At 34.4% G+C, this 120,550-nt stretch overlaps 12 protein-coding genes, 2 non-coding genes and 1 pseudogene across 22 annotated transcripts; 10 read left to right on the top strand and 5 right to left on the bottom strand.

Moving 5' to 3' along the window:
• Positions 1 to 5,653: 5,653 nt before the first annotated feature.
• LOC145563240 (protein LIKE COV 2-like) lies at positions 5,654 to 11,334 on the top strand. The gene is made up of 7 exons (XM_081623684.1): positions 5,654 to 5,952; positions 7,372 to 7,424; positions 7,507 to 7,616; positions 8,252 to 8,419; positions 8,777 to 8,874; positions 10,483 to 10,609; positions 10,940 to 11,334. The coding sequence occupies exons 1-7, from the start codon at positions 5,851 to 5,853 to the stop codon at positions 11,041 to 11,043; spliced, it is 762 nt and encodes a 253-aa protein (XP_081479810.1). The 5' UTR covers positions 5,654 to 5,850; the 3' UTR covers positions 11,044 to 11,334.
• A 1,319-nt stretch (positions 11,335 to 12,653) lies between these two features.
• Positions 12,654 to 19,998, top strand: LOC145562018 (uncharacterized). Its single transcript, XM_081622167.1, has 13 exons — positions 12,654 to 13,540; positions 14,148 to 14,226; positions 14,344 to 14,400; positions 14,659 to 14,714; positions 15,799 to 16,024; positions 17,050 to 17,136; positions 17,225 to 17,299; positions 17,427 to 17,510; positions 17,943 to 18,007; positions 18,094 to 18,286; positions 18,377 to 18,465; positions 19,263 to 19,377; positions 19,789 to 19,998. The coding sequence occupies exons 1-13, from the start codon at positions 12,843 to 12,845 to the stop codon at positions 19,828 to 19,830; spliced, it is 1,866 nt and encodes a 621-aa protein (XP_081478293.1). The 5' UTR covers positions 12,654 to 12,842; the 3' UTR covers positions 19,831 to 19,998.
• Positions 19,999 to 21,751: 1,753 nt separating this feature from the next.
• Positions 21,752 to 30,017, top strand: LOC145563239 (polypyrimidine tract-binding protein homolog 3-like). Its single transcript, XM_081623683.1, has 15 exons — positions 21,752 to 21,906; positions 22,210 to 22,288; positions 22,389 to 22,460; positions 22,912 to 22,988; positions 23,830 to 23,908; positions 24,820 to 24,952; positions 25,134 to 25,198; positions 25,278 to 25,327; positions 25,431 to 25,472; positions 26,685 to 26,736; positions 26,917 to 26,974; positions 27,083 to 27,096; positions 27,535 to 27,639; positions 27,753 to 27,896; positions 29,389 to 30,017. The coding sequence occupies exons 2-15, from the start codon at positions 22,232 to 22,234 to the stop codon at positions 29,776 to 29,778; spliced, it is 1,338 nt and encodes a 445-aa protein (XP_081479809.1). The 5' UTR covers positions 21,752 to 21,906; positions 22,210 to 22,231; the 3' UTR covers positions 29,779 to 30,017.
• A 704-nt stretch (positions 30,018 to 30,721) lies between these two features.
• Positions 30,722 to 35,127, top strand: LOC145563238 (uncharacterized). Its single transcript, XM_081623682.1, has 9 exons — positions 30,722 to 30,880; positions 31,042 to 31,189; positions 31,981 to 32,061; positions 32,335 to 32,423; positions 32,528 to 32,602; positions 33,436 to 33,497; positions 33,917 to 33,976; positions 34,150 to 34,335; positions 34,753 to 35,127. The coding sequence occupies exons 2-9, from the start codon at positions 31,067 to 31,069 to the stop codon at positions 34,827 to 34,829; spliced, it is 753 nt and encodes a 250-aa protein (XP_081479808.1). The 5' UTR covers positions 30,722 to 30,880; positions 31,042 to 31,066; the 3' UTR covers positions 34,830 to 35,127.
• A 1,742-nt stretch (positions 35,128 to 36,869) lies between these two features.
• Positions 36,870 to 39,986, bottom strand: LOC145562017 (large ribosomal subunit protein uL3). Of its 2 annotated transcripts, none has more exons than XM_081622165.1 (6): positions 39,869 to 39,986; positions 39,141 to 39,241; positions 38,535 to 38,645; positions 38,136 to 38,440; positions 37,481 to 37,890; positions 36,870 to 37,332 (listed from the first exon to the last, which is right to left on the bottom strand). In XM_081622165.1, exons 2-6 carry the CDS (start codon positions 39,223 to 39,225, stop codon positions 37,074 to 37,076), a joined length of 1,170 nt encoding a protein of 389 aa, XP_081478291.1. In that variant the 5' UTR covers positions 39,226 to 39,241; positions 39,869 to 39,986; the 3' UTR covers positions 36,870 to 37,073. The 2 variants fall into 2 exon arrangements, with proteins under 2 accessions (XP_081478291.1, XP_081478292.1); XM_081622166.1 differs by having other exon boundaries at positions 39,822 to 39,920.
• A 7,197-nt stretch (positions 39,987 to 47,183) lies between these two features.
• LOC145564615 (uncharacterized) lies at positions 47,184 to 48,341 on the bottom strand. Its single transcript, XM_081624884.1, has one exon. The coding sequence runs from the start codon at positions 48,339 to 48,341 to the stop codon at positions 47,184 to 47,186; it is 1,158 nt and encodes a 385-aa protein (XP_081481010.1).
• Positions 48,342 to 48,490: 149 nt separating this feature from the next.
• LOC145564614 (uncharacterized) lies at positions 48,491 to 53,780 on the bottom strand. Its single transcript, XM_081624883.1, has 9 exons — positions 53,721 to 53,780; positions 53,633 to 53,676; positions 52,818 to 52,920; positions 51,704 to 51,811; positions 51,433 to 51,542; positions 50,881 to 50,988; positions 50,742 to 50,787; positions 50,400 to 50,531; positions 48,491 to 49,048 (listed from the first exon to the last, which is right to left on the bottom strand). The coding sequence occupies exons 1-9, from the start codon at positions 53,778 to 53,780 to the stop codon at positions 48,965 to 48,967; spliced, it is 795 nt and encodes a 264-aa protein (XP_081481009.1). The 3' UTR covers positions 48,491 to 48,964.
• A 773-nt stretch (positions 53,781 to 54,553) lies between these two features.
• LOC145562016 (protein S-acyltransferase 8-like) lies at positions 54,554 to 61,164 on the bottom strand. The gene is made up of 5 exons (XM_081622164.1): positions 60,787 to 61,164; positions 58,438 to 58,623; positions 57,090 to 57,386; positions 55,853 to 56,083; positions 54,554 to 55,354 (listed from the first exon to the last, which is right to left on the bottom strand). The coding sequence occupies exons 1-5, from the start codon at positions 60,823 to 60,825 to the stop codon at positions 54,881 to 54,883; spliced, it is 1,227 nt and encodes a 408-aa protein (XP_081478290.1). The 5' UTR covers positions 60,826 to 61,164; the 3' UTR covers positions 54,554 to 54,880.
• Positions 61,165 to 62,904: 1,740 nt separating this feature from the next.
• On the top strand, positions 62,905 to 63,027 carry LOC145565841 (small nucleolar RNA SNORD14). Its single transcript, XR_014095210.1, has one exon. It is a non-coding gene; the product is annotated as a small nucleolar RNA SNORD14 (small nucleolar RNA).
• A 142-nt stretch (positions 63,028 to 63,169) lies between these two features.
• On the top strand, positions 63,170 to 63,269 carry LOC145565948 (small nucleolar RNA snoR99). The gene has a single exon (XR_014095297.1). It is a non-coding gene; the product is annotated as a small nucleolar RNA snoR99 (small nucleolar RNA).
• A 5,275-nt stretch (positions 63,270 to 68,544) lies between these two features.
• LOC145562015 (ubiquitin carboxyl-terminal hydrolase 27-like) lies at positions 68,545 to 75,763 on the top strand (annotated as a pseudogene). Its single transcript, XR_014094261.1, has 12 exons — positions 68,545 to 68,691; positions 68,890 to 69,189; positions 69,297 to 69,420; positions 69,871 to 69,971; positions 70,122 to 70,356; positions 70,436 to 70,504; positions 70,634 to 70,762; positions 70,918 to 71,064; positions 73,539 to 73,601; positions 73,998 to 74,157; positions 74,234 to 74,328; positions 75,188 to 75,763. The product of XR_014094261.1 is annotated as a ubiquitin carboxyl-terminal hydrolase 27-like (transcript).
• Positions 75,764 to 84,470: 8,707 nt separating this feature from the next.
• Positions 84,471 to 87,004, top strand: LOC145563237 (uncharacterized). The gene is made up of 6 exons (XM_081623681.1): positions 84,471 to 84,607; positions 84,738 to 84,764; positions 84,855 to 84,917; positions 86,418 to 86,496; positions 86,582 to 86,627; positions 86,754 to 87,004. The coding sequence occupies exons 1-6, from the start codon at positions 84,566 to 84,568 to the stop codon at positions 86,761 to 86,763; spliced, it is 267 nt and encodes an 88-aa protein (XP_081479807.1). The 5' UTR covers positions 84,471 to 84,565; the 3' UTR covers positions 86,764 to 87,004.
• Positions 87,005 to 87,955: 951 nt separating this feature from the next.
• LOC145562014 (crossover junction endonuclease EME1B-like) lies at positions 87,956 to 101,309 on the top strand. 5 transcript variants are annotated; one of them, XM_081622160.1, is made up of 14 exons: positions 87,956 to 88,309; positions 89,352 to 89,374; positions 89,462 to 89,675; positions 89,757 to 89,812; positions 90,817 to 90,975; positions 91,053 to 91,212; positions 91,313 to 91,422; positions 92,389 to 92,567; positions 93,431 to 93,494; positions 93,615 to 93,733; positions 94,863 to 94,952; positions 97,136 to 97,250; positions 99,399 to 99,566; positions 100,641 to 101,309. In XM_081622160.1, the coding sequence occupies exons 1-13, from the start codon at positions 88,114 to 88,116 to the stop codon at positions 99,558 to 99,560; spliced, it is 1,647 nt and encodes a 548-aa protein (XP_081478286.1). In that variant the 5' UTR covers positions 87,956 to 88,113; the 3' UTR covers positions 99,561 to 99,566; positions 100,641 to 101,309. The 5 variants fall into 5 exon arrangements, with proteins under 5 accessions (XP_081478286.1, XP_081478285.1, XP_081478284.1 ...); XM_081622159.1 differs by having other exon boundaries at positions 89,352 to 89,675; positions 91,053 to 91,203; XM_081622158.1 differs by having other exon boundaries at positions 89,352 to 89,675.
• A 312-nt stretch (positions 101,310 to 101,621) lies between these two features.
• On the bottom strand, positions 101,622 to 105,853 carry LOC145563236 (TSL-kinase interacting protein 1-like). 2 transcript variants are annotated; one of them, XM_081623679.1, is made up of 8 exons: positions 105,733 to 105,853; positions 105,172 to 105,371; positions 104,841 to 105,082; positions 104,440 to 104,770; positions 103,522 to 103,920; positions 102,778 to 102,900; positions 102,520 to 102,646; positions 101,622 to 102,384 (listed from the first exon to the last, which is right to left on the bottom strand). In XM_081623679.1, the coding sequence occupies exons 1-7, from the start codon at positions 105,851 to 105,853 to the stop codon at positions 102,557 to 102,559; spliced, it is 1,506 nt and encodes a 501-aa protein (XP_081479805.1). In that variant the 3' UTR covers positions 101,622 to 102,384; positions 102,520 to 102,556. The 2 variants fall into 2 exon arrangements, with proteins under 2 accessions (XP_081479805.1, XP_081479804.1); XM_081623678.1 differs by having other exon boundaries at positions 101,622 to 102,646.
• Positions 105,854 to 112,078: 6,225 nt separating this feature from the next.
• On the top strand, positions 112,079 to 119,101 carry LOC145563235 (UDP-rhamnose/UDP-galactose transporter 4-like). Of its 2 annotated transcripts, none has more exons than XM_081623676.1 (6): positions 112,079 to 112,406; positions 113,384 to 113,622; positions 116,763 to 116,947; positions 117,036 to 117,236; positions 118,013 to 118,174; positions 118,451 to 119,101. In XM_081623676.1, exons 2-6 carry the CDS (start codon positions 113,499 to 113,501, stop codon positions 118,784 to 118,786), a joined length of 1,008 nt encoding a protein of 335 aa, XP_081479802.1. In that variant the 5' UTR covers positions 112,079 to 112,406; positions 113,384 to 113,498; the 3' UTR covers positions 118,787 to 119,101. The 2 variants fall into 2 exon arrangements, with proteins under 2 accessions (XP_081479802.1, XP_081479803.1); XM_081623677.1 differs by having other exon boundaries at positions 113,377 to 113,622.
• The last annotated feature ends 1,449 nt before the right edge of the window (positions 119,102 to 120,550 follow it).

Here is a 120,550-nt window from a genome sequence, read left to right as displayed (position 1 = left end):
TGCAATGTAATTACTCACCAAATATAATTCTATTATTGGTTACTTTCTCCGTGGACCCATGTTCGATCCCCCATAACGATTGGGAGGGAAGTGGAACCTAACCACCCAGAACTGATCCCCGAATTCGAATTAGCCCAAATGGTGAACCTGGTAGAACACCAAAAAAAAAAAAAAAAATTTGATTACTTCCTCCATCCCATAATACTTGGGACGTTGTAAAGGTGACCAATGGACGGGCTGGGTCGGGCAAAGGTAAAAAAAATTATGTCAGTTATCGAGGCAGGTCAAACTTCGGGTCGAAAAATGTGTGTCCAAACCTGCCTACACTAGACAGGCCAAGCGGGCTTTTCGGGCCAATTTTGGACCGGGCCGAAAAAAACAACTAAAATTGCATAAAACTGTTCCCAAACTCGCCCAAAATTTTTAAAAAATCGGCTCGGGCCGAGAAAAGTTGTCTAAAGCCCGCCCTAAATTAGGTCGGGCTTAACTTGATCACCTCTAGAACGTTGGGGTTAACACGTAGTTTAAGAAACTATAAGTGGGTCTATTTAAAACATTAGTTTATTATATAAAAGATTATCTTTTGTATTTTTATATTGTAAGAATATAACACGTAGAGTGAAAGCGGGGTAAGTGAGGAGAGTGAAAATATGGGAAAAACATTTTTTATTAGTAGTCTCATTTCATATTTAGTAATATGTCAAGTATTATGGGAGTATGGGACGGACGAAAATAAGAACTGTGTCAAGTATTATCAATATTATGGGACAGAAGGAGTATAAAATCTCACTATTATACATAATACTAATAAAACACAAAATATATAGTAGTTTTTGTTTGGTCTATTTTAATGATATCGTTGATATGTAATTTATTTTTTTTCACTATTCTTAGTCATATTTTATAGAATTAATTCATAATTAAGATTTTGCTTTAAAAACTATAAAATTTAAAATATAACAAAGGTAGTGCTTTTTATTCAAACTATGAAATGATATTGCTAGTTAAATTGAACTTTAGTAGCCTTTTTATTAGAAGAACTTATCTTATAAAATTTCGGAGTATTTTTCAATTTTCATGAATGAAAATAAGGTCAACATATTAAAGCTTTTTTTTTTTTTTTTTTTTTTTGTAAAATTATGTAGTTATCTGATAAGTGCATCATATACCATATTTTTAGTCCCTAATATTAGTCTTATAGTCATTTTATTCTAGTTAATTTATGAAATTATCTATTTTTATTATTTTAATTAATATTTTATTTTATTGCTATTTTCATAATAAAAGGGTACTTAAAATTATGATGTGTGTTCTTGGTAGGAGAATAAGAAAGAGTATTGAGTGGGCTAGGAAAATTCAAGAAGCCCACTTGGAGCAAAAGGTACGTGCAACTACAAAATCAAGAACTAAGAAAAAGAGAAAATAAAAGGATAAGAAGAAAAGGGAGAAAGAGGTGCGTGAGTGTACCAGAAACTCACCACCATCATTATCAAGTTTCATCTTCAACAAATCTCCTCCGAATTTCATGCAAGATAAGAGAAGATGGATCTCTATCTGTTTTCCCTAATATATCTCTTTGATCCCGGAAAACCTAGGTTATTTTTGTTTATAAAAAAACCCCCAATTATTCCCTCAAAAACACACAACTTAACCAGAAAATATTATCCGAGTGAGATAGTTCGATTGACTCATAATTGGGCAATTGGAGTATAGAAGATAGCCATTGGAGGAGGGCTTAGTCTCGAGTCCAAGGTAGAACGAGAACGACGACAATTCGCGGGGTCGAATTCGGGTCTTGTACGATTGTTCTTGGGAGTATAGTTCATAAGTCTTCTTACTCAATTGTTCCACTTACTATTATTTTGGATTGTTTTTGCTAAGATTAATTAATTACTTTTATTGGATTATTGGTGTGATGATTTGATTATTAATTGTATAATCTATTTACATGGTTTATTTCAATTTACGGCTATTTGAATTTGCTAGGTATTAATTATTAATTTTGCAGTTCAGCTATGATTGTTATCTTTCTATTGTTGGATTGTAAAGTATTGCTATCTATATGGTTTAGCTTAGTTTAAATTGTATAGAAGAGTAGTCCCTAATTTTAAATCAAGTCTGCGATTATGGTTTGGTTTAAGTTAGAGAGCAATTTCAATCTAAATAATCTGACATTTATGTGATCGGATTAGTTAGGACTAATGAGGTCTCCGAGTTATTAAGGCTGCCAAGACTAATTCATGCAAGTTGCGACCATATTTGTGTTAATTAGATTGGTTTAGAGTCAATTTCGGCTTAGTTCAAAATTGGTTTAAACTAAGGGAAGACAGGGAGTCTTTGTTACTAAAGTCTCTACAGTTAGTCTAGTAATTAAATTGATTAATTATGCAAGGCCGGTTAATTATAGTCACCAATAGTTTAATTTGAGTAAAGGTTATTAATGGAGTTGGTTAAGTGTGTCGTCTATTGTAAATAGTAGATTAGTATTTTTAGTCTTGTTTAGTTTGGTTGCTAGATTCATTTTAAACCCCCCATCATATGTAAATAGTGTAAATAGTTATTGTATTTTATGAGTTATTTGAGTATAGTAGATTAACAATCTCTCCGTGGGATCGACCCTTGCTTGTCCTTTTTACTACTTGTAAATATTTTTGAAGGTCTAAGTTAGGTTATTAAATTATTAATTTAATACGGTAAAACGACACGTATCATTATCTTACTTCATATATCAATTACTTCATCTGTAAATATTTTTTAGGAAATTTTGGAATTTGGTACCTCGAAAATGGGGGGTGTTGAATTTTAGTACCCGTTTAAAACTTTATTTTATTTTGGTACCCATCAAAGTTTAAAATTATAGCTTTTGGTACCTCCGTCCATGTTCCGTTAACTTTTCCGTTAGTGGGGCCCATTATCTAATAATTTAATTTATTAAAAAATTAAAAAAAACTTAAAAGTTAGTGAAAAAAATATCATGCTAAATTCCCGTCAAAAAAAATATATATATCATGCTAAATTGCCAAATCCTACATAAATGCTAGTTATTCATGATTTTAAATTTTTATTTATTTTTTTTACGGGAATTTAGCATGATATTTTTTTCACTAACTTTTAAAATCATGAGTAAAACCTACCTATATTAGCACTTACCAAATGGGCTGCTGTGGCTGGGAGCTTGGGATGCGTGCCTGGCTGCGGCGGCAGGCTGCCGTGGCTAGGTTTCGGCCTGGCCACAGCGGCAGGCGTTGTGGTGGGTTGATTGGTGTTTTGGTGGTTGGAAGGTTGATCTCGGGGTTGCCGGCAGCCGCACAGGAAGTGGGGGGGCTAAGGGTGGCTGGGAGGAGGTGGTTGTTCTTGGGGTTGTCGGTAGCCGCACAGGGAGGGGGAGAGAGGGGCCAAGGGTGGCTAGAAGGTGGCAGGGCCCAACTAACAGAAAAGTTAACGGAACATGGACGGAGGTACCAAAAGCTATAATTTTAAACTTTGATGGGTACCAAAATAAAATAAAGTTTTAAACGGGCACTAAAATTCAACACCCCCCATTTTCGAGATACCAAATTCCAAAATTTCCTATTTTTTAATTTTTTATTATGAAATTTATATTTTTTTGGTGTTTAGATAGCCCGCGAGTAGGGATAGCAATGAGTCATGGACCCGACCCAGACCCGGTTGGACCCAACCCATATTTTAGGGTCTGGGTCCTTAAATTTTAGACTCGTTGGGTTTGGGTCTAAGTTTAATGGGTCGGGTCTGGGTCTACACTTTTTGGACAGACCCGACCCATGGACCCATTTTTTAAATTTTTTGTTTCTTTTTTATAAATAATAAATGTATATTAGACATACTATTATTAAAATAGACCACTTAATCAGATATATTAGATTAGTAATATACTACGTAGTTAGAGGTTGAGAAGATAGATTTTTAGAAAAAGTCAGCAAAACAGCAAGCAGCCAAGAATCTTAGTTTTTAAGATTTTTTATTTTTTATTTTATTTTTTCATGCATTATCTTTACTTTTTAATGAACAAATTATTTGTGTATAAAAAATATGAACAATTTTTTATAATGCATCTTTTATTATATCAAGTAGTAGTATAGTTATAAATTTATAATATATACTACGTATAAAAGATTATGAAAAGTTATAAAAAATTATAGTTGGACCCGTTTTAGACCCGAGACCCCGATGGGTCTGGGTTTGATTTTTTAGACCAGATGAGTCTAGGTTGGATCTGGGTCCACCTCTAAAATACCGGGTTTGGGTCTGGGTCTCAATGGACCCGACCCATTGCCATCCTTACGGGCGAGTGATGAGAATTGATCCCAAATCAGAAGGAGAACTCTAACTAATTGAGATATCCCTCACTCTTAATATAAAATTTTATATTAATACCTATTTAACAGTATATTTTATAACTTTTTTTATGAGTATTACTAAAATAAATTATGGTCATTTTTTTCCTAGTGTGTTATTTATTTGGGAACAGAAAAAAAAAATTATTATTTTTATATATTTTGCCTAGACTTTATTATTTTAGTTAATTTTGTCAAAAATAAGTTGAACCAAATGAATTTTATACTTTGTTCTACAAAAAAAAAAAAAAAAAAAAAAAAAAAAAAAAAAAAAAAAAAAAAGAATTTTACTTGTGGCAATGTGGGTTTGTTGTCAAAGTTTAAAAGAATGGCCGATTTGCTTCTTTCAAAGCAACACACATTGGAAAAGCATGTGACAAGATTGACAACCTTCGGCTCCAAAGGTGTTGGACTTGGATTGATTTTATCGGCATTGTCTGATTTCGATATTGGGCTAGTTATTCCTGACCAACCCAACCGGGGTAACCACCTCATATGGGCCGTTATGCACTCACAGAGTCATAGCTAAAAGGCGCTCGTGTTCTCGTGAACCATTGATAGTATTTGTCTACTCAGCAATTGATACGAATAGTAGAGATGGGCATGGGTGAGGCTCTAACACAAGCTTGGCATAATATGAGCAACATGTCATTGAGTTATACTAAATCATGTATGGATTTAGTTTTAAAAATCGAACACGAAATTAACATAAGCACAACAATTTATCTTGTTTACATTTTAAGTATCTTCTAAAAATATAAATACAATTATATTAAAGGGGATTGTTAGTATGACATGACACATGAAACTAGTCATGAATATACTCCATTTATGAAAGATCAGGACACTCCTAACAGAACACAACCATTTATTGACATACTTAAGCACGAGATACATACGTTGGCATTACACTTAGGCTTACACAACACAACCCATAATCACATTTAGTGATACAAATAAATACAAGTATATGGATAATCGGATCACCCTTTGATCTAATTCAGATTCGGAGCTAAGTTATGCACGGTTAGATTCCAATCTCCCGTCTAATTATTGTTACGGAGGATCAAATTCATGATCCTCCTTATCAAGCATAGTCCCATTTATCATTACACCAGCAACCAATTAATAGTATATAGATTAATCTAAACAATGGCAGTCACATGGTAAACCTTGGTAATAACGATACAACGTTACTAAACACACACGCCAACAAACTCATATACAGCTGTCAAATATTAAGAAGATATTAAAACTTTATATTATCTCACTTAATCCCAAAGCAAACAAAACAAACAAATAAAACGAACAGTCAACTGCCCTCCAATAATCACCACCGCCGACGCACCATTTTCTCTCTCCTCCCATTCTCTCTCTACCTTCCCTTCTCGTCTCTCTCACACGTACATCACTCTCTTTACAGTTACTCACCACCACACTTCCACCTCTCACTTTCTCTCTCCTCTTTCTCTCTCTAACACAAGCTTCCATTTCTATGGCGGAAGAGAAGGAATCTACGTCTGTTCCTCTCAGTCAAGATGATCCTGAAGATCCTGCTAAAGCTCCTCTCACTTCCTCCAATTCTTCGTCTCGCGAGGTTAGGGTTTCCTATTTTTACATTCTTTCTTTTACTACGAAGTATTTTTGTTTTTTTTCGATTTGTAATTGCGTTTTTTTGACTCATTTTGGAAGAACATTGTAATAGAGAATTGGATTTTGGGTTGAGTAATGATAATTTTTGTGTATATAGTTTGAATTTGGTGTTGATTAATGGTTGAATGTGATTGAATTTGGAGGTTTACTTTGTGTGATTGTGATTGAGTTCGTGGTTGGTGTGTGTTGATTGATGATATTTGACCTAATTTGGGGAAATGTGGGGAGGGGAGTGGGTACTCGGGGAAGATGGGAATTGCTTTCAAGGTTAGATTTGTGAGATTCTGTTTGCTGATTTTTTCAGCAAGTGATTCTGAAGAATCTGAAAAATTAATTTACAACACAATTGTGAATTAGGGAATGTTTTGTGATTGTTTGGATGCTTTATTATTATAACATGGTTTTCTTGTTTTGACTTAGTTTGGGGACTTGGAAATAAGGAAAATGTCCTTGACATTCCTTAGACAAAGTAGTACTCTATTGATTTCGTTTCGGTTATTAGTCGAACAAATTGGTGGTTTATGAGTACCAAGCAATTAGAGTCCATTTTGTTAGTTTTAGGATTTGGGCATAACTTGATGCCACATACATTGTTTACATGTATCGTGATTGATGTTTTAAAATTTATGATAGGAAAATACGAATGTTACTTTGGTGGAAATGAGAAATTAGAAGCTGTGGGAGTTAGGCGATCAGCATAAGAAATAAGAAATAAGTATGGTGGTTTGAGTAGAGATGGATAATGGTGTTGGCTAGGGAAGATAGTATAAGAAGCGGAGGATAGATTTGAACAAGGAAAGATGGGTGCAAAGCGCTAATGCTGGTCTTAGCATGCAACATATTTTCTCTAACCTTAATGGCTGAGATTTTCCTGAACCCTATAACTTCTCAGTTCTCTAATCAAGCTCTTTAATTTTTCCCTTCATATATGTTATATCTCGCCTGTGGTGACCTAATGGCCTAGCTTTGTGAAGCATCTTAAGCTCATATAGTCCTGTGTATACTCCTGTATGTTTATGAACACATAGGGCCTTAGTAAAAAAAACTATTTAATTGTACAAAGCATTAGATTTCTTTGTAGATGAATTATATTTCTTCTTGATGTTTTGTGCTGTGAAAATGCTAGACTACCATTGTAAATTTGTTATCGGTTCTGTTCTGCTTAGAATTTTATTCACCTATCCAAGCTTGCTTGTCATGTCCTACGTAGTCTTTATTGTAATTACTCACAAGGATATTGGTATCAAACTTCGTGATCCTGTTTTGTCTATGTTGAATGGTGAAGGATTTGGCACTTTGGCATCATTCATCTGACCTCTAGCCACTATTTTATCCTTGTATTAACATATATATGTTTTGCCAGGCTTGCTGTTATGTCCTCCAGAGTTGGATTTCTAAAAAGTTCATGACTGGATGGTAATCTGCTGTGTATTGAAAATTTTAGCTCTTGCTTTTGAAGTATATTGCTAACATTTTTGCATTGGTATTGAAATTCCAGTGTGGTGCTCTTCCCTGTTGCAGTAACCTTCTTCATTACTTGGTGGTTTATTCAGTTTGTAGATGGTTTCTTCAGTCCTCTGTATGAGAGCCTTGGGATTGACATATTTGGTAATTTCATTTGTTTCGTTATACTTTTTACTTTTTAACCTTATGTGACATTTTTTGGCGGGGTGGGAGAACTAGTTTTGATCACAGGGAGATGCCTAGGCTGGGTGCTTTTTTTGCGATGAAAATCTAAAGCAACTTCTGCTTATCAATTTTTTTCTCTGTCAAGGACTGAAGTTTTTCTTATTGTGAAGGTAATCGTAAAGCATGAGAGAACTGATATTTAGTACTAGATAAGTTAAGTGGGTTTAGATTATAGCTAGCAAAACAGGTAAAATCAGTAGGATTGTCAAAGGCAGTCCTTTGGGACTAAACAAATACTTGTATATTGTTACGGATTGCCGACTCTAGCTGAGATGCCTGGTATAAGATACTCGGAGATACAAATGTTTCTTGAAGTGCTATATTCCTATACTACTATCCGTGCTTTGCCTAGATTGTTTTATATATATATATAAAGTTTTTGGCTTTCTAATAAAACTGTACCATCAATGCTTACTGAGAAGATAATTTTTTAGCCGGATATTCCATTTACAGGAACAGAATAACCTTAGGCATATTTCTACTTGTGGTCTAGGAACATGTAATGTGTGAATTGTTCTTATTGATTTATTTTTCCCTGGATTTCTTGGTTGCAGGACTAGGTTTCATCACTTCGCTATTGTTTGTTTTTCTTGTTGGTGTTTTTGTTTCCTCTTGGATGGGTGCCACTGTTTTCTGGCTTGGAGAATGGCTGATAAAAAAGATGCCTTTTGTTAGGCATATATATTCAGCGTCTAAACAAATTAGCTCTGCAATTTCACCAGGTAACACTTGATTTTGAAGACTTCCTGTTAGCCTTACCTAGATGCTATGATCAGAACTTCTTAGATGCATTTATCCTTGGCGTGCTGCAGTAAGATAATTCATGCATAGGATTGTAGCTTTCTTTTTTGTTGCTCAAATAGTATTGACTGTTGTAGTGCTATGATAAATCTGACGACTGCTTTGTGAATGGCTTTTAAATGGCTACCACGTAAAGTTAAAGCTTATGATGTCTTGATGTAATCTATGCTTTTGTGTTTCAAGTTGGGTCAGGATGCTTTGAGGCTGACAGCTTGGTTTTTCTGATGTCTTGGATTTTAATGTATTGTATATTATCCAAATTTTTTTTTTTTGAACAGATCAGAATACTACTGCTTTTAAAGAGGTGGCAATAATTCGTCATCCACGTGAAGGTGAATATGCCTTTGGCTTCATCACATCTTCTGTCACTCTGCAGGTATGTGAAGTAAATGAACACATGCCGCTTTCTTTTCCATTCATATTTTTTACTGGTGATTTTAACAGCTACTCCCTCCGTCCCCAAATGATAGTCCCTTATGGCATATTTTTAGTCCCAAATTGATAGTCCCATTTGCTTTTTTCAAGTACCATTAATATCAATTTTTTTATCAAAATTCTCTCCAATTGCAACAATATTTGTGCAAATTTAACTTTTCAATGTAAATTTTGTTTTTCAATGTACTTTTATTACTTTCTCTCTCTACTATTTTACATACCCAATGTAAATTTATATTTCCAATGTAAGTTTACTAGTTTTATTAAAGTTTCTTAATTCCCGTGATTTTTGCCCATAAGGGACTATCATTTGGGGACGGAGGGAGTAGTATTTAGCTTCTATTGGTGTCGCTCTCTTGTGCATTTTATGTCTACACACTTGTATACATGCATGTGCATTTCTTGATGAGAAAGGCATCTTGATTTGTTAATCTGTTGCTTTTCTGTATGGTTTCAATGAGTTTGCACACCCTCAATATGCATGAACCTTTTGGAGTCTATTAGTCAATTTTAGGGGAAAGAACAAACCAAAATCTTGTACAGCCTGCCACATACTTTCTCTGTTTCTTTTTAGTTGACACGTTTCTTTAGTCACGTTTGCCAATGCACAAATTAAATCATTAATAACTTTAATTATCGATAAGCAAAAATTATAAAAAGTTGATATTATGAAAATATACATTGTGACGAATCTAACAAGATCTCACTTGACTATATTTTTCCTTAAATATAAATCACAAAACATGGTCAAAAGGAGGTGTGTGAATAGTGCTAAAGTCAAAACGTGTCAACTAATAAAAAAACGGAGGTAGCAAGTGCTAAAACAAATGAGAAGCAATACTATATAATACATTACTATAATAGCAGTACTGAAAATGGGAGCAATGTAGTGCGTTGCCTGCCATTTTGGCACTTTCTCATTTGAATCTAGGATTAGCATTAGGTGAATACATTGCAACTGCTCAAGGCCTATTCTTTTTTAATAGTTTAGCTTCTACTAGTTAATGATCTGGAAGAGTTGCAGAAGCTGACTCCCTGATGTGAAAAGATGTGGAAGACATACATTTTCTTTGTTCCCATACATTGATGTCTTGCAGTCAACTTACTCTTGCCACTGCATACTGAATAATGTTGTGGACTGGTGCTTGACTGCGGAGAAGAGAGAACCAATTTTGCAATGTTGCTGATACATGGGCTCCAGTAAGATGAAAGAAAGTGATGGCAGTGCCAAGGGTGAAAAGTCGGCTTTTCTGAAGATCTAGTTCTGAAGGACTTCAAAAAGAGAGTAGAAAATTCATGTGGATTAATGGCTAAAAGTAATCTACAAGACACTTTGCTCTTCGTAGATATTGCTGATCTATGTTGTCTCTATAGCTCTTTCGAGAACAGCTTGTCCCATTCTTAATCTTGAAAAAAAAAAATGTGTGTGTGTGTGTGTGGGGGGGGGGGGGGGGGGGGGGGATGGAGGAGGCAATGTTTTATTATATTTGCGTTCTTAGGTTTTGAATTTCTGAATGGTGTTAATTTTGATTGTTTTTGCTAATTGCAGAAAGATGATGGTGACGAAGAATTGTGTAGCGTGTATGTTCCAACCAACCATCTTTATATTGGAGACATCTTTCTGGTCAATTCCAAGGATGTTATCAGACCAAATCTTTCGATTCGTGAAGGCATAGGTCTGTACTCTGTTTCCCTTTTCCTTCCTGTTCACGTCTAAAAATTCATATTGCTGTCTTTTTGCACCCAATATTTGTTTTTTCTTTTATATTGAGCTATAGAAAGAGCTACTAATTAAGTATTTAGTATTGGAGGTGAACTGGTGAAGGGAATCTGATGTAGAATGAATTTTATAAGAAACAGATGTAACAGTGACTTAACACTACCCTTCCTTGTATGCGGCTTCTTTTATATCAGTCATTTAAATTCTAATTTTTGTATACTTGCAAGGCATGATATTGAACTCTTTTCAACACCCCTTGTATTCACACTGTTTTTCCTTCTCTCAGAGATAATTGTATCAGGGGGCATGACGATGCCACAAGTCATATCACCTGTAGAAAGAACACTGCGACAAAGTGACAGAATTCTGATGAATAGATTGTCAACATAATACTAAGGATGAAGGATGTTTGTTTTTACAAGTGGTGTGATATCTGATTATCAATGTGTGAAGAAAGCTAGCTTGCTTGCCGATAATACCACAAGAAATTTGTTATGCCCACAGCGATTTCATGAGTGAATTCAATGTGGAAATTTCAGTATTCCTTAATTGTTCTATTCATTTGTGGTGTGTATACCGTTGTTCTTGTAATAGTGACCTCTGTACCCAGTATATAGGAAATTTGTAAAGGTAAGGTTAGAGATTTTGATGGTATCTAGTAGCTTCAATCGATTTCATATACTAGTAAGTGTGTATCCTAAATTACTCCACTAGATATATTTTTGCGTAAATCAGGGTGATAGTTTGCACAGATTTGGGAACCTTGGTTCTGTTACCTTTCATATTATTATTGTAACAGCGGTTAAAAAGGAATAATTTCAGCTTAACATACTTCGTATAATAAGTTGACACAAAATAAGTGAAGTTATAAGTTTGGATAAATTAATACTTTGTATAACTTTATGAGTTAAGAAGAAATAATACAGGTTCAAACTAGATATTATTGAGTATAATTTTTTGACAAAATAATACTGAATCTACGAGGGAACTTTCTAAAATTTTTAAACTTTTAAATATTTGATGTTTGAAGTTTAAAACAAAAATAAGATATTTTGTAGCATGAGGTAATATTACTTTATATGGAATAACCAAGTAAAACTTAGGGATTGTTTGGTTGGATGATTTGAAATGAGTTGGAATGTAGTTAGAATTCATTCCGTGTAGATTTTTTGTTTGGTTGAGTTTTTTAGTACTGGAATCTCATATTTAAGGGTTCTAACTCTCTCTAATACCCCACCACCTTAATGAAGGATAAAATCCATTCCAATAATAAAATCAAACAACTTCTTACTAGTATGAGTTTTAGAATTCATACCTTTCTAGTACTCCCTCCGTGTTTTTTTAAGTGACACACTTTGATCGACACATAGTTTAAGGAGATTTTATTGACTTTAATAAAATAAGATGTTAGTGGGTTAGGTTGGAGGAGTGAGAAATGATAAAGTAAAAGAATGTGAGAGGAAGTGGGGACTATGAAAGGAGTGAGAAATGATAAAGTAAGAGATAGTGGGGTGAAGATATATTATTAAAATGTAAGGAATTTCTAAAAGAGGAAGTGTGTCACTTAAAAAAAAACGGCCGTTTAAGGAAAGTGTGCCACTTAAAAAAACACGGAGGGAGTATGAGATTTCACACCAATCCATTCCAACTTGATGAACCAAACACCTCGTTAATTTATTTTGATTCCGAATTTTCCATAAGGGTTGTTAATCTCTTAGGGCCTGTTCTCATACGATTATTTTCAGTTTAGATCAGTTCAGCTCTATTAAGTTAAGTTCACTTCATTTCAGCTCCTAATTTCCTTCTCTTATAAAATATTCATTTCATTTCACTTCATTTCAATCAATGAGAACAAGCCCTTAATTAAAAAATGGAACAACTTTTCGACTAAACTCAAGAAATTCTTTTAAAAAAAAAATTAGAAAAAAGAATAATAATTTCCGCATTTCCTCAAAATAACAAAAAAAAATTAAAAAAGCCTTTTTCGTAAATACATTTTAGCAGCCTCAATTTCTATTAATCTCCCTCCAGAAACCAGAAACCTCCTAAACCCTAAAATAAACAATACGTCAAAACCCCCCAATTTCGCAAGCTCAATATCGAAATTAGGGTTTGGAATATTCGAATTCCATCAAATTACTCTTTGAATTCCTCAATCGATTGAATTTCGCTGTCCCCAGAAAAATTCAATGGATTTCGACGAGTATGAGTACTTGGAGAAAACGGTGGAAGAAACAGCAGAGGGTCGATCGAAGAAGGAGGAGGTGAGCGGGGAGAAGAGAGAGAAAGGGTACAGAAAGAGGAGAGAAGAAGAATGGGATGATCATCGAGGAGAAGACGATGATGATGAGAGGAAGAAGAAGAAGAAGTTGAGAAGCGAGGAGGAAAATGGGGGTGGAGGAGAGAGAAAGAGGGAGGACAGGGACAGGAGGAGAGAGAAAGAAGAGAGACCCAGGGACAGGGATAGGGATAGAGATAGAGATAGAGATAGAGAGAGAAGGGACAGAGAGAAGGAGAGAGAAAGGGAGAGGAGAGATTGGGATAGAGAGAAGGAGAGGAGAGAGAGGGAGAAGGAGAAGGAGAGGAGAGGGAAGGAGAAAGAGGAGTCTGATAGGGAGAAGGAGAGTGATGTGGAGAAAGAGAAGGAGCTGCGAAGTAGTAGTCGGTCCAGGCGGCATGATAGCCAGGAGCGAGAGGTGAGCCGGGGTAGAGACAGGGAGAGGGACCGGTCCAGGCGGAGTAGTAGCCGGTCTAGGCGGCATGATAGCCGTGATAGGGAGAGGTCAAGGCGAAGCAGTAGTCGGTCTAAGCGGCGTGATAGCCGGGAGCCAGATGTGATCAGGGAGAGGGAGCGGGAGGCGAGAGAGATCGAGTCCAGAGATAGCAGGTAGCTTGCTGGTTGATTCTTTTTGCTTTGTTTTGATATTGTGCTGTGTGATTAAATTAAGACTATAATGTGTCCTAATTGCATAGTCTTGGTTTTGGCATCGGTGTCATGCAGTTTTCTGAACTTGTTATTTGTCTTTACATAGAGGCTGTTTGTTCTAAACTATTGAAATTTCATAGTCCATATAAATTAAAAGCTCCTGTGAAATCGTTCGTCATTGATTAATTTATACATGGGAATATTGGAATGGCAAAAATACAAGAATCTCATCTTGGGTGAAAGGGTTACAATTATCTGGCTTTGAATTGCAAAGAACTATATCAAAATGCCTCACTAACCTTGCTGTACTTTAGAATATTTGGGGAATAGTGAAATGTATTTGTATTTTGCTTCAAGATTCTAATGGAAACAATATTACAGTGAACTTAAGCACCCCATCCTAGATTCCTACCCTGTAGTCTATATAGATGTTTTAGAATTCTATCGATGTTCACATTGGAATTGGTCAGCAGCAACATCGTGGCTGTAGAATGATCATAATTCTTTCTTTTACCTCCTATATGTTTGTTTATTTGTGTAAATTGATTATAAATTTTACGTTTTACAGGAGATTAAAAGATAAAAAGGAAGTAGTGGAGCCTGAAGTTGATCCTGAGAGGGATCAGAGAACTGTTTTTGCATACCAGGTGGCTGTCCTTTTATCTAATTCTTCAGTTACCTATGCAGTACTTCTATGTTAATTGATCTTCAAGTGGTTTGTTGATTTTTGACACGTGTGTCATTACTGTACTGGCTGTTTACAGATGCCTCTCAAAGCAACCGAGAAAGATGTTTATGAATTTTTCTCGAAAGCTGGCAAGGTAAATGACACTTACTTTGTAATTCTTCCTGATGCTTTATTGTATAGTTGTATACTATTTTTTATGTCAAAGTCTTAGTTGTATCTTTATTATTGTGTTTAACATATTTGCTCTTGACTTGGTACTGTTTTATTTTTTTTATTTAAATTGTAGTGCTTGATGTATTTACTTGTAAAATATATACTTTCAAATTAGAGAACTATTTAGGCTCATCAACTGTTTATTTATTATTTGTCACAATTTAAATGTCCCTTGCAGGTGAGGGATGTTAGGCTTATCATGGACCGAAATTCAAGGCGCTCAAAAGGAGTTGGGTATGTTCTTATCTGTTGCTAGTATTCTAGGTGCATGCATTGTTACATATAGCTAGTAGCTTATGCTGTTTTAAGATGCAAGCTTGACTTTATTCTTAAATGAACTAGCAATGCGATAAAGATATCCATGATGAGGGATGATGGGAATACCTTGCTCTCATGTTTAACAATTCATGCAGCATTCTAAAGGTAGACGACATGAACCTGAGCCTACTCTTCGTTTTACTTTTTCGTCAGTCTAAGGACTTAGATTGATTGGTATAATGGTTATTTAATTTAATTTTTCGTATTCATTTCTGATTGGGAGTTGTTTCAATTTAGGTAAGTTTTATTTTGGATACATCATTGTAAAGGTGGATTCGCTGAAGAAACTCCATTCTAAGATGGTAAAGTCAAGGCCTTCAGGACATAAGAGGCTAGGTGGCCTAGTTAAATCTTAGCTGATTCATCAATCAATATACTGTAACACTAGTGTGACATTTAACATCTAAGCCTTGTTTAAGGCATTTGCAATCGAACTACCTGTATTTATCTGAAATTTATGCACCTTTTGTTGCTCTCAGAAATCTGTCTTACAAACCTGGTACAGTGCTATGAGCAAAGGAAAAGGTTGGGTTATATCTTTGCAGTGCTGTTTGCCATGTTTGGTTGTCCATTTTTGTATCGTTACCTGTTAGGGTGGGGTATGCCCTGGTATGGTGATTGGTTTATCTATGTACTTGTGGAATTGGGTATGAATGCATGATCAATGGGAAGGATATTTGGCTTTTTGATACACTTTTCAGATTCTATGTGAAATTTTGCTGACCCATAGCGTACCTGATTCTGCTATTTATTTTTTAACCTTTCTCAATCCTACTTGTGGCATTGAACATTATGTTATTGCTTGATTGTTTTGGGTTTTTATCTAACCTTCTCTTGTATTTGAGAAATCAGATTCTTGAAAAGAAGCTCAGCTTCAGCTTTCTCTCATATGGATTTTGTTCACCACAATTTTATCTGAATTCTTCGTAAGTCCTGCCTGATTTTTCTGCATATCCAATTATTTGGTAATCTTACAGTGACTTCTCGTGATGAGATGCAGGTATGTCGAGTTTTTTGATGTTATGTCTGTACCAATGGCGATTGCAATGTCTGGTCAGCTATTCCTTGGGCAGCCTGTGATGGTCAAACCGTCTGAGGCTGAAAAGAACCTTGTCCAATCTACAGCTTCTACTGGCACACCTGTTACAGGCCCTTATGGACCTACCGACAGAAAGTTGTACGTTGGTAATTTACACTTCAATATGACAGAGCAGCAGCTGCGTAAGGTGAATCTCTAACATTCATTTCATGTTTTTCTGTCCCTTTTGCATCCTATATTCCTATGCTTTGATACAATCTGTTTTCAGGCGACATCCAAAAGAAAGGTTTGGTATCTATATTGTGACTGTTAATTAATGCTGAAGTCTTTTGCTGTAACCTCTGCTGTGTGGTTTATTTTTGCACTGATTGATAAGCAAGGATCCTTGTATATTGAGGAAGTATTATGTTTGGTGAAGTAGTTAAATTGTAGTGAATACATGCTAGATTAATGAGAGATGCTGTCAGATGATAATTTATATAGCATTATGTCATCTTCAAAGTGGAAGGCCACATTGTACATAACCTGTAAATTTGATAAAATTAACATATACTTCTTGCAACAAAATCCTGGACTTGTTGAGTGAGATGACTGATGGTATCTTCTTTTTAAGGGATTCACCCTATTTGCGGTGAACAAGGATAGGGAGCACTGGAGCAGAGTGAACAGATTCAAGGGAGAGTTGAAACTGCTTACCCTCCCTTTATTGAATGTCATAGCCGTTCTTGGGAGTACTCTACTTTGGGATTATTTTTGTAATAGATTCTGAATTTTCTGATGTTATGGTTGTGAAGCTTTAAGGATAAACAGTGGTATGCTGGGTACAAGTTGCTTACACAAGGACAGAGTAGCCTGATGTTGTATGAAATCTCTATAATTTGTAGCTTTGATAGATTAAGTTGGCCTTAATTATTTTGGGAGTTTATTTAATTGATCACACCTCTACAGATCTCCAGTTTTGGAAGATGAGTTAATATGAAATTAAGGGGCTTTTCTACTTTGTTTATGCTAGCTTTATTTCTTTCCTGATGAAAAAAATTCTTCGTGGCTGCTTTTGCAATTTACACATTCATCCATTACCCCCCCCAACCACCACCATCCTCAGACAACCCTTTTATTTTCTTTAGTTCCTTTTGGTCCTTAATGAGTTCTTTGGCTTATTCCTGTAATAATCTGCTGATGTGATTACTACCCTTTGTTTCTTGTTGGCAGATATTTGAATCATTTGGTCCTGTGGAGCTGGTGCAACTTCCCCTTGACCCTGAGACTGGACACTGCAAAGGTTTTGGGTTTGTTCAAGTCAGTGAAAAGTTGGTTTATATCTTATTTAGCCTCTTCAATTCAAGCATTGCTTTGTATTTCAGCTGATTTTTTGCTTAATTGACAGTTTGCTCAAGTTGAGCATGCAAAGGCAGCGCAAAGTTTAAATGGGAAAATAGAAATTGCTGGCAGATATATTAAGGTAGGATGTTGCTATGATAGGATCATATGGAAGTAATTTTTTTGTTTAGACTAAGTAATTTTTTTTTGTTCATACTTATCCCTATTTGTATTCTTCTGTAATAGAACTGTCTGTCTGGATACTGCAGGTTTCATCTGTCACTGAACATGTCGGTGGACAAGATACCGGAACAACTGCAGCAGACTTCGATGATGATGATGGGGGTGGTATGGTGAGTTATACATATGATATCTCTGTCTGAAAATCACTTGAATTTGTGCAATGTCTCTGAGTTATGATACCCTGTAGTAGTACTAGTCATTGCTAAGCAATTGTGATTAGGGCTTTAAAAGGGCATAATTCAATGTTTTAAAAGGCAATAAAAATTCAGATTTTGTGCCCCTGAAACAAAAGGCTTTCATTTTGTTGCATACAGTTCATGAAGCTTTAGATATAGCTTGTGTTTGAAGTGAAGAGTTCTTTACTGATGAGTACACTGGTCAAGCAATATGGCTTTCAGTTTTTGTTAACGGAAACTTAGTTTGTGAATGTTGTGAGATGTGACAATGAAGAGTTTTCCTGAGATTATTTTCTCTTTTATATGACTCTGAGGCTTTTTGTGTGTCATGGATTGATGAATTGACGTATGCTTTTTGTCTTGCAGGCTTTAAATGCCCAGTCCAGAGCTTTGCTAATGCAAAAGTTGGACCGCAGTGGTACAGCTTCAGGGTTAGTACTTAGTAGTGCTTTTCTTCCCCACTCTGCAAACTTTCCCCTTCTCTCTCCTGAGGTAATATTTGTTGTTTTGTCTGTAGCTTTGCCGGAACTCTTGGTGTGCCAGTGCTTAGTGGTACATCTTCTGTTCAGACGCCTTCCTTGTTCAATGGGCATTCTGCTACTCCTGCTCCCACACTCCCTCACCAACTCCTTCCTACCCCAGCTTCTGAAGCTGTAGGCACCCCTAGTGAGTGTCTTCTGTTGAAAAATTTATTTGATCCAGCCACTGAGGTATGTTTTGTTGCTTTGCTCCTAATGTTGCCCCCTTCCTATTTTGCTCGTTTTACTTGTGCATGTTGATACTATTATTACTGCGTGCAGACTGATCCAGAGTTCGACTTGGACATTAAAGAAGATGTTGAAGACGAATGCTCAAAATTTGGTCGAGTGAGACATATCTATGTTGACAAGTATGTAATACTTAGGCTTTGTTATGTTCAACTTATTTTAAGGTGTTCTGATCTGAATTTTATAAGTTCTGGGTTGAATTTTCTGTGGTTTAGTCTGATTTTAACAGGTATAAATTATAACTTTTATAAGTAATAAGAATAAGTTGAAGAGAACAAAATCTTATTTGTGACCAATAACTTTCATTTTGCCTGTATTGAAATGTGGTTGATACAATAATTTTTAAAGGAAGGTAAAAAATGTTTGATAGTTTAAAAAACTGCTTTACTTGATGTGTTTAAGTGTAATTACATGGCAGGATACCACTTAGGGATTACTAGATTGTGAACCAAGTCAGACCATTTTTTAACTGCTGTCAAATGTAGATTGAGGCAGTGAACTTTTGTCTTGAAATGACAATTTTTGCTTCAGTGTGGTTAGATGGTTGTCTGAGAACTTCTCTGTGAAAAAACCTTATGAAATATTTGAGGTTTCTGATTCATTTCATTGTAGCAATTAGACATTTGCTTTTGTTACTTTGAAACCAAAGTTGAAATATTGCCGCATTCAACTAAAAAAATTTGAAGGTGGACCTTTTTATACATTTGTTTGGATGTTGGAATCAATTTTCCTTAATAGATTGAATAATTGATATGTCGATTCATTGTAAAGTTGTAATTATTGGAATAGAGTATGTAGTTGTCTCATGTGCATTCTCTTTTTGGCTGTATTGTTTTGCATAAGCCCTTTGGTTGCTTTTGGGTCCTCAAATATTCTTTGTTGGCCAACAGTAATGAATTTGTTGCCTTTTGGTTTGTAGACACAGTGCTGGTCATGTCTACCTTCGTTTTGACACCAAGGAAGCTGCAATGAAAGCCCAGGGTGGAATGCATATGCGATGGTTTGCTCGTAGGTTGATAACGGCCATCTATATGGTAATGCATTTTTTATGTACATATCGATTTCCTAAACCCTTTCATTGTTGGGTTACATATCCGATTGTTCCAAATCCCTTTTTGTGGTGTTCTCTGTCCATTTTATTATAACAATTTGGAGGATCATAATTTTTCTTAATAGCTGGATGGAGCTTGCCTTATTTATTTCCTTACTAACTGTACAGAATTCTCAAATTAAGTTTTTGGATGTTATATCATCCATACGTTTTGTACTTTTGTTGGTTTAGTGAAAGCTGAGTTTTTATGTTGTATCTAGATGAAATGATTTTTTTAAAAAAAGGCTTTAGAATCTGCCCTTGCATATTGATCTGTGTTCTTGTTGTCATCGTCATTTTGTATTATCCGTTCTTGTTAAGGATATCTTATGGATTGTACTTTGGTTTATTGCAGCAACCTCAAGATTATGAAGCAAAGTTTGGAGATGCTACTTGAAGATTCATTACAGTTGCAGCTTTACCCTCTTGGGTACTGTTGGATTGTTGGAAGTGATTTAATCTGTTTTTTTTTTGGTCATTAATTTTTGGGTGGTGTTTTTTTATTTTTTTTTTGGTTGAGATAATGTAATGTGGTGTGCAATGAGAATAACTATGCTTTATGTTATATTGATGTCATATACTCTCTCTATTCCTGAATTTCTAACACGCTTTGACTTAGCATAATTTTAACCCATATTTTTGACTTATATATATAATGAAAATGTTGATAAGTAAGATGATGGATTTATCTTAATGTAGAATATATTTCTTTCATGAATGCACAAGATTTTAGTAGTCAAACTTCAAAGTTATAGCTTGTCAGGATATTCAGAGGGATAACACTATACCATCACTATGTGCCAACAGCCATTTAAATCTTGTTTTGATTCAGGTGTTTAAATTCCTTTTGATTATTGTATAGAATGGTACTCCCTGGAATAGTGGCAAGCAAAGAACTCAAGGCGGGGACGGTGGTTGTGTTGCCTTGTGGTTTTGACTCTTGAGTTAGGTTGTAAACAAGTTTCTAGTAAGTAGGATATTGTTTGATCTTAATGCGAGGTTTATCTGTAGCTCGGGATTATTATCGGAAGAATCTCCGTTTTTAGAATTATTGTTGCAATTTTTTCTTTCAATTGTCGCCGCATAAACATGATGTGTATGTATAAAGAGTGAATGATTAATGAAAATCTTCTACCAAGTGTTGCCTTGCTTTTATGCTTGTTTGTTGTTAGACCTTTATAGATATTGTGTTTTAGTTGCATAATAGCTCTCCTCTAAACCAACTTGATGCACTAAGAACTTGTGGTTCGGACCCGCTTGTGTCCGCCTTGAAGTATCGGCCGTCACAAGCCCCGATCACCCGCACTCCGTCGCCCAAATAGACGTGAGTGCTCATGTGATTTAATTGCCCACTTGTGTTGCTTTGTGCTCACTAGTCTCTCTTTCGCTCAAGGCTTGCGTTTTTACCACCAAAAGGCTAGAGCACGCCGCACGTTTCGGAGCCCAAACTCCCGGACCGTGACAATTTTCGCATCGGTTAAAAAATTAAAATCGTTAACAATAATTTTGCATTTTGTTTTGAGAGTAGCCTCCCCCCCTACTGCTCCCATGTTCTCTCCTTTAGAGTTTAGACATATTGCCTCCAATAGACCAACATTACCAGTTTGCCACCACTATGTAATGGTCATTGAATAATAATTACTACTGGTCATTGCCTCTAGTGGATATTGGAAGGTGTCTACTTTTCGAAGCTTAGGTCTGTTCTTTTGAGCTGCTTTGCTCTTTTCAAAAGCTCAAAATAGTAGTGCCTGTTTAAAGCAGAAGTATTGAAGTAAGAGTGTCTTCGACTCTTCATTATTAATGCAGGCGAACTTTAAGAATATGCGGGTAAGATATAATACCTATGCTACAATAACTCGGTAACAAATTAACAACTTAAATAATTAGAATACTTTTATTTAAATTTAATACCTTCACCGTTGCGCTTTGATTTCTATTTGATACCTCGCTAATTAAGAACAAATTAAATAAGATTACTTGTAAAATATTGTGTCTGATTCAGCTTTACTTACCAACTTCTATAGCGCACATAAATGATTTGTCACAAAATTCACACGTTCATAGTTTAATGTAAATATAAGTGTCATAGATTTCACAGTTGGTTAAATATAGAAAAATATATTCAACATATTTGAGATATAACCATATCTATACCAATCTCATATGTAGGACGAGTTTGACCACTTTATATGTCATCGTATATTTGTAATGAATTGGGTACTTTGTACTTAGGTTAAATAATACAAGTCTTCATTATGGTGTTTAATGTTACATAGCCAACATAGGATTATTACTACAACTAGCATTATTTGGGCGCATTTACTTAGAGATCTTCACAAATTCCCTAATCTCATATTTAGAGGGCGCGGCTTCGGTGCTCTTCTCTTCTTCTTCAACCTCGCACCCTTTTTCTTTCTCTCTCTTCTGATCAACATCTTTGTTAATCTCACTACTTTCTCTCTCCTCTTAAACTGTGAGTACTTCTTTTTACAGTCACTCTTTCATCAGTAGATTTTCTTTTTGTCTAATTTTAAAAAAAAATTGTGGGTGTTTTCTGGGTTGTTATTAATCTGATAAGTATGTTAACCCTTTGATGTTTTGAGCTTTTTGTTAATGTATTTTATGTTGTTTCTTTAATTTTTTGATGGGTTTCATATATTATTTTAGATGTTACTCTATGTATATGAAAAAGATTGAGTCTGTTATTGATTTCTAATTTTGTTTCTTTATTTGGGGATTACAGAGTTTTTGTAATGTTGATTTTATGTGATTGTAGGTTATAACTGTTGTTGAAAAGAATGTCTGAAACCTCCAAAGTTATTCATGTCCGCAATGTGGGCCATGAAATCACTGAGGTAACACCCCATTGGTTTTTATTAGTATTTTAATTTTAATATAATGTGGAATGTGTGATTTTAATAATTCATGTTTATTGGATTTAATGGAATTTTACAGAATGATTTACTTCAATTGGTTGAACCATTTGGGACTGTCACCAAGCTTGTGATGCTACGTACCAAGAACCAGGTTTTTTTTACTTATTTTTGGTGTTTTGTTGTCTATTTGTAGTTATCTAAGTAGATGAGATAGTAATGTACGACATTGTCTTACACTAATTTATTGTGAGTTGTTAGAAGTTACTCTGGAGAAGGTATAAAGTATTGTATCTTCTTAAATAGAACAAGTCCCCCATTTTAAGTAATTGTGAGGCAGTCTCATTCAAGACTTTGTTGTACTTTGTATACTATTTCTCACCTTTATTTCTCCTCGAGTAACTGTATTGCTGTTTGAGTAGGTTGACAATGTTACCTCTAACGACCAAGTATGACCAGTGACCACCTAGCTCCTCAGGTTTCCTCTCAGTTGGTTAATGGGGTCTTGTATGCAGTATACACCTTTAATTTCTATATGTAGGCTCGTTGCGTATAACTAAGAATTTGATGTATCTGTGTTGTAAATGTTATTCTTTGTGTTGTAGGCACTCTTGCAACTTCAGGATATGGCATCAGCAATTAATTTAGTGGATTACTATACAAATGTTCAGCCCAATGTTAGGTATTGTCTTTGTTTGGCTTTTCTTTCTTTTTTCTCTGTATAATTACTCATCTTCCTACGATTCTTATGGTGTTGCATGGTAGAGTTATTGATGGTTCATTACTATAACCATTTGGTAAATCTTTGATGGTCCATTAGTCCAACCATTTGGTAAGTATTTGATGTTTATTTTTCATTGAACCATGTATGTGGTGTTGCTATCGCTAGTTTAGTTGTAAGTTGTTTCCGGTTATTGGTTTCATTTAGACAAGCTGTTCATTAATGGTAGTATTTTAGATGTATTGCCTTCAATTTCTTTTTGTTTTGCAGCCTTCCTTTTTCTTGCAAGTATTTTTCTAAATTTTCAACGTGGAGTCATTACATTGTATAGAGATTTGTATTGTCAATGGTACAATTCTGGAAAATAGGGTAACAAAATTAGCTAATGAAAGTAAGGTTACTGAATAAGAGACATAGTAGGATATGATGTGATGAGAAGCTTGAGGACGAGAGAGATTGGTGCTGTAAGAGGTCAATTGGCAATTGACAATTTCATGGCTTAGTAAAATTTATGCACCTTTTTCTAAATGTGAACTATGTGAAGTAGCAAATGGACATACCTCCGTACGTTTAGGTGTGATTAGGTCTGATAAGCGATAAGTTAGAAAGATTCCTGAACAATGAACAGTCATCATACAAAAGTGTGTTATAAGTCTAGAATCCATTTTGTCTCCTGTTGTTAGTGTCTTCTATGTTTCTGATTATCTGTATTTAATTTCCATTTCCTTTCCTCTTCTTGGACCTTTTATTTGGCTTCTTTGTGGATTCTAATATCTGTACTTACCATATCCTCCTTTTTTAGGGGCCGAAATGTTTACATGCAGTTTTCTTCCCACCAAGAACTGACAACAGATCAGACTCAAGGACGTAAAAGCGACACGGTTTGTATCTAGCATATAAATTTAGTAAGATTTAATTGGTGTGGGAATTATGCATGCCTTGATGTTACTTTTGGTCGGTTAGAACTAAATTTGTATGATCATGCATTCATGCTAGAAGCTGCAATTAAGGTGTTCCCATGATCTAGCTTAACCAACATGTCAACCTTATGACTTATGTGTTAAATTGTGTGGATTGAATGTTAGTGTGTGATAAGGACGGATAAATCAAGTACCTAACTCTAATTGACCTTTTTTTATTTTTTATTTTTAATTATGTGTAAATCATCCTGATCTGCCCCTGTACCTCCTGACATATTAAAATTCAAATGGACATAATATTTCACATTTTTAGTCGATGGAAATGCAGGGAGTTGGCAAGGATCTTCTTATATCCTTTATTTGTAAAAAAAATACTTTTCAACTCTATTTTGTTCTCTGATTTATTGCAATTATCTGGGGATACCTTGTTATTGCATCCTTTTTCATTTGAGGCGTAGGGGTTTGATCTAGGAGAAATTATAGGAAGGGGATAAGGAGAAGAAAATTTTGAATTTCTTTACACTTTAGGGCGCTCATTCTCATCTGAGAATTCATTCCACATTCACTCCAAGGAGCACAACCACAAGTAATATTTACTGCTCAGAATTTTGATGCCTCCTTCATGTAGGTTCACATTTTTTTTTCTTCACCACTCCTTGAGGATCAACTTAAGATGATCATCTCATGGTTGTTTAGAGGTTGTCTAGCAAGGTTGGATGGGTCTAAGTTAAATCTTTTTATCATTTAGCAGCAAAGCTAACAATGAACTATTTTTCTTCTATGGTACATCATTGCTTTTTATTAAAAGTTCAGAAGTATATCACAGCATCTAAGTCTTATTCACCTCTGTGTTATTTTCCTTTCCGTGGCAGGATGGACAGCCAAATCGTATACTCTTGGTCAGTATACATCAAGTTATATATCCTATGACAGTTGATGTTCTCAATCAGGTGTTTTCTCCATATGGGTTTGTGGAAAAAATTGTAACATTCCAGAAGTCAGCTGGTTAGCTTCTTCCTCTGGTCTTGCCATTTGTAGTTATCCTGATCACTCATCCAGTTAACATGATTTATTTGCTAATAATTGTTGTTAACTTCAGAATATTGAATAATGTTCCACTGCCACATTTTCTCCGTATAATCCAAAAGGTTGTAATTTTTATTTCAACCCTGCTTATTTTGTGTAGGTTATCAAGCTCTCATCCAGTTTCAAACGCGGCAGAGTGCTGCTTCTGCAATGAGTGCCCTTCATGTCTGTTATCTCTGTAAATTATTATAAGAAAACTTATGTATCTTGCCTTCTGGATTCTCTTAAATTGTCCATTTTTCAGGGGCGGAATGTATATGACGGTTGTTGTCAGTTAGATGTACAATACTCAAAGTAAGGCTTTATCTCTCTCACCTTCATGAAATGTGATTCCATATAAGCTTTTTTAAATACAAAATATGTATCTTATTCTGTCTGTCATTTCCTTATATTGCAGCCTCACAGAGTTGCAAGTGAATTTTAATAATGATCGCTCGAGGTCAGTTTGAATAATTTAGGAATGTTTTCCTTATTACCTTTAGATATAACGTATATATGATGGTAATCAAGGTTTTAATATTTATCTTGAGATTTGTGGACTTGATTTAAGTGGCGTTGATTGGCTCAAAACAATTACGTGTTTTTTTTTTTTTTTTTTTTTTTTTTTTTTCTTTCTAGAATGAAATGCTTTCCTTGTTCCTGCTTTGCTTTGTTTTAATTTTTTCCAGCAACTTTTTATAAGCAAATTGTCATATTTAAAGTATTAACTATTTAACTATTTATTATAGGTAGAATTTTAGCTTGATGAGTTAAACCCTGAGAGGTAATAGTAGTTACTTTAGAATTTAATGTTAAATTTAAGAAATGTGTATGCATGTGTGTGGGTTGCCATTTTGAGGCAATTAGGCAAACAGATTTTGGAAGATTTTCTTTTAACTATGTACAAAGTATATCTGTGCATTAACTTAACTAAAAATAATGACGTATTCTTTGATACAAGGACTATGAAACAATGTTTTAACTGTGTAAAGTGAACCTCTCATCCCATCTACTCTCCCTTCCATTACCTTCCTAAACTAGTCTCATCCCCCCCAATGTTCTGTAACAGTCTTTTGTTCTTGTCAAGTTTTGGTAGCTCTTGGATCCATCTGCAGTTTCTCTTCCCAGCTTATTTCTACTCCCTGCTTGTATTCTGTTAGGGCTTTAGGCAGCTGTTGTTCCTGGGACTTGCATATTTACTCTTGTCCGTAGGGGTGGGGGATTTATTCATTATCTGGAAAATATTTTTACATGTGATCAAATTAAAATTATAAGTAATGCTGCTTAAATTAGTTGTTTTTGTTCATAATTAACTTTTGATGAGAATGAGTAGCTGAAACGAAGAGGAGTTAATCATTGAGATTTGAGAACGATACTTTGGGCACAAAAATCACCATGGATTTGTTTTCTAGAAATTTTTTCCTTAATAGTAGTTTGAGTTAACCCTTTCACCCAGTTTAAAGAATCTTAATTTTCTATGCCACATCATTTGGCGGGAATCAGAACCCCATTGAAGAGATGCATGTTAGACATTTGCATATCAGAACATAAGATACCCGTTAAATATTGGCCTTAGTCGTGGGATAATGGGATGGACTTTCTGAATTCAAGATGTGCTTTGTACATTTATGATTTGATTGATCTGGCTGACATGTTTTTCCCGATTGGGCAGAGATTTTACCAACCCAAATCTTCCTACAGAACAGAGAGGCAGAAGTTCACAAGTGTGTATTTTTTATTTTGCTTGTTTCTTGTTTGGTCTATCTTGATTTTGGCATCTCTCCCGCTAGTCTAGAATCTAAAGGAGGAAATTACTCAGTCTTGTTCTCCTTGGTTCAGTGACCAAGAATGATGCCCAAGTTTTGTCTGCTGCTGATTTTTGTGTGTGGTTTTGTCGGCAACAGTCTGGTTATGGTGATGCAGGGGGAGTATATCCATTTCAAGCTACTGGGAGTGGTTCAGGTGCATAATTGCCGTAATATATAATGAACTTTGAATTTCCTTCTTTTTATTATTAAAGTCTGGACTCGGAAGAAAATTCTAATTATGATTTTTTTCTCTTTGTTGCAGCTGGATATGGCCAGGTTTGTATCTCTTGGGATTGAGCCTGAATGCTACCAGAGTGCCTATATTAATAAGTTGGAATTTTTTATTTTCAGAATTAATATCATGTTCCCTATCTTCAAAATTATTTTTTTTAAAAAATATTCTTCTCTTCCTATACCTTGTTATTTGTGGCTGTTTCAATCACTGGATTAGACTATTTTATAAAAACAATTAATTGTATATAATATAAATCTCTTCACTGAATGCATGGAAGAATTGCGAAGTAGAGGGTTTTTTTTTCCTTCATATATATTTTTTATATTTTGGTCCGGTGAGAGAAAGAGGGTGGGGGGTTTGCAAGTATGTTTTCCCTAAAAACAGTTTCTACGGTTGTTTTTTTGCTTAAAAGAAACTTTGTCCTGATTTGTACTGGTTTTTGATGTTGTGTATTATAATGCTCTTTGTTGTTTCTCCAGATGGGACATGCTGCAGCTATGTCGGCTTTTGCTGGCGGCCTTCCTCCAGGTGTTAGTGGGACCAATGATAGATGTACTGTTATTGTATCTAATTTAAATCCTGATGTGAGTCAATACTCTGCCTCTGCACCTAATTGATCTTCACTCAATAGCACCCCCCCCCCCCCCCCCTCTTCTTTTACTCCTTTAACTGATTGTATGACAAATCTTTTTGTCAGAGAATAGATGAAGACAAGTTGTTCAATTTATTTTCGCTGTATGGCAACATTATAAGGATCAAGCTTCTCCGAGGCAAGCCTGATCATGCACTTGTTGAAATGTCTGATGGTTTTCAGGCTGAATTGGCTGTTAACTTCTTAAAGGTTTGAATCAAAATTGGACTTTTTTTTATTATTGCAAGTCTCTCAAAATAGTGTTTTTATTTATTTTCTTTCCGATTAGAACAAGTGCTGAGTAAACTGTAAATCTAAAGGACTGACTACATACGTCATAGGTTTTCTTAAAAAAAAAAAAAAAAAAAAGGGTCAAGTACTAAAACTACCACGGACATTTACGACAACATATAATGATCAGATGTGGTTCCAAACAACATTATATGACCCCGGGATGTATCCCCTAGTATCTCGAGATTTTTTGACACCGGGTTTCGAAACCTCCGAAATTGCCCAAAATCGTGTATTATAGCCTTCAACTTTAGACAATTTTTTACTTTTTTTTTACCCGGGAAAAAATGTTGCCGAGATGCTTCCTATAGACCCTAATACCCTACGGGAGTCCTTGTGGGTGGGTGGAACCATTCAATTTGCCTCTAAGCATGCAATTTACCCATTTTCGTACACGCCTCTTGTACTAGCTATAAGCTTTCACGGGGCCTTTATGTAACCGACTAATGGTTGTATATGGTTTTAAACAACATTATATAACCCGGGATGCATCCCGTAGTTTTCCGTGAATTTTTGACACCGGGTCCCGACACCTCCTAAATTGCTCCGATTTCGTGTATTATAGCCTTCAAATTTGGCTTCTGTACATCATTTTTTCACATGGCAAGATTATGCATCCAAGTACTTTTAGGGGTTCCCAAAGGGCCTTAAGAGTCATAATTAGTGCACGGAACCATCTCAAAGGCAAAGACGACATACCCTTAAATGACAAAAATATATGTTTGTATGCCTTGTCCTTGGGCCAAGTCTGGATTTGAAAGCTGCTTGAATTTAGTTGTATCATTTGTATATTGTCCTCCATCTGCTCTGCAAGGGCAAAATACAAAACATTAGTGCACCTTTTTATTATGTGAACAATTTCTTTTGGAGTCTCCTGAGTTACTCCTTACAAGAATTACCAGTAAGGCCCTGTTCACTTCAGCTTAGTTTCAGTTCAGTTCAGCTCAGCTCCAAGCTCAGTTCCAATCAGTTCAGTTCAGCTCAGTTTAGTAAATGTGAACAGGCCCTAAGTCTGTTGATTTTCTACTATCTTCTGTATGAATTACAGTAAGCTGTTAGCTGTATCACATCTGATGTTTAGAATGCACAATCGATACCTGATATAATTTTAAACTTTGTTCAGTTCTTTGTCTGTATCATTATTTGCTTGTGCTGCTTTATTCCTGAGATCTCACCAATTACCAAGTAAAAAATTGAGTTACTTTTACAATAATCTTCTTAGAAGTCAGTCCTCTTGGAAGGTCAGCACTTGTTTGCGGACTATGCAATTCTCTTCCATTTCCTGTCTGAGTAATTCAAGAATGTGTGACTTGCTTGATGACTATGGTCTGTACTTGTTATTACTGTTTAGACTTCAGAATGCATCTTGCTATGACTAAATTGTTTGCTTCACTTATTCTTGATAACTTAGGGAGCACTGCTGTTTGGGAAACGCATAGAGGTGAACTTCTCCAAGTATTCAAACATAACACCATCTCCAGACACCCGTGATTACCAGAATTCAAACTTGAATCGTTTCAACCATAATGCTGCAAAACACTACAAATATTGTTGCTCTCCCACAAAAATGATTCACCTATCAAGTGTCCCTGAAGATGCAAGTCAGGAGGAGATTGTAGACCTTTTGGAGGAACATGGCCAGGTTGTCAGCACCAAGATTTTTGAGGCAAATGGTAAGAAGCAAGTTTTAGTTTTATTCGAGACTGAAGAAGAGGCAACTGAAGCCCTCGTTTGCAAGCATGCTACTTCATTTTGTGGATCAATCATCCGCATTTCTTTCTCCCAATTGCAAAACACATGAAAGATACAGGCTGCTCAGATCTGAAAGACGCTCTGCAAAGGTTTTGGTTGTTACCTTGTTGCTTTCTAATTATCAGAACACTGTTTTGTAAAACTTCCCTGTTCTTCCTTTATTTGCCTTCCATAGTCTCTATAGCTTGTCGCGTTGAGGAACTTATACATACATATGTATCGTTCAAAACTAATTATGGGTTTGAGTTACTGATAATATAGACATTTCTCATATTTTCAGGCGGTATAATGTTGTACTATCAAGGTAGCATCTTGATGCACTGGCTATGCCTTGTTCATGCTCTACTAGTCTACTTAAATCAGTTGAACATCCAATTGAATCCAAATTTAGACAATGAGGTGTTTTTTTCACTGAATTGAGAATAATGGCTAAAAAAGACTGTCCTTTAGGATGGAGCAAGTATTGTACAGCCAGAGTGGGAGGATTAAGGTCTTTAAGGGCATTAAAGAGGGAGTGTTTTAAAACTCTCAACCATTTTTAAATTAATTAACACTTCATCCCTTACATATTTAATCTCTCAACTACTTAAAATTAATTAGAATTAAATTCCATAATTTTTACGTAATAATAATACACCTAATTTGTCACTTACAACCTTGTGTATTCGTGTAACTTTGACAATTGTTTGTCAATATGACTCCACTTTACACGCCTATTTTTTCTACCAATAAATAAAATTACAGATGAAGCGTAATATTTTCTTTTCGTATGATCTCAATAAATCAAACTTTATAAAACATACACAAATGAAACACGAAAATATCTTTATACGACGGATAGAGAATATGCACCCAAAAGAGATCACAAACACCCCTTCACAATATAGCCAACAAGATTCAAATGTAAAATATCCAAAAACATCCACAATAATAAATAAAATCCCTAAAATAAACAACAACAACAACAAAAAAAAAAATACCGGCGATAAGACTGATTCGTAATCCTCTTATTTTGTTGTAGCAACTATAACACTCTCACACGTACTTTCTTCTCCGCATTTTTCGACCTTCAAATTTTCCATTATTTGCCGAATTAATCAAACCTCTAATCTTCCTTAATTCTGCAAATTTCAGATTACAAATTATTAGTGGTACTCCTCTAACTCTTTTTTCCTCTTTTGAACCCTAGAATTGTTCTTCTTTGACTCTATCTTTTTTCTGGAATTGATGTTGTTTAATATTGTGATTACTAATATTATTGTTGAGATTTTAATTTGTGATTTTTTGGTGTAATTTTTGTTGTTTTTTCCAGAGAAAAATTGAAGAAGGTGGTGGTGATGGATAGGTATACAAGAGTAGAAAAACCTAAAGCAGAAACTCCGATTAATGAGAATGAAATTAGGATTACTACTCAAGGTCGTATGCGTAATTACATTACCTATGCCACCACTCTTCTCCAGGTTTTTTTCATTTTCTCTCTCCTCTGTTTTTTCGCCATTTATGTTTGCATTTTGTAAAAAAAATAGGTATTGATTTAATTTGTATAGAATTGTTTTTATTTTTGAAATTTGGATTGCCTAAATATTGTTGGCATTATTTCAATTTTAGGTATTGATTGCCTAATTGGATGCATTTAGCTGATTATGTTGTTGATTATACTTTAAAATTGTGTGTAATGTATTGCTTTTGGAGCTTATTGATTATTTGCTAGCTAAAATGTGTATGGAAGTAAGCTTAAAGTTTTGACATTTTTTTGAAAAAGTAACATGAAATGTAAATATGTTTTGGTTGATTTTTCTTTCAATTGATTTTTGACAAGGTTTCCGTTATTCTTGTAGTTGAAGTTCAAAATCATGAACCTAGGTAGATTATTCGATTGGACATAGGTTTCTAAGTACATTAATCTTATAAGATCATCTGAAAAAAGATCAACTTTATAATAATTTGAAGGCAAGTCTTAATTTGTGTGGCCAATTAGCAAATACTTGATTAAAAATGATTCATATTTTTGTAACTCCTAGTTTATATTTCCACTAATCTTAGGCTCTTAGCTATATGTTAATAATTAAAATCAACAAATATTATTGATCCATATCATCTCTAAGTTTAGGGGTACGAAATTCTTCTCAACATACTGTTTGTTTACTATCTTAACCATTTTTCATCATCGTTTCTTTATTGATCATATGTTTATGTTTGCTTATTTGTGTTGTGAATTTGTGATTCACTGGGGCTTGTTCCTGTCGATTAGGAGAAAGGTTCAGATGAAGTTGCACTCAAAGCAATGGGTAGAGCAATCAACAAGACTGTGATGATTGCTGAACTAATCAAGGTATATTGGCTTTTTAAGTTTTATTATTGGTAATTATTTGGGAATTTCGTGAAAAATGATACAAAGTGATATCGATGTGTGTACTGTACAATGCAATATAATACAAACTAATGAAGTTGTGCTTAGTGTCACTGTCTCGCCAACCACTTAACTTTTTGTGCAAAATTATATAATTGTTACCACCCTTAATACTTGCTACTATCAATCTACCTGTTTTATACTGTATGAGTGCTTGTTTGGTAAGAATTTTCTATGGTTTCAATTTGGTACCAGAGAAGGATTGTGGGTCTGCACCAGAATACATCCATTGGATCAACTGATATTACTGACAATTGGGAGCCATTAGAAGAAGGCCTTCAACCGTATGAACTAACCTTGTATTTAGGTTTTTGAACTTGTGTACTGATGTGCTAATATTTATTGCTTATCATCCCAAGTAATTTTCTGCTTTTCTTTTTTGTTACAGCATTGAAACTACACGTCATGTCTCCATGATCACAATCACATTGTCTAAGAAAGAGCTGAACATATCATCTACTGGGTAAGACTATTACACTATTAGATTGAATAACACTCTGTACTATAATAGTCTGAACTCTGAAATTCTGAATAGTTTATCATACCCCAAAACCTCAATTGATGGTGCAAAAATATTAAGTATTAGGTAAATTTCACATGCAATTTAAATTTAAGATGCTATACAATATAAGCATTCCTTGTGATTTAGTGACCAAAAAATAATTTATGAAATAGAATTCGACAACTAATAGCCCATTCCTTGTTTTCAAACAAGAGTTTTTTCTATGTGGCAAATGTTCCCTTAATCATTGACAGGAGTATATTTTTATCCTAATTACAATCTCCTTATGTAGGATTCTTAAATTAATAGTCTCCTATATGTAGGAGACTAAAAATAATAGACTACTATCACTAGGTTGTGAGTTAATAAAATGTTATGTCATGCCAAAGTCTGATATTTTTGCTTGTATTATCTCATCACTAACAGCTAATAAATGCATTGTGGGTGGTGAATTTGGATCCTGGATGTCCTTGAATAACCCTATCATATTGTTATCAAGAAGCCAGAATTTCAACTTGAGGGTGGTCAGGCTTTGTTTTCATCTTTGTTGTCTTAGAAATTCTTACTTAACTTGTTAAAATAGTGATTTATAACTGAAGTCTTGTTACTGGCCATTCACCATTGTGAATTTGTGAATTGTGATATATTAGTAGCTGAGAAGTTGAATTTTAATTCTTTGTAGTTCTTTTGTGCTGAGGATATATAAAACAACCTTAATTCATGAGGTAATCAAATGAAATCTTTCAATCGCATTTTGCTCATTATATATATTCTTCTGTCTCTTTTTGTTTTAGGTATCAACCACCTATCCCTGAAGATCAAGTGAGGCCATCAAATAATTTTGATAATGAAGGAGGTGAGACTTTTACTAGTACTTATAAAAAGATGCTTTCTACTAGATTACGGGACTTTTTTTTTTTTTGTTAGGTTCCTTTGTAATAAACTTGAGTTAAGGTCACTTTGCAATAGACTTAAATGAAATGTCAAGTTTGACTTCATAAAGATGTTGGCCCTGTTCATGTATAAATGACAGCAGATTGGGTGGTCAGCTTTATGTTTTAGATATTTGTTCTCATCATTGCTAAAAGGAATTCTTTTTTCACATTGAGTTGTCCAGTTTCATTGATCACAATTCATAATCATAAATTTGACCTATGATACTGGAAATTTTAAGTGTTTGCACCTTTATGGATAAAATTGAGACATAATTGAATGTTTTGTTGGAAATCTTGGAATCATCTTAATTAATCTGATGTAGTTTTGCTCCTGCAACAGAGGGTTCACCTGATGTAAGAGGTAGGGGACGTGGTGGCCGAAATAGAGGCAGGGGGAGAGGTACTTTAAATATCTATCATTTTTGCTTGCTTTGCTTTATTTATCCCTTTATTATGAGTTATTATTATCTATTGGATTCTCTACCTGAAGTCCAATATGAGGTTTCTTGATTAAGTCTTCACCATTTCTTGGGTTTATGAATTTACTAAACGGAAAAGTTATGTTCTCTACAGGAATGTACAATGGACCGGGGGATTATGATGGAGGTGGTTACTATGGTGGCCGTGGATATGGTGGTAGAGGTCGAGGTCGTGGCAGAAGTCAGAATTTTAGGGGGCGAGGAAGAGGTTTTTATGCCCAAGGATCTGGTGGGTATTATGACAATGGTGAAGGGGAAGTGCCAGTTACTCGTGGACGTGGTAAGCTATTTTTTTTTTAGTTTAGCCATGTAGTGTCCAACTAATATTGTCATTCTTCAACCTTGAACTTAAACTCTTTATGTCGTGGTTTATCATTGTTCCCTATTGTAATGGCCTACTACAGTGATTTCCCCCCTTTTTTTCCGCTTTAATATGGTTTGAAATTGAATTCAAAGTTAAAAATATGTGCAAGATAGAGATTTCTCCCCTCCCTCACCTCATCCCAAACCCCTTGCCCTTTCTGAGGGTGTTGCTTTCTTTGGGTATTCCGTGATAAGTCTTTCCTGGTTTCCTTGTATAAGTGTTTTTTCTCCTTGGGCTATCTGTACAGACCTAATTTGACTGTCATTAATTGGGTGAAATTCTTTCTTCTCAGTACTCTTGATTGGATTTTCTACTGATTCTCTGTTTTTGTAGGTCGTGGGCGTGGTAGAGGATGGGCTCGTGGACGTGGTTCCAGGGCCGAAGGGCCACCTCAAATGGCAGCTGCTTGACCTTTGCTGAGGTACAACATTTGGTTTGCAGTTGGAAAAACATGATATTGGATGCCTGCTCTCTTGTGTTGTGTTGGTTGCTAATCATGGGCATTTTCATCTGTTTTAAAGATATGGATAGTGCTGCTGCCACCGGCATGCAGCTGTGTTTTTGTAGGTTACAGAATTAGGTTTATTATTTGTTGCTGACAGATTTTTTTTCTCCCCCATCTTCAAACACCCAAAGAAAGGTTGTAACATTTTATTTTTCTTTCCCATATAGTTATAATAATAGAGCAGTACATTCTTTTATTCTTAATACTTCATGCTTTAAATCTTAATGCCCTGAAAGGGGCATCGTCATGGTAACGTTTTATCTTTAGACCATGCAGAGACTACATTGTTAGCTGAACAGAGCTGTAACAAAATGATTGCACAGACCACAGTGCTGTTTATTATGATCTCAACGCCTAGAACCGGGGGGAGTTCTAGCCTGAAAAAACATGTTAATATTGATAGTACAAGTTGCTTGGCTGATACATTGCAAAATGAAAGCTTGATATCGTTTTCTTTTCTTCACACCATGCCTAATTGCCTATTGCTATGTCCGATTAATGTGATTATAGCTCTTTGGTAATAAGAACTGTGTAAAGGACTAATTACTTCTTAGTAAATTCAATTCCAACTATGTACTTTATCTCTTGCATAATTGAATTATGTTTTTGTATTTCCCTGGCAAACTTTACAATCTAGTTTTCATGTACTGGAGTCAAGTTGATGTATGACTAAATTATGAGAAGTCTCGATAAGTTGCAAAAGGCTAACAAAATTCATTGATGCCAGAATTTTGTATAGCATTACTAAGTATCCCTGCTCTAAGCAAACCATGATGGTCACTTGAGTTACAAAATGAGAACATGATTCCTACACTCATTATCTATGTAATGAGCTTTAAAGACTTCGTTTTCAACCTAATGAACCACTCGATAGTTTAGTTCTTGACTCAAATTCATGATTTTTTGTAGTCCATTGCCTTTAAAATTATAACTTGTCCGTTATTGTTGGTTTGTTCTCATTGATTACCCTTTAAGCGCGTCGCCCTCTGATTAAAGACAAGAGTAAGAACGGCAACAAGTCCACCCTTCCAGGAGTTCCAGCCTTCTAATTTTTTGTGAAATTATGGTGATCTCATGGTTAAACAACATATGTTTTATATTGATGCTATCGTAAGTAGTGAATTTGATAATCTTTAACAAAACAAATGAAGATGAATGATTCCCAGTCCGTTAATAGGACCTCCGTGCTAGCAATTTTGTGATTATTAGAACTATTTCTATCTCTTTACTAACAATGCAACATAATTTTGAAATGGCTACAAAGCTGAACTAATAAGTTGGAAAGACTATAGATAGAACTCTAATGCTTCCAACTTATATAACTCCGAGGAACACCCCACGCTTCCAATTCAATTTATTTAATTAAGACAATTTTGGACTTTTCATAGCCTAAGAAAAATTGTCCGGGGTTGTATATGATGTACCCTCACATTTGGCTTCATAAAACATTACTGAACTCGGCAAGATTATGCTTTCTATTTTAGTCATATGGCATTCAGGTCTTGATTTGCCTTTCATTATCAAGACTTCATATGCCTTGAGAGTTCTTATTCTTGTGCACATTGCTCATACCCATGCCTCCAACATAGTCATACCTTGTCCCTTTAAGTAATCGTTTGTTTTTTTCCTCGCACATGGCTACCTTCCTCAGTCATACCTTCCCTTTTAGTCATATGACTTCAGGGTTGTAGGATGCTTTTTAAAACACAAGTTCTCCCTAAAAATTAAGCCAGGTAAAATGACCACAATTGAATGAGCAGAGCTGAATGCATTTCGACCATCTTTCCTCAGAAAACCTACAAGACTGAAGCTTGACTGTTGACTTAATGCCAAACCCTTCAATCCCTAATCTAGAGTGATGGGTGAAATAAACATCAAACGTATTATGAAAACCAAAACCTCATTCTGCAAATGATATAATTTGTACTCTTATGACAACACAATCTAGAATGAACCAACTATTAAGTAACCATTAATTAACAGCAAAATTTCAGATGTCCACAGAAAGGAAAAAAACCTTAAAATGAAATATGTAGCTGACAACAGTTCACTCATCAATTTTCTGCAAAAATACTAGCTTAGGGAGGGGGGTGAAGAGAAGTCTTGACAAGGAGAACTACAAGCCCGCAACAACTGACTGTAATACTACTTAAGCCTTAAGACGACCATAAAACTTTTGCTTCTCACTGGTGGTCTGGAAACGACCATGGCCAAACTTGGAGGATGTATCAATAAATTTGAGCTTGACCTCCTCAAGGGCAACACGAGATGTCTGCTTTTGGAGAGATTGCCTCAAGGTCACCACTCTCTTCTTAGGACCAACACAGCAGCCCTTAATCAAAATGTAATCATCCTTCACAATACCATAATGAGGGAAACCACCCATTGGAGTGATATCCTTCTCAGTCCTGATTTATGACATAAAAAATAGGATACCATCAGAATGAAGAAATGAAACAAAATATCCCATTCAGACAACATAGTGGAGACATAAATTCATCAACGGAAGTGTATAATAATCTAAGAATTCTTGAAATGAGATTATAACAAACTAACCTGTCATACTCCGTCATTGCATTGTGAGTCTCCTGACCATTCTTACCGAGCTTGTAGATTTTCTTGTTCATTTCAGTACGGTGATGGTAACCGTTCTGACCAGCCCTGGCAACAGTGTATGAGACCCTAGCAGGATGCCAGGCACCAATACAAGCAACCTTACGCAGACCCCTGTGAGTTTTACGGGGAAGACGAGTAACACCCCAACGGGTGACGACACCTTCATAACCCTTACCCTTGGTGACACCAATGATGTCAATCATCTCATCCTTTTGGAACACAGCATCAATTGGAATCTGCTTCTCAAAGAAGCCATAGGCATAGTCAACCTTTTGGGCAATGGTACCTCCATTAACCTGAATTTCCATCAAATGGGCTTTCTTCTGTTTCAAACCCTTCATCTTCCTTACCTGAAAGATCAAAATCAACAAAAGTTAAATTACTGGCGACCACACAATGTACAAATGGGTATAAAGTTACAAATAACCAAATTTGCAAAGGACAGGCCACAATATGTATTAATATAACTGCCTTCACTCTTCAAAGAACAGAGCATAAGTATCATTTCTAAATAAACATAACTGCCTTCACACTTTAAAGAAGAGAGTTGATCACAGCAAAAAATAAATTCGCTAATGCAGAGCATGTTTTTCACCTGATTGTGAGCCAAAACTCTAATAACACTAGCGTACTTCTTCAATTTCTCCAGCTGAGATTGGATATCTTTCTTGCCCTCATCACTCTCGTATTTCCTAGAGTACTTGGTGAAAGCCTTCTTCTTGGACTTGGACCAGTTTTTGTAAAACCTTCTCCTGAGCTCTTCACTCAAATGCTGGGCCCAAACAGTGTTCAATGTACGGAGACCACGAGGAGTCTTGACGTAACCAACAACACCGACGACAACCAAGGGAGGGGTCTCAATAATTGTTACGGCCTCACAGGTCTCCTTCTTGTGAAGCTCTGTAATACAAAATTAACAATGGTATAACGTTAGAAACAGACATCATAATACAAGATTGCTCTTATTCATAATAATTATAGACAAGTAACATACTTGACCCTGGCTTCTCAACCTCCCTCACAATGTGGGTCATACCAGCCTTGTTGCCAAGGAAGGCAGTTAGGTGTGGTGGCTTACTAGGATCATCCTTGGGAAAAGCCTTCACTGTAAATAAAATCAAAAGGGTTCAATAAAGTGTCAGCTTCCATAGTATTAAGGCCAAAATAAAATATTCATACAAATCACACGACAACAAAGCAAATTAAAAAGAGATAGCAAAATAAATCACAGATTAAGGCCAAAATTCAGGCAAACACATACATTTCCATGGTTGAACATTAAGGTTTCATATTTACTTATTTAATTGAACAGACACTACATATCTTAATCAAAACACAGAACAGGATATATGTCAAATATAAGACAATTAGTAATATAACACAATGCATAATTCCTCAATATACAATCAATTAAATTTTCAACTTAAAATCGTGATCACTCATAAATCAACTCCAATACAATGCATTAAATACATAAATACATGACAAATATAAGACTAACTAGTGATATTAACCTGAAATGTAATATTATAACACAATGCGTGATTCCTCGATAATTATAACTAATTGACATATCAGAGTAAACGGGATAAATTCTTACCCTTTCCTCTGTGGCGAGCTGCCCTCTTCCTGGGAAGAAACCCAAGGGAACCATGTCTGGGGTGCTCAAACTTCCTGTGAGACATCTTACTTTTTTCTTACCTGCGTTTACATATATCACAAATTAATCAGATAAACAACATCGAGCACCATCTGGGTAATAATCAAAATTGTTTAAGTTCTTCAAAAAATTATTCTTTAATTATTACATACAAAGTGCACATAAATCAAAAGATTCTAATAAAACACAAACACAAAAGAAATTCAATTAGGGTTTATTAAGCGGTGCATTCATTCCAATTAAACCCTAATCAGAAATTCTCGCATATTAAGATGATAAAATACCACATTTATATTCACATTATAACAATATTCATCTAATACTAAATTTCACAGTATTTACATTTAGAAATTAAGTGAATTATAAATAAGGCATACATTTCAATGATTTCATGTAATCAAACAACTCACTAATCTAAGCACGAAAACAGATCCAAATTCGAAGAAATGAAAACATTAAAAACAAGAAAACCATGAATAACTCAATCAAATTAATACTTCATTCACCGAAAAACGCATCAAAAATAAAAATGAAACAGATGATGAAATGAAACACGCAACAATCAATCATTCATTTGATCATAAATCGAATGAATTAAAGCGATGAAGAGAAGCAAATTACAGAGATTTCAGAGAAGTGCGAATGAGAGAAGATGAGAGAGAGAGAACCTGAGTCCCAGCGACTGCGATAAACCAAAATAAGTGAGAGGTCAGCTAAAACCCTAGTTGCGACCAATTTATACTGTGATTATTTTTTGGCTGATAAATAGAGCGAAAGCCTCAAAACCTTTTTTAGGGTTCCGTTTTTATGGGCTGGACTTTAATTCAATTTTATTGGGCTGGGTGAGAGAGACTTCGTAATAGCTATTGGGCCCAAGTGGGTGTTTAGAACTTGAAAGTATCATCTGAAGTTGTTTCGAATGGAATCTATAAAAAAAAAAAAAAAAAAAAATAAAATAAAATAAAATTGGTTCGGGTTTGGGTCGTGTTCGGGTGAAAAATTGTTCGCTTGTTTTAATTGATTGCAATTTGGTTTGTGTCGATTTATACTCGATTTAATGTCAATTGTTTATATGAATACCAATTTGTTAGGTTAATCCGTTTATATCAAATGTGTGGGTAAAGTGATTTTGGGTAGAATTCAGGTTTTGAATTGCTTAGTCAGGTGGTTGGTGAAGTTTTATTATTTTGCGAATCTATTACTCATTCTCGTAAAGAAAATTTACACCTAGAGTTCCATATTAGTAATAAAAATTAACAATTTCGTAATTATACTTGATCTCCATCTAGTAAAGGCCATGGTGGTCTTGAGTTAATTGACATGAGTGTGTCCATAATCGGATAAATTAATACTTAAAAGCAAAGTGGATCATACCAACCACCCAAGTGGCCATGCGAGAATTATCATGAGGTTCATGGAAGTGTCTCATTCTCTATCCTATCACATGTGAAGAAAATAAAAGAAAATCGAATTTTATATTGACATGGTTCTGCACCAAGTGTGTCTCTCGGGCCCAATACCTCAGGAAGCATCTCAATCAATAATCTATCTTAGAAAAACTTATTACATTGTTTTTCAGGGCCAAAATCGAAGGCGATAATACATAATTCAACGCATATTATACCACTTTCAGATCGAGATTTCAGGATATGGTGTTGAAAACTCGAGGGATGGTAGGGGAGGCAACCCATCCATGTTCATATAATGTTGTCTGTAATCATATACAAGTATATATAATACTAGTTGGCCACTCCTCTAACATCATGGTCATAAACCCTACCTAGTTCTACACATAATCAACAGCAGTTATGCTTAAAAATTGTGTTAGATGATTATGATATACAATGTATAAAATTGTTATATGGAGTACCCACCTAGAATCATTAATATCGATAATCCTCTATTAATTTTCTTGATTGGGAAGAGGCTTTGATCTCTTGTCTAATTGTTTTAATGCCGACTCAAGCTCTAAAACCTTACCAATCCAGTTACTATCTACACTATATGAACATAATTATGTATTTTATTTTTATTTTATTTTTTTTCAGGTCAAGACTCGACATAATTAGCAAAATACCCATCTATACGACTTTACGTTAAAAAACAAACATATTAATGTCATAATGTTGAATTAAGCTCACTTTTGACCAATTTGCTAGCAGCCTAGCAACGAAGATTCCATATATAGCTACATAAGGAGATGTCGAAGATACTCTAGCTACTAGTTACACTAGAATACTAGCCTAGGACCTTTAGACCTTATGCCTTAGCGACTAATCAAATTAGAGCATTGCCACCAATGGGGAGAAAAATGCCCATGGGTAGTTTTTGGGGTTTAATAAAAAAAAATTACTCCCCATCAATGGTCTAAATAAAAAATGCTCATGGGCAAATCAGTTTTTGATCAAAGTTTGGGCAAAATTAAAATCTGACCAAGAAGAACTGGGCCCCACGTGCATAGCTGCAATTAAATTTTTTTTTGCTCACCTTACCTCAAAACGCAGCGTTTTGAGGAAGCGTGTGCTTTGCTTCAACTCAAAACGCAGCGTTTTGAGGGAAGGAAAAGCAAAAAAAAATACTACTTGCAGCCCTGACAGGCGCGTCAGCAGGCCCAATCAGGCGCTGACACGCGTCCTGTCAGGTAACTTGGACCAATCAGGAAATTCCTGATTATTGCAACGGTAATATTTTTGTAACGGGTATTTTGTGCTTTTAAAATAAATAAAAAAAAAAAAAAATTTACCAACGGCTAGAAAAAAAAATTCCCTACAAATAGAGACCCATTTTGCCTATATTTTCATATTTCCAAAATTCACATAAATTTGTTGTATTTACATTTTCTCTCAATTTCTCCCTCATAATTAGTCATCCTTTTAATATTAGTATTAATATTATTATTTCTTTCAAAAAAAAAAAAAAGTATTAATATTATTATTATTATTATTATTATTATTATTATTATTATTATTATTATTATTATTATTATTATTATTATTATTATTATTATTATTATTATTATTATTATTATTCTGATTCAGATCAATAATGTTTTCCATAAGCTCAACCTCAAGCTCAAATTCTTCTGATTCAGATCAATATGCGGAATTTGATAATCTAGTTGACGAATTTGTCACAAATCACTTACCTAACATAATGCTTCCTCACCCACCTCCATCCGAGATCGAAATTGTAAATGAAGATGAAACAGTCCCGCAGCATAGGGGAGATAGAGAAAGGGAGAAAGGGCATTTGCAATTGTACAATGATTACTTCGCAATAAATCCTATGTATTCCGAGAATCAGTTTCGTCGTCGATTTCGAATGCACAAACCTTTATTCTGTCGGATTATGAATAAAGTGGTTGAGGGCGATCCGTTCTTCCAGCAGCGTAGGAATGCAGCTGGTAGGCTTGGCTTATCACCTCTGCAGAAATGCACCGCTGCAATAAGAATGTTAGCGTACGGTGTTGCTCCGGATGCCGTAGATGAATACATACGCATGGGTCAAACAACATCTAGAAAATCAATGCAACATTTTACTCAAGGGGTGATCAAGCATTTTGAGGCCGAGTACTTAAGAAGTCCAACAGATGAAGATTTAAGGAGAATCCTTCACCAAAATGAAATGCGTAGATTCCCGGGCATGATCGGTAGCATCGACTGCATGCACTGGGAGTGGAAGAACTGCCCTATGGCTTGGAAAGCACAATACGCAGGTCGTAGCAAGAATGCAACCCTAATCCTCGAAGCTGTTGCGGATCAAGATTTATGGATTTGGCATGCATTTTTTGGAATACCCGGCTCTTGTAATGATCTTAACGTCCTATACCGCTCTCCGGTGTTTGACGATGTTTTGAAAGGTCGGGCACCACCAATTAGTTTTATGGTAAACGGCCATGAGTACAACATGGGATACTACTTAACAGATGGTATATATCCGAACTGGGCAACATTTATACAAGGTATCACATATCCTCAACTCCAGAAGGACAAGTTATTTGCAGATAAACAAGCTGCAGCTCGGAAAGACGTTGAACGTGCGTTTGGAGTTCTACAGGCTAGGTTTGCCATATTACGACAACCCTCACTTGCTTTCGACGAAGACATTTTGAGCGACATAATGAAAGCTTGTATCATTATGCACAACATGATTGTCGAGGATGAACGACACAATTACACTCGTGCCGAAGTTTTGAGAAGGTATTATGAAGAAGATCGCCCTCAGCTTCATAGAGCAAGGTCCGGTCCGAGTACAAGTGCCACAGTGAATAACAACGAGCCTTTCGAATTTGACGTTGGCCGACCACCAAACGTTGATTTTGACGCGTATATTCAAAGAAGAATTACCCTGCGTGATAGCCAAACCCATTTTTCTTTGAAAGATGATTTAGTTGAGCATATTTGGCAAAAATACGGTCGTAATGAATAAATAGTTTTGTAATCGTTAATTTATTTGGTTTGTATGATTGGTGTACGATCATTATGTTCCAATGTTGTAATCGTTAACGTTGTACTAATGAAAAATGAAATTTCGCATAAAATAATGACACAAATAATTAATATTGTACTCATAAATAATTTAATCAATAAAAAAATTTAGTTAAGAATAAATATTATTATTTTATTAAAAAATACATTTTGCATAAATTAATATTAAAAATAATTAATATTGTACTACTCTCATAAATAAATTAATTAATACAAAATTTTGTTAACAATAATATTAAGAAATACTAAATTACAAATTTAATGATGTGTAGGAGAGATAAATATTGGTGGGGTATAGGATTAAAAATAGGAGAGAGAATGGTGGGGATTATAATTTTTGACCATTGGTGTAGAATAAAAATGACCAAGAAAATGCCCATGGGGAGGAGGAGTGAGAAAGTGGTTAGAGAGAGATTGGGCAACCAAAAAAATGCCCATTAGTGGCAATGCTCTTACAATATATATTCTAAGGCCTTGTTTGATTGAACAAATAAAATGGGGGAATTGAAAAATCATGGGAATTTAGAAATTGGGGGTTTATTTGGTTGGCTATAAAAAGTGATATATGTAGGAATTGCAAATTTATGGGAATTTCCAATTCCTACAAAATGTAGGAAATAAATTACCAAGGCTCCCCTTGGTAACTCAAAATTCCTATGAATTGCAATTTCCTTTATAATAACCAAACAAATTTATGCAATTCCTAGGAAATTGAATGTGGAAATTTAATTCCAATGAAATGCAATTGCATATGGAAAATAAAATCCCATATCAACCAAACAACACGTAAATTAAACGCCACAATGCTAGAAAGACTCGATAACAAATTAGGATAATAATTTATTTCTATTAGCAAAACTTAACAAACTACTAGTACGGAGTAGTTGTTTGAGAATTCAGCAACTAATGAGTAATGATGTGAAGTTGTCAAACAAGTCAAGATTAAACTTTGGCCCACTTAGGAGAAGTTTGAATCTCAAGGTTCAAAATTGGGAATATAGAGTTGACGGTGAAGCTAGAGTAAGTTAAGTCAATATTTGAGTCTTCCTTATAAGGTTCTTCAAAATTTACAATTTACCAACCAAATTAAATAACCTATTTTTCTATTTTAATAAAAAAAAAAAATGGAACATGAATTATACATTCTATTGTAACAACAATATATTCTCCCTTTAAATACTGAATTTACAGTTTGTTCGAGCTCTTTTCCTTTAAATATTACTACAAGTAATTCTAATAAAATACCCGCTTAATTCTACCCCCCTTAAATTCCTCAAACACTATATTCAAGTTTTTTAAAGGGCGATATATTTATTCCTTTTAAAGCTAGCTAATATGTACATTACATACATCTAGGCGATGTTTACTATGGAGTATAATTATCGGATAGAACTTATTGCTTGTACGAATGCACTATAGACAAAATTAAAACAATTAACACTATAGATATCATTCAATAAGGACAACAATTATTACATCAGTTAATTAGTGGAGTACAAATGATATATTTCATATTAATATGTCATACTTTAAGTCATCGTGATATCGATGAACATATCAATAATATAGATCCTTAGCTTGTGTGAGATATTTATATGTTCATGGCCTAATAACCATAAATTTTTAACCAGAACTACAACACATGATCATTAAATAATATAACAACTTTTGAACATGAGATTATAATGCGTTGATTTTTCTCACACCATTTGACTAGATATAAACCCCCCCCCAAAAAAAAAAAAGTAATTAAAGGTGTACTCCTTATTAATATACACAAATATATACTTTGTATTTGTATAATCTTGAAACATTATATTCTTCGAAAGTCTAGATAAAATAAATAAAATAATGAGATCATGATACTTGAAAAGGCTAAAAGAGAGTTGCCTTGGCTTGAAAGTTTCGCAGATAAAGTAAATAATAAAAACAAACTGACTACAAAGAGTTTTAAGTCGGTATAAATTTACATGACGTGTTCTCAATTTAATTAATTAGGCCAAGAAATAGACGTTAATTTGCGTGTTAAATCCTTAATTCCACCTCCTCTTTTATTCTTTATCTTAATTTTAATTTTTAATAATTATAATAATAATAATAATACTATAAATATAAATTTCCAAAACATGCGATACACCCTTCCTTGTTTTCTTCCTCGTATTTTCTACGCTTCTTCCTCTTTCTCTCTCCTCTACCTTAACCCTCAACACCGCCTTACCATATATTTATACATCAAAACAAAAAAAATAAAATTGATCAAACTTTATTAAAAGAAAAATTAAATATAATCATGGAAGAACTTTATGTTACGGACTTAGATATGGAGGTGGCACGGCAGCTAGTTCAGCTAAGCGAAGGTGAAACAACAATGACGACAACGACGGCGACAACGAGTAGCTCCGGTAGTTGTAATAACAACCACCACCTCTACACCACCCTCGACAACGTTGATGGTGCTAAACATCGTCGGGTGGAGTTAAACAACAACGACGACAACGACAACAACAACAAGAGGAAGAACGGAAAAAAGGATGTTAATAATAATAAGAAGAGGATAATATCGTTGAGGTTATCGTCGTTAGGTTGTGACGTGGCAGGAGAATTGGATGATGTTGATTATCGAAGAAAGAAAAATAGGAGGTATCGTTCTGTTGTTGAGTTGTATAATCTTACTAAGCCTGTTAATTATTAATCAACTATATAATTAATTATATGCTACTAAGTATAATTATAACAATGTAATTAGCGTGGATTTTGGTATCTTTTACTAGTTGAAGCTAAGTTTGAGTTTTGGATTAATTAGTATGTAGAATTTCTGCATTATTATATTGTAAATATAACAATGACAAATTACAAATTAGCATACTTAAGAACGAGTATGATTTTATGAATAATGGTTCGGCTTGTTGCTACTTGTTTATTTTTCAACTTTGTAGTAATTATAATACGAGTGATTCTTTTAAAAGCGTTTGGATCTAATATTATTAATCCGTATCTCATTGCTTACTAAAATTGTTTTCTCAAATTAATTGTTGGTTTTGGGTGTGTTCAAAGGCAATTTATTTTACATTTCAGAAAACTTTCTATGAAAGTATCTTATAAAGAAACATTTATAGTCGTATAATTTAAACTAACATTGTAGATACTAAATTGAAGAAAATATTATATATAATACACCGTGTTATCAATCTGACCATTAATTCGTATCATCGGCATCACCGTACCACGACATTGATGACAATACTACAATAGGAATATCTTTGATTGATTCTACAACCCGTGTTGCCTTGATTTGGTCCGTTAATTTAATCTTTCATAAATCATAAGGTATTATAGTAAGGTACTTGAAAAGAGAAAACAAATTTGTTAGTCCTCAAGTAGCACTAAAACTAATGTATATTCTCAGTGTGTGTCTCTGCATGCTCCTTAATTTTAATTTTACTTTTACTTTTACTTTTTTTTTTTTTTTTTTGAAAGGCAATCGGGCATAAAATAATCACATCAAATCAATATCCGCCAAGGCCGTTAAACCTTGGGGGAAAGTGTCAAGGAAAACAAACTCCGACCCACTAGGAGGGAGTAATCTCGCAGCAAAGTGCGCAACTACATTACCACTACGTCTAACATGATTAATACTAAAGAAGCTAAAAGTATTCCCAATAGCCTTAATATCTTCAATAACGAGATCAAAGGGGGACCTTCCCAACAGTTGCTGCTTGATAGCTTGCACAACAACAGAGGCATCACCTTCCAATTCCACATAGTTGAGCTCCAGAGATTGGGCTACCAGCAGCCCCCACCTAGCTGCCAACGCTTCAGCAAGTTTGACAGTGAATTCCCCATAGCATCTCTTCACTCCAGCAGCAATCATATGCCCAGACGAGTCCCTGATCACCACCCCTAAGCCCACACCCACACCCTCCAACATTGCAGCATCAAAATTAATCTTTATCCCACCTGTAGGGCCCTGCCAACAACTCGGAGAGCTCTGAATACAAGCACGAACACACCCCACTGCCTCGTTGTATTTTTTATAATCACCAACAAGCTTCAAGTATCCCACAGCACCACTCATCACACACTTCCAAGGATTGTTAAACACAACCGAATTTCGAAATGACCACGCAGCCCACGCAAGAGCACAAACCGACAGTAGCTCCTCCTTGTTCAGTTTAGAATTCAACCAAAGAAACAGCTCCCTGAACGAAGTCTTCGGTGCATCAAGCAATGTGTTATAATGGGGAGAAGGTTCCCAAATTAGTCTAACATTTGGGCAATCGAAAATAGCATGACAAATTGTTTCTGGTGCAGCATTGCAAAGCTCACAAACTCCACAATCTCTCACATGTCTTTCCCTTAGCCTCTCCAAAGTTGCAAGGGAACCAGAGCAAGCACGCCACAAAAAATGGCAGAGCTTAGGAGGACCTTTAATACTCCACACCAACTTCCAGACAGCCTCATAATCAGCCCCGAACTGCAGCTCCCAACCTCTCACATGCCCCAACCTTCCCAGCCAATACCCCGATTTGGTAGTGTAAACACCGTCTTCAGTCGGCCACCAAAATCTGGTATCCTCAGGCAGCCTATTACTTAGAGGGAGGCTACGAATAAGATTAACATCATTAGGCATAAAGTGAAAATTCAGCGTGTCCATATTCCAGTCCCTAGTCTCTTTATCAATCAGGTCAGTCACAAAGAGCTCAGCAGAACTCTCAACTTTTACTTTTACTTTTTTAATCAATTAAAGTTATCAAGAACTTCGTAGCCAAGGAATTAGACTTTCTTTCTTTTCTTCCCATTCAAACCCTAAATCCAATAAGAAAGTCATCTTTTTTGCTTGTTTATTGACCAAAAAGTCCCATGATATTTCTTTTTCCTTACTCTTGAGTGTGATTAACATTGTGTACAAGTTATCGTGTTTTCTACAATTTACAAAGTAATAGAGATTAAGGGACGATTCAGTAGTACTTTATAGGGGATTGATGCTCGTTTCCAACACTTCATCATAACCCAGTAAAACAATTGAGAGTTTGTACAAAACAAACTGCTGTACTAGATCGAAACTCAACACCAAGCATATCCGAGAGGGAGTTGGAGTAGATGACAACAATAGTGATCACAGTAGAACTGGACTTCGTTGGTTCATCACTTGGATAATTGTCAACAAAGTTGAAAGGACAATAGCATTTGATTGCAGCATCACACGTAAGTATTGAGCTTGTCTGATAAAACCGAAGGGCCAAACAATGGTAGGAGTCAGTGTCCTCATGCTTTTTCTCACGTTTTCCAGACACGGATGGTTCCATCAACGGAGGCACTTATCATACAGTCGTCCTTCGGATGATAGCTTACACTTGTAACCTGGTTGAATAGGGCAGGAGTCCTTGTCAATAAATCACAATATTAAGAAATCAGAACGTAGGGTTTTAAATGACTAAATCTACAATAACAGCATTTTAATAGACATCTGAGCAATGAGCCAACAATATACGGTAGAACACAGAATTGACAATAATACCCTTGAAATGAGGGAAGTAGAGACTGAAAATGGGACCAAAGAGAAAATGGGACCTAACATAAAAGACATTTAGCTTTACAGATTAGCATCAGAATTTCAACACAACCATGATTGATAAACAAAGAATTTTGTAATTAGGATAACAACAAATGGATGATTTAAATGGCAAGTTATGAATGTATAGCTAGTTCTGAACTTCGGATGCATCAACAAATTCAGTCAGAGCCAATGAGCCATCGACTTGAAAAAGAAAGTTGTCAAAATATCCAAGTTGCGGAAACCAACCAGTGGCATAGGTCCAGGTAAAAAATATATGCCCTTCATTCCAAACTAAGTGTCCATTAAGGTTATGCACATAAGTTAAGGAGTTGCTAGTTTTGTTGGTATTCACTTTGGAAAGTAATAATGAGTAAGGGTTTTAAACTGACAAGGCATTGCAAAGCTGGACAGGGAAAAAGAAACTTTAGGTAAGTAGACGCACATTGTGAAGTGTAGTACGGAGTAGTACTTAGCAGGGCCATAGTAGGAAAGCTAAAACACACAAGAGAAAGTTAAATAGAAGCAGTTCATGAAGTGTTCTGTTCCTATGGGAACCTACAATGCATAACTGTCAGCTGGAACATTTAGTGGATGAAAAAAAAAAAAAAAAAAGAAGAAGAAGAAGAAAAAACCACATCTAGTAATTAAACTATACAATAACATTCACGATATCAAGTTGCCAACTCTCCAACCCACTTAAGGCAATTTAGAGTGTGCATACTCAATGCCACATTGACTGAAGTAGCTTTAGGTCTTGGGTGCATAATTTATTAACTGCCACTGATTTGGGTTCAGTTAACAAGCATTCACTAGAATAAACTGGAGAATGGGCTGATGAGCAAGGGCTATGGTGAAAAGGTTGCTTTCAGAGCCAAGACACTAAAATTAGATCTATGGTGAAAAGGTTGCTTTCAGAGCCAAGACACTAAAAAAATCTTTTCAATGTTGAAGATAATTATATACTCGTATTATTTCCAGTTCAATAATGTCTGATTGTGACATATCTCTCAACATCAGCACCACAGAACCAGGAGGCATTTGCTGACTTCAGGGGAATGTGAGACATTACTTTATGTGCTTTTTTTCTTTAAGAGATACGACCAGTTAGCAAGAATCATGTACAAACAAGAATAAGCATGTGCTAGATAACATTACCACTGAGGCATGAGCACGAAATCTTGACGCCACAGAAGCATCCACCAAATCCCAGAAGAAAACATAGCCATCCTCCGAACCACCAGCCACATAAGCATCACTATTGGTCAGGCAGCAGTCCAATTTGTATGACTAATGTCCAAAAAACAAGGAATACAAATATTAATCAAGATATATGATGGGAAATACCAATCAAATCATAAAAAAAATTACACTGATGAGAGTAGAAAATAAAATTCAGAAATATGGATAATTATCAAATAATGTGGAAGATGATTAATGTTCAAACTTGAATCACTACTGCAGTGCACTTTCTTAATAAGGGTAAAATGGCATGCAAACCTTGCACACATGGCCTTTGTATTCTTGAAGTAGCTCCCCAGAAGTCCTATTATTTAACAATCATTTAATGCACTAACAGAAAATTTTCCAGCTCAAACCTTATACAGTTATACCAACATGAGGAAGGTAATTAACACACCTGTCAAGAAGACGTAAAGTTGAATCTAGACAACTGGCCAATGTGCAGTTTCCATCATTTGACAATGAAATACAGTTGACAGGTTGTCCTAAGTTATCAGATAGTTCCCTGTTTATATCCAGAAAAACGAAATTATAATCCTATCTTTTTACTAGATAATAGGGGTGTGGTAGATGGTGATGGTGGTCATGAGAATGTATGTAATCTTGCAAGGAAAGTCCCATGTCACTGTCATGGTAAAGCTTCTCGACCTTCGAGTGGGTGGATTTATTTTTAAATTCCCATTATCACTCTAAATCCATTACCCCTAGTCGCCACTCAACACATACATAAAAATAATTGGGGATAGAGTTGCATTACTATGGACATGGACATGAAACTTTCCTTATACAAATACAAACAAATTGATTACTATTACATGTATATGACCATTCACTAGTTCACTACCGCCTACCAAATGGGCTGAGAAAAAAATATGGAGCACTTCGCGAACAATTTATATTAGTTGCCAGTTATTACTGATCCTAACTTGATATACGTCAATGTACATACCTACCAATGCGAATATCAAATGTTCGGACAGTCCCATCAACGCTTCCAGCAATAATTTCAGTACTTGTCAAGCATACTGACATAACACTGTCTTGAAAAGTATCAATGATCTAGAATCACAAGCAACATATATGTCATAGAATCAAACCGATGACAACCATAACAAAGTAATACAATACGATTATTCAAACTTCAAAGCACAGAAACAACTCAAGGACTATAAAGGGACAGAATTGAGAAGAGACAATCAACTGAAAAGAGGAACTCCAACCTGAATCGGTTCAGTATTATGAGATCTACAATCCCAAGCACGCACGGAACGATCATACCCAGCTGATACAACAACAGATGAATACTCATTGAACTTCACCGCATTTACCTGGAAAAAAAAGAGGTTAAGAAGCTCTCCCATTCATGAAGCAACAGACATAAAAACATATCATAGGATGTTTATGCAAAGGTGGTAAAACTATCCATTTCTTATAGGGACAAAGGGTAATTAGACCAGTCAAATAGAAACCAAGCCTTGAAGTTATATACTTAGTATATTAATAGATGCTGGAAATTTCTCATAGCAAAACATAATGAGCAAATTGAGGAAGGATTAAACAACAAGATGGTTCTCATTTCGCCAAGCTTACATGAGCTCTTCTGAATAGCATCAACAAATGCGTTAAACAACATTCATAATCTAACAACTAGACACAAGTTGCGGAACAGGAAATTAAAAGTCCATCATATTATTGCAATGAGAGAAGAATGACAAATCAACTCTACGAAGGAAATTCTGATGCTTCACAAGCAGATTTCTACTACATAGATATTGAATCCCTTTACATAGTTCAATTGGTTAATCAAGGGCTGAGCTGTGACCTCAAGCTTTAAATGACAATCCTCCAATATAACACGTTGCTTTTCAAGACCCAGAATAAAGGGTGTTATGACCAATAGGAGAGGAAGGGAGAAAAACTTGTGATTTGTGTGAAACATGATCTGTTTATGATATAGTTGAAAAAAAGTCATCTCCTTTTCCTAAGTCCTCCTTCCTTTTATAACTGTAACGTTCACATCAAATCAACAAACCACAAGACATTCTGATTCCACAGCGCAACTTCAGTACTTTTACAGTGTTTTTGGAGGGGATACTTGGGAGAGAAGAGGAAAGGAGGAGAGTGACGAATGCATTTTCCCCGATTTGAATAAAGTAATGAGGTCAGTTCCTTCAGGGAAAGATATAGTAAAGAACTGCAAGCCCTCATCGCCCTCCTACCTTCCCCTATTCTCCTTCAAATAATTATTCGCACTATTGATGCCAATTTAAAGAGATAGAAAACTAGTTCAGTGATAACCAAAAACAGGTGTATAAAGTTTGTCAGTGAACTAACCTCACTATCATGTCCACGGAATTTGCGTATAACCCGACCAGTAGATACATCCCAGTAAAATATTTGACGGTCACCACCACATGAGACAATCTTTGAGTTGTCCCTGAAATAGACATTGATGATTGCTCAGAAAACCAAGTCAAGTGTGCATGTCATAGGACAGATAAATTCCTTACACCCAAGCTGAAAATGGTTAGAAACTTGTTACAAATTTGGCATATCCTCAATCATGCAAAAATCTTTTCCACGATTTCAGTTCTTATAAACACTTTTCTAAATGCACCAAGTTCTAAAGTCCGAAAACAGGCCTTCTCTGATGGGTGCTCATCCATTATTAATTTAAGATGTAGGCATTGCGTCGACAGAAACCAAGAATAGAAGCTAAATTGCTGGTTGCTGCTTTAAGGCTTATTAGTTAACAATAATGTCACCATTCAAGTGCCATATTTCATGGGTCACTGGGCAAAAGTTATAATTTCAATTCAACATGATCTATTTCAATATTTACTTGTTTCAAGATAAGAGTTTGTTCTGTTATGTTTTGTCAAGCTATATGGATCCTTAGCACTTAACTCCCAAATCATCATCACACTGAAATAGTTCTAATCATAACAATTAAAAGACATAAAATTAGGGTAATGAACTCTAACATTGATACACTGAAATATTACTTGGCTAGCAACAAGAATAGTTCTCCTTAGCTAGCAAAAATAGCATTATGATTTGCATAACATAGAATCAACAAACATAATGTATAACATCCCAAATTCATAAAATCAGCCAAAATAATAAATTAAAGGACTTGATGTGAATACCACGGTGAGGATTCCAAAGGCGAATGGTGCGGTCTTTGCCGCAGCTCAGACAATAATTACCGTCGCCGTTAAAGCGGGCTGCTAATACTGCGCCTTCGTGTCCCTTCAGCACGTTTGCCTCCTTCGTCGGTAACCCTTCCCCGCTCATTCTCTTTCACTCGATGTTTCCTGCCTTTTTTCTTCTTTCTTTCTACTTTCTACCACTCTTGTTAATCATGATATTACCCTCCGTCTGAGCGTTAATTACTTTTACGGGGTGTTTGGCAGGTGGGAATAAGAATTTGGGGATTACGGGATTCAGAATGGGATTGAGATTTATAGTTGGGAATTTAATAAAATATTGACAATCCCTTGTTTGGAAATAAAATTGTACTGTAAATTTATAATAACACCCTTATTAATGTTACTCCGTATATCCTTAAGCATTTATTAATATGGTAAAATGGTTTTTTCCTCTTTATTCCCAATTCTCATATCTATTACTTGCCCCCTAGGTAATAAAATCATCAGTATAGAACAATTTTAATCCCATTCTCAATCTCAATCCCACCTACAATTCCCCTTCCCACAAAACAAACAAGGCAATATATACTCCTACCTCCTCAATTCCCATTCCCAAGCCCCAATTCCCACATACCAAATGCCTCCTTATGGTGCTTAGTTAGATTACTAACGACTAACAACAGCTAGCGTCTTATGACTTTCATCAATTGAGCTACCCTTATAAAGTTTTTACCTTTCTTCGGAAATAACTCCTCGAACTTCTTGGAGTTTTTAATCTTTTTTATATAGTTATCACACAACTTTAGATAGCATTATAAGTAAAAGTATACAAAATAAGAATAATAATGCAATTTTAGTTTGGTAGCACGAGAAATATAGAAAGTTAGGCCAATTTTTAGGTACATAACAAGTTACCAATTTTCAGAAAAATAATGCATAGAGAATTATCTTTGAAAGTTTTACAAACATCAAGAATTGAATCTCTAGAACATAAGCAATTGTTTGTAAATCTATACTTTCAAATTCAACTAGATACAACATAGAAAGTTTTTCATCCATGAAAATATATACCGAGTTTTGCCCACCATCTCCCACCAACCCAAGCCCGCCTACAACCCTACCAGCCCAATTTGAGCGAAAACCAAAAGATGAAAAAAATAGTGGCTAACAATTGATGGTTTTTCAACTGAACATGAGTAAAGAGAATACATGGGAGTATCAATAGCAATGCTCAAGAAGTTAACATCAAGGTTTTTTACTATCTGAGACAATGGCATTGAAAGCAAGGATGTGCGGTGATGTGCCAAAACTTCCAGCTCTTCGAGATTGCTCCGTCCCTAATTGACTCAAAGAAGCTTGCAGTTCTGAGCCCAAATTATTATAATCAGATTCAGCAGATTCACGAGAAAACCCATCGCTACCTCTCCTTTTGAGATCCTCAGTCCCATAATAATCACGTCTTTGAGATAGTTTTAGAATATCGTCGCCAATTTCCAGATCATCTTCCACTTTTGTTCGCCTGTCTTCACCAAATTCTTCAGCCACCTCAGGCATTGGTCTCATGGGTATCCTTGGTGCCTCTTCTTGTATATATGCACGGAATTTGTTCTTTGAAGGCTGAATCTTTGAGCAGAACACTTCGATGAAATTGGAAATGCAACCACGGTCAAAAGCATTTCGCCTGTTGTCCGCTCTGTATCTGAAGTTTTCATATGTGGTCTGGGGAAAAAGATGCAATTATGAAGTAGCTAAAAGCTAATTACCAAAATAAAACATAGACAAATCAATAATACTATGATACTTCTAATTTTATTCCTTTGGGTGGGAAAAGGGGGAGGGGGTCACATTATGGTGCCAAATCTACAGCTTCAAAGACAAGGATTGCAGAAACAATCAATAACAGATCCCACGTATGAACAATGCCTGTTTCCTGATGTAGAAATCGAGCTTTTTAAAAAATAAAAAAATAATAAATAAAAAAAAAAAAATAACTAACTCATATCATAATAGGAAACCAGTCAAAATGAAAGCACATTATACAAACAAGATCAGCCACTCATAAGCCAGACTTCATACAGTTGGTACTTGAAAACCTATCGGTGTCAAGCTCAAGCCAGAAAGGCAATGCCAAAAAAAATTACATAAACCATGAAACAAGCAAATTGGAAAAGAGACGTGTAATAAAGAAAAAAATGTAAAGAGGGATGTGAGATTTACCTGGTTCGTGCTTATCAGGTACAAATGGAAGCCGGTGAGACCGCCAACAAACCACAATGCAACAAAGCAGTAGGACATTAGCACAACTGAGGCTGGTGATTCTTTTATGGCCTTCCACACATTGTGATGCTCATCCACAAGAAATTTTATGTACAAAGCTGACAGTGTAAATACGAAGATGCAAAGAAGGGTTGCAGAAGATATGAACATAAAGAAGAAACGGTAGTTGCGCTGCAAAAATCAAGAAATACAGTGTCAAACAAAGCATCAACCATGTTATTAGAGGACAGTAGAAAGAACATGGTCCCATTCTAAACAATCAAAGTAAATGCAATGAACTACTAGATGCATGATTTTCATAGGAAAAAATTCCTAGTTCTTAGAAACAGCTCAAAATCAACCATCAAGAGTAGTTTACATGTGAATTGGGCAACAATGTGTATATCTATATTCCCTAGTTTGCATCTTATAACCTTTCTTTGAACATTTAAGGACAACAATTAGCAACATAAACGTTAAACAATAACCTCCAGAGAGCTCTACACCAGATGCTCATACAGCACATCACGAGAAAAAAAAATAAAATAAAATAAAAAAATAAAAAAATAAAAAAGTAGTCAACTTCAACTCTATAAAGGGAAAACAGAGGAGAGGAAGAAACTAGAGAGAGTAGGGGGGGTGGGGGGGAGTGAGGATAGAAAATATGGGAAAACGAAAAGGCAAGCAACAGTAGTGAACTAAGCAGTTTAAAATTGGAAAATACAAATAAGACACAAAAAAAAAAGAGGTTCAATGAAAGGTCAATCCTGTCTCATTCATCAAAATAGGACAAAGCAGCAAATTGGCTAGACACCATACCAGGACATAACATCAACTTGGAGCCTTTCTCAAGGCTTTGACCTATGGATGCATCAACCAGCTCGGAGAATCTTTACTTTCGAATCAAAACAGAAAACGCGACATGGCAGCTATACTTGAAGAACCTTGTGCAATGACCTTAACCATTTCAATTCTAAAAAACTTGCATTTTTTAATGATTATACAATATTTTTTTAAAAAAATGAAGCATATCATACCCAACTACACTACATCAGGTACTTTTAAGCAGTTTCATGGAAATTCAAGTATTACCAAGGGGAGATTCATGAGTGAAAAACATAATAACAACTAAGAACAAATTACAAATGCCCCATGAATCTTGAAAAAAGTCAGATTACAGAGATTTTTAGCTGCATACCATTCCAATGCATTGCCCAACCCAAGGGCAATGGTGATCAAATTTCTCCACACAATTGTTGCATATCGAACAATGAGAACATCGGGGTGGACGATATAGCATGCATGTTTCACAGTATTTCACCTTGACAGGAACACCGTTAACAAGGACTTCTTTGGTGCGGGGGAATTGCAGACTCGGTGTGGGCCTGCCGCCAGCCTCTGAAGACTCATAGCAAAACTCTTCCTCTGGTGGATGCAAATTGCGAGGAATGATGCCTGGATCCCGGGCTGAAGTAAATAAAAGAAGTACCAATACCTGCCATAATCAGCAGGGTAATAAAATCAACCAAAAATGCCACATTGCCAAAGGCACACAAAAAAAATGGACTTCTATAACATTTGCAGCACTGACATAGAAACTTATAAATATAGAAATGGAAACAGAAACAAAAACTGAAACCAGAAATGGTGAAATATTAACTCTCAACTACGCCACCCACACCCCAAATCGACATGCTCTCTATCTCTGTCAATGCTGAATTAGTTCAACCATAAACAAAAGAATCTCACCACTGAAGTGGCTCTCTGAAATGACCAAAATCCTCAGGTTCTCTACCTGTCACCTTTCAATTGATTACTCAGATTTCAGATCTACCACCTTTCTCTTAATGTAAGCACTAAAACACTACATTGAGAACAAAAGGCAATGATTCCCGGACCCTCAGAGAAAGGTGAGCAACCAGGGTCTTTCAAACTTTCAAAGCTATCAAGTAAGCGTTTATTTTATTACTTTAATTTTTTCCATACTTGGGGCTAAAAGTGCAAGGTTCGTTAACTGATTAACCCATATAATGCTTCAGGTACATTACAAACCCATTATCTACCATTTTTGTAAGACCTGGACTCTTCCAAACTTCAGAGTCTAAGCAAGCAGAGGGATATACTGAATATATATATTCAGATGAAAACATGAGCAACAGGGAAGTGAAAGAGAATAGCATGGTGTAAGTGAGTGTGCATGCCAGAGCCTGTACCCATGTCTGTGTTACAAACCAGTATAGTCTATAGCCGAGTACCAAATCCAGGCAGATAGTTTAAAAGTCAGCCAAATAATGTTCAATTCAAACTGAAAATATGAGGACTCCTCCATGATAAATAGAGAATTCATTTGGACATGTTTTAAATCAAATAGTGATCATTTAAACCTGAAAACATGTGCAGACCCCTACAATCTTGTGACCCTCCAGGTACATTTGAATCATTGATTTAGCAAATGTTTCATCTCACCAAAAAAAACTAGTAAATTAAGTGATTGGAATACAATCTAAGGCTTAAAATAACATAAAATAAAAGTTTAGATGACTAACATAGATGGTAAAGATGATGGCTACCACCAGAATTGCATATCCAGCATTATACGTAGAGAACTTATGGAGAAGATGTCTTGCTACAAAGGTGCAAAAGATAACTGCAGGCACAAGTATAAGCAATACAGACACTGTAAGGGACCTAGCATCTGGTCCAAATATCAGCCTCCCACTGCATAAAAAAATCTGCAACAGACAAGAATTCCCAACAATGCAGGGAAATATAATGAAAGTTAGAGGGTCAACAAAGTAAAATAATTGGGTACAAAAATACACTAGGTGAAGTAAGTATTGCACAAGAGAGAATTCCAAAACATTAGGTAACATGACATCCAAGAGTTCTACAAGATCCAATCTTAAAAAGAAACATGCAACACAGAGGACGGCATACATCTCCATAAGGGCAGTTACAAGAAAGACAGATACGTCAAAACAGGATTGATAAGCTATAATCCCTTAAAAGAAGGCATATATGCTTGGAGTTTGAATTCTAAAAAAAAAATCTAGAAAGGGTTTTAGCAAATTTATTTCAAATGGAGACAAATGATTTAATAATTTGTGGATTATAAAAACCAAACATCATCCTATTAACATGCTTGTGTTTTCATATATCATGAGTTGGCAAATGACTATTGTCTTTTAGATCTAAGCCTTTCAATAGAGAAGGGATAAAGCTACCTATATTTGACCTCACTTATAATTGGTTGCCTATCAAGTATCAAGTAATTGTCATGATTGCCTATCAAGTATCAGGTTCAACTCTGACTAACATACATAATTGATGAACCTGCAATTTGCTTCCTCATCTGAACTTTGGATGGGATGAATTAAAAGCAAGAGCTGGTTTTGACGGTGTTCTTGGGTACCTTTCCAAAAATATTTATAATGGATAATTGGATTGTAGCAGACAACAGCTACATAGTACATACTCAGTTACTCACATGGTAATACACCAACATGGCAAGTCATGCTAATGAAAAGCTTTTATACAGAAAAAAGGAAAGCAACATGTGATGAATTCCCACATCCAATGTCCTTTACTCATTTGAATGTTATAATTGTTGAGTTTATTTCTTACCACACATGCCTTGATATGCATAATACAATAAAGGAAATAAATCAGCAGATAGCAATCATACAATAAGCAAATCATAAGAACAAGGGGTGTGAATGTGTGATTATAGCTGTAAACATTGAACCCTATTTCAACATTTAGACAGTGCGATAGTATCTTTTAAGGAACCACATACATGATCCACAAAGCCCTTGTTGGGCACATACCAAAACCTTCAGAGAATCACAAAAGCTCTTCCAGCAAGAATTACAGATGTACCCTATCTAGCTTGGATACTTATAGAAAAGATGTAACAAGGATCTCTGTATTTCCTCAAGAAAACTATTCATAATTCTCTCCATTCTAGATAGAATTCTGTGCTATTGTCATTTAGTCATTCTTCACTAAAATAAGCTCACGATCTCCCCTAGTCTATACAAATAGCCAATAACACCCACAAAAAAAGAAGGACAAGTACTTGTCAGGGTTGATTGAAATTTGTCTTGGGAATTAGTACAGTCGATGTATATAAAAATTTTAGTTCTTAAACATAATCCTCAACAGTTGCCAATTCTACATCAACATGAAACCCGCCAGTATAGTACACATACCACCCCCTTACTTACCACTCTTTTGCCAACATATCAGAGAAATGCACAATTATACTCCTTGCCAAGCATCACGCCATGAAAGCCAGGAGTTCGAACAAAAGCCGGAAAAGGTGGTACAGGGGTATGATCAATTTATCCAGTAACAAGGAGAAATACATGTCTACTCTTAATTATGACAACCGTGTGTAAATTCATTGTTACACAAAATCCCTCGGAAATCATCAACAACATTTTCATTCAATGTTATAGCTACCCCATCATCACTTCAAAATTCACTCAGATCCCATCCAAAGCCAATATCTACCCAAAATTCCCTTTATGAAAATAATAATTTGACAAATATTTATAGGGTTCCTTCCAATTGCTGCACCCTAAGACTACCCATTTCATAATCACCCATCAAAAGGGCAAATTAAGTAAAACCCAGATCAAATTACACGAATTATAAACACCCAGATCAAATTTACACGTAAATTGTGGTCAAAAGCAGAAATCAAAAAGTTCCAATTGACGCCAGCTCATCAAAATCCAGTAACCCAAGTTACAAAACCACTAGATAAGATTACAAATTAAGGATACCCAGATAAATTATCATCAAATTAAGACAACCCATGAACAATTAAGGCAAAATTAAGCTATAATTTTCAAAATAACAATTAAAAAACAGAGAAAAAACAATCTTACATTGCTTCCTTTCCAAGCTTGATAAACCCGCTTAGCCATCAGAAAAGAAGAAAATCAGTAAGAAATAGACCAATAGAGAATCGAAGATTCGTAACTTGTTGTTGGTGGTAGCTTCTGCTCATTCTTCAGAGTCTTGGAAGTCGTGAAAAGAGGAGAGAGAAAGGCGGTTTAAGGGTTCAAAAAATATGCGCTGAAAATTAGAGTAATTGATTGATTGAGGACAGTAATGAGTTTGCTCTGTTGCCTTTGAGACTATCTGCTTTTCCACTCTTTCCAATATTTATTTTGAAATTTTTATTAATTAAAAAAAAAATTAAATTAGGGAATAACATTAATAAAATCTATAGAAAAAAGAAGGGGGAAGAATGTTTTTGGAGGATAAAAAATGGGAATAATAACACTGTATGGGTGTAAACAAAAAAAAATAAAATTAAGAAATAATGCTGTTAATAAATTAATAATACAGTCTGTTATGATAGTTGTAAAGACGATTTTGCCCTTTGGTTGTGTGATTGTTTGGTGGGGTAACTATGGTGGAAAAATGATTTGAGCAGAAGGCATTTTAGGAAAATTGTTTGTATTATCTGGTTTGTATTGAGTAGACAGTTGTCATTGAGGTTTGTGGAAATGTTTGCCCATGGCTATGGCCAATTGGCCATCAATGCTTGGGTTGAATATATATTATATTCAAAATATGAAGTAAAAAAAAATATTTCTTGTAACAATAATCCCATTTTGAATTTTTGAGTGTGGTGAGCAAATTTGAGATCGGATGTCATCTACATTATCAAATATAGCAAGGATCACATTTACAATCACACTAGTTTTATATTTGAGCTGAATGTTTTGTTACACACTTCTAAATGTTGTTTCTCAATTTTCACACTTGCATAGTTATTACGTAGTACTTCATCCGTTTTTTAATACTTGCAACACTTCTCTAAAATGGAAATCTCACAATACTTGCAACACACCATAAATGGAAAGTTATGTTAGGGAAAAGTTATACTATCTCCCTTATTTAAAGCACATGGTCCACTAAAGTACACTTCTAACAACCACTCACCCCATTTTAAAGTGTATTATATCATGTAAACCCCACATACCTTAAATACCATGATAAAGTGTGTGTTGCAACTATTAAAAAACGGAAGAAGTATATGTATACAAAGTGGAGATGTCAAAAAGTGATATGATCTAATCTAACCTGACCCGACCTAAGAAATAAGTTGTAATAATTGAACACTCGATTATACCTACCATGGATATGTTTAGTCTCACGCATTTTTTAAGCATTGTTGTAACTTGTAACAATTAGGGTTTGTTCTGATTTACTGAATTGAGCTGAACTGGTTGGAGCTAAACTGAAATGTTTATGAAATAAGGAAATTATAAAACTTTTTTAATCAGTTTTAGGAACTACCAAGGGGTCGTTTGGTTAATTAAACTAAAATATATTTGGTGTGAAATCTCAACTAGGGAGGTATACTAAATCCCGTATTAGTTTGAAGTAATCTGGTTTTTATACTGTGAATAATTTTTACATTTAATCAAAGGAATTAAATGTGAAACTTAGGGAGTGGGTTGTATGAGATTTTAAGGAGATAGGGTGGAGTTAAAACCCTTAAGGTTCTATACCCAAAACTACAAACGACCTAACCAAAAAATAGAGTAAATTGAACGAATTATAACTCCACTCCAACACATTTTAAAGGATCCAACCACACGCCCCTTAAAAAGAAAAAAGAAGAAGAAGAAGAAAAATAAAAAAATAAATATAAAAAAAATAAAAGATCATATAGACTGGTCTAGTGATCCCCACAAGCCACAATCCAGTCAATCCTAAATAAGCAATTAAAGTTGGCCCAAAATCAGCAAACTTTTTTTAAAAAAAAACCCAACAACAAATCACAACCGTTAAAATCCAGACTCACACAATTCTTAAAAACCCTAACTATCACCTTCATCAAAAACCTCTCTATTTAACGCCGTTCTCAACTCTTTCTCTATCATCACTCTTTCTCCATTTCATCAATTTTTTTTCTTTAATTTTAATTTTCAAATTAAATTTTCATGTATTGCTATATTTTTTTCTAAAAATTAAATAAAATTAAAAAAGGTTGATGATGATAAATAAAAAGGCTTGTTTCTCAAGACATTCGCAGTGGCCGCCTGAGAGTTTCCCCTTTCGCCGGGGTTGAGACTATTGCTGCTTTTCTCCTTCCTTGGATGTCTGAAACCTTTATTTATTTATTTTTTTAAAATTTGTTTGTTTTTTTTTTTATTTATTTATATTTAACTAAAAATTATATGAATGAGGACTAAACGTCTGCCTCTTTAGCATTAAAATTTAAATAATTAATTTTATTTAATTTTTAAGAAATTGCTCAAGGGATGGAACGAAGTCCTCAAATTAAAAATCATCCGTCACTTTGTCAGCAGATTTCTCTCTTTTCTTGCTGATCATACAAGATGACACATTTTCTTTCATTAAATCAGTATTTAATCCGATTATAATTTTATTGAAAATTATTAATAGGTGTGTTATATACTAATGTTTCTGCGTAATTGATTTGACATGATTTTAAGGATTAAATTTTTTAATCAAGGGTGTAATTAGGATTTTCAAATTATTGGAATTTGACTAAGATATAATGGACTTTTGTGGGCTTGGACTAAAAGCCAGTCAATAATAAACGGAAGGCTAATAATGAATTACGGAGTAATACAAAAGCAAATTACTCATAAGGCTTTGTTTGGTTCAATATTAGTAAAGAAAAAGAAGAGAAAAGATGGGAAGGGAAAAGAAAGGAAAACAAGGGAAAGGAAGGTGATTTTATTTTCCAATATTTTGTTGATGAAAGAAAATAAAGGGAAGAAAAAGGAAATTACTTTTATTTTTCTCTTTCTAGTCAAATTCCTCCAATTTTGGGAGGAAAGGAAAGCTAAAATTTTATTAAGAGACTTTCCTTCCACTTTCCTTCTTTTCCTTTAGATTTGTATGTTATTTGTTCAACCAAACATGAGAACATGATTAACATAATTTTCTTTCTTTTCTTTTCCATCCAAATCCCTTCAACCAAAAAGGGCTTAAAATTCTTCCTCGGTTTATGATGACCTTTAATACGTAATACAAAGTACTATACTGATAAAACCTTATTTTGATGATAAAGGACCAATCAACATACTTAATTATGACCCGTAAAAAAAAAAAAAAAACAAAAAAGAAACATACTTAATTATAATGTGAGTGAAATTGCAATGTCTAATTGTCTATGATTGTTTGACCGATAAGCACTTCGAATGGGATTTTGATTTGGCTCGGGTTTGAAAGCAAATCAGACACCTATGGTTAGGGCTTTAGGGGTGACAATTTGGGTCAGTGGGTTAGGTTCGGATCAGATCTGTAACACCCTAATATTTCTCCCTTTTCCAAACCACTTAATTTAAATAAAAATAGAGGAGAACCATTGGTATGTTACCGCCACGTGTTAAAATGTTAAGGCTTTATCAAAGTATTGCAGCGGAAATCCAACTTAAATCTTAAAATAATATAATTTAGAAAACCAATAAGTCAAAGCTTACAAATTGGAACCATAAATGCCCTTATTAAACCAAACCAATATTCAAAATCCCAAAACATAATTGAAATAGTAAAACATAGATAAGTTCAACACAAGAATCGAATACTCTCAATCACACCAATCCTTTGACAATGCGTATGTCAAATCCCCGAACTTCACATCATCAAGCTAACTTGTGCAATACTGCTCCCCAATAATACAAGTGTAATAATTGGATCATCACAGGGTCATTGAAAGGCGAAGGCCATGACCAAAAGAAAACACACAAAAGCACGCAATCAGCAAAGCTGAGTACATACAAGCTACAACGCACAAAACCTGGCATGCTCAACTAATTAAAGTAAATAAACATATAACTCGAATTCATTAATCAAGACTCCACACTTAGACAATTTAATTGACTCAACATACTTACTAACAAATTCCAAACACTTGACTCTTTATATTTAATTTAATTAATTTAGTTTGGAGTAAGCAATAGACGAGGTTGTCCAATCCACCAAATTATTTTGGTCCCAAATGACCATTTAAAATAAAAGTTTAGCGCAATGCAAGAATGGGCGCGACTTCATTCTCATAAAGTTAGTCTAGGATCCCATCTAACTTTCATTATAAAATAAAAATGTAAATACCAAAAGAGAAGAGGACATGTTGATCAAACAAGCCTCGAAAAGCCACGGGCTACCACCGTGTACCCAACCCAATTGTCAATACTCTAGAAGTGCACACTTTCCAGAGTTTTATTGCTCATCCTTGTTTCACTTTACGTGATTACAATTTTAATTAATAGCCGACTCATTCAAGTAGACCATACATAATAATCATACATCAATTCACTTTTAATCTTATTTAAGACAATGGTGATCACATCACAAATTGACCTTTAATTCCTTTAAACTTCCAAATTATCCAAAATTGCTAAACATAATCAACCCACCTAGCCATTTTGGCTTAATTCACTTTTACTCAACATACTAACAAGTCATGCTTGAGTAATAAATAAAATAATAATAACCTTGTGGAATAATTAATAAATTTATTCCACTTAAACCATTCAACTCCAATCCTTCAATAATCCAAATGTGGTTAATAAACCAATCCAATAAAAATATGCTAGTATTAATATTCCATACAAACAATTAATCCAATATAATTCAACATGCTTGCATCCATAATTCCATACCAACATAATCAATTCACCAAAACATGTCTCATAAATATAAGCACATGAATTAATTAAATGTATAACCAAACAATTTCCATCCAAGTGTTCTCTAAACATGAAACTAAGTTCTTTCTTTTTGGTACCTAAACATGATACTACTTACAACGAAGTAAACATGTACGTACCTCGTATAAACAATCCTTTGTGCCACTTTTAATCACTCAAAAGTCTCCTAGGGAATAATCACTTCCCAGAAAACAACCAATAACAATAAATTAATACTTAACCAAATTTTCAGCAATATAATTAGATTAAAAACTCCTTAAAACTTCATTTAAATATGTTTTTATGCTTAATTAATCATTAGAAATTGAATAGGAACAAAAGCCCCAAATTAATTGATTATTAGAACCCTAAAATCCCAATTTAAATAAATTAAAAACCCTAGGTTTATAATTTATAAAATCTGAAAATTATAACAATAATTATAATCTGAAATTTATAATCTTTATACTATAAAAATATAATTTTTCATACTAATTTAATCAATTTCAAACAATTTGATCAAAACCCAAAACAAATTGAATTAATTTAAGCAAAAATAAAAAAAGAAAACAAAGGAGGAAAGAGGAAGGAGTAGCCACGGGTGGTGGCTGGGCCGGTGTCGCCGACGGCGGTAGGGTGGCGCCGGTGGTGGCAGCGGGCAACCACAAGGAGGAGGAAAAAGAAAAGAAAGAAAAAGGAAAAAAGAAAAATAAAGGAAAAAAATAAAGAAATAAAATAAAGAGAGATAGAAAATAAGACTAACCTTTTGGTGTGGGGAAAATTTTGAGAATGTATGGGGTATTTATAGGGGAGAGAGTTGTAGGGTAAGTAGGAGTATTGGGTCTCATAAAATTAATGGGCTAATTAAGTAAATGAAATGGACTAGGCTTTGTTTGTATGGCATAAATTGTAGAATGAAAGCTCATAAAATAATTTGTACTAAAATAATTTTCGACCCAAATTAATAATTTGAAACTTTTTAAAATAAAAATCCGGAAAAATACAAATAAATATTATAAATAAAATAAATTTTCATTTATAAAATATTTAAAAATACGGGGGATTACAAGATGGGCTTGATTTTATGTTATGATTAGAAACAATAAAAAATAGTGTAAAATTTAATATTATTACATTATATGAAATTTGAGCCGAATTCGGGTTGGGTTCGAGTTTCTCTTAGTAACTTCAGGTCGGATTCGGTTTGAGTTATTGGATCGAGTCAAGGATTGTCAGCCCTACCTATGGTACGCATAATATGTTGAATGGGAATTACTGGCAAACAAATGTTGTGAGATACTCCGTATAAGCAAATAGTTAAGCAGGCTTATGCTAGTTGAGGACTTAAAGTCACGAGTTAGAGCCCCACTAACTACAAAATGCTTGGGAGTAGGGGGATTTCCTTACCTCATCTTTTACCCTCAACTAAATTTGTAAGGTGTGGCGGTTCAATTTAATCCTTCATCTTAGCTAAAAAAAAAAAAACAAAAAAAAAAAAGTAAGCACCCCTTCTAGAAGACTAATGTTTTGGCTTATACTTCCTCTGTTCCTTTTTACTTGACCTGTTTCTTTTATCACGCATGTCAATGCAAAATTTTAACGATTGATAACTTTAATTCTCCATAAGTAAAAATTATAAAAGTTGTATATTATGATAATACTTATTAAGACGAATTCAGAAAGATCTCACATAAATATATATTTTTTTATATATCATTCACAAAAGACGGTCAAAAGGAGGGGTAGTTAATAGTATAAAAGTCAAAGCGGGTCAAGCAAAAAAAGATGGAAAAAGTAGAAGACTAATGTTATAGATTGGTGAAATTCTTGTAAACCAAGATTAGTATTCTTTAAGATTAAAATTTGTGACTTAATACAATAACTTTTTTTTTTTTTTGGAAAATAATATGTAGTACAATAATTCTTATGGCCCGTTTGGATTTACTGAACACAATTGTTTATGAGAGAAGAAAATTATGAGCCGAGCTGAATTGAACTGATTGAAGCTGAAGAGAACAAGCCTTTAATCCCTCCTTTCTAACCTTCAAAAGTTTTGTCATTTTCCTTTTAATAAATGTGATTATTTCCTTCAAACAATAATGAATATGAATATACTCGTATATCGATCAAGTTTAGCCTCTATACTTTTAAAATAAGCATCAACAATAGCTAATAATTTATCAAATAAAAGTATGATTAGTAACAGTAAGTAGTCAAGTAACACAACAAAATTTAAAATAAAAAAAACTTCATTAATTGTAACAATGGCCAATAATTTGTCAAATAAAAATCAACAATACTAATAGGCCTTGTTGGAATCACATTGAGGTTAGAGTTTTGTATTATAGTTTTGGATTATGTGATTATGTTGATGATCATTCGGATGTTGACTGGCTCATATGGTCATACATAAGCTACATTGCAAGTTGCATGGAAATCACCTTGGATTTTTCTACGAGTAACTATAGAACTAATAGAAGGGTGTGTAGGGCATGGTTGTTGGAGAAGAAAATGATCATACAACTTATTTTAGTGTAATTGTTAAACTCAAAGTCCTGGCTTCCAATTTTCAAATACTTGAGCTTTTAGTGTTATAGGTATTGGATAAATTTTAATAATGGATATTCATTGGATGCACATTGTGCACTGTAATACTGTACATACGGCCCAAACCAATGCCCCACCATTAGGACTAGGGAGTACTCCGTACTTTGTAATGTACTAAGGTGTCATTTGGTTGACAAATAAAAAGATGGGAAGTTCAAAATCCGAATTGAAATTCTTCGGAGTTGTTTGGTTGATAAATTCACGAGCCTCATGAATTTTCACTTTAGCATTAATTCTAATTACATGGGAATATAAATTTTGGAATTTGCATTTCCAACATTCAAATACGATAGATTATTACTCCGTAGGTTAGGAGAAGTTAGGACAGCACTAAGCTAAAACATTAGCTGGTTCAGTGGTTCGGAAGGTTCGTTCGATAAACCCTGGTTTATTGACTAATCAAGGTTTTTGCTCGTCATTTCCTGGGAAAGTTATTGCTCGTCACACTCATGGATCTCATTCTCATACGCTGATAGTTAGATTATTAATTAAATGAAGTTAATGGTAAGTTTTACCTTTTCATGCTCCTCTTACAAATCAATTTATCTTAATTACTATGATATTTCCTGGAACAATTCATTTGATTTCATAAAAATTATCAAAAGATCTGAGCTTTCTACTAATTCATTCTATATATATATTCAACATATTTGATGTTTGTTAAGTTAAGAAATAAGAATTGGTTATATTATGTGAAGGTAGGTTCGTTGGAATCGAATGAAGATAAAAAGAGAAATTAATGTAAATTCATTGTTGAAAAAATTCAGAAGTGGGTTTCAAATGTTGTCAAACATTGACTGGGTTTCAGCTTATGGGTCTCAATTATCAGCAGCCACTGTTTTGGGTGTGGTTGGTTTGTTCTTGGCTGTTAGAGATGGTAGAATTGGGTATTTCAACAGTTTTCCCTTGTTGTCAGCAAAAACTAACACTCCTAAGAAGTTGTGTGTCGTACCCGGGTTGCGAAATTTGGGCAACAATTGTTTCCTCAATGTGGTTTTACAGGTAAATTGAGTCAAATTTTGCACAGGTTGACAATTGGTGGAAGTGAATTGTATAGTGTAACATTGCTATCATAGTTTGGCCTAATTTTAGGTTGATTTTTGCTTCAGGCACTTGCTAGTTGTTCAAATTTTAGGTGTTTCTTAGAAGATGTTCAGAACTTGCAGGCGGTGTCTATAGTGGAGCAGGGTAATGATTTGCCCCTTTTGGAATCTTTGGCTGCTTTATTAGAAGGTAAAAAATCTTGAGGGCATTGTTCATCCTTAATTGGATTATATTGGTTTGCTGTTACTGCTGTTTGGTTATTTATGTATTCCATGTTGTTGGGATTGGATGGCTGTGTGATTGATGACAGGCAAAGTTTCCACGACTTTAAACTTCTTCTCATGACTCTGTGGTGTCCATGAATGACTCTGGTTTCACTACTTCATAGTTCTTACATGAATGATCAATGATGTGTCCTTTTTAAATGATGTTTTTAGCTTGTCAACTTGTTTTTTTATTTCCACTGGTTTATAATAAATGTGTGTTAAGATTGATCAACTTCCGATTAAAGAGGCTTCTTTCTATTTTCCGGGAGAGGCAAAAGGTAAAAGTGTAACTACATATTATTATTATTATTATTATTATTATTATTATTATTTTTTCCATATGCATCTTTTAATTAGGCTTCATTTGTGGCAGAGTTGAGCACACTTCAGGAGAAAAGTAGACCATTGAACCCACACAAAGTGATGTCTGCCATGCAGCAATATATCCCACAATTCCAACTGTCAAATCAACAGGTGAAATTCTTTTTGTCTTGAAGTTTTTACAGGACATAATCTCTTTTGCAGAATGCCTTATCTTCCCTTTTGAACTTTTAAATAACTTAAAAATAGCTATGATATTGACCCTGCTTCTCACCTGTAACTGGCGGGTGCATCTACAAATAGGATGCAGCAGAAGCATTTCTTCATCTTCTATCCTGTCTAAGAGATGAATTATCAGAGTCTTATATGCCAAACCATGGATCCCTAGCAGATGTGGATGCCCCTACTAGTCGAATTCTTGCTTCTGAGAGGACAAAGGACATGAAGGAGCCAGAAAGGTGGCGGCAGCAATATCTTGGCCCTTTTAATGGGATACTTGGCAGTTTTCTGACCTACCTGCCGAAGCTGTTCTTCTGAGGTGGGGTGTCATTCATTCGTATTTCTCTCTGATGATATTGCTAGTCTCTTTATTGAATCACCTTTCTTTTTTCTTGCAGATTATGATGGATTTTGATTTCTTTCACACCTTGTCACTCCCCCCAGTTTCCAACTGTGGTGCTTCCATAGTATGCTTCCATTACCTAATTTCTTCTATTTGTGCAAACTCAAGCTCTTCATATGTGGTTGTAGGCTTGGAGCTGATATTAGATGAGACTGAGGTTGTTTATATTTCTCAAACATGCATGCAATGTTAGCTGGATAGATTTACACTAGAGGATTGCATGAAGAGGTTCCTGGCTCCTGAACATGTTGAGAACTATTTCTGCAGCCGCTGTTGGCATATTGCTGCAGTAAAATTTTTATCCGCTGTCGGAGGACGGCAGGTACTTACTTTTATTTGCCAGATTTACTGAAATTGTGCTCATTGTTTTATGTTTATCTTTCTACATTACCCGGTATGATATTTATCTCGTCCACTCTAGTCCAGTTTGTTTTCTTTATATTTTCTTTTTTCTGTTTCCTCTCTCTTTTTGGTCAGGAAGAGATCAGAAAATTGAGTTTCTGTAGCGACTCCAGCGAGAAAGACTCTTGCAACTGCAGGAATATGTCATCACTTCAGAGACTTCCTTGGTCAAATCACTTTTCACATGCTTTTAAACAACTCAGAATTACTCATTGTCCAGAGGTATGAAATTGTGAAGCTCTTTCTGCCCCTTTTTCCAGGTAACAAATGCTGAATTTACCTATTTTCTGACACATGAAGCTCTTTAAACACATGCACAACCACATAAGCAAAGATGCTCATGCCTGAACTTTTTCAGAAGCTCTTTTAGTAATTTTTTTTTTTCCCTGATGATTAAGGTTTGCCATATATATATTTTATCTTTTTCTTTCCTCCCAACACCCTTTGGTGGAATGATCTGTAACCACCAGATTCTATAGTGACGTGTTTGTGAGTGGCTGATAATTGTCATTGAGGCTCTAAGTACCATGGCTCTTTTGAAATACTTGAGGAGCCGATCATTTTCTGTAGTATCCATAAAAAGAGAATGCTCTAAAGTCTTGTGCTAATTACATATTTGATATAACCATCCTGAATGAATGGCCCTTTTCTGAGAAGCTGATCATTTGTTTGTTGTTTTTATAGAGAAAAGGAGCTGTTATTGCCAGATACCTCTCTGAAAAGATGATGTTGTAGGGGTTGTTTCATTTGTTTGTGTTTGTTTTATGGGAATATGAACTTAGATTGAGATTCTTACCCCGAGTAATTTCAGTTCAACTCTGAGTTTATTTTTCTATCACAAAGCAAGGATTATATTAGATCAAAATAAAAATTTCCAGAAAAGATAAAGAAGAAGAAGAAACAAATAGTAGTCGAGAGAACACCTTCCAAGGTTTGATTTTTAGTAAAATCATAAATAGCTTTTGTACTAGACAAGATAGAGAACTATTTATAGGGAATACTAACTGTCAAACTGTGTATGATACCCCTAGCTTACTTGAATCTTATCCTACATGATTTTTTTATTGCCTGTACTCAAGTGTAGTAAAAGGGGGCGAAGTTAGGTCCCTGGACCAGTTGTGTCGTCGCATACGGCCTAGCCAACATACCCCATTGTTTTTATCAATTTTCTTCCAATATATCATTAGTTTCGTGTGGTGTCTTGTTCTAGACAATTCATCTTCAGAGTTCAGATGTGCATAACTCTTGTTTCTCATCGAGTTTCACTCATGGGTACTTGCTGGAAAGCTTTCGAGCTCAATGTTCATTTCCAAATGATTTCACCTTCAAACATTTACTAAATATTTATGACATACAATCAAGCCCCACTTATGGGATTAAGGCTCTGATTGATTGATGGATTGAATCATGCCCAAGGCTTCCCAATGACCATGTTCTTTCATAACGTATTAGAATGTCCAAATGCAATTGTAGGAATGCAAAATTGTTTATAATTTATTGTTGTAGGCTCAATTAATTAAAATACCCATTATCAGAGGAAAGCCATTCAAATGTGCATATTGGAGTATTTACCACCACGGATTGAATTTGAGGAATTGGGATCAATTAGAGCTCATTCTGAAGAGAGATGCACATGCAACACAGCTAAAGCATTGTCAGGCAACAAAATAACAAAATTACCATACAGTTGTCCTCCCATGAACATGTTACACATTTAATATCTTATAGGCCTTTGTAGTTTTGTTTTAGAGAATCTACCATAAATAACATTAAACTCTTATCACAGCCACTCAGTTTTTCATAATATGCAGCAGTAAACTCATGTGAATGTTTGAGATTGTCTGCAATTTGTTTACCCTTTTTTTTTTTTCTTTTTTTTCTTTTTTCTTTTTTTTTTTTTTTTTTTTTTTTTTTTGTGTTCCAGGCATTCCCATTTTCTAAGCTGAGTGAATGATCTTCATCTGTATAATTTTGCATTTTCAAAGCTCACATCATCTTGAACTTTTCTGTATCTTACTTCTGCATGGACTCTAACCTGGCTTACCTGATGGTAAAGATCTTTCACATCTAACAATATTAACTTTAGTCTCCAATATCGCTGGGTGAATATTTTGTGCTGACCACTCAAATTTGATTTGAGCCTAACTTTAGCAGTCGTTTTGATTGGCATAGCTTTGGTTAAATTCTTTCTCATTTGGTTTTTGGTTAAGGTCTTTATGATTGGTACTGCTGCTTTGTTGAGTTCTTTTTGATTTGCGCCCCTTTGGTTGAGTTCTCAATCTACAGAAATAAATTGTTAGTTAATTCTCAGTAGTATGTAAGTGTATTGGATTTATTAGTTCATTGTTGTGTCTTAGATTCTATGTAGGTTTACTCTTTTGTCTTTTTCCCTTTTGCTTTTTCTTCCCCCGAAGGCTAAAAGTTATTTGAATAAAATGAAAAGAGTTTCTTTGTATGGCTCCATAAAAAAAATGTCTGATTGTTCTGAATCAAACTTGAGATTCAACTTGTGTTGATTATACGTATGGTTGTTATGTTCCAAGATTAAAAATTAGAAAGTGACTTTTTGAAGCCACTAGGTGATCAATATGCTTATACACAAGGCATAATCTTCTTATGGATGTGAAAGTCTGTATTTTCCTACTCAGCTTTTTTTTTAATTTTTTTTTCAACTCAGCTAGTTTCTTTTTCTACAGATTCTTTGCCTTCATCTCCAACGCAGTTCATTGAATGCATTTGGGGAGCTTGTTAAAATTCAGGTACTTGAGTTTTAGTTATCTGTTATAGACGCTGGCACTTTATTCCACAATATCTTGGTGCAACACCAGTAGGGTTGGGGATTTAATGCACTTGTGAAGGGTCTGGAATTGGGCAGGATCCGCAAACTCAAACAAGTACAAGTGTTAGGGTTGAGTACTTTTTGTTTTTAATTAAAACCAATAATTTTCCTTTTTTGGGTTCATATCTGTTGATTTTCTGGTTTCATTGATATATTCCTCCTCCACTCTCTTGCTTTGTCTCGATGGATGTCCCTTTTCTAATTCTCATATTCTCTTTGCTACAACATGGTATATTCCTATATTACTTATCTTGCCTTTTGATCAATAGAGTTATCATTGGTTTGTCTCAATTTGATTGTTTATCGGCATATACAGGGCCATATCTGTTTCCCAATCATCCTGAATCTATCACCTTTTGTTAAGTATGAGGTTGGCGTTCAAAAACGAGAAATAAATAAGCTAAATAGTCTGGGGGAGCAGCCGAATCTGGCTTCTATCTCTCATCCTAAAAGTGCGGACAGGCATCCAAAACTAAGTAAGCAACTGCTGTTACTTGTCATTCATCTCAAGTTAGAAAGCATTCATTTTAAAGTATGAGTAATCCGCTGCAGTGCTAGTCAAGGATGATGCATCACAGTTTCTTCCAGAACCTTGTTCGTCGCTGATTGAAACCTGCTCCAGCACCATATCTATGCCTACTTTTAAGGTTGGTCTCTTTCTTAAGGTTTGTACTTGGTGGGAAGCTCAACCTTTCCAATTGTTTGTGCTATTTGAATACTTGTGTATTGGTAGAAATTTTTAATCCATGATGCGGATCAAAGGCGTCATGGTCCGCATCAATCCAGTTGTTAGTAAATGCATGTCTTAGGTTTATATGTTAGTAAATGTATGTCTCAGGTTCAAACTTAGTTGTAAAATAGAAAATTTTCAATTCAACCCATGATACAAGTAATGAAATTAATTTATTACTCTAATAGAATGGTTACATCGAACAAAAAATAAAATAGATTTTGGGTACTTGATTGTATTTAATGTGATCAAATCACCAAATAGAGCATTCAATCCCACAGCTTAAGTGGGTAGACACTTTCACCTAGAAAAAGCTGGCAAAATAAACTTCTCATTAATATTCATCATACCTCCTATCTCCCTAGTGTGTTCGATTCATGACACTATAACTGATTCTATTATTTTTCTCGTCCAGATACCAGTCTTATTGCATTACTATGATGCCCTACTCCATATCCTGATGCGTTATTGTAGATACCTAAAATATCTTCGATTGACGCCTACAGTTACATACTCTAGAAAAATTATTGTTTGTTTATAATATTAATGTCCACCATAATCAGAGGCCAAGTCAAAAATGAGAACTAAGTAACCCCATTTCCCTTTCATCAAGTAAATTTAAGCCTGACTTGGGATCATTTCTATGCGACCATGGCACCTTAGAATAGAGTTATACTGAAGCTTAACAGTTAACATTATTGCAGCTTACATACTAAAGCTGGTGCCTGGCGGGTTTTTTGAGCCAGAAATTAACAAGTTTGCTTCTGTCTGTATAGGCTACTTTTGATCCACCACCTCCCAAAAATATTCTGTATCGCCTTGTTTCTGTTGTGGAACACTTCGGAAGAGCTGGGAGTGGCCATTACACAGTATATAGAGGAATGGCGAGTCAAATGGAAAAAGGTGATGGCGTTAGTGAAAATGATGCTCCTTTGCAATGGTTTCGCATTTCAGATTCAGAGGTACACAATGCTTCGGAAGAAGAAGTTCTTGGTGCAGAAGCTACCCTACTTTTCTATGAGAGGATCTGAGCCAACAGCTCATATGAGTTTGCACGGTTGCACCAGACTGGAACCAAAATTTAGGCATTACTTTGGACTGGACACCAGAAGTTTTAGGTTATACTAATCCCCTGCATTTGCAACAGGTTGATAGTTGTATTTTTATAATGAAGTGGATAGAACAAGAAGTCAAGAAGCTTCTATTGAGATTTGGAGTTTCCTTATGCATGCAAATAAAATACTCGACTGTAATGTTAGTGTGATTAAAGTATCAAACTCCAAAGTTAGGAAATTTTGTCAAACATTACATTATATAAAGCAAAGTTTGTGATATAATACATTAGAGCATCTTCATCACTGGACATCCCTGTCCGTTTTTTGGGCTCACCATCAACTTTGCATTTTAAGTTTGCAATGGTTGTTGGGTAAAGTAAAGGCAGGAAAGAATTGAATGTTCCACATGCCTGATAACTTAACTTCTAAATGATAGCTGATAAGTGATAACCATCCCTCATATAATAATCATAACTAAATACAACCCCTAAATAAACTATGGCCGAAGTTCAAGGTAAAAGCTAATGAGTGTCCACGGGGCGTTAGATAAGAGAGCTAAATGTGAAAATATTATAGTATAATTACCATTAATTACACCGATCGACGCGTAATTTTATCATGCATTCTGAACTTAATACTATTTTAAGTAATATATTAATCCCTTATCTAACGCCCCAGGACGCTTGTTAGCAAGATCCATACATTAAAGTTTACGGCCTTTCATTAATTAGCCCTAAAATTGACTTGATAATCAATGGAAGCCCTTAAACTTTTTTTTTTCTTTCTACTTTGCCTCTTTTTTTTTTTTTTTTTTTTTTTTTTTTAAGTCTTTAATAACCCATACAAGTATATAACCAACAAAATTTAATCATAAAAAAAAAAGATTTTTTGTTAGGGCAAATCACGATTTTAATATCTTAATTCTTAAAATCAACCAAAATTCTCATCTAACCCTACAATTTCGAAAGCAAGCGAAAAAAGTATAAGCTGTATGAGATACTACACCCTACAAAAAAAGAAAAGCACCCGATTCTCTAAAAATCCTCGAAAAAACCATAATCCTCAGATTTAAATTTTGCTAAAACATCTTTTCATTGTCCATGAGTAGCAACAATTGAACAGCATTTTTTCATTGTTCATCGTAGTGAACATATTTTAACCTATCTGAAATTATCTAAATTTAATTTAACGGATAAATTTTAGACATAAGCACGATATGTAAGATGTTCGGAACTGCTTATCATATTCTAGCTGGACTTACGCATTCGCACCTGTTTCGGGTTACCTTTGTGTATCTTGATGAAGTGTTGTGTATCATACAAATTAATCAATAATCTCAACATAGACATCCAATATATATTACTACCACATAAATCAGTCCATTAAGTAAAACAAGTCAACCAAAATAAACATTTAAAAGTCAATTACTACATTAAATAAGACTTACTTTTTTATTAAAAAATACATGCGGATTTTATAATATTTCATTTTCCATATACGCTCAACTCCTTACTCTCGTGAATAGGGTAGACTAATGCAACTTTTCCTTACACTTATGTATGTATAAGATACTCGTATACAACGCGACTTCACATACATACCATTTTATATCCTTTCAACTACTACAGGAACATACAACATAAGACCAATACACGTGAGTATTTATATAATACATAATAGAACACTCGATCTTCTAGGTGATGATCATCAACTCTTCATAATTTTTACTAAAAAAGCGACTAATAACTTAATTATCAAATTCCATGCATGTATGCATTAAACTCGCTTGTAATTTGTAGTATATCTTCATATATGTATATCAATGGTGAATTGGAGACTTTCGTTTGACGGGGGTGTAATCCATCATCGTTAGATCACCTTCGTTATATCCTTCTACGTTATCATCGACGTTATTAGCAAACGTCGTACTTGGAATAGCATCATGCTTGTTCATGTTCTTGTTCACTGGTGTTGCTCCTTCATTTTTCATTGCCACATTTTACAAATAACCAAAGAAGAACAAATCAATAAATATAAGTAACTATAATTAATGTATCAAGCTAAGATACAAATTATAAGATGTTTCAATCAATAAAGTTGTACAACAATAAGATTATATAAATTATAAGATGTTTCAATCAATAAAGTTGTACAACAATAAGATTATATATATATATATATATATATATATATATATATATATATATATATATATATATATATATATATATATATATATATATATATATATATATATATATATATATATATATATATATATATTTATTGGAAAATCCAAGTTTATAACTGTGCTAAACAAACCAAGTTTAGCACATGGCAATTTTGTAATTAAATGGGCTTGGAATCCGTGTACAGGCATTAAACAAATACTTTCCCTTACTGCAGCACTTGACAAATGACCTATCCTAATACAAACAAGCTAACGGAAAGTTTGTTTGAAACGTTAGGAGTGACCACGGTAAAGGCTCACTGCTAACCACGGAATTACACTTGAGTTAAGCTTTTACCACTCCTTGAATTGAATGTCATGGAGAGTGAAAAAGAAAAAGTCATTTCTCATCAGCAGTACATAGAGAGAGAAACAGAAAAAGGCCATGAGCCAAACACAGAAAGAGGTTTCAAGCTTGGTAGATCTGTCAAGCGTTGGTTGCTAGATCTCTCAGTCGGAGGTTGTTTGTTCTGTCAAATTGCGTTGTGCAGGTTCCGGTAGTTAGTTCTTCTGAGGATTAGCACGGAGTTAAGCTCACAAGCTCCATCAATGGTGAATACCAATAGGAGGGGGGAAATCAAACAAGCAAACGAAAACACCTTCCCTTTAGGGTTAACCATTCCCTTAATTTCTATATTTTTAATTAGGGTTTTCGTTGGATTTGGCAGTGAAGCCGCCGAAAATGGTGTTGAGGTTTGGTGTCCGCCATTAATGGAGCTCGAAGAAGATGATGAAGGTATGTGGGATAGTCAAATTAAATCGCAAATATGTTCCAATTGAACGCCTACCTTATGAACACCAGAGAATTGAACCCAAAAGAAAATCGATCTGAGTTCAAGATCGACGAAACGGCATCACCCAAGCATTCAAGTTCTTGCTCGATGGAAGAACAAAAAAAGAATGGGGAGTGAAGAACAACCATTCAAGTTGAAGAAGAAGAAGAAGCACCAGACAACGGAGTGACAGCAACTAATCAGGATTAAGGAATAGAAGAAAACGGCAACTTAACAGAAGTTATCTCTCAAATTGGGGATGGACATTTTCATCCTTACTTTTTAAGGCGAAAAGACGAAAATGGCCTGTGCTAAACAGGCCAGGTTTAGCACAGTTATTAACCTGGGCTATATATATATATATATATATATATATATATATATATATATATATATATATATATATATATATATATATATATATATATATATATATATATATATATAAGAAAAAAGAAAACATTATATATATGTACCTGTAAGAGGAGGTAAAATGAGGCAATGGAAGACGAGCACGACGAGAACGAAAAGCTTGCATGTTGGCACGGCCATCTTAGGAGTTTGCTCTAGCTTAGCTTGATATTGGTGGCCTAGGATGGTTGATTAGCTTAGAGTTAATTGAGTTGTTAAGTACGATGTTGCTTGCTTACTTAGTTTAACTTAATTAAATCGCTTAAGTTGTGGTAGATAGTTTATATATAGAGGGAGGAATTGAAGTATATAGTTGGGTAGCTGGGGTTATCATGTGGTGCAACTATTTCCGTTGAATCATATCGTCTTTGTTAGAAGTATAACCCACATTTTACGTCTAAATATAACATCTATCAACAGTTTTTCGAATTGATCTTGACATTTTTAATGGTTTAGGTATATTTGACGACAAATTTTATAGGATTTTGTATTTTCATCTTAATTTGCCAATAAAACTTTAATGCAAAATGCAATTTTTAATTTCAAAAATAAAAAATAAATTACTACATACAACTGAAGTTTATCATGGAAAGTTAGTGTTTTGATAATTTTTACGTTGAAATTAATCTAACAAGATTATGACTGTGTTTTATCTTATATACATACAATATTTACTTATCTAAATGACTCTTTCTAGCCTCCCTTCGTTCATTCCTTAAATTACCTAAAAGTTAGGGACACGTATAATTAATCTCTTTTGTTGTAGATGTTCTTACGTACAACTAAATATAGGATGATAATAAATTTATTGTTAATTGAAAAATATTGGGCACCTATGCATGAATTTAAAAATATCTGTAGTATACACAAAAGAAAATACAAATACCTAAGAAAATGGTGAATAAAAAACAAATGCATTTTTAATTTGATTTATAATCTAATTAAATTTGAATTATGAGTTATTTATGTATTTTCCCATCTGATTAAAAAAATTTAGATAATTAACTTAATGAAACCCTACAACAGACACACCTAAATGCATAGATATTTTATGTAGATTAATTACACTAATAAAGTAATAATAAGCAACAATTGAAAAAAGTCATAAAACATAACGTTGATGAATATTGAATAGAAGGAGCTTTCTAGCACGACATATATAACAGGGTCTTTTTCAAATTTGTATATTTACTACAAGTTAGGAGTCAAGACACCGCCACGAACGTAATTATCACGGCAAACACAATACAAACATGTCACCCTTCTAAATTAGAATCATATACTTCCTCTATTATTATTATTTTTTTAATAGTTACAATAATTTGACTTTTATACTATTTATATAATCATGTATTTGACTTTGACTAACTTTAATGATTTATAGTTAATAAAAAATATGGTCATGTGAGATCTTATTATATTTGTCTTGATTTATACTATTTTAATATCAAATGTTTATAATTTTTACATATTGATAATTAAAAATATTAACGATTGAGATCATGCATCAGCAAGTGTGAAAGAGAAGTGTTGCAATTATAAAGACACAGATGAAGTAGTATACAAGGTACGCTATCCGACACTTCTTTTTTTTTTTTTTTTTTTTTCTTTCTAAACATATGAATGCATGTATCACATGCATTTTTGAATCCATATCAATTATGAAGTAAAATTATCATTAATACAATCTTCATTTTTTCCACAATCTCCAATCTGTTATATGTTTGAAATTAATTAACATTTTTAAGACTATCATTTAGAAATAGAGTATATGCAAATGTCTGTGATAGAGTTTAAAACATATTTTTGGGCCTCAACTATAAGCTTAAGTTTTTAGTAGTTTTTGGTTGAGTTGGTTTTTTAACATGATATTAGAATAAGCGTGATGGCAAAGGTCATGAGTTCAAAATGTACGTAATCATGAAAACGGGATTTGATTTCAAAGATTCGATATTATTACCCTACAGAAATTTTACGAGTACTAGCCAAATCATTAGTATCATATACATAAGGACCATAGCGCAAGTAATCAAGAATACAAGTGCACGTAAATATGTACCATATTTAATACAATGTCGCTCTATGTATGTGTGTCCTAGTCCTTATAGCATCCATTATAATTCACTGGATTTGTATGATATTGTATAGCTTGATTTTTATGAATGAAAAGTGGAGAAAATGAGACGTGTAGACAGCTAATCCTCATACTGAATAAATATTAGGAGAAAACCTCGTACTGAAAAATATTAGGGAGAAAAAATAGAGACAACCAAGAAGGCAAGAACAAATAGGGACGATATGATGAAATTAATTAACGATGGAGACTGCATGGATCTCTTAAAAACAAGTCATGGCTAATTGGCTACTATTTGTAAGGAGAACTAAGCAATGAAGTGATGGAAATAAACTTAATACTCATCATAGACAAAATAGTTATTAGGGGAGTGATTAATTTTTAATTACATACATCACGTTTAGGCCCCGTTTGATTTGATGTAAAACACTTTCAATGAAAAATTAGTTTTAATAGAAAACATACTTTTAAGAAAAATCACAATTGCAAATTAATTCTCCTTTGTTTGGTAATATCAAGAAAAGTTATAGAGAAATTAAATATAGGGGTGGAAATGTGAGGATGGAGAAGAGGAAAGTAAAAAAAGGAGGTAATAAGGGGGGAAGGAAAATGCAGCTTCCCTTCTTTAATAAGGAAAAATGTTTTCCACCATAAAAGATATAATTTTCTACTATTGAAAAAGTTGTTTTCCGCCCTTTCACAGACCAAACAAAAGAAAATGAGATTGTGTAAGGGCGGATTCTTCTCCAACGTAAGCTTAGTGATATATATTACGACAAAAACGTATCATCTGCATAGTAATTTTATAATATACTAGACTTAGTAGATTCAAGTCAGTCAAGTTCCAATTAAAAAAACTCTCCTAACAAATGCTATACTACTGACTACGGTTACATTATCAAAATTAAAACTCAAAACCTCTAACTTGAATTATAACAACTCTCCTACTGGTTAATCCAAACACTTTTAGAATTCTCCATCAAACCCGTACATATATTCCCCACATGCATGATTAAAACAGTCATGAGTCTCTAAGACAATATGTTCCTAATAATAATTTGTCAAATATTGAGAGTGGGCCTAAAAAATTAAGGGGGTTGTCGAGTATTGTTGTGTTGTAGGAAGCAAACCTTACAACCTCTATAATAACAGTAGGACAATAATCTTAACATTACCACGAGATTAAGGCCCAAATCAGTCACAATTTGTGGACTCTTTTCAACTAATCTCCCATTTGAGGCAATCCTTCATGCAAAATATTATACGTGGCATTGGATTATATGTTAATTATCAAAATTTCATGTTAATTTTTTTATCTTATATGATCCATAATTGTATCTAATTAAGTAGAACAACCGACATTATAAAAGCAAATATCACATCTAAGGTAAGGACCTTAAATTGTCTCTTCATAAATTCACATGGGTCGTTTGTGCAACATTTCTTCAATCTTGCAAATTGCGATTTTGTTGGGTGATAGTTGAACACTTATACTGTGTTTCCTAATTGCATGGCTATGAGTCTATGATACAAAGATGATATTTGACATTGTCATTTTCATGAAAAAAAATCATGTCGTTTTCAAAAAGATATAACGTATACAAAGTACTTGTTAAATTTGATCACGATAAAATGTTTTATTGGGTTTGTCGTGACAAATTACAAGTATATTCATATCGTTAATATTAAATGGTTTATGACATTACTTTATAGCTAATTATATGTGGTTGTGTTGATAGCCATGATACATTTCTTATACCTAATGAGTCGCATCAAAGACATATCATGATGAGTCTAACAATGAAATGACCAATAAGGGTCTTTAAATTGTCTTGATCACTACTCCTGGTTATATGTTCCTTACAGGCCCAATTAAGGCCCTGTGCAAACAGACCCTTAGCAAAGGGTCCCGAAATTTTGAGGGCCCCTATTTTCGGAGCCCAACCCAGCCATAAGGAGGAAAAAGGAGGAAAAAAAAAAAAAAAAAAAAAAAACTGATCTCAGGCAATGAAAGGCTGAAAGTCAGCTTCCTCCATTTACTCCCACAATTAATCAGTTGTCTAGATTCATCTCCCCATACTTTGTGAATTGCTCCAACCTACAAATTTCTGAATTTTTTCCCTAATTTTCTATCTTCCCTTCTAATCCTTCCTATTTTCATTTAATTTTATTGTTTTACCTCCAAATTATTCAATTTCCATATTTAACGCTTTGCCTTCTATCAATTACAACGGGCATGAAGAATATTTTCTCAAATCTCGAATTGCTTTCAAGGAAAAATTGATTTCGTGTTTTGCACAATTAAACCCCTTAATTTTCGTTTATCAAATGGTTAAATTTTTTGCCCCTATAAATTTCTTTTCAAAATTTCAATCTCCTATTTTCTTCAATAAGGTTTGTTATTATACTCAAATTATATTTTAGAATTAAAAAAAGTTAAATTAAGATTCATAGTAAATTAGTATTAATAATAAATTGGGCATAAATTAAGTGGTTAACAAGAAGATGCATGCCATGGAGTTGCTGAACTTATTAAGTTTCGTTTAAAATGATGTTATATAATAATTTCGTAAAAAAAAAAAAAAAAAAAAAATAAAATAGGGCCTAATTTCTAAGTTTAGAACAGGGCCTCTAAAATGATTGGGACGACGCTGGTTCCCTATATAGTTATATTTGTGTTTATAAATCACGGTCCAATTACGTATAGTCTAATTATACTTTCGGCTTGGTTGATGGAATTGAGTTTGGCTTGACCAATTACGTACAGTCTAATTATACTTTCGGGTTGGGTAAAAGTTAAACTTTCTATTTTGTGTTGAGCTTGCTTTTGGTCTCAGTTACTCATTGTTTAAGTCATTTGGAGTTTCATATGGATTTGATTCAATTTTTTAAGCTTAAAAATAAGGTCTAAAGTCAGCACATGGCATCTACAACAAGCCTTGTGGGCACATGTATTTTGGATTAAAATAGATTATATCCAATTAAGTTTGGGTTATGCTTGTTCAAAATCTGAAGTATTCGGTTTCCGATTGACTCAATGAGTTTCGTGACAAGAACTTTATTATATATTTATTTATTGTTTATTTGGATCATACTCGGGATATGAATAAAATGATACAATGCACAAGATATATGTTGAAAATAACAAGTTTTTAATCGTTTTAGGGTTAAATTGGGTTGTAAATGGATGTTCATTCTTCGACCATACTAGATTAAAGCTCTCATTATGTATTTGTTACTAAAAATGACATAGTTTTGAACTACTCATAAATTTTATCACAGTACTTCGGTTTTACCGTATGGTATCCCAAAATATTACTCGTACAACTTTGTCACTTGATAAACGTAAGATGGTTTTTAAGTCGGTCGGATGTAGTTTAGATACCATCATACAACCGAATCGGGTCTGTTTTATATTGGGTTTCGTATCGAGTCAAATACTGACACCAATTCGGGCCCTTAACAATTTTCGAAATTCCGAGGTTTTAATTATATAAACTCAACTCACCACTCTATTGCAGGGTTTTCTTCTTTCTCAAATTCAATTAGGGTTTTAGCAGCAAAACCAATTTTCGCAAATCAGCAGCAAATTCAACTTCGAAGCAGCAACAATGGCGAGCACCAAAGTTCAGAGGATCATGACCCAGCCTATCGTAAGTTCACTTCCATTTTCATACATTTTCTTCTTATTTTTCTAGTCTAATAAATCATCTAATTGTTTCTTCTTCTTTTTTTTTTTTCATGATTCGCTATTTTTTTTTCGCCAACTTTCGAATCTTTCAGAACTTGATTTTCAGGTTTCTTCAAAGCGTAAGTCCCAATTTTTTTGTATCATATGTTTATCTTTTGTTTAATTGCTTTATACAAGTATTTGAGTTTAATTTGTTTGTTTGGATGCAGAAAGCTCGTATCCAGATTTGGCTGTTTGAGCAGAAGGATGCGAGGATTGAAGGCCGTATAATTGTAAGTTTTTATTCTTACTGAGCAATTTGGTTATGAAATTTTAGGGTTTTTGATGTTGATGGTCTTCTGGCTCGTTGTCGCCTCTATTTCCTTAGCTTCGATATTCTTGTTGGTGTGCTGTTTTGTTTTGGTTTCACTTTTTTTCTATTAGGGTTGTGTCTTCACTGCCAATGTGCTAGCTGTGGTTAAACATAAGCATGTTAGGTCAATGATCCAACCTTTGGTTATGGGCCTCTTGTGACGGCTTTGGTGAGCCAAAAAGGATGGTGATTAGTAGTTTCATAGACGGGTAAAGAGCGGTGCAGTGGGGTTTTGGCGAAAGGGTAAGGCTATGGTGGGTTTGGAGCAGGGTTGGGGAGATTGAAGAAGACATTTTGCCCCTGGCTTTGTAGATGGATTAGAGTTTGAAAGCTCATGGAGGCAGGAGATTGCTAAACAGGTAATTCTAGGAATTTGTAGGCAATATAGCCATGTGTAAAGTGGATGGAACAAAAACCCAACCTACTAATTTCTCTTCGATAGTTTCATCACTGTAAATTTAGCGGCTTCCCAACACTATATGTAGTATAAGTCGTTATAGTGTGAATAGTAGATGTGCTTCCCATAACTTTAACTTGATTTATTTTTTAACTATTTTACCTTCTCGTGAATAGGTATGCTTACCTGATGTAGCTCTTTTTGGTTGCCTGATATAATATCAAAGGGCTTTGACTAAAGGATTGAAACTTATGTAGTGAAAATGAGGGGCATACTTGGGTAGTACCAGGATCAATTTTGATAATATAACAGTAAGATTCATGTATTTGTTGCATGCCATGATCCGCTAATTTGTGAAGCCAAATAAATCTTTGTTGGAAACTTTTGGGAGATATGGTTTAAGATAGACTGGCCCCATAAAGATTTCAATTTTCATTGTGGAGGCTTATGAATTTTAGCTCTTTTGGGTATTTTCTCTAATTAGGGAGCACTTTGGTTAGTTTGGACTTTTGGTTAGCTCAAGGTATCGGTGATTATCTAGAGATAAATAGATAACAACTTCAGTAGTTCATTCATTTATAAAAGCTAAGAGGCTTTAGGAGGTTTGGCATGTTTATGTTGAATCTTAAATGCCTTTGGTTGCGACTAGTATCAAATATGTAGTATCATTAAAGAGAAGTTTCTATCCATAGCTCTCAGTTGGGAAATGACTCAAATGAGGCAGTATGTGTATGTAAAAATAATATTGGAAATATGTGGAGGATGGTTAAATTATTGTGCTGTTTGAGGCTTCTTTCGGTTGGCAATCTGGTGGTGCTTTTGGAAAATGAAAGGGCCACTCTCTCTCAACTACTGATTCGTTTTAATTGAGCAGATTTTTTTTTTTTTTTTTTTTTTTTTTTTTTTTTTTTCACCTCGAAAGTTTTTGTATTGCACTTTTTAATATTTGCTGCTGATATCCATCTCTGATTCTGTGTCAGCTGTCGTGTATTGATATATACTGATCTGTGATCTCTTCTTCAGGGATTTGACGAGTACATGAATTTGGTTTTAGACGATGCAGAGGAGGTTAACGTCAAAAAGAAGACCAGAAAATCACTTGGTAAAATTTACTGTCTATTCTATGTTTCTGTATCTCACTCCTTGATCTTGAGTCCAACAACTTATCATTTTTGCCTTTTGTTTAGGGAGGATCCTTCTGAAAGGAGACAATATCACTCTGATGATGAATACGTAAGTTCTATACTTTGTATTACTTTTTGACCATCTCCTTGTCATATGTGCTTCTCTGAGTTTTCTGTTATATCTTTTAATCATTCCTCTTCGAAATAATAGTACTTTGCTTATTAATCTTTGCAGGGGAAAGTGAGGCCCAGCTAATATGCATTTGTTCAGAACCATTGAATTTGCAAACTGCTCACCGTCTTAGAAGTTTTGGGTGTGTATTAATGTAGGCATGTCCTTCAAGCATTCACCTGTATAGTTGAAATGTAGTTTGATGAATTACTTCGAATGAAGTAGTGGATTTGATGGATGTCTTTGTTCATGTTTAATAGAATTTCATATGGTCAAGTGGTGGAATCCAATTTGGGACAATTTTCTCTGCGCTACCAGTTTATGTTACAGAAGAGGGTCTTTTCCAGAAGACTATGTTCATGATTTATTGGAGATGTCTGAGAGTCATAAGCTCATAGCATGCTCAAAGTCATTGACACTAGGATTTTATAATTTAAATCTCTTGAATTCTGTATACTCCCCTGTTTCTTAATATCTAAGCCTTATTTTTTTTTTCCAAAAATTCTTTATTTAAAAACTCCATTCCCCATGTGGGTAAGGTCAATCAACCATTTCTCAGTATTAGCTACGGTTCAATTGGAGTATGATTATGTTCGTGTAATATGTTATGCTTGTTTCTCGATTTGATCAATAGTGAAATATATTATGCTCGTTATTAGATGTGACTATAGTAAAAGTACCTTCGGTTCCTCACTCGTCGTAATAATAATGAAAGAACGTGCTTTTTATATATATTTTTTAAGGGAATGACAGAGCCAAAATTAAATGAAGGACAAAGAGTCCATCAAAACATACAGGGCAATCTCACAAGGATAATGATTAATACAAATATTTTTAACTCCAAACGGAATAAATCTAGCTAGGTGATGGACAACTGCATTCCCTATCCCTTTTTGCATGAGTCCAAAAAACGTAATCAAATCTTTAGATTAATGAATGAACGCTATGACACTTGTATTTTGCGGGTTAAGCAGCTGGAATTAAAGGTGAAAGGTAAATTATATCACTTGGCATAATTCAAATCTTTAGATTATTGAGGTACCCCATAAGAAAAAAAAATCTCAACAAATGAATAAAGCATTGTAAATTTCATAACAGTAGGTGTATTGAGTACTATGATGAGTAATACGTATGTAAAAGAATTACTCCGTATTACATGTACAAACAAACATAATTTCGTAATTTATTAAAATCTTAGAATTTAAGATTAAATTTTGTAGTACTAGTAATTTTTGTTGTTGTTGTTGTATCTTACAAGAAAAAAAAATAAAAAATGATAATAGTTGTACAAGTGTAGAAAGAGTGATGAGGAAGAAAAAAAGAGTGGAAGAGGTAGAATATGATATGTGAATCCCGCCATTAACACCCACATTTGAACAAAAGCAAAGAAACCGCCATTAAATCACTCACGAAAAGATCAAAGATGGCAGCTGCACCAGTAATCCAACTCATAGACTCCGACGATGACGACGACAAAGCCACTAATTTCGTCGATCTTGTGGAAGACAGCCCACTTCCTCCTCCGACCAAACTCCACAATTCATCGTCTTCGTTTGTTCCCGAAACCCCACTTTCCAAACTCACTCCTCCTCCTCCTCTTCTTGCTAATTCCTCATCAGGTCACAATTTTTTAATTTTCATGTTTTCCTTTAATTAGGGTTGGTTTTTTTTTTTTTTTTTTTGTTAGAATTGTGATTTGAATTTGCTTGCGTTTTGATGATCTTGCTACTCGTCTATTTAGGGGAACAATGCTTAATTGATTGCCCTTTTCCATTTTTAGGGATGCCCTTTTGCAATTATGCAGTTATACTCTAATTGGTTGTCATTAAAAATGAATTTCACACATTTTGCTTTGTTTTTTGTCTTTTTCTTTTTGTTGATTAGATTTTAAAATTAAAATTCTGCTTAGAATGAGGCTAGGTTTTTATTAGTCTGCATTCTTCTGTAGTGGGGTTGTTTGAATCAAAGCTAGTTGAATGTTCCTAATTTTAGATTATGTTGAGAACTGAAGAACATTGTTTTGTAATTGCTGATAAAGTTACCTTGGATTTAGTAGTTTTGGTCTGTTCTGTTTAGGGTTTAGTTCATGTTGCAATTGTGGGTTGCTGTGACTTAAGTTTTGGTCTCTTGATCGTTATCGATTCCACCCTAGTATTTTCTTCATCTTTGTACTATTTTGCTACTTAAATATGTGATTTAGGATTAGTTGAATACGTTGGCCGTTTCCCTCAAAAAACAGGTCTGTACTCAAAGCTCCCACTGGTATTATTGTGGCAAAAGCCTTTTTGGATCCTTGTTGCTCATGTAAGGTTATGAATGGATCAATACCATACGAAAAATCCTATTGTTAGACCAGATTAGATTAGATTAGGAATGGGCGCGCTTTCAGTTGAACCTTTCTATAGACAACAGTCCTGCCTAGAAATATCTTTCCCCAGTCGAAACTTGTAGTGCAGTCCAAGAGGTGCATGACTTCGGCCACCTTGCGCCTTGTAAACCTGACTACCTGAGTTCCTGACCCTTCCGTTACACATTCTTTTGTGTTATCATGTCAAATTTTGTTTTCCTCAGAAGTCAGACTATATTTTGATGGCCACCACATATGTTGCATCTGTGTTTTTTTTTTTTTTTTTTGTGACTGTTTGTTTGCATCATGTGCAGGTTCTGATTCAGGAAAGGACCAGGTAAGAAGCCCTAAATACGCTGTGCTGGAGCGTGAGATTGATTTTGATAGTTGGTTAGACATTGATTCAACTGTTTGTCTTCATAAGGGAGGGGAATCCAATGTTCATGTGGAGGGGAAAGGTCTAGGAAAAAGAAGTTCAATGGAAAATGGAAGAACAGTTACAGATGTGGAACAAAACTCGAAAAAGAGACCTAAAGTTGTAGCAAAGGAGAACTGTCAGGAGAAGGAAAGAATTACTGCTACTTTCAATGTGGATCCCTTGGATAGTTGTTCCAATTTTCAATCCTCATGCCATCTTGGTAAGTTGGTGAATTATCTTAAGATATTTTCGCAAAGTAAGAGTATATATGTTGCATAACGTTGACAATCTCTTTTCCCAGGGAACTTGGAGTCCACGAAGACATATGACCATAGCAGTCATATACAACCTAGTAAAGTAAGATTAATATGACTTTCTTATTGCCCTTTTGATCTCTCTAAAGCCCTCTTGGTTTTTCTATTGATATGTTCTCTGCATTTCCTAATAATATCAAGATGTTACTGTTACAATGTATTATAGCTTGCAGCCTTGCACACTCAATGCGGTCCAAAAGCTGATCGAGCAATTATAAGTTGGTAATTGGTGGATGAGTGGAGGGCTGTGTCTTTTTGCCTTCTACACTCTCATTTTTTATTTGAAGGGGGGAGGTTGGCTTTTTTCGAAGAGCACTTTGCCAAGTTCTTCCTTCATATCTATGCCTTTGCTTACCATTTCAACTAAAGTTGCTTGTTAATTGGAACAAATTGGAATTGACCTTTTATGCTATCAGTGATAGTGAGAAGGGAGCTGCTTGTTTTGTTCTCATAAGTTGACTATGGATTAGGAGGCATTATGTGTTAATAATGTCATCCTACGTAGAGTTGGTAGGCAGTTGGAATTCTGAATTTGTAAGATTGCATGACCTCAAGTCTTCAGTTAGTTTCAGGGTTAAGTGAAGTCATGCTTATGATTTGTTCTTTTAACATGTTTAGTTTGTCAATATCAATTGCAATGGATATATAGATTGTTGATAGGATCCTTTCATAATTTTGAAGTAATGGATGTCTGAAAGCTGTTTGGTGTTATGTTCTACTGTTGTCTAGAGTCTAGTGTTACTCTTTAAACATAGGCACTGAGTTCGTTTACACTCATTTTTTATGCTTTATAATGGCAATATAATGTATAAATAAACTCAAGGAGCACTAAAGTGATAAAACTATTGGAGAGTACATTAGGTAATTTTAGCTTAGATTTGAGTTGTACAATTAAACTTTTGGAAGTTGGATGCATACCTCTAGCTTTAGGTGACTGATAAATTGTGACTTTATAATATTTTTATATCTTTCTACGCAATTTGATGCTCTACCAATACTAAATGTTTACGTGTATCATGTGCTAATGCAAGTCAGGTGTATTTTCAGAATCATGATCGTGGAAAAAAAATTGTCACACTGGAAAAAGGAGGTGCGATTCATAAGCCAGAAAGTGGATGTGATGCTAATACAGAGAAGAAACAGAGCAAAGTTAATCAGGCTGAAAATAGAAAGAAATTATTGGAGGAAAAAAAGCTCAAGAAGGAGGTCAGTCTTATGTTTCATAGATTTCATGTAACTGATCATGTTAAGACTAGAGCTTACTGAGTTTTTTCATAACGCAGCAAGAGAGGTTGCGTAAAGCAGAATTGAAGGATGAAACCGCAAAACAGAAACGGTTGGCAAAAGAGAGGAAGAAGTTGGAGAACCATGCGTTCAGTGCGAAAGACATTGTGGCTTTGATTGATCCGAAGGTTCTGTCAGGTTTAGTTGGAGGTAGGCTTGGTAAGGGTATACTTTATATACCTGCTAAACTTCATCATTGAATTACGTAAAAAAGATTTAACTTCTTAACTAGTTTTATTGATACTTTTCTTGAATGCAGGACCACTGCTAACCATGTTTAGCCAGAAAGATCTTAGGTCTGAAATTTTTGCAAATCCCTTTGAAAAATCAATTGTTTGGAGAATAGAGACTCCCAAAGACATTTCTCAGGTAAATGGAACTATAACTTGTTGATAGTTTATGATGATGCAAGTTAATTCGAAGATGCAAGTTGACTGACTCTTTTCCCTTATGAACCTGTTCCATATACTTCTTATGTTTAAAGGCCTTTCTTTTCATTTTTTTCATTGAGTAAATCTGGTTTATCTTTGATGCACTATCCCACTAGTCTTCTTTAATTTTTTGCATGATTGTTTTTGTAGAATGATTTAGGGCTTTGAAAGTGAGTAATGTTAAGAACCGTCTTTAGGAGATTACCCACTAGTCTTCTTCAATTTTTTGCGTAATTTTCTGCTGTTTTTTGGATAATTTACTTGAAAAGGGATGATGGGTACTTCTTAGATGTATGTATATGTAATAGACTAGGATTTTCAGATTATAAGTTCTATTGAACCAGAAATTTAAAGATTAAAGTTTGAGTCTTTGATTGATAGTGGCAGAATTTTGGATACAAAAGTGGTATGTTGCTTTAGGCTATTACTCTCTGGATAACTTTAGGTTATCACTCTCCTAATAACTTGAGGTTACCATTCTCTCAACATATTTCCTCACAATTCACATAATGTCCAACTGCCTTCACTACTATACTTTATATACTAATGCCACATTACAGAACATTAACCTAACATCAATTGTTCTTGTCCTCTACTGGTGCCATACAGAATCAGGAATCAGTCCCATGCTCCCCCTCTCCTTAGTGCTTTCTTAATTGCTTTTGTCCTCTAGTGCTAGTGTGCTACTGTGTTCCTTGTTTGAATGAAAAATCTGTAGCTATTTCTTCCATTTCTACCTAACTCTCTTTTGTTCTTGAATGACAAATGTGAGCTGATTTATATAGCAAATCAGAGAAGGATATCATGTCCTTTACTTGTATATCAGTTATGGTGACATATAATATATCCAATTCCTGGGGAATAGCTTGAAACTGATTGAGTGTTTGTTATTGTTTGTCTGCAGCATACTCCGATAAAAATTGATATTCAATATATATTGCTCATATATGGTGATGCTGAGGAATTTTGTAAACGTGTTAACGATGGATCTCTTATGGATCATATTGCTTCTGTGCATAAGCATTATCCATCTTACACAATCTGCTGCCTTACAAATAGGTTGATGTCTTTTATCAATAAAAGGTGAGACAATTGCAAGTATTTCCCTCATCGTATTTGATGGATCTTGTGCCTCCTTGATTTTATGCATAAAATTCTGTTTGTTTTATTTTTGTTGGTGTAGTGGCACATGAGAATTTTATTTTATTTTTTTTAAGGCTTCAGTAAATATGCCAAAATTTATTAATCATGGCCTTAGGTAATCCAGGATTCTCTGTTGTTGAGTCTTGTAAGTTGTGACCCCCTCTCCAATCTTAATGTCTGTCTTTCTTGATGCTGTTCAGATGGGGTTTGCTGGCTTCCGAGTGAGGCTGATGCCCCGCGCTTGTTTTCTTTTACCTAGACCTGGTTATGGGGTAGGGTTATTCATCTGCAATTCTGGACAACTATGAATAACCTCACTCGGAAGCAAGGCAAAGTGTTAGAAAATGAACCTTGTATATCATCACAGTGGAGCATATTAAGCAAGGGGAAGTGTAAACCTTCATCGTTATCTAAAACTCTGCTCCACTGTGATGATATACACATTTTACGTGCTGGAAAACAAACATAAAGGAAAGTGTGATTAAGGTAAATTCCAAGAGAATAGGAGATGATCTTGTATTCATAAAGGTTGTCCTCTTTTAAAATCATTCTTATTTATTTGAGCCTACAAGCATACAGCCTAGAGAACCTTGTAATGCTTTGCACGTACTCGTATTCTCACTCTTTCTTTCTTTTGCATTTTGGGGAAGATTTTTTTGGGTAGAAGTTCTCGTGTTGCTTGATTAGTTTCTCATCTTTAAGTAAATTCCACATCTTCTTCCTGCTATGTACTCATTTTTCAAGTTTCCTCAACTGTCCTGGCTTTATTGAGAAGTAAAATCCATAACTTGTTATCTTTGCAGGGAGCAACAGAAGTATAAACAACAAAAGGTTGCTAGTGACTGGATACGCCCACCTGTGGAAGAGGCAAGACATATTGGCAAATTCTAATCTCTAAATAATTTCATTTTGGATCATCCAATACTTTTAATATTATCTTATTATTGCTTGTTAAAATTGCTGAATTAACTGAATGCTTTTGCACAGCTTTTTGCCAAGTTGACTACTCAGTTCTCCAATGTTCATATAAGACAATGTGTTGATGAGGCTGAAGTAGCTGAACATGTTGTTGGGTTGACAATCAACCTTGCCAAGTGCCAGTCTCGGTAACTCTTTATATTTATTTTTCAAAAGATATCATACATGCAATGCAACCCACTTGAGAATCATGCTAAGGTATACTGTTCTAGTGTTCTGCTTTCATTCTTTTTAAAAAAATTATCACCAGTTTTTAACTGCCTAGGGAATCAAACTTTCGGAAACAGAAGGAGTATGTAAAATAAGAGTTAAATAAATTAAAGTGTTTCATGATTTTAGTGATTTGAACAGGAAAAAGGAAGGTTATGCATTCCTAGTTGTTAAGCCCTAATGTGTATGCCTTAATGTGAGTTGTTGGACCCATCACATGCTTTGTTATCTGAAACGACTGAGAAGGTAGTTTGCAACTAAGTATTGTAAAAACTGTTTTAGTAATCTGATTTCAATACAAAATTTCACCATTTATTTGTTGAATAAGAATTATAAAAAGTACTGAAAATGGAACTGTTCTTTAATCACGAGCTTTCTCTGTTGTTTGAAATGTGTAATCTCCGTTTATTGATATTGGTTATTGACCTAGGGGAATTATTTCGTGATAATTATAAGTAGAAATCTCATATTCTTTCGTCAAAATCTGTTGGACAATAATCAACACAAGTATCAAACATATACAAGTTCCAAAATCAATGCTGTAATTAACTGTTTCTTTTTAAAATCCATTTCCAATTTCCAATCAACAACGGTCAAATCTCTAGGACAGGCATGAACATATACTTCACCACCCATGCATTAATCAAATTCAAAGTGAATTTGACCTTGAAATTGCTCTATGTAATCAATGTTTCAGGTCTGTAGATACTCTAATGCTCCAATGTATGGTATAGCTAAAAACTTGAGCGCCTGTTGCTAAATGAATATGAAGAATTTAGTGGTCCTAGCATTATCTGGCAGGTGCCCTACAATCCACTAAACTACAACTTCTAAGCTGTAACCCTAAAAAAACATTTCTAAATGAACTGGCATTAAGTAGCTACAATCTAAGCATTTTTTTATTACTGCATTTTACATATTTACCCTTTCTGCTTTACATGCTCTTTTTACTCCATAAGTTACTGCTAGAATATTAAATTTAGACATCATTTTATCTTTAGTTAACATTTAGGTGAGGTGCCTAAAGTATTCTGCTTTTTCTGGCAGCAAGAAGCTGACACACTTGTCTGTGAATGCCAATGGATGTAATGTGACCAAGGATTGTCTGTACAGAAGCGTTATAAAGAAGGATTCATGGTTAGTATTTCTGGTATTTCCATGTTTATGTAGCCTGCATTATGGCACACAAATATCTATCATTGTTTTCTGTTCAGTGGCTGATGGCCTATGTCCACCCAGTAACTTGTAATGAACCAACCTAAGAGGAGAGCATTTAGGTTATTTAATGTTATTCTGTTAGTAGCATCTTGAGCAGGAGGGTTGGTTATATGGTAAGGAGAATCAGAGATATAATGTATGTGGAAGAGTAGGGACTGGGGAGTAAAGAGGGCATTCTGAAGATAGAATTGATATCTTAGTTTAGCTAGTTGGGAGAGAATCAGGCCACTTGAAATCTTGATATTCTATCCTTTATTTTTCTGTGATTTTAGTATCATCAATTTAAATCTCTATCTTGAACCTTTATATCTGCTCTAGAAATATAATGCAACTCATGCAAGTGCGAATGTTCTACTCGTAAATAGGTATATTACTGGGTTTGATTTTATGAAAAATAAGTAATTTGGCTGAGTGGTATTAATGATAGTAATGGTACCACATGACCATCAACTGAATGGAGCATTCTCTTGTTGAAATTCCCAAAAAGAATATGGTGCATGCTACAAGGGACGAGAGGAGTAGCTCTCAACTCCCTAGATTGTGTTACTGTTAATAGTGCAAAGGCAATTTCCACATGTTATCTCTGCAAGATTATTTTCACCCTTGTAACAAAATTTCATGCCTATCTTTTGTTTCCATTTCCACACCATCTGTCAACCCCTTTTTCAATCTAATAGGTGATGGCGAGATGCCTTGGCACTTTAACTGAATAGTAGGGGAGTCAGGTACTCAGGTTTATTGGCATGTCATATAACGAACAATTAGACACTGATGGTGTGGTAGTTTTGAGTTTTTGACTCGTGTTTCCAATTCTTCCAAATAGGCTTTTCATCTAGAGTATTTAAATCTACACACATACACTTAGATGAATTTCATCAAAAGAAGCACCCTTCAAATTTGGCCTTTGAGACTCCATGCATGCACTAATCTCAAGTACATGGTAATGAGAGGTTTCTGCCTCTTTCTCCTGAAGTTTTATAAATTATTGGCCAAATTTTAGAGGTTTTCTTAATGTAGGTCCTTTTTACTGGTTTGATTCGGGGATGAAAAAATGTTTTTTTCCAAAACTTTAGGACATGGACACTATAGATATCTTATACTTTTTGATTAATAAGCATAATCTGGTTAATTTTTTTTTAATACAATAGCTTCTTATTTCCAATATCATTAACCTCAAATTTAGTTTCTAGTTGAGTGAATTGTCTGATGATAATTATAATAAATTAATGAAGCAATTTTTTTAACAATCTACTTTAACAAAATCAGCTATACTAGTCTAACTTGTTTTATTATTTATGCATTGACACGCTATGTTAATTTTTATTCTAATGAAGAGAAGGTTTGTGTTTAATTTTCAATATTTCTTTCATATAATAATGTATTTTGTATGTTGAGTATGATAAGAAGTATACTGAATTTCATCATTAACTTTTTTTTTCTTTTTTTTTTTGACACGAGCTTAAACATACAAAACTAAACGTAATTTAAAAAGACACTAAACTGTTATTTTCCATGGTTGCAAGTAGATGTGCCTAGTTAACACAGTTCCTATCAACCTTGTGGATGCTGCACCAAGCAAAAGCCTTACTAACATGTCAAACACTCTCTATTGTCCACCTTAAGCTGATATCCTCTCTGAGCATCAGGCTCGGGTGACTGAATCCGTGTAAACTGTAAAGGCCTGATGTAACCTATTCTTATCTTGTCATTAAGTTGATAATCGGAAAAAAGGAGTATGATCTTTTTTGTAGGTGTACATCATCGTGTTTTTTTTTTTATGAAGCAATAGTCATGCTCTCTTGACACTGCCCTGGAGTTCTTTCTGACTCATTGAGTTATATGCTAGTCCTTTTTCTGTTAATTTATTCTACTTTGTTATATGGTTAGTCCCATCGCTGACTTTATTAAAACTTATTAAGAGCTGCATTGAAACCCTTTTTTACTCTTTGTTATTTACTTTGTTATATGGTTAGTCCCATCGCTGAGTTTTTATGATTATGCATTTTTTACTTAGCTTATGAACAAGATCTTCTTATGGAAATGGACTCAAGTCATCTTCCCACAGTAATTTTAATAATGCTCACCTATATTTCGGTTTCCAGGTTAAAGGCACTGGTTTCAATCCCGAAAGTGCAACCTCGACATGCTATTACTATAGGGAAGAATTATTCTTCTATGAAGTCTCTCTTGCAAGTCTACATGGATCCGACTAAAACTGTAAGCCTTTCATTCATGTTTTGGCTTCTTGATTTTCCCATTTACTAAATTTGTTTGGGATGGTACTTCTGCTCTTTTATGATGTGTGAAATTATTTCCTACCAGTTTACAAGCTATCAGTTTTCAAAAGTTGGGGATCTAAAAATTTACACCACTACCCCATTTATTATATGAGTATATAGGCTGTTGTAGAATCATAGAAGTAGCTGATAGTTGAACATTGCATTTTATGCAAATAGACCAGATCTTTGCTTTATTTACACTATGCTTGGATAACAATAGTGAAGGGAAAGGGAGGTGAGGGGAGGGGAGGGAGAAGGTGAGCTTTCAATTTCTTTCCAAAATCCAAATCTCTCTAACAATGGAGAGATTTGGTTTATTAAAAGGGGGAGGAGAATGGATCCTTCCAATTCCCTCCCCTTCCCTCCTTGCATTAGATGTCCAAATAAAGGATGATATATCCTTCCTTTGCTCTTCTCTCCCTTTCCTTCCATTTCTCTATATCCAAACATAGTGTTAATTAATGTGAAAGAGAGAAATTAGAACTCTGATATGCTGCTGCTTTGTGACCTTTTAGAGATTGGTCAATATGCTGAACAATATTACTGAATTGCTTTGACTTCTCTAAATTTCTTTTTTTTTTTTTTCATTGGGGTCAGCTTCCTGTATTCGAGTTCTCAATTTAAGGAGGAGCCATAATCTTTAGCAAGGCAATGTAAGCTCTTGTTGAGTATTTATTTTTCCTGTTGAAACCTGAAAGTCTAGCTCTTGTTTAGTATTGTATCGTAATTTGCATTCTACCTTTTGGGTTATGCATCTGCTATGGCAATTCTTAATTGCACAATTCCTAGTTTATGAACATCTTGATACCTACTGTTTGAAATTCTGACTATGCGACATTAGCTACCTTATCATTCAAAGGATTTAAATGTGCCAATACACTTCTTTCCATCCTCTGCACTTCACTTTAGTTTATAATAGCTTGAGAGATCAAAGGGATGTGATAAGGGAGACTATTTTTAGAATTAATGCTTGATAGTTGATACCGTTGATAAAGGATACTTTCTGATTCGCCAGTCTAGAAATATATGTGGTTTTGGAACTATCATTGTGTCAACACTTTGCTCTATAAATTGTGGCATTCTCATCTGTTCCTACTAGTGCATTGTAATGCTCTTCTCTACTTTTCCTGCCACATTTAGAATGGTTTGATTCCTAGGAGTATTTTCTTTTCCATTTGTGATTAGGGTTTTATTGTTCGTTTCTGGCAAATAATGTCTCAGGGTTCATCTGGATTTAGTTGCCACCAATTGCATACATCCCTTAGCTTTTCCCAATATTGTTGACATCAGTTGCCTTCCTCTGTTTTTATTGTGATTTTGGTCTTGCTGTTATGTTTATTATGAGATTGAGTCGTGTATATCGGCTTGTTTTAATTTAAAATTAAAAATACTTGCTGTTTCCAGGGTCACCAGGGCTTACCACTCTATCCTCTTCTTTCGATATTTGTGAAGTGTCTTGAGGCAAATTGTTCTAATCCCTTTCTTTTTTAGTTTCTTTTGAGATGAATTTGTTTTTAATTCCTTGTTTTAGAAAACGATAGTGTAGCGTTATTGTTAAAACACCTTTTAAATGCATTTAAAAGGCTACTAGAGAGCCTTATAACTATTGTTAAGGTTCTAGGGGTAGATCTTAGTCCATACGTATATAGTTCTTGAATTAATTGGTCTTGAAATAGGTGTAGCTATATTACAAGCTCTTGTTTTACTATCTTAATCTGTATAAATCTCATGATGCTATAAATCTACATAATGCGTCAGTATTCAGTATATTTTTATTTCATTCCTCTTTGTGTAGGGTATGAGGCCTTTGTATTAGTTTCTCTTGAAAGCGACCTACATTAGAACCACTTATTCATGACATGAATAAAACTCTTGTCATACCTATTTGGGCTATATTGTGTTCAAGATCAGTAACCGATTATCCTAAATTGTTCTAGTTATCCATCTAAATTTATAGACTGAGCTCTTTTGTTTCTGAAGAAAAGCTTGGTTGATCTGTCTTTGCTGTTAAATGCTCATTATTAAATGCATAAAAGTGGATCATAATATTTGGTTGTTCCTCCCCCTTCTAAAATCGAAATATTAGGTATCTGAAAAGGAATTATTACTCGAAGATCTACCTCTAGAAGATGGGAAAAGAGTAGGCCCAAAATGTTCAAAGAGCATATACAGAATACTCATGGCCAAGGATGGAAACATTGTGACTGATAATGCTGTAAATGGTGCTGATAATTTCTCCAGTCAGTGAGTACATGTGAGAACATTCCTCTTCCTATCGTTTGATATATATGTTCTGTTTCCACTTAATCCGCTTTTCCCTTTCTTAGCTTAGTTGATTTACCATCTCATATATATGTTCACCATATCTATTCTACTATCATGGAATCAGATAATACTGATCTGTTATCTTAGAATATTCCTAACTAATCATCCATTTCTCACTCCATACTCGCCTTAGATTAACATCAACTTCCATCACACAGAAAGTAGACAATTATTTTGATAATACAAATCAAACATCAACATTTTTCATTGGCTCAAATGCTGATAATTGCTTAAGATCGGCCTTATTTTAGGCCCACAAAGCAACAACCATAAAGAAAGCAACAATATTTTTCAACTTTATCATGAATTAAAAAGTATACACTAAATAAATGGGTCCATAAAACCATATTTATAAGAGTGGCTTGTGGGGCTTTAATCGGCCTGCTGCTTCAATCTGTAGTGTCCCCTACCACTACTTTCCTTTCCGCCTCTATAATGATGGTTAGCCAGTTGGCCCCTAACACTGTTTATGCTTCATATTTTGACTTTTGCTTACCCTTTGTCTAATATCTGGTAATTTGGTTTCTTTACCATCATTTCTGTTTTCATGTCATGGTGATTAACTTGGTAAATTACCCCCTTAATTCTACCCCCTCCCAAAGGCGCCAAGGCTGTGACTACTTTCTGTTTCGGGGAGTAGGGATCCTCATCACTCTTCTTTCTGCGGCTTTTTTTTGTTGCTGCACTAGTCATCGATTGTTGTCTCCCATACTTTGTTGCAACACATACGCATGTGTTGACGAGTTTGGAAATTGTTTTACTCTACTTTGCATAAGATAAGGTATTCATGTCATTAAAGCTAAAGCATTTTATTGTGTGAAAATGCAATCTGTGGTCTCCCATCATATACAACATCAGCCCCACGTGTTTCTTACCCACCTGTATTAACCATATGTTCATTAGATTATAATCTTTTGATGTACCAATAATTTCATTTAATTAAACCCACGCGTAACCCACTAATATCTTTTTTCTTTCCCCTTACTTTTTCCTACATATACAGTGGCTTTTGTTTTGGTGTCTTGTGGTCTATATATACATCTGTGAAGTTGGGGGGAACTACTCATTCCCATTCTTAAGATATCAGAGCAACTGTTGGTGATGGAGAAGAGCAAATCAATGCCGGAATACTCTTCCTATGTAAAAGCCAACTATGCATTCGAAGATGGTCCTAGAGCTTACACATTCAACGGCCCGAGCAACAACGGGGATGAATTCGGAGGGTCCGGAAACCCGGAGGTAAAGAGGAAGAAGAGAGTAGCGTCCTATAACATGTATGCCATGGAGGGTAAGCTGAAATCAACATTTCGCAACAGCTTTAAGTGGATCAAGAGTAAATTTTCTGATGATTATTTTGATGTGTAAAACTTAGCAACAGTTTAATCTTTCTACCATGTTGTTGGAATATTATGTGTTGGTTTGTACAGTTTGATAGAATTAAGTGTGTTTAGGTATTTCTGGAATTTGCTTTATTTGCCAATCAAGGTTGCAAGTTAAGTTTCATATACAGGCAATTTTAGTAGAGATTCTCTATGCCCAAAATGTCTCATTTTCAACTTTGTGGACTGCCTTAGACGATAATATTGTTGTAGTGATTAGAAATCTTTCAAGGATTTTGCTTAATACTTCCAAAATATAATACAATAAAGGGTTAGTTATGATATTTATTTAATTTTTTGGCGTATTCAATTTGTTGCTATTTTACTTGTGTTTAATTATTTTCTCAAATTATTGATAATCTAAACTTGTTTTATGTAAAATGGCCTATAAAGCACAATTTTTCAAAACATAATCTACCAACAAAAGTAAATTAGACAGCACTATTTTTCAATCCCCTTAATTTTCTCAAAGTTATGTATTCCCAAAACTTTATTTTACATAGAGTACGGGATAAATTGCAGACATTATTATCAAAAGTATGAAATTATGTAAGATATTCATGTAGTTGTCTAAATCCAAACAAAAGTTTGGTCACACACAAAAAAGAGGTGACTCACTGAAGCAATATCCTTCTTTTAGGTGGATCATGCTGAAGATGACAATATAGATCATGCAACAGTGATCTTTAACAATAACAACGACAAAATATGCCCTGACAAACATTCAACTTCCTTCAATTTATGGTACCTCTGAGGATATGGGATTAACTTAATTGGAATTTGAGAGTTATTCATATTTTTAAGGGTGAGGATATTTGCCCCATGAGACCGTCTAACACAAACTTATTATGAAACGTCAATAATTTCTCAACAAAACAAATGGCCACCTCCTTGAGATTATGTCATCATCCTAAACAATACACATTTCTCTTACTTCAATTATAAGAAAAGGCTAAAAACTCTTCCTGAAAAGCATTCATGGAAAAAATCATATTCAAGTAATAAATGAGATAGTGATCTATAAAAATCTTGTCCAACAATTTCTTTGTTCATAAGTGTATCATAAATTTCACTCTAATATCATATTCACTAAATTGAACCATCAAATACCTACAACAAATAAAATAAAGTCTAGATTTAATTATGATTGGTACAACTCCAGGAACAAGCTGGTGTACTTTCATTGATGAAAGAATTATAAAATTTAACCACTACCACATGAAGGTGTTCTATGTATATAAAACTCTAGACATGAAGATGACCAACTATTAGATATGTACAAATATTATTAACAGCTATCAACACCCATCTTAAGACACAATAGCAGATCAGATGCATGCCTGTAAGGTACTGGTGGGCCTTCGATGTCTTCGGACACCACCTAATTAAGTATGCAGGCCAAAACAACAACGCAGGACAGCTTCATATGAACCAGGAAGTCCTGCTTACGACTTGAAGATGGTATTAATTGAATTATAAACCACATGCTCAACTAGTACCTACCAAAGTCGAGTCCAGAAGCATCTGAAGATCAAAGTTGCTATCTGACAAATCCTCCAATGCTTAAATTGTCATCTTTTATAATCGGCCGTGATGCTAAGGGAAGATCAAAGGGTCCCAACGAGTCATTCTGAAATCAGTATGAAAGGACAGATCATGTGAGGAACAAACAAGTAGGGACTTTACGGTCAAGAACCTTCAAAAATGCAATGTACGGTATATATCCTTAATTAAAATAATAGTTGTGTTAATAATATATACCCATCTAATGCTGGATAAACCAAGGCTGTTCTCATTGTTAAATACTCCTGTTGAGCAAAGGAGGGGATCCGTTTTGGGTTCCTGAACATTGTCGCTTCCAGATAGATCACTTTGTGTATTGACCTGACGAAAACAGAGCAGACACAATTGAAAACAGTTGTAGAAATTGTCCACTGAAACTTACCTGGAGTTAAATCTTAATAGAAACTAGCAAATCTAATAAGCACTCGCCTAGAACTGGATCTGTCATTATTAAGGTTCGTATGATTTTCTATATTTGTGTAATCTATCTCTTCCATGGACTGCAATTGTGGTCCGTGTAATTTTAACTTGTATGAAGCGGTAGATTAATAACCAAAAGTCCAAAATGCAGAAAAGTAATAATTTAGCTAAGGTATCAGTTAGGTTATTTATATGCACAGTGGTAGGTTACATAAGCCATAAACTTAAATTTGTAACAATGTGCTTAGTATACAAAACACTAGGGTAGCAGATTGATCAGTTCCATTTCTATGGAAAGAAATTGGCCAGTTCTCAGATCAAATTTCAGGAATTCACCCCCTGGTTCTATCAGTTTTCAGGAATTGACCCCCCGGTTCAGAGATCAGCTCCTAGATATTTGACTGAATACCTGGCCGTGCTCACCCCAAAACAGAAACACCAAAAAATTGGTTCCTTGTAATTTATGTTTATCCCAGGTATTAGAGATTGCGAAGAATAACAAAAGCAAAGGAAGGAACAAACCTCAGACTTGGAATTCTTAAAAGATTCAGAAGCAGAATTGTGGCCAGATAACCCAGAAAAGGCCCTTCTCCCAGGAGTAGGTGGTGGTAAGTCTTTGCTGGAGGATGACGGTTTTGAAAATGCAAATGAATGACATGTGCTTTCGGCATCCAGAATAGATGAGGGCATATCAGAATTAGACATAGTTGAAGATTGAGGGTACTTAAATTGTTCAATGAATGCATCTAGTGAGTCTGCCACAGTAGGTTGTGATACCAATCTGCTACCGCCTGATCTTGGATCTTCAGTGCTAAATCTTCCCTGCATAGATATTTCAGACAGAAGACCTCCAATGCTAATATTACTTAAATCAGACCACAGCAGTGATGTCATAGAAAGGCTGGTATCCAGCTTCGTCTCCTGTGGAAAAGATATAAAGCAACTTAATATTCAATAATCCACCAGCCATTGGAAATTGTACAGCACCAAAAAAAAAAACACACACACACACAACAAAGCCAGAAACCATCTACCAAAACTCTTCAAATGGCAGTCCATTTAACACTTGAAGGCATCGTATACCAATAGTATGATTATTAACATGTAAGATGTAACATTAATAAGCTTGTAGCCAACAAGGAAATTTTGGTTGAACAATCAATTTTAATTTATACAGGATGCCATCATACACGTCCATCTTAAACTCCTTGTATTAACAAGAGGACATTTACCCCATATCACAGATCAAATAATTGCATTTCTTGTGTCAGGAGTAAAGAGCTACGAGTACCAAATCGAGTCAGACAGGATCAATAAAACAAATAATGGTATAAGATAATGAAGCCAGGACTCTTGGAGATTAGGATAATTATCGACACCTAAGAAGATGGTCAGTAAACCAGATTAAAAAAAAAAAAAAAAAGTGCAGCAAGGGCAAACCTCATGTTTTAATGGTTCGGCTGAAGGGTCTTCTTCAGCTGTGGTATCATTTTGTATATTTCTGGAGCTGATTGGCTTAAGGTCTTCACTTTTCACCTTATCTTGATTATTGTGAGCTACCTGATCCAAAGTACTAGATGATACTGGCTGCCTAACTGCCAAATCTGTAAAATCATTCTCATTGCATGGCTCCAGCACTTTACTCGTTTCACATACTTCATTCCTAGTACCAAAAGTACCATCCATGGTATGGCAACGAACATTTTCTACATGATCAAGTGCGGTACAGTGTAAGGGAGAGCTGTTGGGGTGAAAGGAAACCCAGCCATACCTTCAAAAGTAGCAAAAGTCAGAAAGCTGAACTAGGTTGTTACATAATACACAAGAAAGAGAACATTTACCATAAGCGGAAAATTTCTGGGCTCCCAAGCAAAGCATGAACATATCCTGCACTAACGCCAGTGTCATTTGAAGTCCACTTTGTACAATTAGTCAAATTTTCTGGTAAAACATTGAAGGGAAATAGCATCAGCTCGCCCATTGCAATGCTAGAACTGCCCCATTTTTTGAAAAGGTGTTTAAGCACAGAGGATATTTTCTTCCTCACACTGAGAGTTAGCTCCAAGAATGGATTATAGCCATCCTACAACTCAAGAAAAACAAAAAATTAGACACCGTATTAAAAAGAGGAAACAACCAGTAAAAGAAGCTACTGTAACTTGCAGTATTCACCTTTTCCAATCCCACCCGGATTCTGTCATTGATTGGGAAAAGCTGCAGTACAATTTTTGGAGGATGTAGCATCATTTCATTTGCTGGCTGGATATCTGAAGGCATTGGGTTAACTGTTCTTAGAATAGGGCCATTAACCGCATTGCAGTCACCATGTTGCGGGAGAACTCTGCAAACTGTGGACCGAACATCCTTTCCAACTAAAACACACACAACAAAAAATAAAAAATAAAAAAATAAATAAACAGAAGAAATAGATAGAAACTTCAAATACTACCGCTTACAGATATGATTCAGAAATATAGACTCAAAAAAACACAAATTATATGAATCAATAATGCTTGAACCCAGAACAAAAATGATATTTTGTCTTCACACTTAATCTAGAGCCTACCCTTCAACTTTAAGTATACAAAAGATTTCACCCTACAAAAAGCTAATTAGTAGTCTATATTATGTTCTAGGATGAAATTAATAAGACCTTACATAGTAATAGAATCTACATTCTATTTTCTAGGAATCAATTTTATGAAAAACTATGTCAAAGAAAAACAAAACTACCTTTTCTTTTTGGCTGCCCTCCAGGGCTCCTAGATATTTTCCCGCCTGTGGGAATCTTGCTGATGCTTCCTTGTATGACAGCCTGTTCTGCCTTCTCTTTCGGCTGTTTCGAGGACTTCATCTCAACTTCACTTCCCTGATGATTGAAACCACGATCATTTAGATTACATACCTATTTATCACTATTCAGTGCATATCATATTTTACAAAGTGAGCACATTTTCACAAAATCTTGACAAATCAATTCAAATTAATTTTGTTGAAATATTTTAATTGCATACGATTTCACCGATTAATCCTGTTAGTATTACATTTGTATGTCAATTTCTACAATCTAGAGTGATGAAAAACGATGAGCTAACAGTTGCTTCTAAGAACACCTTGAAACATCCTACAACACTAATTCCGAGCTAAATATGCCATCGTATACAGTAAAAACGCCAAAAGCATGACGAATTACGCAATCAAAACCCTAATTTTAGTTCTTCCCCACCCAATCTTTAAAAATTCTTGTATCAATGTAATGTAATTCGATTGCCTCTGATACTAAATACAACAAAAACAACTAAAATTTCGCATTTCACATTTAAAAAATCCCATTAATTGCGAAACAGCAACAAATTAGGGTTTCTAAAACAGACGATTTCGCGAATCAAACAATCTTCAGGATCAATAATTACGATTCTCAATAGAAAAAATAAAAAAATCTCAATTTCTGAAATACTAGTATAATTACTCACTAACACTGTGAATCAAACTATCAATTCGAACAAAGATTTTATTAAATTCAACAAAACTAAACCCAGAAATTCAATTTACAACAAGAAAATTCTCAATCAAACAGATAAAAAGAAATAAAAAATCATCTAATCTGATACAGAAATAGGGAAAATGGGAGAAGGAAATAAAGAAACAGATAGATAAGAAAACCAAACCTCGAAATTGAAGCAGGAATTTTGAGAGAGAAGTGAGAAATTTGCAGCGTTGAAAAGATAACGAAGAATCGAAGTGAAGAGAGAGAAAACAAAAAAAAAAAAAAAAAAAAAGAAAAGGGAAAAGTTGAAAAATGAGGAGAATGGCGGGAGTAGGAGAGAGTGAAAATTAATGAATTTTGGCGTCGGATTGTTTTATGGCGGTTTATTTTCTTTCGAAATTTGAAGTTTTATGGGCTTTTATGGATTTGGGGCCTTGAAAGTGGAAGCTAAGGTAAGCCCAGTGGACTAACCTTTGGACTTGGGTATTGTTTTCTTTATCAAAGATTTTTATTACTTAAATTAATTTTTTGGGTTTTTTTAAGTTATGTTCCTAAACTTCTTTGGTTTTTAAGTTGTGTCATACTTTTTCAAATGTCTAAGTTGTGCCCTCAACCTCACTTTTTTTTATTAACAATAACCTTTGATGTTAACAACAATCGTTTTTTTTATTATTTTATTTTCTGATTTTTTTTAAAGTGTTAAACCAATTAGAACGGGACATGTGTCAAATTAATAACGCCACTCAACTTTCGTTAACGGATATGACTGTCAAAGGGTATTATTGAGAAAATATCGTGAGGTGGACGGTACAACTTATAAGTTTGAAAAAACATGGGTACCACTTAGAAATTCAATAACTTGGGGGCGTAGTTTAGAAAAACCCCTAATTTTTTTATATAATGACCTACATTAATTTTAAGTTTTTAGCTAATTGAATAACTTATTCTTTCTTCAAAAAAAAAAAAAAAAAAAAAAAGTTATTCTTGTAGGTGAATTCTTATTTCATACTCCTACTGTCACCTTTATTCTTTATGCTTTGAATTTCAAGGTCTACTATGGCTCATTGCTCATCTTTGATTGTGTTTATATTCAGTATGATATGAGAAGGAAAAAAAAACTTGGCTTTTGCAAGATTCATATAACTATATATTCATTGTTTATATGTTTTTCATTTGACATCAATTTGGTGAATTAGTTTCACTATAAAATAAATAATTATTTTTTAAATATATTATTGAATTGTTCGTGCATGGTATTAAAATTACAAGATATCTGATTTCTAGAATTTACAATATTGGTAAATAAAAAATATATATATATATATTAATTAAGTATTTACTTGTTTTAAATGTCAAAAACAATACGAAGTACATTACAATATCTTAAAAAATGTACATTAGGGAAGGGGAAAAAACTTATAATATTTAAATGATTTTTTTTTTATAATTTCACAAATTTGAGGAGTTTCAAGCATGACTATACTCAATACATGAGTGTATCGAATCTTAAGTCAACACATATTCATATTTTATAATTTGTAATTGGATTAAATAAATAGATGGAATCCTTTTCCAAAAATTTTAAAAAAATAAAATAATAATTAAATGATAGATGGAACGGTGACAATGTAAGAGACGATGAGGTTAGACAAATTGACACACCAAGTCAATTTATCTTTTATGGTATTACATTTTCGCATATTATATTGTCTTTTTTGTTTTTTTCTAATTAACACTACGCATCATACGCATGTGTCCATGATCTAATTTGTAGAGTGAGTCAATCTCAACGTAATGATAATGAAAATAACTACTTACCACATTTTATACGAACATATGAAATATTATATTTCAACTTCATTACCCCTTTTATTGTTTGCTTTATCCTTCATCTAATTTATTAAGACATAATAATAAAATAATTTTCCTTTACTTCATGATAAATACTCAAGATTTGAATACTAGTTATTAATAATTATCCCTCAAAACCTCAATGAATGACTTTATTATAATTCACCAAACTAATACGTATACGTTACAAGATATTGTAATTATTAGGGCACTAAATGTTAGGATGCTAGCCTTGTGTGTTTTGTCTTGTTATTAACAATGACAATACAAAACAAGATGCTACTAGATCTTCATTTCTCAACGCCGACGCTCAAAACAAGCTTACACATTTCATTCTTTTTTAGATCTATTTATAAAAACAAGCTAGAATAAAAAATTCATTGACCACCCTACAAAAATTGTGGAAAATATCTAATAAAATATAAATTATATAATTGAAATTAAAGAGAACTTATTTGAAAGATAGAAATAAAGGATGTAAATAATCTTGATCCAATTGTTGTAGTATGACTTATTGAATAAGAATTACAAATTACCTCATGTGTTATATGAAGTAGTTTTACATTAGTGATATATGTAGGTCGTGCACACAAGTTTTTATTGAATAATTAGATAGGTTATGAATATTGGCTAATTATGTTTACACATTGATACCTTAATATAAATCTAGATCACTTGATGTAATATGAACTATTATATATACTAAAAATTAAATTGAGTGGGAGGTTTTGATTTTGCAAGATTGACAATCAATTGGCTTTCTCCGTCAATTGCGACAAGAACTCTTTCTCTAGGGAAGAATTAGACCAAAAAAAAAAAAAATGTTAAAAAAATGATCATCGAGGGCGTGAAGCTACTCGAATGGCAAGGAGAGCGCCTGATTACTTCCCAATCATAAAGTTACAAGTTTCGTTGTCAATATTCGATTCTCAATTTTTCACCACTATTAAGTTGAGATGGTCGTATTATAACAGGTGTGGCTCATTGGGAGGACGGCTTTAACATCAATTATTTAGGAGGCGAGTATTGTTGATCAATGACGGATTGCCATTTGGCGACGACAAATGGTTGACAAAAAATAGTAATTGGCCAAATGGGGAAGGAGGAGGGCTGGCTTTGGATCGGATAAGTGGGAGGGCATGTGGGAATAATGTGGGATAACTCATAACTGGAACATTAAAAAGAAGCCTTAATGCGGTGGGGTATTTTGGGAATAGGCCGACACCGATTCGAAGGTTGTGTGATAAAGTGATGTATATTGTCTTTCTAAAAGATTCCTAAGGTTGGCATATGCCCATTTTAGAATCAGGGAGTTAGATACTTAGATTGTGTAGACACTCATGGATATCAGTTTAATTCAATTCAAATTAATTTTATGTAAATAGTTTGGATTTTTTCGTTATTTAAGGGCTTGTTTGGCATTATTTTTGGTTTTCAATTTCCTGTTTTTTTTTTAAACTAAAAACCAAAAATAGGAAACATGAAAAAGGTGTTTCCACTTTTCTGTTGTCAGTTTTCAAAATTATCATGATTTTAATAAGTTTAAATAATTTTTTATTCATTATGGGACATATATCACATACTTTTGAAAAACAAAAAACCACAGCAATGCCAAACGAATTCTTAGTTGTTCTATTTGATTTAACATATTGATCAATAAGCTGATTTAATTTTTAATATTCTTAATTGTTAATTGAAAAAGTCATATACATACGAGTACAGCTGTTAATTGTAGAGCCTTTTAAGACATCACTTAAAATTAGTGAATTTTTATCTTTTAGTTTCTCTCTCTTTTTTTTCTTTTTTTTTTTTTTTGGGTGCAAATGTGAATTGTGTTTTTATTGTAGCATAACAAGTTGTAGTAATTAAGATTATTACCTCAAAAACAAGTTTTTTTTTTTTTTTTTTTTTTTTTTTTGGCTGCAAATGTCAATTATCCTAATTACTTTTACCCAGAACAAGTAAACTTACACAACATTAAAATTGCCCAGACATAAATAAACATTCTTGCGCCTTTAGAATTGCTATCGGTATGAACTATCATTTGGGTAATAAAACAACTCTAGTCTTTATAAATACCTTTCAACCTTTGGTGTGTACATAATAGGTAACCATGTGTATAAAGTGAACATAAGTAATTTTAAATCATGTATGATTTCTTAGTCATAACCGACACCTATGGCACTATTTTCATTTACCCAAATTAAATAAATCATGAAATATATTCAATGATATATACGAAGTACATTGCCAAACTTATTGGTCAAATTATGAAATTAAAACCATAAATCAAACTACGTTGAAAATACATGCAATGGCACTACACATAGTTAATCTCCATGAAAATATGTTAGGTGAAAATAACTTATACAAAACATGAATAAAATATATTCTTCATTTACCGAATATTCGACTCCATTGACAAACATCATTAATTTAATCATCGTTTACTTCACTAAGAAAACAACTTCGTGAGCTCCATACCTCCTTTAATTTCTCCCTTAATTGATTGGATAAATACCAAATTAATTTAGGTCAAACACCATTTAAAGCATATGTGTGAGTTTGCACATATGCATCCATGTGAAGAAGGTTGGTGGTTTTGGGGATGAGTATATGTGAATATATTTATGTGCATATTGCTTGTGCATAAACATGCAAATTATTTATTAGAAGATGACAATTATGAAAAACTAATCTAGCTTACTTGGGATCTTGAGGTAAAATTTTAGGGTATGTACCCTAATATACACACTCCCATAGTTTCGTAATACTAAATTTGTTTCAAACAAATATTTCGCTATATATTTATCTTGGCAGTTATTTGCTTTAATAAATACAAAATATAAAATATTTCACTTTTTCATATTAAGACACGAGAATTACATTTGTTTATTCATTTCCTTACTTCTTTAGCACGTATCTTTACACTATTGGTCCACTAATTATTATTTTAAGTACTTTTGTTTCTATCTAAGATTTACCTTTTTTGGATTTTCTCTATCTCTTACTTTCCAATCATTTCCTTGTGTTCTAATGAAATGTAAAAAAATATCTCATTGGAAGTTAATTTAACAACTGTCAACATTCAACCAAAACTTCCACTAATGTTTTTCAATTTATATAATTCAACCTCATAAAAATCAATTCCAACAAACTATCCAATTAAGCACACATAAGAAAAATATAGAGATTAGATCTTACCTTACCTAAATTAGGCACATACATAACATATATGTTTATTGTGGCAACTCCACAAACCCAACACAATTCTCATCACAATTGATTCCAAGATCATTTATGAAAAAGACCATTAATTAAAGTTAATACGCATAATTAACTTGTATTTTAACTTATAAACTCCTCCTCTATGCTTTCATCTCACATGTTGATTTGACTTAAAAATCTAAGTAACTAATAATGAAAGCAAAGGAATAAACTTTTTGTAACCCCACCCTAAAACTTGCCACAACTTTTGGCCTCATAAATTAATGCAATAAATAATAATTAAAAGCATTAAAGGTCTTTAATTCATCATTCCAAAATTTTAAAACATACAATTAGTCCAATTTATACAACTTCTTCAAATTTGTTTGGCTAATCCCATTATAAAACATATTTATCAATTACAAACCTCATTATAAAATTGTGAAATTCTCAAGAAAAAAAATTGTGAAATTATACAAACCTCATTATAAAATTGTGAAATTCTCAATTACAATTTACAAACTTCTGAAGATCAAGGAAAAAAATAGTGGAAATTAATTCAATTTGTTTATTTATTTATTTTTATTTTTTTTTAATTTTAAAAATAGTAAACCCCAAAAAAACCATGAAAAGATTGAAAACACAAAACTTGTGCACCTCCTCACTCTCTCTCTCTTCCAATCTACGTCTCTTCCTAACCCACTTTAATGGCGATTACAAAACCCTTAATTCCCACAAATATTAATCACAGAATCTCCATTGAAATCTTATTTCTCTCACTACTTCACTCTACCTTACTCTTTCTTCTACTTTTTAGCCTTCTTTTATCAAATTCTGTGTCCTATTCTTACTGCAACCAAAGGTATGCTCTATGCAATTTCAGATTTTACTTTCTGGGTTTTGTTGATTTTTGGTAATACATTTATGGGTTTTGTTTAATGGCATTCCTCTTCTGGGTTTTGTGTTTTAGACTCCACATTTCTGGATTTTGCTGTTTTTGGATTTTAAAGTTCTGGGTTTTTGTTCTTTGGTGCAATGATTAGTTGGGGTTGAATAAAATTGATCTGTTTCCCAGAAAATTTCGAAATTATAATTAAATTACTGCTTAGAAATAATTAAAATGAACTGTGGAAATATTTTCTGGGTAATATATGAAGTATAGTTGATTTTTGAAATTTGACACTGTTAGAAGTTTCCCATTATTTGTTTTTATTAAAAAAGGGACAAAGTTGAGATTGTATTTTAGTGTTTCCAGCATGATGATCTAAAATAATTTGTGTTTATAGGTTGTGCCATGTTATGGGTGAATTAAATAATATAATCTGACATAACATGGAAAGAAAAGGGTTTGTTGCTTGTGAAAATATTCTTTTATATGGTAATGAATCATAGGTTGATATTATTATAAATTTTTAATAATAATAGTAGCAATAATAATGTAGTTAATTATGAAGGCAATGTAAGATCCAGTTTGTTGATTATTTTATTGGGGGTGCATTACCATAATTATTCTAGATCAACAAGGTAGGAGGGCCCTTTTAGTCTTTGAGACGTTAAGAGGAGACTTTTATATATATTTAATTGTTCTTGCTTAATTTTTTTTTTAATGAATACTTCATCATCAACTGCATAGTTTTGATACTACTAATTCAAAGGTGGGTTCTTTTTGACTAGTCAATCTCTGTCAATTTTATAAGCTGGGTTGCTTTGCATAACTATATTTCACATCTTTGAGTTGTGAGCGTGTCTTGCATAACTTGTCTTTTGTAATTTTATTGTCGATTTCAAGTTCATTCAGATCATTTAAGGCATCCTTTCTAATGTTGAGATAGTGTACAGGAGGAGCTGCAGCTATCATCTGGATTAGTTTTCGGGCTGTTTATCTGGCGTTGTTTCGGTCAGGATACACGGCTCTTCAGTGGCACTAAGGTCTCTGTAGCAGTGACTTCCTACGATGTCGAGTAAGGGTGATAAGAAAGCCGCTCTTGATGCAGGGGCATGGTTTTTTAATGTCGTCACTTCAGTGGGGATCATCATTGTTAACAAGGCCTTGATGGCAAATTATGGATTCACTTTTGGTGAGGCTTCACAGTTTTTAATTATACCTTTTTTTATGATTTTCTTGCTAGCATATCCTCTTTATCTTTGCTAATGATCTATAAATGGTTGACCTTTTGCTTTCTGCTGAACATGATTCATAATTCAGTTGTTGGTTGAGATTTAATTTTTATGGCGTGATCACTGGCATACCACCTACAGTAACATTTGATATTTATTAATGGGAAGGAAACTCTCCAATTTAATATATTGATTTATTAATTAATAGGAAATAAATTCTCCAAATTAATGCCTTACTCATAATTCCAAATGGCTGTGTTCAAGAAACTGTATTATTGTTTCTTGTTAATAATTCAGAATTTTGTATTTTTTTTAGCATTCTACTTCTTATTTCAATTTTAATTGATGGATCTTGCCATTGATGAAGTTTAGGAATCCAAATGCACATAGCTTAACTTTATCAACCACAAATTTGAGATCTATGATAATGTACTGTATATGAAGGAGATTTATAAGCTGTTAATATTAATGAAATTATGAATACAGAATAATTTTTTGTTTGCTCCTTCCTGCCTGATTTTTTTTTTCCTTCTCAAGCACTTTGTATCAAAGAAGAGTATTATTATTCTGTAACTTGAGGATTAGTGAGTAATTTGCCAGCATAAACTCTTTTACTTTAATTGAGGGTAGATGTGTAAGCTAATAGAATATAGATTGGCTGATGTTCAGTTTCAATCAAGCCTAAATTGCTAACGCGGACTCGACTTTCCGATATATGATTGGATTTTCTAATTGGACTCTGTCTCAATGTTAGAAACATACTTAAGTTTAATCTGGATGATTTATTTATTCACAAGAGAGTAAAATTCTTTCTTTCATCAGTGTCAAAGCGTGATCATCTGGTAGGATTTTCTCAATTTTGAATCTAAGTATGCGTTTTATTGGGCTGAATGTGGGCAAGTTCTAGCCAAAATGATAAGCAGACTTTAATTTTGGATTACCTTTTGATTGATATCAGAATTATGTAAAAGTAAAGTAATTTGATCTAGATTATATTGAGTTTGGTTGTGAAAATTTGGTCTAGATTTAGATTAAAACAATTTAAGTCCAAATATTATTTCGGAAAAGTTCAATCTGGTCCATTTAAAGCACACACCCCAGAGCATGAGGATGGATTCTTGACATGACAGTGTTGGTGCGAACAATGCACCAGGCTAGAGTGTTTAACAGGTAATCATACTGGGTAGAAGAGAGACACTCAGTTTACTATGTTGTTACTTTTGTTGGGGGGATGAACATGAGCCACCCATACTGTGGCGTTGGGAGCTAGACCTCTTATTCGAAATCTGCAATACTGAAGAAGCTCCACAAGTCAGATGGGTACTCCCTGAAAGACTGATTGTACCTTAGGCTAACATTGAGTATGGTACCTATAGGAGGCGCCGGGGAATTGCGCATCACAGCTTCATGTGACATGGTCTTCTATTGGGCAGAAGCAGAGTTGAGAAGTCTTGAACTTCGAAGCAGCATAAAGCTAGCCAGCACTTAAACTAACTCAATCAAGGCTCCGCTTTTATGCTTTACTTCGTGAAACACTTGATGTGTTTGCAAGAATGCTGAAATGCTGACTAGGAAATTGGTGGCAGCTTGCACCACCTATTGGCATCTGCCAACAATTTGACTATTGATGGGGGCCATTGGGCTTCCATTTTCATTTTCAGGGACTAAACTGACTGCGGAAGGAAGTATATGGTCAAATATATCCTCCTCAATTTTCACTTTGGGGTGTAAGATTTATATATTTGCCTTAGCATGATAAGAGCCTCAGTTTCATTTTACAGGCTAATCTTGGATTTTCAATGTAAGAGATGCACATTGTAGATATTGGGTAGGGTAAACCAATAACACCCAGAAGACGTAGATCAATAAAGGTTTTGACACTGAACTGAACTGCTGTCTGGTGGATGTTACGTTGTTGAGAGAACTTCTCAGCAGAAATAAGTAACAATTTGGAAGGAGTGGGAATTTTTTTTTTTTTGAAGAACCAGTTTATTTTAATGTCATATTTGAATTGCGATATGTTTTTTCAAAGTATGTGGTAGGCCATAGTAAAGAGGTATACTGAAGTACACGGGGAAGTGAGAGTGGGCCGGGCCGCCAGGGGATACAGGATTCTTGGGCAAGAATAGGGTTGGAAGTAGGAGTTAAGCCTGGCTTGCAGTAAAGAGAAGAAAGGAAGCTCAAGTAAGCCCGGGGATAAGGCACAAATGGGGAGATTGAGAAAAGAAAGGAGTTGGAAATAGGAGATTGGGGCAGAAGGGAGAAACATGTGCCCCTAGGGTCTTAGGTCCTCTCCGGCAGTTGTATAGCCTTTTCGACTTCAATAGTGCAACTCTCATTAATTTGTCGCTGACCCTTTAGTCAATATGAGTGTCCAACACTCTAACTCTTTGAATTGACATTATAGATTTTGGCTTCAACATTATTGTCATCAAAACTGTAGGGTATGGATTAGGAAAAAGGTTGTGTCACATTTCATAGGCCTGCTTTTCATGTGCTTCATTCCACACCATGTTTCATGGAATGCCCATAACTGGTTGTGTGATGCTTACACTGCCATACTGGGTAGCTTCAACTTGCTTCTCAGTAGTATTTCTGATATCTTTTGCCTCACAACTTGGATGTCATTACTGGGTTCTGGAGCAGAGAAGACCTACATAATGGATTGGTGGGCTACTACATCTATTGCTAATTGTTATGTAGGATGGAACTTCCCTTGGAATCTATGTGTCTAGCCTTTTCCCAGCACATTTTTACTATGAGGGAACCCCAATAGGGCGGCATCTCCAGGGTGTCTTAATTAAAAGCTTGGCCCAGCTGTTATCATATGGGTTTAGGTTGTAATGAGATAATATTAGCATTTGATGTTGGTAAGAGTCCACCTGGCTGTTGCCTGGGTATAGGCTGATACTTGACTTAAGCCTCTATGTAGCCAAGCTCTTCCCTTGCACTGACATAGATTAAGCTTCAATCAATTATCACCATTCAAGTGGTGTTAGATGTACCAGTGAAGTCTGCAACTTCAATTTTACAAATTTATTTATTATGAATATTTGTTATAGTATTTCTGCTTAACTGGTGGACCATTTTGTGTATGCAGCAACAACATTGACTGGTCTCCATTTTCTAACAACCACTCTCATGACTTCTACGTTCCGCTGGCTGGGTTATATTCAGCCTACACAACTACCATTTTCGGATATTCTGAAGTTTGTTCTTTTTGCAAACTTCTCCATTGTTGGAATGAACGTGAGTCTGATGTGGAATTCTGTAGGATTTTATCAGGTCAGTAAAGCTTTCCATCAAACTGAATTGATAATATACAATGCCAAAATTTAGCACTTAAAAGTAATGTGTTTACCTCATCTTTCAGATTGCCAAGCTGAGTATGATCCCAGTGTCCTGTTTTCTTGAGGTAGCATTGGACAAGGTGCGGTACTCTAGGGATACCAAGCTTAGTATTTTATTAGTCCTAGTTGGGGTTGGAGTCTGCACTGTCACGGACATTAGTGTTAATGCCAAGGGTTTCATTGCCGCTTTTGTGGCTGTTTGGAGTACCTCTCTGCAACAATACGTAAGCTCTAAAAACTAATTATTCTGCTGTTTGCTGCATGACTTGTTTATTTATGAGAGCCAGCTAGTTTGTCGTCTCCAGTTGGCTTTTATTTGGTTTCACTACCATTCCAGATATAGTATGATAAAGTTTGGATGCTTTGATTCAATATACAGTTATAATAGTCCTAATAGTCTAGTTTAAGAAAATGGAGGTCTTAACTCTTGAAAATACTGATTCTGGTTCTCCATAAATTGACAAGGTTCTTGGATAACCCAAAATCTTAGAATTTTACAGTGATACTGAACAGAGAGTGGTTATGTAAATCTTTGTTGTTGGCATGTCCAATTCTTTGACTTGTGTCTTTTAGAGTTTTATTTTGGTGAATAATCAATGATGTACAAAACAGCTCATTCTCAATACCACAACTGGGGGAGGTGACGGAGTTCTAGATCTCGTTCCTAATACCACAAACTGGGGGAGGTCCAGATGTATGCTTTATGAATAATCCTTGGCTTATTTACCTAATCCTTCCTTTTAAATTATGGATTTGCAAGCTTTAACTTTTATCATCCTCACTGGCATGTTCTTCAGTTTTTAAAGTTAGTTCAATCTCCATTTCAGCCATTAGCATTATTGCTTCTGCTGATGTCCTTGATTCTCTTGCATATATGTTTCTTCACCTTCATGTCTCTTATGATTTTTCCAACTAAACTGCTGCTGCTTCTGCACTGAAAAAACATCGCACCTTTTTCTTGTTTTGCATGTTCTTATGTTGATTCTGTTATCTTCTGCAGTATGTACATCATCTACAACGCAAGTATTCTATCGGTTCTTTCAATCTATTGGGCCGCACTGCTCCAGTACAGGCTGCTTCCCTGCTTATTGTGGGGCCGTTTCTTGATCATTGGCTGACTGGTCAAAGAGTTGATGCTTATCCTTACAGTTCAGTATCTTTGGTAAGTAATTTTGCATGGTGTGTTTACATGAAATTTTTGCCCTTTTGGCTTCCATTGTAGCTCTTCAAATGAGAGGAAACTTGTATATCTCATGCTCTACTTGTGGTGACACTTATTTTATGTTTTAGACACTGACAAGCTCTCAATTCATATCCTTTTTTTTCTTTTAATGCTAATTTGTACCCTACTTTTAACGAGATCTTTTTGGGAGCTGCTGCTCATCTGTTACTGCCGGTTTTCTACAATCCTAATTATGTTAATTGCTTGTTTCTGCAGTTCTTTATTATACTGTCCTGTACCATTGCAATCGGCACCAACCTGAGCCAGTTTATCTGCATTGGTAGATTCTCAGCTGTGACCTTCCAAGTACTTGGTCACATGAAGACTATTTTTGTCTTGGTCATGGGATTCACTTTCTTCGGCAAAGAGGGTCTCAACTGGCACGTTGTTTTGGGCATGATTATTGCAATCTTGGGAATGATGTGGTATGGCAATGCTTCATCCAAACCCGGAGGAAAGGAGCGCTGGTCCCCTCCAGTCTCTGAGGCGGAGACGCAAGATCTTGACAAGTTACTAGGGGCTGAATCCAATGAACCCAATGGGAAGGTATAGATCTTTACTGAGGCTCAGACTAAACAAATAAATATGGCACACTAGAGAAAACGGCTGATGAGGAACAAGTCTTCAAGAATTTTTCATACCTCCTTTATAGTTTTTCATATTATAGCTCTTAATTTTATTTTTCTCCGTAATTTTATACCGTTTCTTAATACTATAGACTATATAGTGAAGATCAGATATATAGCATGAATACCTCAATTGTTTTGTGAACAGATTAGCATTTCATAACTAAACAAATATTCAGATGTTCTTTTGGTTCTCTTGAATTCTAATGACATACTGTTAAACCTTGTGGTTGCGGTTCTATTTTCTATCCTCTATCCGTAATGGAGCAGAACATTTGCTAGACCTTAGCGTTGAGGTATATAATGGACCAAGTCAAATGCCCTGTCGATCTATCTACCAGACTACCACTAATGTAAGGCTGTGTATCTGTTTCATTAGTTGCCATATAAAATACGTTTATACACCGGAAGTGTTACCTAGAGGCATCGTCAAGGGGTAATATTGATGCAAACGTAATTCATATGTTACAGTTACACGACCGGAGAGGTGTCGGGTCTCGTATAAAGGTTGGTGTTGGTCCGTAATAGATCCATAGGCATAGGGGAATTTGCATTAATGAGAAAACTGAAATGTACATGAGCATGGTTTTGTGAAATAAAGAAGGTAGGGTATGAACAAATATAATACTAGCCAGTAGTAGATGATGGACCGGCCATTTTCATGGCAGTAAATGCAAGAGTATGTAGTAGGATGATGGAAATGTCGTTTATAAAGAGTAATGTCTATCAGATATATATACTTCTTAGTTCTTATGGTAGTGGTCCTTTCTTTTACCTGTTTGATTTTGTACATTTAATTATTTGCTCAAATAAACTAGGAGCAGTAAAACATTAATACTTTGCCTAAGTTAAGATATAGTTTTATATTTTGTTATTGGTTCTTTTTTCTTTTTTTTTTTTTTACAGTGAATGATGAGTATATCAAAAACTTAAGTCTATGCTTACCTCGAATCATTATTACTCTAGTTACTCTGAGTTCAAAATGAGTTTTTGATGTTGCAACTTTAATTACTCCCTTTGTGCAAAGTAAGATAAAAAAGTAGAGAAAAAAATTAGCGAGTAGTGAATGTAATCCATAATTAATTAATTATCGGTTATTCCGTAACATATTTGTGAAAGTAGATCATTCCATTCAACCTAGGGGCTAGAGTCGAGGTGATCAACATTAGCCCGGCTCGAAAATAGGACGGGTTTGGGTAATTTGAAAAATGCATTTTTAGTTTTAAAAACCCGAACCCGGTCCAAAAAAGCCTGCTTTGGGACGAACAGTCAGCTTTTTTTTTTTTTTTTTTTTTTTAATGCAGAATTGGGCATGAGATATGATGTTAAGGCTCGATCCGGCCCGATTTTTTGATCACCTCTAGGCTATAGGGAGGGCTTAGCCGCTACGGTACCATACAAGAGTACTTCATATTCATGTGTTATACTACTATTAATGAAGAGAAATATAAAATATAACATTGGATCACATGTTAATAACTACCATTAATGAGATATGATCGTACCTAAACTTGGTCTTCAACCCATCTAATATATGACATCATAGGCCTTTTATGCAATTATACCTCATCATAATCACCAAAGAATAGTCAAAAAAATGAAGAGACTTTAAAATAGTTTGGGCTTGAAGACAATGTCTCAAAAGCAAAACATGAAGTCGCTAAAATATATGGTCCCACTCATCTAACGA

Source organism: Chenopodium album, chromosome 10 (genome assembly GCF_948465745.1).
Source record: "Chenopodium album chromosome 10, dcCheAlbu1.1, whole genome shotgun sequence".
NCBI classification, from domain to species: Eukaryota; Viridiplantae; Streptophyta; class Magnoliopsida; order Caryophyllales; family Amaranthaceae; genus Chenopodium; species Chenopodium album.
The sequence above is the reverse complement of the archived record's forward strand: the minus strand, read 5'-3'. Positions and strand labels throughout refer to the sequence as shown.

Coding starts and splice junctions, on each gene's coding strand:
- LOC145563240 (XM_081623684.1), top strand. CDS start 5,851: ATGGCGGAAGAGAAGGAATCTACGTCTGTTCCTCTCAGTCAAGATGAT. Junction 7,425..7,506: donor AAAAAGTTCATGACTGGATG/GTAATCTGCTGT, acceptor TTGAAATTCCAG/TGTGGTGCTCTTCCCTGTTG. Junction 10,610..10,939: donor TTCGATTCGTGAAGGCATAG/GTCTGTACTCTG, acceptor TCCTTCTCTCAG/AGATAATTGTATCAGGGGGC.
- LOC145562018 (XM_081622167.1), top strand. CDS start 12,843: ATGGATTTCGACGAGTATGAGTACTTGGAGAAAACGGTGGAAGAAACA. Junction 14,715..15,798: donor AGGCGCTCAAAAGGAGTTGG/GTATGTTCTTAT, acceptor GATGAGATGCAG/GTATGTCGAGTTTTTTGATG. Junction 17,511..17,942: donor ATGATGATGGGGGTGGTATG/GTGAGTTATACA, acceptor TTTGTCTTGCAG/GCTTTAAATGCCCAGTCCAG.
- LOC145563239 (XM_081623683.1), top strand. CDS start 22,232: ATGTCTGAAACCTCCAAAGTTATTCATGTCCGCAATGTGGGCCATGAA. Junction 22,461..22,911: donor TGCTACGTACCAAGAACCAG/GTTTTTTTTACT, acceptor TTTGTGTTGTAG/GCACTCTTGCAACTTCAGGA. Junction 23,909..24,819: donor AAGGACGTAAAAGCGACACG/GTTTGTATCTAG, acceptor TTTCCGTGGCAG/GATGGACAGCCAAATCGTAT.
- LOC145563238 (XM_081623682.1), top strand. CDS start 31,067: ATGGATAGGTATACAAGAGTAGAAAAACCTAAAGCAGAAACTCCGATT. Junction 33,977..34,149: donor AAATAGAGGCAGGGGGAGAG/GTACTTTAAATA, acceptor TGTTCTCTACAG/GAATGTACAATGGACCGGGG. Junction 34,336..34,752: donor GCCAGTTACTCGTGGACGTG/GTAAGCTATTTT, acceptor CTGTTTTTGTAG/GTCGTGGGCGTGGTAGAGGA.
- LOC145562017 (XM_081622165.1), bottom strand. CDS start 39,225: ATGTCTCACAGGAAGTTTGAGCACCCCAGACATGGTTCCCTTGGGTTT. Junction 38,441..38,534: donor GGTTGAGAAGCCAGGGTCAA/GTATGTTACTTG, acceptor TTTGTATTACAG/AGCTTCACAAGAAGGAGACC. Junction 37,333..37,480: donor GCAATGACGGAGTATGACAG/GTTAGTTTGTTA, acceptor GTCATAAATCAG/GACTGAGAAGGATATCACTC.
- LOC145564615 (XM_081624884.1), bottom strand. CDS start 48,341: ATGGACACGCTGAATTTTCACTTTATGCCTAATGATGTTAATCTTATT.
- LOC145564614 (XM_081624883.1), bottom strand. CDS start 53,780: ATGAGCGGGGAAGGGTTACCGACGAAGGAGGCAAACGTGCTGAAGGGA. Junction 50,532..50,741: donor ACAAAGGCCATGTGTGCAAG/GTTTGCATGCCA, acceptor TTTGGACATTAG/TCATACAAATTGGACTGCTG. Junction 49,049..50,399: donor TTCGTGCTCATGCCTCAGTG/GTAATGTTATCT, acceptor CTATTCAACCAG/GTTACAAGTGTAAGCTATCA.
- LOC145562016 (XM_081622164.1), bottom strand. CDS start 60,825: ATGGCTAAGCGGGTTTATCAAGCTTGGAAAGGAAGCAAT. Junction 58,624..60,786: donor AAGCTTGGAAAGGAAGCAAT/GTAAGATTGTTT, acceptor TGTCTGTTGCAG/ATTTTTTTATGCAGTGGGAG. Junction 57,387..58,437: donor CCATCATCTTTACCATCTAT/GTTAGTCATCTA, acceptor TGATTATGGCAG/GTATTGGTACTTCTTTTATT.
- LOC145563237 (XM_081623681.1), top strand. CDS start 84,566: ATGGCGAGCACCAAAGTTCAGAGGATCATGACCCAGCCTATC. Junction 84,608..84,737: donor GGATCATGACCCAGCCTATC/GTAAGTTCACTT, acceptor CGAATCTTTCAG/AACTTGATTTTCAGGTTTCT. Junction 84,765..84,854: donor TTTTCAGGTTTCTTCAAAGC/GTAAGTCCCAAT, acceptor GTTTGGATGCAG/AAAGCTCGTATCCAGATTTG.
- LOC145562014 (XM_081622158.1), top strand. CDS start 88,114: ATGGCAGCTGCACCAGTAATCCAACTCATAGACTCCGACGATGACGAC. Junction 88,310..89,351: donor TCTTGCTAATTCCTCATCAG/GTCACAATTTTT, acceptor CATCATGTGCAG/GTTCTGATTCAGGAAAGGAC. Junction 90,976..91,052: donor AAAAAAAGCTCAAGAAGGAG/GTCAGTCTTATG, acceptor TTCATAACGCAG/CAAGAGAGGTTGCGTAAAGC.
- LOC145563236 (XM_081623678.1), bottom strand. CDS start 105,853: ATGAAGTCCTCGAAACAGCCGAAAGAGAAGGCAGAACAGGCTGTCATA. Junction 105,372..105,732: donor AGGGCAGCCAAAAAGAAAAG/GTAGTTTTGTTT, acceptor TGTGTGTTTTAG/TTGGAAAGGATGTTCGGTCC. Junction 102,901..103,521: donor TTAAGAATTCCAAGTCTGAG/GTTTGTTCCTTC, acceptor TGTTTTCGTCAG/GTCAATACACAAAGTGATCT.
- LOC145563235 (XM_081623676.1), top strand. CDS start 113,499: ATGTCGAGTAAGGGTGATAAGAAAGCCGCTCTTGATGCAGGGGCATGG. Junction 113,623..116,762: donor AAATTATGGATTCACTTTTG/GTGAGGCTTCAC, acceptor TTGTGTATGCAG/CAACAACATTGACTGGTCTC. Junction 117,237..118,012: donor GTACCTCTCTGCAACAATAC/GTAAGCTCTAAA, acceptor TATCTTCTGCAG/TATGTACATCATCTACAACG.